Raw genomic sequence first — 144,179 nt, forward strand, 5'->3', positions numbered from 1 at the left:
TGCGATGGCCCTGCGGTAGTTAAAGAAATAGACTTAGTAGATCCGGGTGAGGAGTCTAAACCAGTTTTTATTGCTCAAGACCTCACCAAGGCGGAAGAAGCTGCACTTACGAAGCTTCTTAAAGAATTCAAGGACATATTTGCTTGGACATATCATGATATGAAGGGTGTTCCACCCTCGGTGGTGCAACACACGATTCCAATGATTAGCACTGCTAAACCAGTCCAGCAACGTCCCTACCCAATGAATCCTAAGTATGCAAAGATTGTACAAGAAGAAATTGAAAAGCTTGTAAAATGTGGATTCATATACCCTATTGAGCACTCAGAATGGGTTTCTCCGATAGTCATCGTACCAAAGAAGAATGGGAAACTCAGAGTGTGCGTTGATCTCAAAAAGGTTAATGCAGCCACCAGAAGGGATCATTACCCCCTGCCATATTCTGAACATGTGCTTGAAAGAGTGGCAGGCAAAGAGGCATATAGCTTTTTAGATGGGTACTCGGGTTACAATCAGATCACAATTGCAGTCGAGGACCAAGCTAAAACAGCATTTGTCTCACAGAGTTTGGAGTGTTTGCCTTTCGCGTCATGGCTTTTGGCTTGACCAATGCACCTGCAACATTCCAACGATTGATAAACACGGCCTTTAAGGAATATCTAAGGGACTTCTATGAAGCTTTCTTAGATGATCTTTGTGTTCATTCCTCTTGGGACGAGCACTTGACGTGTTTACGAAAAATATTTGAAAGGTGTAGATTATATCGCATCTCCTTGAATCCTTTCAAATGCCAATTCCGGGTTAAACACGGAGTTATCTTAGGGCATATAGTGTCCAAAAATGGGATTTCCATTGACGAGAGTAAAATCAAGGTCATTCTGGAATTGCCCCCACCCACCAACTATAAGGGAGTCCAACGCTTTATGGGCCACGTTGGTTATTATCGAAGGTTTATTCTATTCTTTGCCGAGATAGCTCGACCATTGTATAAGCTTCTCATCGAGTTTATTTGGACCGAAGAATGTGACCGTGCCTATGAGCTATTAAAGAAGGCCTTGGCGAGTGCTCCAATCTTGAGAATGCCTAATTGGGATTTACTCTTCCATGTGCATATTGATGCATCAAACTTTGCTATTGGGTGTGTGTTAACTCAACCTGGAGAACACAAGCTAGACTACCCCATTAGCTTTGCCCAATGAACGATGCTGAGATGAACTACACCACTACAGAGTGAGAAGGGTTGGCAATGATATATGCAGTAAGGAAATTTTGTTATTATCTCCTTGCCACCAAGTTTGTTTTCTATGTGGATCATCAAGCATTGTTGTATCTGGTAAACAAACCATGCTCCACAGGAAGAATCACACGATGGCTATTGATTCTTCTTGAGTTTGATTTCACTGTTGTTGTGAGACCTGGCAAAAAACATGTTATGGCTGATCATCTGTCTCGCATACCTAATGGTGAGGCTCCTACAGGGGTTGATGATGACTTACCTGACACTTCCCTGTTCATGGTGGAGACAATGCCTGAATGGAGTGATTGTTAACTTTTTGGTTAATGGCTTTCCACCCAAGGAGCTTCGTAAAGATCTAGCTCGAAAGCTGATCAAAGAATGCGAACCCTATTGCCTAATAGCCGGGACTCTTTATAAAAGAGGAAAGGATGACGTTCTTAGGCGTTGTGCCCGAGAAGATGAGTATCTATACATTTTGCAAGAGGCACATATGGGCGTAGCCGGTGGTCACTTCTCAGGAGACTTAACTGCGCGAAAGATCTTACAATCAGGGTATTGGTGGCCCACTATGTTCCAAGATGCATCACTCTTTGTGAAGGGTTGCGATGAATGCCAACAATATAAGAAACCCCAGAGGAAAGATCAGATGCCCCTACATCCGATCAAAGTAAACCAACAATTTGAAAAGTGGGGTTTAGACTTTGTAGGTCCAATTAGCCCAGCGGCCCATGAGGACCTCAATGGAAGGCTTCTTGGGCCCTTTTATTTGGCAGTTTAAGGGAGTCAAACCTTTTCTCTTAAGAAGAAACATTTTCTAATTAGAAGCTTCAAAACGGCTACTTTATTCGAATTTGAATTTTGGAGAGAAAATGGAATTTAAAATCTAGCAGATAAAACCATATCATGTAACATATATATGGAAAGCTCTTGATGCGTAGATCACGAATCTGTAATCTTCGCTCAAATCGGAGCTTGTATGTAGAAGTTATGGAGGTCTGAAAATTGTAAAATTGGCCCCCCCCCCTTTTTGGAGGAAAAAGTGCACCCTTTGACCACTCTTACACCTCTCTTAAAAACCCAACATTTCAGTCCACATGGCAATCCCCCATTTGGCTATTCCTTAATCACCTTGATTAGGCTTGGGCAAATTAAAGGGCCCAAGAAGACCCCATTCACTTCCTAATGCGAAACACACAATCTCGCTATATTATTGTGGCCACTGACTATATGACCAAATGGGCTGAAGCGAAAGCGACACGTAAGGCAGATGCAAGGACAACAGCCAAGTTCCTCTTTGAAAATATAATCACACGCTTCGGTTGTCCTTTTGAACTTGTGAGCGACAATGGGACGCATTTTATAAATGACGTGATTATGGAGCTTACAACAAATTTCATGATATCCCATCATAAATCTACTCCTTACTATCCGCAAGCGAATGGCCAAGCCGAGAGTACAAACAAGACATTAATCTCTGTTTTGACAAAGACAGTTGAAGCTCATCGCACGGATTGGGATCTAAAGCTTACGACAGCTTTATGGGCCTATCGTACTGCGTATAAAGTGGCTATTAATTGCACACCATTCAAAATGGTATATGGCCAAGAAGCAGTCATGCCGTGGAAATTTGTCATTCCTAGTCTTCGTGTTGCTACTCAAGAGGGTTGGGATGGTAATCTCTTAGTAGAGCGTCTATATATCCTTGAGCGGCTAAACGAAGAAAGACAATTGGCTGTATACAATGCCCTTGTGGAGAAGGATAGAAGGAAAAAATGGTTTGATCGCCACCTCAAGGACAAGGACATCAAGGTTGGGGATAAAGTCTTGATATATGGAGTGCGTAACGAAAAGAAGAAGCTCAAATATTCTGGTAAGGGACCGTATAGAGTATGTGAAATTACCCCGCAAGGTACCATCAGAGTGGAGACTCACGACGGAGTTGAAACCATTGGATTCCTTAATGGGAGTAAATTCAAAAGATACTATGACCCCCTGAGCCAGGAGGAGTTACATGCAATCCATCAAAAGAAGGAAAGAACAAGCTGAGCTTAAAAAGATACAAGCGACGAGAGTCGAAGCCAAAGAACGTCAACAGCCAGGCGACAACGAGAAGCCAACTTGGGGATTACACAAGCATTTTTCGAGGAGGCAGACGAGGATGCACTGGAATCTGACCCGCCTCTAAGATACCCAATTGAGTTACAGAGTCCTTACGGGGAGGTGCTGTATAATGCATTATTGGATACAGGAGCCCAACACAATTTGCTATCATATGGTGTGTGGTGTCAACTGGGAAAACCACCTTTATCCAAGAGTTCTATCCAAGTTCAAGGAATCAACAAGAAGAAAACCCCTGTCTCAGGAATTCTGCACACTCCGATTGCTTATGACAAGGGAACCATAATTCAAAGCTTTTTGGTTATGCCTGCTGGTACAATGGAAGGGACTGTAAACTTAGGGCGCAAATGGATGATGGCCACCAAGTGCCTCGATTGGGCAACCAGACGAGTCACAACGCAAGAACCAACACTAGGTCTGACTGCTCAAAATCCCGCTCCTAAGCCATCGACTCTGGACACTAGGTCTGACCGCTCAAAATCCCGCTCCTAAGCCATCGACTCTGGATAATGAAAAATCACCAAGTCCAGTTGGTAAAACCATCTTTGATTGTTTGCCACCCCTCTAACGCTTCAACGCCAAGAGTGGAAACATGCAAGGTGGTCTCTAAAGCTCCGCTTACTATGCCAAAAAACACATACAAATGGGTTCCAAAAGCTTCGTTAATAGCTACTTCCCCTGCTCAATCTCGTTCAGCCACCAAGAAGCCTCGTAAAAGGAAAGCAGCTAACCACCCGAGAAAGGGCAATGTAACATCACGATGGATCCCTAAAAAATTATTAGTAGCCCAAGGGTACTACGAGGGGAATGACCAGATTTGGGTCCCTAAACATAAGCTGAATCCCTCTACATCACCTGTAAAACCTTGCAAACCAATTGTTGCCACCCCAATGACAATTCAAGACCGTGGTAAGGGAAAGGTAACAGAGTGCTCCGCACCACTTCTTCCAGAGTGCTCCGCACCACTTCTTCCAGAGTTAGTTTGGATTCCCAAACGATATCGATCATTACCACCTAGCTCAGGAAGGGGGGAGCCACATGAAGCTTCTAGCTCCTCATGCCAGGCACACACTCATATAGAGGTTTCTACATGCTCTACACCTACTCTTGTCAACACCCAACAAAAAACAGATGAGTCTACGTCTCCCCTTGTAATAGTATCGTCGGAAACCATTTCCTCCATTCGTCAATGGGAGCGTACACTACCATCTTTGCAATTGGATGTGGCCACAAGGGTCATAAAAAGCTATCTGCCCACATCACAACCTATGACCCGCTGGACAAATTGGTTCCAAGAGGCTGCAACATCATTGCAAATAATATGATCTACCCAAGGAAAGGGGGAGCATGTACTCACGCTCAACATTCTATTGCTTCCTCCCTAACCTTCTCCCCTGACCATGTAATTGCCAAATTCAAGGGGATGTATATATATAGCTTCATACATTTTTTTTTTAACAAAGAAAAGAAAAACGAAAAATAGTAAAAAGAGCAAGAGCACAAAAAGAGGAGAAATATCCATAAAAAATCAGGAACTAGATTGACCTGTCATCATAAACCTACTGATGCTATATCTGTGTTTGCAAATATGGCAAATGCAAGAGCATCGCACACTTCATCCACCTTTGGTGAGAGGTATCATCTGTACCTTTCTTAGATATTTCACATGTGCTATCCTATAATTGAAACTGAATGGGATCATATAGATGTACTAGCCAGAGAGGAAAATGTTGAGGAATTAGAATGGCTAATTCACCTATTGACCATGACTGACCCCTACTCCGTAGAGGACATATTCCCGATAGCCCAATGCTTTCCTTTTCCACAAGATGACTATCCTCGCATGGTTACATTCTTGATGAGTTTATGTGGATGGGAAAATGAAAAGGAAATATCTGACAATGATGAATGGACGGATGAAACTCATGGCACTACTGAGGTTGACTTTATTTGTTTGGATGATGCGGATAGAGGCTTAGCCTTAGGGCTAGAGCTAGGGCTCTACAACATCCTCTTACCGTATCCTCAGTAGTAGTATGGTGACTGGTAGGTAGGTTAGTGTTTTCAAGTTTTTTCTAGTTTGGATTCCTTAAACGAGTCTTTAATTTTTCACACTGATGTGCCTCTCGAGGTATAGTGCTTGTTAGTTGATTGTACAGGTTAAAAAGTTTGATGTGGGTTCGCTTTCAAGTCCTGAGACTGCCGCAACGTTCATCAAAATATATCTACATCAAATTGCAAGCTGTCTCGTCAAATCAAGGAGATCTCCAATTACAGGTGTAATTCTTCCATACCCACTCTCTTTCGTTTTTACTGTTCAATCAATTGCATAAACTATAATGCATGACCACATGGAAATTGTCAATGTACTACTTAGTTTTTGAAGTTGCTTGCATGCTAGTGTAAATCATTAATGAGCTTAACTTTATTGGAAATATTCCTAGGCAGCATGACGTCTTTAGTTAACCTTGGAATACGATTGTCTTAGGTCTAGGGTCAAACCATCTTAATGTTTGACACCTGGCCATGTGTGTGTTGACCTCTAGGACATAGCTATTACCCCTTTGTCGAAAGGATGCAAGACAAATTATAGTTCAGGAGCAAAGATCAAAAGAAATAGATTTTTTTTAAAAAAAAAAGCCTACAATAAATGGCAATACAAGTCTATGATGTGCTTTAATGTTGGCCTATTGCCTTATTGATACTTGGTAGGCGAGGAGTATTCTACTCTAGACCGATTCCTTGGTTGGTAGGGGGTAGCCTTGCCTAAAGTGAGCTAATAGATTCCTGGATAATGCCTTGTGTTAAACATGGTACCAGGATCGATGTTAGTTTTGCCTTAGGAAGGTCGCCATTGTGTGTAAAAATTGTCACGTCCAAAAAACAAAAAAAAAAGAAGGCAAAAGGCTCCTGTAACTCTAATGTTTCTTGTGTCCCTAGACTCGTGGTATTAACTTGTTCTTAGAGTAGACACAGTGTGGTCATCTGTTTATTTATTAAGCTTGGTTATTTTCCTTGACTTAGGCCAGTTATAAACCTTGATTAACCTTTGACACCTTGCTAATTCTTGATTTACTTTCAATAATTATTAAACTCCTGTTAATTTGCTACACTAGCTCATTCATGTGACCCCTTAAACTAAGTTCTCATAGTAGCAACATCCATTGTGGTCTAACATGCTTGAACTTATACACTTTATATCTTTTGAATTCCAGTATACTTTCACTCTACTTCCCTGTTTTGCAGACGGTCCACCACAACAACCCTATCGAGCTTACCATACCATAGCTTCCGAGGACGGAATCTACATCAGGAAGGGGGACATGTTAACCCATGACGGCGGACATTGAGACGTACTATGTTTTACGTCATTTATTTAAATATTCTGAGTCATGGACCGGGCTTGTCGGCACCATAGGTTAAGGATGAAGGGATTGGGTGATCGCCGATGAGAGGCGCACCTTGAATATCAGTAGGATAAGGGTTAGGGTCGGCCGGCCATATATGGGCGCCCAAGTGTGAACGGCCAAGTCACCTATAAGAGTCAAATGTAACCCTAAAATCCTCATTCTCATGTGTTGTGAATACAAGAGTGCTCTTGCCTTATCTCCTTGGTTTCCTTCTCCTGCGTGTGTGTGAGAGAGAGAGAGAGTGAGTGAGTGAGCGATCGAGCACTGTGTAGCGGCATGGCGGCGGAGAGGCGGTAGAGCGGCGACGGCGGCTCCTTCTTCACTGCGACGCGGGAATCCTTCAAGGCGGCGGTTGAGCGGTGAGTGACACACCCTTTGCATTCTGTTTAAGCTTCCTTCTGTGGCTGTATGCTTGCAGCCATTCGTGGCTCGCATACGGTGTCCGTCCCCAGCTACGACATGTGCGACAAAAGCACACACAGCTTGATAGTGGTATGGTACCTGTGATGGATGATGTGGATGCATTAGGTGCTGGGGAGTCTTTGGACGATGATACCAGGGGGGTTCGCAACACTCAAGAAGGTATGCATGTTGATTTGGCTGATGAAGAGCGTTGTGAGGTGAGTATTGTGCTTGAGGATGATATCTGGGAAGTTGCTAGCCTTGATGTGAGCAGGAGCCCGAGGTGGACATGGATGCAGATATGGTTGAGAGTGTAACTAAAGCTTCCTTACGTGTTGCTGAAATGTTAAAGGAAAAGTGCATGGAGGACAAGGATTCTGAACCAGTTGAGCTGTATGGTTGTGGAGAGATGCCTGAATTGCTAGAGCTGGAAGTGCTGATGGACACTGCTGCTGGAAAGGATGTGGATTTTGGTGTGCAGAAAGGTCAAGATGCTGGAACCTAGCCTTCACAGGAGTTGATGTGAATGGGATGCTAAATGCTGGAATGCCACAGGTTTCGAAGATGAGGAGGTTTGTTGTGGGTGAAGTGGACGTGGATGATTTTCTGGATATGGTTGATGTCTGGTATGCAGTGATGCAGCCATGTTGTTTTATGGATGTCGGGGAATGGGATGGTGAGTTGCAGATGTTTCCTTTTGATCCTGGTGGATAGCTATTGGATTTGTCTTATGCTGCTGAGCATGAATGCTCTAACATATGGGGGGGTTCGCAAAGTATGTCAGGCATTTTTCTGAAAGGTCTTTTGGGCTCGTGTATATATGGATGTGTGGCATGTGTGAAGACTTTGCTTTTGAGGGCGTTGCCAGGTGTACAGGGTGGACGGATTTGTTTTGGGGCTTGTGCAGGCCTGTCCGGAATGTAGTGCTGGAGGTGAGATCAGCTGCTTGGTAGTTGAATTTGTGTACACGTCCCTTTAAATGAGCGGGCATCGTGAATTGTAATTGAAGTTGGTGGAAAGCATGAAGGGTAATTAATAGGTAAAGGGGCCAAGTCGTTTGGAGTATTGGTGTGAAAGGGAAAGTGATGTGGATGTAGCTTAGAGCATTTGGTGTGAAATGAAACCATTATGTGGCCATCTTTTAGGCAAAATAGGAAAAAATGATAATTAATGTGGCCATAAAAAAGCATGCTACATGGAAGCTAATATGGCTGCCAGCATGACGTTCTGGAAACTGGCGAGGAGAGAAACAAGGTGGGGTGGCCGCCTAGAAAAAACCAAGCCCTTGTGGTGGTAACGTGGTTTTGGTCATTGTGAAGTGCAGGGCGCAGGAGAGCCGCCTTGGGATGAGCTGGCGAAGCCGCTGAACGGTGACTAGGGCCCTTGGTGGAAGGCTCTCGGGTGTAGCTGCACACACAGGTGAGCGCGCAGCAAAGAGGTAGCTACTGGGCAAGAGGAGAAAGCGCCCTGGTGATGCGCAGCTGATAGTAGGGTTGACGGGCAGCAAAGTCTGGTGGGGTCTCCCGTGTGAAGAGAAGGGAGCCGACGTGTGAGAAGCTGGTGAAGGTGCTACAGTTTGCAGAAGGCGCCGAAGCGTGGGCTGGCGTGTGTTGCATGATGACGAATGAAGATCAATGTAAGGATGCAACTAAAAAGACACTTAGGGCTCTTGTAAAGAGTTCCAAGTTGTAGATGAATGTGGGAGAGGGCTTGACAATAATCCCACATGGGAACTTTTGGGAGTTCTAAAGTTTTTGTATAAAAGGTGGCCCATTTGAGAGCTAAGGACTCTTTGGTCATTTGGTTGAGAGGCTCATAGAAAGAGCTTGCTCCATAGCTCTTTCTCATGTGCTCTCCCAAGGCTCTCCATCTCCATTCATGCTTCAATCTTGTACTCTCTATTCTCTACATTTTTGATGATTTGAGGTTATGGTCTACACACTTGCTAATCTAGATTTCTTAATGATGTTTTGATGCTAAAATCTGATTTGTGAATGGTAGAGTGCATGTGATGAAGCTTGTGCATGAAATGATGTGTAGTTGAGGCTTGTGTGATAGCTCTTTGCATGTTAGATTCTTTGCATAAGTTGCATTTTTGTGCTTAAGTGTAGCCTAATCTTGATGCGTTGATTATGTTAGATTGAGAAGGAATCAATGATTGATTGCTTGATTGTTGAAGAAGGATTAAGTAGGACTAGAAGTCATTAGTGTGTGGTTAACTAATCTTCTCCCATTCGGAATAGCCTCTATGCGCTAACCGGGTTACATTCACGGATTGACAAAGTGTGTGGGTTGGAGTGTAGCCTCCGCTATTTTTTTTAGCATGATTCATAATTTTTGTAATTAATTTTTTTTAAAAGGTAAAAACATAAAATCATATAAAAAAACAAAAAATATTTTAAAAAATAATAATAATAAAAATAGGATAGATAGTTACACCACACATACTCATTTTAGTTGCATTTAGTGATTAGGTAGGTTAATATATATATATATATTTATATTTATAAAAAAAACAAAAAAAACAACAAAAACAACAAAACAACAAAACAAAACAAAACAAAACAAAAACACATAAAAAATCAAAAAAAATTTGACCTTATGCACTTGCGGTCGAGACGTCTTATAGATTCTGCCATAGGGCCTAGGGCACCTTCTAGAGTACCTACCCAGGAAAGTGGAACCCAATCGGTAGCAATTTGGCAGATATTGCTGAAACCCTTTCTGAATCCCAATCCGATACCCTTTCCTCCAGAACAACTAGTTCATTGTCCATGGACAATCTTGGGCCGTCAAATAGTCAGTCCGTAGCCCCAAATAGGACACCCGCAAGATCTTTTAATCCATTTGAAGCCGACACCATGGGGTTAACACTTAATGTGAGACTCCAATATGTCTACACAAATGCTCAAGGAGCTGAGATCTTTAGGGACCCACAACAACGGTATCTTGTTAAGATCGCAGACATTTTCTCAGAACTTGATAGAGCACCTCTAGTCAATGACCAGGGTAACATGTACATGGGTGGAGATGGTGTTCGCTACGAAGTCACCTACCATCCAGAAAATGTAGACAAATTAGGGGAGATCTCTAAAACCGAGTTCTTTGACTTATCAAAACTTTCCAGAGCAAGGGAGTCTAGAGATGATTGGCTCATTGAGCCGGACATGCTTGGACCCTCCAATGCCCAGTCCTCAAAGCCATCCATGGATGATTTACTTCTTGTAGATCTAAATTTGGAAAGGGATAGGAAAGGCAAGAGTAAAATGGATCAGGGGGCTGAGAACCAATGGGAGTTTGTACGACAAATTCCAGTGACAAAGGTCTTACAGGATGACCCACTTCAAGAGGTCTATAAGGACTCGTTAGAGGGATATTATGCCACAACTAAATTGCCAGAGCTGGATCTTCCTCTAGCACTCGTGGTGGTAGTTGAGAAGCTTGCAGGACACATGAACCGAATAATTGATAAATGGGCCAATGAATACCGAACCTTAGATTGGAAAGAGATTCGGGAACTCACATGGAAAGGACAACCATTATTCATGGAAGTGTTCTCAACAAATACAGCCAAACCAGGAGAGACAGCCTTTCTTGGAGAAAATGTTGCTCCTCCCCTACAAGAGTTCATTAGAGAGGGACCTTCAACATCCAAGTGGACCACTGCTAGTAGCCCAACTCTAGCACCAAGATATAGTCCTACACCAAATGTGCGACCACCGGTCACACCACAACAACATCTTTCTCACTATGACAATCAGAGGGTAGGGGAGCCAACTCGGCCTCCCATTAATGCACCTCCTAAAATGCGGGTGACAAGATCTTTGGAGGGGTTTGGTGAGGCTGGTAATAGGGGACCCACACCAACTTTGGATGCATGTGGACCATCTTTTCAAAGAGAGGAACAATTCCCACTGAGAGTGAGAGGCCGTAGGCCCTATGATGAGTATTCACGACAAGTAAGGCCATCAACTCTTCAGAAACTGGTAAAGAAGTATGAAGGGTCGGGAGATCCATATGACCATGTAGCAGCATTTAGGCAAGCAGTTCGAGCTGAGCAAGTGGCTGATAAGCATACTCAAATTGAAGGATTTGGACTCACTCTTGAGGGAAAAGCCCTGGCTTGGTTTCAGGCACTAGAGGCTTCAGACAAATCTTCTTTACGAGTTTTGGAAGAGAGATTCATTGCTGCTTTTTCCTTGATGGGAATTCAACATGACACGGTAGCACACATCTACTCTTTCAAGCAAGGCGAGAATGAGAGTGTTAGAGACTTTGTAAATAGAATGAAGCAATACATTAATCGTTGCCCAGAAGATGAGAAGCCTGCCCAAAGTCGATTAATTTCTCTCTTCTTAAAAGGACTCAAAAATTCAACACTGCATACACATCTCTATGCGAAGAAGCATACAAATTTCAATGAGTGTTGCCATGATGCTATGGATTTCACCGATAACTTCAAATTCCAAGATGGTTCTGGCCCAGAGGTGAAAACTAGAGATCAGTGGGGTGATGACCAAAGTTCAGGGTCTAGCACGCTAGTAAATCCAGACCAGATAGCTAACCTAGTACTAAAGAGATTGGGACAGACCTATCGTCCACCCATGCAGCCACAACAACAGCAGCAGAGAATGAGGAGTGTACTTCCTACAGGTCCTCATCTTTGTGGAGCATGTGGCGATAACCATAAAACAGAGGAATGTAATACCTTTTCTCCTCTAGTCACAAACCAACCCACAAAGAAGTGGTGCCAAGCCTGTGCTTGGAACTTTACCCATACCACACAGGAATGTATTCGCATTGCGAGAATGAGACAGGAACGTGAGCAGCCAAGGGGTGGAGTGGCTCTACAAATGTATCAACAGTATACTAATTTTGAACGTAAGCCACCGATGGCACAAGAGCAAGCACGACCTGTTCTTGGTGCCCAACCTCCTGCTCCTGGGACTGCTCCTGTGAGGGTTGTCGACTACGACAATTCAAATATGTGTAGAGACTTGGTAAACCCAGGCTATGTGGAGGAGGAATATGCATCATATTCATCCAAGGAAAATCTCTTTGAAAGTCCCGCATACCCAAGCCCAGCAGTACTGGAGATTCAACCAGGGGAACAAAACTCTTTAATGTTACTAGGCGGCTACCAACCTAGGACTCCAGGCCCCTCAGGTCAATGGCAGCAAAGGAAAGTAGAAGCCAAACCAATGGGCCCCTGTTATGAGTGTGGAGAACCCCATTGGGCTCGTGATTGTCCACATCGCTCAAGGCAAGCATCTCGATCCAATACAACAGTACAACAGTTTTCACCAATTGAAAGATATTGTCTAGGGTGTTGTGTAGAACACTTCCCAAAAGATTGTCTGCTGAGACCACATGAGGAAGGCACCTCTCAACCAAAGGTCTCACTCAACCTTGTAGGGGCAGTTCCATCACCACCTTCATCTGAGAATGAGGATGTCGTGCCACTTAGAGTCATGACTAGATCACAGACACGAAATGCCGAAATACAAACTGATGAGACACCTCGAACTAGGGATGCAAAGACAAATCTAGTGGATAAGACCCTACAGTCCACTAGAAAAAAGATCACTAGGAGGAAAAAGAACCGAAACAAGCGAACTAAAAGTGCATCCACTAGTTCTCAAGAAGCCTCCAAACAAAACATGAGGGATAAAACTTTTACATCCCAAGAAGTGCATGAGGAACATCAACCTCAACCTGGGCCTAGTGCTAAACAAGATGAGGCTAGTACGATTGAGAATAGTTCTGGGGGTTCTGTTTTTGTGGATAAAGTGAATGAGACTCTGGATGCCATCATTGATGCTCATAGAAGTCGCATTGCAGCTTTATCTGAGCTACCCAAGAAGCTTCAAGAATACCCAAACCCTCGTGAGGAGAAGATCAATCTAGCTGTACATCAGCAACTCATTAGGGAAGCCCAGTCAATACTTGAGGGACCACCACCACCTATTCCTCGGGGCCCGACCTCTCTTAAGCCAACATTAGAAACCATACCAGAAGTGTCATCAAGTCGGGAAATGAAAAGTGAGCTCATTTCACAAGCTCATAGCGAAAGGTCTGCACCAATTGACACCCAATTGAAAGGAGGTAATCTGCCACCACCTAGCCTTGTCTTCCCATGCAATGATGAAGTTATTGATGCTAATGAGGACATGGCAAATGAGATGTGGGCCGCAGTTCATGAGAAAGTTAATGAGAACATGTCTTCTATTAGTTCGTCTCCATTCTCTGAGGTGGATTTTACCAGGGGCACGGAAAACAACTTTGGACGCCCAAGCATCCAGGAGGATGTTCAAACAATTATTTCTCCTAGAAGTAAGCATACAATGAAAACCTTACCATCATATCTGGGAGAATATGAGAACTGTTCTCAAACCTTGAGGATACCCTCCATGCATAAAAGGTTGACAAAGGAGAAGGATATGAATACCGTGCAAGCTATTTTGTCAGCACCAGTGGCTTGTACCTTACCTTTGCTTGATTTGATAAAAATTCGACCTGAGTTGTGGAATGATATTGCCACATGTTTGTCAGAGCAGGTATTGCTACAAAAGGGTCACCATGAGTGTACTATACACCTTGAGACAAAGCATGTTATGCCAGTTCCTATCAACAAAGTAGGAAAATTTTGTGAGGACGATCAGGGAAATGCTACCCTCCCATTAGAAGTGCGAAAAGTAGTTTCAACTGCAATACTTGATAGTGGTGCAGGAGTGGGCATTGTGACAAGGTCCATTTGGGAAAAGTGGGGCAAACCAGCTATTAGGAGTACCAGGATGCGCTTGCAGCTAGCAGATGGAAGCTTAGAACATCCCCTTGGGCTGCTTGAGAACATATTGGTCACCACATGTGGGATTGAATATGAGCACACCTTTGCAGTAGTGGATTTTGGAAAGCATCCAAACTATGAAGTGATATTGGGTAGACCATTCATGCGACAATTTCAAATGATTCAAGATTGGGGATACAATTATTTGTACCTCCGACATGATTCTGTCATCACAAGAATCAACCTAAGGAATCACTCATATCGTGATGTAACAAGGTCTCCAATAGATGAGTTTGATTCTGCTTCATCTGAGGACTCAAGAGTTACATTGTCAGATGGGCGAGAAGATCTGTGGATGTGTGGAGCCTCATGTAGGGATTTCAACACTGAGAGACTTAAGGGTAATCGAAGTGTATCAGACGAGGTATACATTCCAAAACCCTTCCCTGAGCATTTAATTGATCCACTAGAATGGAGTCATGTCCTTGCAACATTATCGACATGTGCTTTACCGAAGCCAATTCAATTTTGTGACTCAGATGGATATGATATTATTCCTATACAAATGGTACAACCACATGACCTTCTAGATGATTTGTACTATAGGGATGCATCCACAACAGCACTGCATGTAGAGGAAGTCTCAGTTGAGGATTTAACACTCGAATTTGCTAATGATGCTGATAAGAAAGAGACACTAGCTCCAAAACAAATGATGTGGATAATTGATGAGTACTCAAGTGAGGGCCATGGCTGGCATGTTCCAACTACTCTAGTTGCTGCTCAAAGAAGGCCAGGCAGGAAGGAATTATCAATTTGGCTACCCAAAGGTGCGTACAAACTTGTACCATCTAGCCCAGTTGCTAAGCCTCCTAAAAAGCACATCTTTTCAAAGCCTAAACCTCGGATTGTTACTCGTTGGGTCCCAAAACATGTTCTTAAAGCACAAGGCTATTATGAGGGTGCAACAGCAATTTGGCTTCCAAAATGCCATGGTTTGCTAGGGGTAAAAGAGTGTATTAGAAAGATTCCAAAAGCCACCCTTGGTTTTCCATATCAGTGGGTGCAAAATAAATCAACACTAACTCTTCAAGATAGGATAGGTGGTTGTAATAGCACCTCCAAATCTACTTGTGTTGATCTTCCTAAAACATGTATTGAAACACCGGTTGTCCCAATTTCTCCTTGTTACACCATTCCACCATCAACTTGTGTACCTAAGACAAGTCCAAATGAGTCTCATTTGAGCATAGATTCTAGCATTTCAATGCCTAAATCCTCTTATCTTGCTCAAATTCCTCGATAATTGCTAAAATTCCCACATCTTAAGAAGGACATACCCAAAACCAAAGGTAAAGCATTAACACTACAGTTGAAGCTCTTTGGTAGACCAATGTTTGCTTAACCTTCCCATAGAACCAATGCCATATTTTAGTGAGGAAGCACTCCTTCCTCTACCACCTTCTCCAGAGGCCGGTTTTTGTGAAGGGTTGTCCCTGCATCCTGAGGAAATTGATAAAATCTTTCCAACAGAAGTGGACACGGATCCACCACCAACGCAAGGGTAAGTTCAGTGACTCCACAATAAGATCGACAAGCCAGGGCACTTTTCTCCCACTGGGTTTTTCCCCTCGGCTATATTCTCGGTGATTGGCACCAATAGAAAATTTTATTCCTTTATTTTCTTTTCTTGCTTGTAATAAAAATTTTGCAGAGATCTCCGCTAAACAAGAGCATCAAACATGCCCCAACAGTCCACCTACCGTGCACACAAATTAGGAAGGGGGGAGACATGCTACGCCTACAAAGATCAAGGAGGAGCAATCTGCACAAAATCAGCAATGCATCAATGCAAACGAACAACATCAACGGGCACTACAACAAGTGTACTCAAATCATAATCTTTTGTTCTTTATGTGCTTTTATCTTTTGGATATATGGTTTGCATGTTCACACAATGTTGGCTAGTTTAAGTTTTTGATTAGTTGTTAAAATATGGTGAGTGAATTCTAGACTCTTAGAAGACTTAAAAAAGATATTTCTATCTAAAGACAGTGTAGGATATATACCAAGGGAGTATGCCAAGTTCTTATGCTTTCAAGGTATATTAGTTATCCCTAGTGGTAGCTACAACTTAGGTATGAGCTAGGTGCTAGAAGTAATAAAAATTTACGAAAATATACCCTAAAAAATATATATACAAAGTGAATTGAGACATGACGTGTCTATAGCCATGTGGAATGCTTGGTAGGACCTGGGGTTGTCTTAGCACCTTGGGGACGATGCCTTGGCTTCCATGGGGTGAACATGGACGTCTAAAAAACTTCAGAAGAAGACCTTCAAGGAATCTATCGCCTTGATAGTAGATGTTGGTAGGACTCTGGGGTACACTATGGGCCCTCGAGACCGATGCCCTCATCTTCATGGAGTACTCCTTATGTCATTAAAAAAAAAAGAAAAAGGGTATGTCACCCTTGAGATACTTAGCGGCTTCTAGATTCTCTTGGCGGAGGTCTCTTGGCCATTGCTTGGGTCTCATTGGGATGGAACCTTAATCTTTATCACCCTCTACACACACATCAAAAAAAGAAAAAAAGAAAAAAAGAAAAAAAGAAAAAAGAGTTCCAATCACCTTTGCTCATATTTAGGAGTAGGTTTGCCACTTAGGAATAACTTACATACTTGTAGGACATTGAGACTGCGGTCATAACCGGCGGTGTACAAGCACACTTGCCTTTGCATAGCACTATCTACCACTTAAGTCTCACTTTGACTAGTCTTTACTCACCTATTTTAGTACTCTTTAAAACTTTAATCAGCCTTGCACTTGTATGTTCACGTGTGAAATTATCATTGCTGGTATTTTTTTCTTTTCTTTTCTTTTTTTTCAATAAAGACTTTACTTGTATCTATTGTTTTTTGCAGCTCTTGCTACTACCGCGCTCGAGGACGTGCGCAAAATAGGAAGGGGGAGTGTTGCATGATGACGAATGAAGATCAATGTAAGGATGCAACTAAAAAGACACTTAGGGCTCTTGTAAAGAGTTCCAAGTTGTAGATGAATGTGGGAGAGAGCTTGACAATAATCCCACATGGGAACTTTTGGGAGTTCTAGAGTTTTTGTATAAAAGGTGGCCCCATTTGAGAGCTAAGGACTCTTTGGTCATTTGGTTGAGAGGCTCATAGAGAGAGCTTGCTCCATAGCTCCTTCTCATGTGCTCTCCCAAGGCTCTCCATCTCCATTCAAATTCAATCTTGTACTCTCTATTCTCTACATTTTCGATGATTTGAGGTTATGGTCTACACACTTGCTAATCTAGATTTCTTAATGATGTTTTGATGCTAAAATCTGATTTGTGAATGGTAGAGTGCATGTGATGAAGCTTGTGCATGAAATGATGTGTAGTTGAGGCTTGTGTGATAGCTCTTTGCATGTTAGATTCTTTGCATAAGTTACATTTTTGTGCTTAAGTGTAGCCTAATCTTGATGCGTTGATTATGTTAGATTGAGAAGGAATCAATGATTGATTGCTTGATTGTTGAAGAAGGATTGAGTAGGACTAGAAGTCATTAGTGTGTGGTTAACTAATCTTCTCCCATTCGGGATAGCCTCTATGCGCTAACCGGGTTGCATTCACGGATTGACAAAGTGTGTGGGTTGGAGTGTAGCCTCCGCTATGCTATGATGTCCCAAACAGCGTGGTTGAAGCGCAAGAAGAGAAGCGCAGTTGTGAAGAGGCAGCTGCTGCTGCTGCAGGCGAAAGCAAAAGAAGGCCGTCAGGTAGGAACTGAGGAAGTGATGGCCGTCTGCTGACTGGTGTAGCGACATCACAGAGGTGAGACAAAGGTAGTGTGGCTGCAGGCTTGAGTGGAGTGGCTGGCGAGAGTCGTGAAGGGACTAGAGGGAGCTGGTGCGTGCAGAGGGACAGAGAAGGTTTGAAGAGGGGCGCAGCCCTTGCTGGGCCTTTGGTTTTGTGTGGCCGCGCCGCCTTGTGTGAAGGTGGAGAGCTTGGTCAGTCTGCAGCAGAGAGAGAGCTGAAGCCGGAAGTGGAAGGCGCCATGAAGCTGTTGGGGTTTTGGAGTTTCGTGGACAACAAGAGCAGATAGCTCGAGTGTGAGTGAAGAGGGCGCTAAAGGCAACGGCTAGTCGACTTGGTGACGGGGTGACAGTGTAAGAAGAGAAGCCTGGTGGGCTTGTGAAGTGTGGGAGCTAGTGGAAGCACTGGGGCGGGCGTCAAAAAGCGTAGGCTGGTGTGGGCCGCGTAAGTGAAGGCTAGAGCGTGGACGAACTGAGGTGGTGTGGCCTTGGTTCGGTTAGTTCAGAGTGGAGAGCGTGTGGCTGTGGACATGTGATCTACGAGGGCTGGTGTGGGCCGCGTAGGTGAAGCAGGACAGTGGACAGAGCAGGGTGCCGAGTGAAGCAGAGAAGAGAAGGGCGGTGTTGCTGCTTGTGGCCGGTAGCAAGGCAGATAAGCAGCTTGGGTTTGTTGTGAGGCTGACAGAGGATCAGCACCAGAGGATCAGCACAGAGTGAGAGAGAGGTGTTTGGGTAGCTGCTGCTGACGACACATGCAGAAGTGATGGGCTGCAGAGACTTGAGGGTTAGCTGGTGGGGCGCCTTCTGAAGAGAGAGTGGCCGGGTTCATTCTGGTGTGATTGGTACAGCAGGCAGGCAGACGAGTGGATCATGTGGTGATTGGGGATGTGGTATCCTCGGCAGTGAGCCAGGCCTGAGTCAGTGTTTGTGGGTGTGTGAGTAAAGCTTCTGTGTCGGGAGAAGCTTGTATGAAGTGTTGTGACTGGAAAGGGTGTTTGCTTGGTCTATGGTGCCCCTGTTTTGTGATATCTGTCTGGCGTGGGTTGGGTGGTGAAGTGTGAGAGAGTGTTCCAGCCGGTGGGGCTGGTGGTGCCCCCGTTCGTGGGTGTGTGAGTAAGGCTTCTGTGTCGGGAGAAGCTTGTATGAAGTGTTGTGACTGGAAATAAATTACTGGGTGTTTGCTTGGTCTATGGTGCCCCTGTTTTGTCTGTCTGTCTGGCGTGGGTTGGGTGGTGAAGTGTGAGAGAGTGTTCCAACCGGTGGTGGCTGGTGGTGCCCCCGTTCGTGTGTGTGTTTCCAAGTTTGCGAGGTGAAGGGCTATAGAGGCAGTGGTCTTTCTTTCTTTTTTTCACCTCACAACGTTTTTGGTCCAAATAAATTATTTCGTATTTATGGAACATTTACCTTGAAGTTATGTATTATGCATAGATTTCTTTGGTATAAACTTCTTTGGTGCCACCTTTTTCCCAAGTGCCAAAGGTGTTGCATCTCCTTTCAAAGGATAGAATTTGTTTGTGTGCCTGCATTTAAAACATGTGAGATTATCCCTACTCACAAATTTATGCTTCTAGCTGGCGTTGTTAATATTTTTTGGTTTTGGTGTAAAAACCATCTTCCTTTTTTGTCCACTCTTCGTAAAAGTGAACATGGATTTCATTTCATTAGACGATGGTTTTGAAGTGTTGGTGCCGATCATTGTCTTATGAAAAACCTGAGTTGCCTGAATAGCATCCTCGGCCGTTTTGACTTTGCATTTTTTTACCTCGTAATAGTTGATAGTCACGAGCTAGAGCGTTGATGAGAATCCCACATAAGGTATGATCATCTGATTTGGCTTTGGCAGCTAATTGTCTAAACTTTTACACATAATTATCAAATGACTGGTTCCCCATGCTATTTTTAACAAGCTTGGCAATTATCTTGAATTCATCCCTCTGGTTGGACGAACTCTTTTTTAAAAGCTTCTTCAAAATTTTGCCAAGTGGTAGGACTGAAATCTTCTATGAGATCCTTCCACCAAGTCAATGCCTTCCCTTTTAATAACCCCTACGCCATCTACAGCTTTTGCACATCGGTAAATGGATGAAAGGCAAAGGGTGTAGTCCACCTGTTGAGCCAGGCATCTACACATTCTTGAGTCTTCTCCTTTTTCTCACTATCGTACACCTTTGGTGCAAACAACAGAGCAAATGCTTTGATAGGAGCAGGAGGCGTCGCCAAAAGAGCTTTTTTCGAAGAGTCAAGATCTGCACCTTCAGTGACTCCATCTCATCATGGCATTTGGCAATAGTTGCTTCCAGACACTCTGTCACTTCCATAAATTCACTCTTTCTAATAGCCTCCTCTTTTTTAACAACTTGGAATTCAAGATCTTCCCTTCCTGAGAGTCGGGATGATCACACATCTTGTCGATATCATTAATTGAGAAATCAATGTGAGCCATGGTAATAAGGTTCTCCGAAAATCCCGATTCACTTGGAACCAACTTCACTTGACCACCCTTGACCAAAATGATCTAGCGAATTAATTAGAATTGAGTGCACATAAGAAAAAATACTTTAATTAATATTTAGTGGCTAAGCAATGGTAAAAAATCATGAAAACACCGTCTAGAATTAATCCAAATGGAAATAACTACTAATACAAGACACACTTGCATTAATTATATACAAATAACCCACATCTATCTAATGTCAGCACGTGAAAATATACTTCAATACTAATAACCCCCAAAAATATTAAATTCTTGAGAAAAAAAATTATCATGATTTTTTTCTATTTTTCTAGGGCCTTAAAATTTACTAATTTTGAGCTTCACCAAATCCTATCTTATGACACTCCAAATCTAAATTTTCCAAAAAAAATTAGCAATAAAATTCACCAAAATACCAATTTGTAGGATTTCTAAAATATTTTTTAGAAATTTTCCTAAGTCTAGTAATTATGAAAAAAATTACCCAGAGAATCCCATCGATCACGAAATGTTTAATTCCACGCAACAATCCTCAAATCCAATTAAAATCTCTAATTTTTTGGGTAAAAAATAGATTTTTACAGGAAATCAAACGGTCACGAGCGCCCGAACTGACACGCCACATGCTAGATAATAAACCCAGACATTCCAAAAATTATAAAAATCCTTTGTCTAATTTTTCACAAATTTTTGAGAATTTTTCAGAAATTTAATTGCACCCCGAATGCACGAGAATACGAATGGACACAAATTTTGATTATTTTTCAGAAATTTAATTGTACCCGGAATGCACGAGAATACAAATGGACACAAATTTCAGAATCGGAACAGTCATCCCGAAATGCAGACAGCCAACGGTCGTGAAAAATGAAAGGACATGCAATTTCCCGAAATGGTTATGGTCAAAAAAAATTGGACCTAAAAGGCCAAAGGTTTCAAGATGATTTTTTTTTAAAATCATGAAAATGAAGATAATTTTTTTTTGTAAAGCTTTGATATAAAGCTTTATAAAGATTTTTTTTTAATAAAACTTTCGAATTAACATGGGGGGGCGCAGGCTACTGCCGGCCCACGAGAACCCCCCTCCCCCTCGATTGTGCGCGCGAATGCATGAGGGAGAGGGGGGAAGAAGCAACTCTTCTTTCCCCTCCCCTTCTCCACCTCATCACCCTCCTCCACCACTTCTCTCATCACCTTCTTCTCTTCCTCTGTTAATCAAGTTATTAATAATTAATCCACTTGATTAATTCCCATCCTCATAAAGGGCTTTCACACGCGAGGGAAGGAAGAAGGGAGAAAATCCGGAAAAGAGCGAAGAAGCCATCGCCACACACACGAGAGAACCCGATGCATTAACATGCTGCCCCCCATTGATTTTTTATAGAAAACTGGCAAAAATTTGCTAACATGCTTGCAAGAAACCCACAAAAATGTGTTAAAAATACCTATTTTACCATAACAATGCTCTAAAAAAGTCCTAAATAATTAGAAATTTTTCTTGAAAATTGTAGAGATGTAGGGAATCCTTTCTACTAAAAAATACCCACAATAGCATGTGCGGTTTGCCTCAAGTTCCTCGGGTTGTTGGATCACCTCGTTTGTGGCTACTCTTGTTGGTCTCCATCGTTCAAGCCAGATATCCATTGGTTCGTCATTGTTGAAGCGCGCATTGCCACTAATTATGTTCTAATTGCTCCACCGAAAATATTTCCCATTTTTCTGTATGATCATTGCAAATTCGTCGACATCGAGCCACTTGGTATTTGCAGCAAGTACATGGGCAAAGTGTCTTCTCCTCTAAATCAACAAAATTTGAGGGTGTGGCGTCGTCCACCATGGTTTCCATATTGATTTGCAAAATTGGAATGAATGCTTATTTTTGAAGGGGAATCCTCCCTTAAGTATTTGTGCAGGGTGGTAGTCGGTGTGATAGGTAATTTGAAATGTCGGGGGCACGCAAGATCTGGATAGATTTTGAATTTGAATAAAAAGTAGCGACCGTCGAAATAAGCGTTGAAAAAGCCGTCGCAATATCCGTTGAAAAGAGCGTGGGAATTTTATTTTTTTGACTCTTATTTCCACGCTATTTTCCACGTATTTTTTGATGCTTTTTTCCACTCTGATTTTGACGCTTTTTTCCACGCTTATTTCAATGCATATATTGACAGTGCAAGCGCGTGTGTTTTGCTTCCTCACTAGGTATGCCTCCTTTCCCTCACTCAAGAGAGGAGATGGGAGTGTCTCTATGTGTAATTATGAGTAATTTTCTTGTTTTTTTGCTTTCTCATTTGTTTTACAGGTTCTTTCTCTCTCCCAAGCTCTTCTTCGCCTCCTTCTTTGCCCAGCTCCCCTCCCCTCTCCTCCCCTCCCCTCCCCTCCCTTCCCTCTCCTCTCCTCTCCTCTTGGTTGTTAAATTGGTGTGTGTGTGTGTGCTGAAGGATAAACCTCCTTGTGTATCCATGCTATTCACACTTTTAGGGTTTTGTATTACTAATTCTTTTCTCAACTTTTTGTTTTGTTTTGTAGGTCTTCTAATCCTCTTTAACTTCACCAAAAAGAGGTAAATTTTTTTCTCTCTTTTCTCTCTTTTCTCTCTTTTTGATTTTGTATGTATGTATTAGGTTCTTAGGGATTTTGTATGTATGCATTACTAATCCTTTCCTCACCCTTTTTTTGGTTTTGTAGGTCTTCCAATCTAAATTTGTCATTATTTATTAACTCTTTTGTGGCCACAAATGGTCTTTATGCTTGCCCAAGAATGGATGTTTACAGGGAGAGACTTTAAAAAAAAGCTAATGTAAGGCCCCCTCAAACTAATTATGGAATGGGGAGAAAGATATCAAAAACTTAACTCTATTCTAATCCCTTAAAGTCACTAATTATAATCCCTTAAACTCACTAATTCTACCCACTAATTGAAATCATTAACCCTAATATCATAATTAAAGAAGAGTGAAAAGAGAACCCCTATTCAACCACCTAACCTACGCTTTGATACCAAAGTAAGATATTAGGATCTAAGGAGGATCAAAGACACACTTAAAAAGGCATGCTTAATAAAAGAGATAATAGAACCCTAATTGCAATTAAGAAGACTTAATGTGCAAGCATAAATAATACTCAAATTCATTGTTAAATTAGTGCACACATTCCATTAGATAAAGGGCCTTTGTAGAGGCTTGAGCACACTTTCATTAGCTACTAATTGTGACTCCTAAGCTTGATTAATCCATCCCCTTATCTTACCTAGATTCGAAGGACTACCTCCCTTAAAGTCCAACACCCACATGGACCATTTCTCACCTTTCTTCTAGGCACCTTCTTTTGGCCTCCATTTGGGCTAGACATTCCGCATATACCTTTACATTTGGGCTTCCTTTAAGTCTTTGAACCATAGTCTATGACTTATGCAACTCATACATCAATTGAGGGTCACATGACACCCCCTTTCTCCTAACATTTACCTAACATCACTTGCTATTTTAAACAAGGCTGGTTCGTGAAGAATCGTGCATTGTTGTGGGAAACAAATAGCACATGATTCGGGAGAAATGTGGAATGATTTGATAATCCCACTTATCCTCTTTGTAAATGCATAACCCTATGAGGAATTATGTTATTCGATGAAGAGTTGTGTGTGATGATGAGTTAGCTAACCTAACATGCTCCCTATCCCTCTCCTAATGTAACTACATAGATGACAGTAGTGCCTGCCTCAAAAATGCCCCCCATCAAGAGTGTAACATATTGGATGTAAGTGAGTTTTAAGATGACATTTATGGCAAGTACGGCCACCAGGAACTCTACTAGCACAACCTCATGTGGGACCGATATCTTACTTCTAATCATGTGTAATAGAATCATGACATGTAGCCTCTCTATGCTCTTCTAGGTAGCCTCCCCTAGCCCTCTATGCTCTTCTAGGTAGCCTCTCTATGCTCTTCTAGGTAGCCTCCCCTAGCCCTCTATGCTCTTCTAGGTAGCCTCTCTATGCTCTTCTAGGTAGCCTCCCCTAGCCCTCTATGCTCTTCTAGCCTCTCTGTATACCTGGTTCCCAAAAGGTTGTACCATGCATGGTTGTCGAGCATTACAAAGCTCAAAAGGCCAACATGAAAGACTCCTCATTGAAGTGGGCATGTAAACACTGCCTCTGTAGTTAGGCTAGGGAGGTGTGGCCTCTACCTACTCGATTAGTGGTGTGGCCACCAAAGTCAACAAAAGCAAGGACCTGTAAAGGTACCTGTGCCTCTTAACTGGGCACCACTACATGAGCGACAATGAATGGGACCACTATGGGGGCAAAGTGTTTGGCATACAAAATCTTTTAGATCTTTTGCTCTCCCATTAGACAACTCTTTTAGCAAGCTTTTCCTTTCTTCTTCTAAGGAGAGACTCGCTGCCTCTCACTGATTTGCCTACCGAGGTTGTCTACAAAGTGTGGCTTATTTGTGTTGTTGCCTTAGAGAGTTGTACAAGCTTCATGTTTCTCTTCTTCTACTCTCTCTCTCTCTCTCTCTCTCTCTCTCTCTCTCTCTGACTAGCTCTTTGAATCCGTTACACAATATCTTCAATGCGTAAAATCAACAGCTATTCCAAGTCCAATTCAGTTACAAACAACTTAGCTCTTAGAGTGCGCCCGATTGGCAATTGTTTATTAGCTACTTTGTGGTCCGTGAAAATGGCCATTATGCCTACTCTCTAGAATGAATGCTTGCAAGGAGAGACTAAAAAAAGCTATTATGTTGGGCACTACTTAAATCTGGGTTCCCTCAAACGAGCCTCAAACTAATGATGGAATGGAGAGAAAGATAGCAAAAATGTAATTGTATTCTACTTCCTTAAACTCACTAATTGAAATCATTGATCGTAATATCTTAATAAAATAAGAGAGAAGAGAAAACCCATGTTCAACCTCATAACCTACACTCTCATACAAACAAGTAAGAAATTAGGATCTAAGGAGGGTCAAAGACACACTGAAAATCCTTGCTTAATAAAAGAGATAATAACACCCTAATACAATTACGAAGCCTCAATAATGTAAGCATAAACAATACTCAAATTCATTGTTGTTGAATTCACACATTCCATTAGACAAAGGGCTTTTATATAGGCTTACGTACATCTCCATTGTGGCTCCTAAGCTTGATTAAGCCATCCCCTAACCTTGCATAGATTGAGGATCACTCCCTTCAAGTGATCGCCCACTTGGGCCACCTCTCACCTTTCTTCACATGTTCCATTCGATAGATAGCCTTTATATAAGCTTGTGTACATCTCATTAGCCACTAATTGTGGCTCTTAAGATTGATTAAGCCATCCCTTGACCTTGGATAGATTTAAGGAAAACCTCCTTTGAATTGATCACCCACTTGACCACCTCTCACCGTTCTTCTAGGCACCTTCTTTTGGCCTATATTTGGGCTAGACATCCCACACATACCTCCACATATACCTTCACATTTGGGCTTCCTTCTTTGAGCCTTCGAACCATAGTCTATGACTTATGTAGCTCATACATCAATTGAGGGTCACATGATCCCCCCCCCTAACTCCTAACATTTACCCAACATCACTTGTTATTTTCAACACTCCCCCTCAAGTGATGAACTTCTACCACCATACATACAGTGGATCTATTATACTCTTAGTCACCATACATACATTAGATCTATACTCTTAATCATCATAGGTGTGCTACAATATTTGGCTTTGAGCTTGAAGTTTTACACAAGGATAAGAATAAAATGAGTGGGTTAAACAAAAGGTGGAAGAGGTGCCCCCACAGTTTTACTCACTCATTCGGTGAGTCTGAGAGCCCAAGTTAACTCTCCACACATCACATTAAAGTTTTCGTTCAAAACCCAAGCACGCTCACGAAGGTTACAAAGGTTTTCCAAATGGAAAATACTGATGATGCCCATGGAAAGGATAGATACATCATGGAAATGAAGGTTTTATTAGTTTCACCCTTGTGAACGTCTCCCAAAATACCCATGAAGTTACCCATGTGAACACACCCTTACTTTGGGCCTTTTTTACACATTGTCGCCTAATATTATGTGTGTTGTCTAGTAGCTTATCCCACTGGGAGACAAAACTTTTTACTTCTCCTGTAGAGATCGACTAGGTGCTCCTCATTGCTACTATTTATTGTGGCTGGCTCTAGATGCTGGTCTTTTTATGTGTCTATGAGAAGCCTCTTTCTCCTTTATGCTGTGTTGCACTACTGTGTGAAGGTCATGCGACCTCTCCTTTTCTTTTGAGGCATCTTGCTCCCTGTCTCGTCATTGATTTGTGTGTAGAGATTGTCTACATAGTGTGCTATGCTCAAGGTTGTGGCTCTAGACTGAGCTCTGTCTCTCTTCTTGTCTCACTTCGTGTAGAGATGTTTCCTGTTGTTGCCTTAGTCTTCATGTTTCTCTTTTACTCTCTCTCTTTCTCGTATTGAGACTCGCTCTTACAGTGTGCCCAATTTATCATTATTTATTAACTCTTTTGTGGCCACAAATGGTCTTTTTGCTTGCCCAAGAATGGATGTGTACAGGGAGAGACTTAAAAAAAAAGGTAATGTAAGGCCCCTTCAAACTAATTATGGAATGGGGAGAAAGATATCAAAAACTTAACTCTATTCTAATCCCTTAAAGTCATTAATTATAATCCCTTAAACTCACTAATTCTACTCACTAATTGAAATCATTTACCCTAATATCGTAATTAAAGAAGAGTGAAAAGAGAACCCCTATTCAACCACCTAACCTACGCGTTGATACCAAAGTAAGATATTAGGATATAAGGAGGATCAAAGACACACTTAAAAAGGCATGCTTAATAAAAGAGATAATAGAACCCTAATTGCAATTAAGAAGATTTAATGTGCAAGCATAAATAATACTCAAATTCATTGTTACATTAGTGCACACATTCCATTAGATAAAGGGCCTTTGTAGAGGCTTGAGCACACTTTCATTAGCTACTAATTGTGACTCCTAAGCTTGATTAATCCATCCCCTTATCTTACCTAGATTCGGAGGACTACCTCCCTTAAAGTCCAACACCCACATGGACCATTTCTCACCTTTCTTCTAGGCACCTTCTTTTGGCCTCCATTTGGGCTAGACATTCCGCATATACCTTTACATTTGGGCTTCCTTTAGGTCTTTGAACCATAGTCTATGACTTATGCAACTCATACATCAATTGAGGGTCACATGACACCCCCTTTCTCCTAACATTTACCTAACATCACTTGCTATTTTTAACAAGGTTGATTCGTGAGGAATCGTGCATTGTTGTGGGAAACAAATAGCACATGATTCAAGAGAAATGTGGAATGATTTGATAATCCCACTTATCCTCTTTGTAAATGCATAACCCTATGAGGAATTGTGTTATTCGATGAAGAATTGTGTGTGATGAGTTAGCTAACCTAACATGCTCCCTATCCCTCTCCTAATGTAACTACATAAATAACAGTAGTGCCAGCCTCAAAAATGCCCCCCATCAAGAGTGTAACATGTTGGATGTAAATGAGTTTTTAAGATGACATATATGGCAAGTACGGCCACCACCAGGAACTCTACTAGCACAACCTCATGTGGCATCGATATCTTACTTCTAATCATGTGTAATAGTATCATGACATGTAGCCTCTCCATGCTCTTCTAGGTAGCCTCCCCTAGCCGTCTATGCTCTTCTAGCCTCTCTATATACCCGGTTCCCAAAAGGTTGTACCATGCATGGTTGTCCAGCATTACAAAGTTCAAAATGCCAACATGAAAGACTCCTCGTCGAAGTGGGCATGTAAACATTGCCTCTCTAGTCAGGCTAGGGAGGTGTGGCCTCTACCTAGTCGATTAGTGGTGTGGCCACCAGAGTCAACAAAAGCGAGGACCTGTAAAGGTCACGTCGAGGTACCTGTGCCTCTTAACTGGGCACCACTACATGAGCGACAATGAATGGGAGCACTATGGGGGCAAAGTGTTTGGCATACAAATTCTTCAAGATCTTTTGCTCTCCCATTAGACAACTCTTTTAGCTCTCAAATGACATTGTTTTGTATCACATGCTAAGGTGGAGACTTGTGGCTTTGCATTCCTCATCATACCACCCATCTAAGGCCAAGTGCCCAACCATCGTAAAATGGCTAAGGAGCATGTGGTGTAGGGAAACATGGCATTGGACAAAGTTGGGATATGATTATGGCTATTGGGAGGGAAAGGTCTCAAACGACTAAAATATGTTGAAAGTTATCCTCATAGATGTGCTCTAGATCACGGTGAAAATGGATACGAGTGAAAGTAAAAACTAGGGAAACTAATGGGGGAGATAAAGCAGGGCAAGTGTGATCAGCTCCTATAGGTTGGTAGGAGATGGTGAAAACTAGGATATGTCCAGTGTAGCACATAGGAAATACTTAAAAAGAGCATTTAAAATGTTGCATTAATTCTCAATATGGGTGTCAGATTCTATTTTATGCCACATAGGATGCAAATAACCCAAAGGATACATGGGCTATACTAGTGTGTATGTATGATATAAATAGTCAAGAAAGGAAGATTCAGTTAAAGCAGATGTGACTAGAAAAAACAAAAGCATAATGCTCTTCTAGCCTCTCTATATACCCGGTTCCCAAAAGGTTGTACCATGCATGGTTGTCGAGCATTACAAAGCTCAAAAGGCCAACATGAAAGACTCCTCGTTGAAGTGGGCATGTAAACACTGCCTCTCTAGTCAAGCTAGGGAGGTGTGGCCTCTACCTACCTCAATTAGTGGTGTGGCCACCAGAGTCAACAAAAGCGAGGACCTGTAAAGGTCACGTCGAGGTACCTGTGCCTCTTAACTGGGCACCACTACATGAGCGACAATGAATGGGAGCACTATGGGGGCAAAGTGGTTGGCATACAAAATCTTCAAGATCTTTTGCTCTCCCATTAGACAACTCTTTTAGCTCTCAAATGACATTGTTTTGTATCACATGCTAAGGTGGAGACTTGTGGCTTTGAATTCCTCATCATACGACCCATCTAAGGCCAAGTGCCCAACCATCGTAAAATGGCTGAGGAGCATTTGGTGTAGGGAAACATGGCATTGGACAAAGTTGGGATATGATTATGGCTATTGGGAGGGAAAGGTCTCAAACGACTAAAATATGTCGAAAGTTATCCTCATAGATGTGCTCTAGATCATGGTGAAAATGGATACGAGTGAAAGTAAAAACTAGGGAAACTAATTGGGGAGATAAAGTAAGGCAAGTGTGATCGGCTCATATAGGTGGGTAGGAGATGGTGAAATCTAGGATGTCCAGTGTGCTAGAACCTCCACTATGTGGGAAGCAAGTAAGGTTATCCGATGTAGGCGAGGAACGTATGCCAACAAGACATGGTATATAACTAGCTCATGCGCACAACTCTCCCATCTCTATGAAGTGTCTTCATATGGTGTAAAAGATGTATCTTAAGAGGTCCAATCCATCTCAAGAAGGTCAATCTTGGACAACATGATGGAATCATCCTTAAAATCATCGAGATATGTTCCCTCATTGGTCGTGCACAAGGATTTCACTGACGTAATTACGAAAACGTTAACATGTTAATAACATTTATTGATAACATTCTCACCAAACCCATTATTAACATTAATATTATTGCTATTAATGTTTGATCACTTGAAAACTCCCATTACGTTCTCCCACCATGCTCTGATTCTTACACTCTTTATGGTACGTGACATTGATATTGTGGTTTCAAAATGTGGGTAATTGGAAACATGTTTAGCGTTAATATAGCCTATTATCATTGGGATTACATTAACATGATATTAGCATTTGTTAATAACATGAAAATTTTAAGTAATTACATAAATATTAAATCCATGTTCGTGCACTACACATCAAACAAGAGAACACCTCCTTGTTGGAAGTACTCCACAATGTCTACAAAAAACTATGTATATAGAGACTTGCCTTTCGGCAACAATAATGCTCATGCAAAAGGAAATGTCTCAGGTGGGAAGTAGCATACTGCAAATGTACATCAACCTCAAATTAGGCCTGGGTATAAACATATCCACATAAACTAGGCTTCATTATCCCTCTTTTAGTTTTCTCTCTAAAGCCTGACTCCCACGCACATCCAGACACCTTGATAACGCATTTGGTGTGTCTCTATGCAAAAGATGATATCGCTCCATATGAATGTCCCTACAAAGCCTCCTAGGACACATTTGTATACACCCATGTGAATTTTGTATATAGTCTCAAACAAACCCCACACCATCATGTCGAGCATTCATATGTGATTATGACCCTACCGTCATGAAGGTATAGCGTCCATAAGAGAGAGAGAGAGAGAGAGAGAGAGAGAGAGAGAGAGAGAGAGAGACTTTTTAATTTTGTAAGAACAATCACAAGTGACCAAATATGATCTATCCGATGGGAGTGAGATTCGAACATGGGACGTGTTGAATAACAACTCCATGAGCTAACCAAACTACCACACTTGGGAGAGAGAGAGAGAGAGAGAGAGAGAGAGAGAGAGAGAGTAGAGTAGAGGGAGGAGGGATAGAGATAGAGATAGAGAGAGTGGGGAGAGAAAGAGAAAGAGGATAGAGTGTGAAAGGGGGGGGAGAGAGAGATAAGAGAGTCTGGAAGAGGAGAGATAGGGTGACAAAGAGTTAGAGAGAGGGGGGTTGAGAGAGAGAGAGAGAAGTTAAAAAGAGTGTGTGAGAGGGAGAGTTTTGGGGATTATGATGATGATGATGATGTTTTATCATCCACGGGAGGCCAAATATTGACGTATGGGACCGCTAGTGTGTTACAATAGTCTCCACCCTAAAGAGGAGGGTAGTGTTGCTACACTCTTTTTGGTGAGCCATTAGTTGATGGCGATGCTCAAAAAGTATCCCTACATACCTCCCACATTTTCGAGGTGAGACTCAAGGATTTGTGGGACACTAGCACAACCCTGGAGGAGTTGTGAAAACCCTCGTCGAATCTCATCATATGCCGATCAAGCAATCATCAAGTGATGCTCATCCTCAATTGCCTGGTTGTCACAGAGAGTGCAAGTGCGGTTCTCAACTGTCTCACCTCTCCATAGGCCACTCTCGATGCCTAGGTCATAAGAGCAAGTACGTAATTGAGCTAAATCTCTACGTGACCCCAAACCTCTACTCCATACAAGAGGACCTGAGTGATCAATGCATCAAATAAAGTAGCTTGAATGTGCCACCCATGCCTCACTTTGGTTGCATTGGTGCTCAAACATACATCCAGCTTCCAATCTATGTTCAATACATGTTCCCCACTTGTGAGTCAACACATCAATACCCAAGTACTTGAACTTTTGAACTATTTGAATTGGCTACTCCAAATATGTTAAAAGTGGCATTTCACACATGGACGGATCATATACGCATTTGGGGCCCTACGCTTCTTCTTTCTCTTCACAACATCTATGGCAACATTCACCTGAAGTGGCTTATTGGTCAGAGTCCGGAGTGAGTGCTCCAACTTGAAATTTTGACACAAAGTGTAATCTACTTTCTGAAATCACTCCATAATAAACCACTTACTCCTCCTGATGCTGTAATACATGTGTAATCGCCTGTCTCAAGGAACATCCTAGCTCCATTGAGAATGCCCATATTAGTATTGTGTAGCATAGAAAAACGATGACCTTTCCATAATGTGTCTTGGGAGAGGGAAAGAGGGAGAATATGTATGCATGCACATAGAGAGAGAGTATGTATATATCTATATACTATGTGATATGACCCATAGAGAGACTTTCAAAAATCAAGTGTCAAGCCCTTTTTCTACTAGTAGCCGTGAAGACTCCATGGCTAGATGAGGGTACCTATGACCCATCTCCCGCACTCGGCCAGATGTATGAGATGATATGGAAGAGGGAATCTAACTCCCCATTGGTGGTGCGGTAAACTCTACTCTCACAATCTCATGTTGCACCGATGGTCTGCTCCGGCTCATGCATCAGAACATCATGAGGCCTCTCAATCTTCTTCCATCTGTCTAGTGAAATGTCAAGTCTTGGGCTCCTGGAAGTATGCCTGGAAGCACTACCGCTCAAGCAAGGCCAATGTTGCATACCCTCGGGTCAACCAAGCATCTGCTGTGTCGATAGCATGGTGTACTTGAGCCTATTAAATATCACTCCAAGGTAGGTGTACGAGGTGACAATCTTGACTCAATCTCCCATGTTTGTGAAGATATGATCCTTGAGGTGTGATGAAGAGGTGTGGAAGACCATCACCTTGGTCTCACCAAGGTTGACTCTAGAGGATCCATATGCCTCTGTAATCCACACACGAAATCTGAAATGAGGACTATGTGACCTACATATGTAGTAGAGGGATCAGTATGCCACCCAAGATTCCTCTTGGTCCACCAAAGTTGTCAATGAAGTCCGAGATCTCCTCAATGTATAAGCCAAACAAAGTCAAAGAGAACTGGCACAGCTACTTCACCCCAGTCATCCCAAAGATCTTAACTGACATCCCACCAGGAGCTCTAACTCATCCAATGATGGCCTCATATAGGACAATGATGGCCCATGTCATCTTAGAACGTACTTCCATGTCATGTAGTCTCTATAGTAGGTGGGTGTGAGGTACCATGTCAAAATGACTTGCAAAATTCCAAAAAGCAGCAGTAGGAAATCTTCTTATTGGATGCCTTCCCTTCCTCAATGATGGCTCTGAGTGGGAAGATGTGAACCAATGTCAAACGTGCCTGCTCTGTCGAAAGCATGCCTGCCCTTGGCCCTCCATCCTTGAGTCTTCGTTAAGGAACTCAATTGCATCTCCACAAAGGACCCGTAGAGAGCTTACCCAATCATGATGATGTGGTAGTTATCGGGTTCCAAGGGTCTCCCGCCTTCAAGATGTGGGTGATGGTGGAATAAAATGATCCTTGAATATACTCCATTAAGAGCCTTTTTAAGTATGTCATTAGAGATTCTAGGGTATTTCATGCTTGGGTTCTCCTGGCTCAATTCCTAAGGTTGGTTGATGAGAATGACCAAGTTTTCAGGGCATTTTCTAACAAGGCATAGTGAGTTTTGAGTGACTATGTTTTCTATGATTTAGCTACCCCCTTTATTCTTGCTAAACTGGGGACATGGAAAAGCTAGGCAAGTACTTGGAATTGTCAGTTTCCACTATTTGGGACATCAAATGCCAACAAAACCTAATAAAACTTAATGGGCTCTACATTGGATGGGCTAGACATGAATTCCACGTGTGGGGGAATGGGTGTGTGCATATATGTGTGCGCGTGGTGGGAAGTTGGAAATGACAATACATTTGTTCCTTGGAACATCATGGCACCACACAATCGCCGTATATATAATCGACCATTGCTAGAACTTTCTTTTCTACTATGGATTAGTAGACGAGATATCACTAATAACCATACTGCTTAGGATATTAGAACATTAGCGTTTCGATTCTTTTAGAAGCCTCATTTACCGCAAGGTCCTACCAGGTGAGAAGATGACTCCAAAAGATTTTTGTTTTCTTTGTACACATGAATCATGAACCAGGTCATGGTTTCTTTAATGTTGTGATTTTTTACAATGATTATTATTACCAAGAGAAACAAGCCAATCCATGGCCAATATTTGAGTTTCTAGATCAATCTTGACAACATCCGCGAATGCACGACGCTAATGACCATCATTGGGGAAATTCAATCCTCTCATCCATGGATTGAAGAGGAAATTATAATATTGAGCAAGCATTTTCTTCACTTTAATCTAACTAAAACTACATCACTAAATCTTGTTGAGGAGGAATGTATCTTCCTTTCATTAATTTGAGAAGGCTTTTTTTGAGCTTGAACAATGTCTAGGCTGCGCTGATCCTACCCTTTTCCGAACCCTAAGTGTGGCATTCCTCTATTTGGTCAATAGCCAACTCAACTCTTATGTCTCTCTCTCTCTTTAGTCACCTATATTCCAATTGCAAATTTTCTTTTCATAGCCCTTGTTCTATGTTCCAATAGAGAACGGCCATAATTATTATCACCATCACTTATCCAAAAGAATTCTTCTTCTAGACCACCATCATTGCTTAGGAGGTTTGGTTTTTAGCAAGGTTAAATCTCTTGTGTGGAACTCAGTATCTTTAATTTTTGTCTTGTTTGTGTGGATACATGTTCTGTTCTTGTTCTTCTTTGCTCTCATCCCCTTCGTTGAGATGTCTTCCCCTTCAACACCCTTGCCACCAAGGTCTTGGCTAATCTTACACATGATATCGTACAACCCTGAAACTTCTTCACCACAAAACATGGTCCTTGATTTAAGTGGCAATACTAATGGCTTAGCCACACTACTTGGAAGAAAGGTAGATGCCTCTTTTATTTGATATTATATTCCCTACTTCATACCCTAGTTTTCTTTGCAACCGAGATCCGAGATCCGAGATGTACGAATACAATGAAGATAAGGACTCTGAGCTTAACAAATTCTAGCAATTACCTTTCTGAAATAATTTTATTTTAAATCGACAAATACTCTCTGGGGGCAGCCATCACCAGTTGCAGAAATAATGTGGTGACCCATTATCAACTCTTCCTTTAGGAAGATGAACCCAACAATAAAACCTCCAAAAGCTTGTAAGCCCCTTTTACAAAAAGCACAGGAATCACATAAGAAGCTAAATCTGTTTGCTGATCAATGAAACCCTTTTTGAAATGCAAGCCAGTCAAAACTCTGCAGAACCTGGAGTCCTTGGAAAGGGTATTGCATCTCGAATGTTATCAATGCCCGTGGCAAACTGGACCAGTCTCTCAAAACCCAAACCAAAGCCTGCATGTGGCACTGCCAAAGAAAAACATTTCTCAACTCATACATGTATGGCTTAACAAAACCAGGTTTATGAATTGTTGTACGAGAAAAACATAGGGCATAAACCCATGATAATGAATGACCACATGGATCATTGCTTGCATGTCAAGTTTCCATACAGACACTAGCACTCTATCATGTGCACTAAACCTATAGCCATAAAATAAAAGTTCGTTGGTCTACGAAACCTTCAAACCATTCACATACAAGCAAGAACCATACCTGTGCCATATCGCCTCAAGTCAAGGTACCACCAATAGTTACTTTTCTCCAATCCAAGCTCCTCAATTCGCTTCTCCAGCACATGCAATCGCTCTTCCCTTTGGCTCCCACCTATCAGCTCACCAACCTTGAAAAACACGTGAGAAGTGGAGGTTAAAAAATGCAACATCCAAAACATGACATGCTATGTTCACGTGAAGGTCGTTAAACTAAGCATGTGAAGATCATTAAACTGATTTTACTCTATACCCTTGGAACAAGAAGATCCATGGCTGCCACTGTCCTTCCGTCGTCATTTTGCCTCATATAAAATGCCTTTATGTCCTGCAATGTGGAACAAATTAGCAGTGGAACTTATATGTAGAATGGTCATTAACTCTGGATTTAGCAGACCTTTTAAAAGAGAGCATGCAAATGCACTTCGCTTTGCTTCTACTCTAAAAGCACGTGTCTCACCCACCTGTTCTCCATGCCCTCCTTCCAACCCCCGTCTGACAGGCAGGGGACGTGTCTGTAATGACCCTTACATACGGACTCATGGAAAAGAAAGGTTATTGCTGACCTTAGGGTAGTCGGTTACAATCACAGGTGTCCCTTTGAACACTTTCTCAGTTATGTATCGTTCGTGCTCGCTCTGTAAATCACAACCCCACTTGACCTACACACAACTATAAGCAGTTATGAGAAACACGTATACCGGGCATGAATGCATACCCTTCTACCTTCCTTTATGAGATGGATTGACATACAGGATACTCAAATTTCGCATTGGCTTTTAACAAGATATCCACAGCATCCGTGTAAGTTATGTGGATAAAATCCTTTTCAGCTACATCCTGCAAATGAGTTAAGGTACTAATGAGCAAACATTCGTCCATCCTTGCGAAGTACTGGACCCTGCTACTGTTTATGCAGGAAGTTAGTTGCGAACAACCTTAAAACACATTACCAACAAGAGCAATATTTGTCCACACCTGGAAATCTCAACCATAATACCCTAAAGTTACGGACAGCGCTGCTTCGCTCCAATGACACCGAGTCCTGTAAACTGCTCATACAGGGGGTCATTGCAGCCTAGATCACCTTCTCTAGAAGGTCATGCTCCAAAAGCTGATCAAAAGACTACTCTATATGGAACAGTATTAGATAATGCACAAACAGCAATAGAGTTTCTAAGCCCTAGCTTGTGCCTCCTCAAAAACTACCCTTAAAGTACAAATGTGATCCAAAGCGGAGTAGCATCTAAAATTGACCTGTTCTCTAGCTATCTGTGAAAGTGCTCACCATGGACTCGAGTGCTGAGGTTTAGATCCTAGTTACAGTGTGAATCACCATGATGGTTATGTAGTTTCCTAGTTCCTTGATCTCCAGCCTTCTGGGATAGAAAATATGGTGTGGAGAGTCCAAGTCTGGACAAAGAGCCTCAACAAAAAATCAAGGCCAGACAGTAGCAATTATCTCCCACAAAAAGTAAACTCTTTTCTCCAGCTGCTTATGATCTCTAGCGCTCCCACAGCTTATTCCTAAATGGTGTCTCTCACATCGCCACAGTGAACCAAAAAATTAGTAGAAAACTTGAGAGAGAGAGAGAGAGAGAGAGAGAAAGAGTTATATTAACATCTTCAAAAGGTCTATGAGACCAAAATGATGTATATATAGTGTCCATGAAATCTCATCATGGATGAAAAAAGAAAAAGCAGCAATAAACTAAAACTGAAAACTGAAAGCTAAGATCTCAAACTCTAAGTTAATACAAGATGAAAGATCTAGATCCTACTATGCCACGTACAATAAGTGTTTGAGGAATTCTTTCTTGAAAATGTCTTCGAATTGTGCCCAATTCGTTGGCTTTGGGTTCAGTTCCTTCCACCAAAGCAAAGCTTTGCCGGACAGGAAACCTGCTGCTAACTGTATCTTCTTTCCATCATCATATGGATGAAACTGAAAGTGAACTTGCCACTTGTGTAGCCAAGTGTCAACGATCTCCTTGGTTCTCTGCTTTTGCTCGCCCCCGAACGGTTCCGGAGTAATATTGGGGCCTAAAGCAGAAGCCAAGGTATCCATTCCCGAAAAAGTAGAGAGGGTAGTGGTCAAGAGAGCGATGGAGTTCTGCAAAGCCTGCATCTGGGCTGCGATTTGTGCCTGACGTTCCGACGAAGAAGCTTCGAGAGCTACTTTGAACTCTTGGAAATCTGATTTTGACACAAACTCCTCAAAAAGATCGGCGTCAGTGCCTTCCGTAGCCGGTAAGCCTTCGCGTTCCACGAGGGGCTCCAACTCTGATTCTTGGGTCGACATCGTGAAGAGGGTACGTGGAGAGAAAATTTTGGTCTTTGCACAACAAAAGTGCGAGCGAACTTGAGAGCTTGAGAGCTTGAAAACTTGAGAACTTGAGAACTCGAGCGATGTGTGGCAAGAAGCCCACTAGAGGGAGTTATAAAGGTTTCCCAAAAGCCAAAAAAAAAAACTCGAAAAGCTAGGCTTAGCTTTTGCTTTAGCTTTTGTGTTTTTTTTTTTGGAATATATATATATATATATATATATTTTAATATATATATATGGATATATATATTCGCTTTTCTTTTAAAAAAAATAAAGATCTTGAAACCTTTGAGAGGGGGGTTCTTTTAAAATTCAAAATTTTTAACCTCCCCTAACAAAAACGAAAGCATTAAAAAAACGTAATGCTTAACTGGTTTTTTTTTTTTCGCTTCCCTCCTGGATTAGCCCGACGGCGCATGCTGTCGTCACTGCTGCCTGCGCCAGAACCTGCCTGAGTGTCGGCTGCTGGAAACTCGGCGCCTGCACGAAACCTGCACTGGCCGCCTACAACGCATGGCTGGGTGCCTGCGGGGGCCTGGGCACCAGCCCGCCTGGCGTAGCCTAGGCGCCTACGTGGCTTGGCTGCCTGGCCACCTGGCGTAGGCCTGGGCAAGCCTGGGCGCTGCCCGCTTGGCCTAGGCGCCTTCAGCCCGCCTATTACCACTGCCTGCAGTACACGCCAGCGCCAGTGCATCAACTTGCCAGCGTGACAGCACGTCTCTCGTCCTCACTCTCTCTCTATCGTTCAACAACGAAAAGCAAACTTGCTTTTTCGTTTTTCTGTTTCTCTCCCTGCAGGTTAAACGACTGCACAACAAGCATGCCTCTTCTATGCAAAAGCAATCTAACCCTATTCAACCTACCATCTCCCATCAACATGGGGTTCTTTGATGAAGAAAAAACACATACAAAATCTGAAAACTGCAGTATGCACAGAAAAAACAGCAAGCTTTTTTTTTCACATACCGTTCTTTGACCTCTTCTTCTCTACCTACCGACTTGCTCGTTCACGAGGTATGCTCTGATACCACTGTCAAATCCCCACGGATCTTCCCTCGTGATCGATCTTGGTTCGAAACTCGAATCCTGCAAACAAACGAACAACAAACAACAAAGGGGGTGCAGGCCTGACTCACCTCCCAACCATGACAGCCGTGGGCGAGCCCACAGTCTTGGCTGTCCCCACCGAGCCACGAGCTGAGCTAACTAGGTTGACGTACCGACCAATCTCCTCCTCACGACGTCCCATACCGCCGCGAAGCTGCCCTCACGGGCCTCGAGATTGCTGCCGGCCTTGGCTGCATAAAGCAGGTGCACGTCTGCACTAGATCCAGGCTCCAAGACCATAGAGCTCTCACAAACTCGCGAGACTCTCTATAATCAATAACTAACCTTGGCCACCCTTTTATAGGCTCTTGGCCGGTCATCGGGCGTCCACACTTGGCCGCCCGCCCGTCCATACTTGGGTGCCCGCCCGTTAGTATATCCCTAACTCAGCTCGTCAATCAGCCTGCCTAGTTCCAAGCTTCCCCAAGCCTCGAAACTAGTCTTGCATGCGTATAGCACACGGTAGATACCCACTGTGCACATGACAGTCATGTCCTCGACATCTATAATTTCTTGAGAAGTAACTAACTGATCTCCTCCACCCAGTACTTCCTTAAGTCTACTGACATAAAATACAAGATGAACTTTCACATGAGAAGGCAAATCCAATTCATATGCAACTGAACCAATCCGTCGTGTAACACGAAATGGTCCACTGTATCTAGGGAATAATTTCGGAGATCGACCTGTCCGTAAAGTCTCGGAATCTTTCGAAACTCGCAAATACACCATCGTTCCTTCAGAGAACTCTCTGGGTGAACGATGTCTATTAGAATAAAACCTGACTCGGTCTTGAGCACTTCTAATAGATTCCTTCGCAACTTGTAACATTTCCTGCATATTTTATAAAAATTACGTGCTGCATCATGCTGAAGTCCTGAGAATCCTACTGTAACAGGTGATCTAGGTTGAAAACCATACATAAGCATGAAAGGACTAAACCCTGTACTCGTATGCTTAGTACTGTTATATGCAAATTCTAACATAGGAAGATAATCCTCCCATGAACTCTGTCTTTTGGATACATATGCTCGAAGCATATCCTCCAAAATCTGATTCACTCTTTCAGTCTGGCCATCAGATTGAGGATGATCTGAGGAACTCAAATTCAAAGTTGTTTCCAACTTCTCAAATACAAGTTTCCAAAAATCACTCGTAAACTTAGAGTCCCTATCACTGACTATGTCATGCGGTAACCCGTACAGTCTAAACAATTGCTCGATAAACTGTCGTGCTAATTGCGTAGCTGTAATAGTATTCCGGGTCGGTAAAAATCTAGCCATTTTTGTCAAGCGATCTACCACAACCCAAATAGAATCGTGGCCTTGATATGTTCTTAGCAATCCGGTAATAAAATCCATGGAAATGCTTTCCCATTTATTACCTGAGATTTGCAAAGGATGCAACAACCCAGCCTGTCTAAAGCGTTCAGCTTTATTTGCCTGACAAATTTGACACTTGAGAACATAATCTTCTACATACCCTTTCATCTTTGGCCAATAAAAAGTGTGTTTCACTAACGATAGTATCCTGTGTACCCCAGGGTGTCCAGCAAAAGGGGCGTCGTGATACTCCTTAAGAATCTTGGACCTAATGTCCGGGATCTATGGTACACAAATTTTGTCATTACGGAATAGTAAACCACTCCGAATCATCCACTGCCCTCCTGCAGCTTGAATAGTAGACTGCTCAGTCATCGAGTCTTGGTCAATCAATGAGCTCCCGTCCTGGATCTTCTGCCAAAATGGACCAAAATAGCTATCAGTCCTGCAAAGCCCTCTCAATGACTGAAATAAGTCAGTAGAAATCTCGATGAACGACAAAGTATTCACCTCTCTAATCCGACTAAGCAAATCTGCAATACTATTCATGGACCCTTTCCGATAACGGATCTCAAAATCAAAATCTTGCATTAACTCTGCCCAACGAGCTTTCCTGCCTCTCAAATTATCCACATCACACACATACTTCATAAACTTGGAGCCATATAAATAATGTCTCCAAACCTTGAGAGCATGAATCACAGCATAAAGCTCCTTCTCAAGGGTTGGCCAACGAGATTGAGTGTCGTCTAGCTTTTTACTTTCAAAAGCAACCGGTCTACCATCTTGAAATAAAGCAGTCCCGATAGCATAGTCACTGGCATCAGTTTCAAGAACATAAGACCGACTAGCATCAGGCAATGCTAAGATAGGTGCTTCCTTGACTTTATCTTTCAAAAGTCTGAAGGCCATATCCAAATCGTTATTCCAAGTGATAGGCTGATTTGACTTACGTCCACGACCTTTCAATAAGTCGGTCATCGGTAGTGTGAGCTGAGAGTACTCCCGTACAGATTTCCCAAGAAAAACAACAAAACCGAGAAAAGAACGAAGTTGTTTCACTGTTCGTAGTATAGGCCAGTCCAGAACCTTTTGAACTCGGTCATAGTCAATGCTCAATCCATCTCGAGTGATCTTGTGTCCCAAGTAAATGATGTCGGTCATAAAGAACTCACATTTACTTAACTTAGCATATAGTCGATTCTGTTTAAAATAGATAAGACAATCGTGAGGTGTCTGACATGATCCTCAAGAGTACGACTATAAATCAAAATATCATCCAAGAACACCACCACAAATTTCCCCAAATGTTCACGAAAAAGATTGTTCATCATTTGCTGGAAAGTGGCTAGAGCATTAGTTAACCCAAAAGGTAATACGAGAAACTCGTAATGGCCATACCTAGTCCGAACAGCGGTTCTTTCGACATGCCTTTCATGAATACGTATCTCGTGATAGCCAGTACGTAAATCTATCTTCGTGAAATATTTCGCTCCTGCTAACCGGTCAATCAGGTCATCTGATCTAGGGAGAGGATAACGGTTCTTAATGGTCAGCTTGTTTAATCTCTTGTAACATTCTCCAGGTATTGTCCTTCTTTCTCCTAAGCAACACAGGTGCACCCCAAGGTGATTTACATGGACGGATCTGGCCCATCCTTAAATAATCTTCGAGTTGTTTAGCCAACTCATCTGCCTCGGCTTGGCTCATCCTATAAGGTGGAATACTCACAGGATGAGCACCAGGGATCAAGTCAATACGATGATCTACTGCCCGTTTAGGTGGTAAACCCGATGGCAGTTCCTTAGGAAATACATCTTGAAACGAATCAAGTATCTTCTGTAATTCTTTGCTTTCAAACAGACTTAATTCATTCACATCCATAAAAGGGATGAGAAAAGAAGAAAGTGGAATCAATACACAATGGAAAGCGGTATACAAAGAAGAATCCATTATATTTCCAAAATCAATTGTATTTACAAGAGGTCCCTGAGAGGGATGGATACAATCACCTAAAATACTATACTTGGTGTCCCTATGCTGAAAAGAAAAAATATGACTAGACCAATCTATTTGGATGTCAAGAGTCTTAAACCACTCAATCCCTAATAACAAGTCTACATTTTCCAGATGCATAACATAGCATTCCAAAGTATCTTTATAGTCCTAAATCTGGATTGGAAGCATCTCCACCTTGCGATCCCAAACTTGCCTTCCTGCAGGTAGACGTACCTCATAGGTAAGGTCGCTGAGTGTCGTATCAAGACTCAAGTTCTGCACAAGTTTGTAGTTAACAAAGTTATGCGAACTGCCAGGGTCTAAAAGAATGCGAATTTTATGGCCATTCACTTCTCCATAAACTCAGAGAAGATCATGCAAGCCAAATACCTTAGAATTGAACAGACAAACACAACAAGTACTAGGGCGAGAAAGTACAATAATTGACGTACCTGTCAAAGACAACTGGTTAGCTGCCTTTGGCTTGGGTCCTGCGTTTGTCTTGGTACTCTTTTGCTTTGGGCACTCGTTACGCATGTGTCCTCTTTCTTCGCACATAAAACAACGTCCTTCCTTCTTGAGCTTTAAAGCCCTAAGGAGTCGTTTCTTCTTCGCTGGTGTCGAACTTGAATTCTTCGAAGATTGGTCCGAAGACTTTCCTTCTGTCGTGTTAGCCATAGGTGCGGAGAACTTTCTTTTATGTTTGTTCCCCTGCTCGGTAACGGGTTTCGACTTGGAAGAGACCATTGTATCATCATAGATACGAGCTGAATGAATGGCCTCGTCCAATGTTTTACATTTGTTATTTTTGACCTGTAAACGGTACGAGTCTGGTAAATCAGCTACGAAAAACCCCAAAAGAGTAGTGGGATCCATCTTTGTAGCTTTCATCTGCAAGTCACGAAACTTCTGGAGATAGACCTCATAAGTGAGGTGCTGCGAGGTCATGGTCAAAGCTGAAAACCGGGCAACAACATCGTAATCATCCTCTTTCTTGAGGAATTCTTTCTTGAAAACGTCTTTGAATTGTGCCCAAGTCGTTGGCTTAGGGTTGAGTTCCTTCCACCAAAGCAAAGCTTTGCCGGACAGGAAACCTGCTGCTAACTGGATCTTCTTTCCATCATCATATGGATGAAACTGAAAGTGAACTTGCCACTTATGTAGCCAAGTGTCCACGATCTCCTTGGTGCGCTGCTTTTGATCGCCCCCGAACGGTTCCAGAGTAATATTGGGGCCTAAAGTTGAAGCCAAGGTATCCATACCCGAGAAAGTAGAGAGGGTAGTGGTCAATAGAGCGATGGAGTTCTGCAAAGCCTGCATCTGGGCTGCGATTTGTGCCTGACGTTCCGTCGAAGAAGCTTCGAGAGCTACTTTGAACTCTTGGAAATCTGATTTTGACACAAAATCGTCAAAAAGATCGGCATCGGTACCTTCCGTAGCCGGCAAGCCTTCGCGTTCCACAGGGGACTCCAACTCTGATTCTTGGGTCGACATCGTGAAGAGGGTACGTGGAGAGAAAATTCGATCTTTGCACAAGGAAAGTGCGAGTGAACTTGAGAGCTTGAGAGCTTGAAAACTTGAGAGATGTGTGGCAAGAAGCCCACTCAAGGGGGTTTATAAAGGTTTCCCAAAAGCTAAAAATCTCCAAAAGCTAGGCTTAGCTTTTGCTTTGCTTTTGTGTTATTTTTTCTTGAATATATATATATATATATATATATATATACGGATATATATATTCTATACTCTTTTAAAAAAATAAAATAAAACACCGGCGTTGCTGTTGACGTCACCGTCGGCTGCCTGCGCGAGTCGTCCTGCCGGCGCCACCCTGCCTGCTGCCGTCGGCTGCTGCCAGCAACTGTGTTTCAGCCGGCGCTTCACGCCAGCCTGCGCCTGCAACCGCCCGAGTATGCCTGGCCACAAGGCCACGTGGCCTGGGCGCCTGCCTTGCCTGGCTTGGGCGCCTGCGCTAGGCTGCGTTGGCTGTCAAGCTACGCAGGCCTGCCGCCTGGCTATACAAGCCTTAGGCGCCTGTCCGACTATAGCTGTCGGAAGCCCGACTCCAACACCTGCCAGCGTGCAACCCGCCAGCACGCCCACCTTCTCACAAACGCATGCGCTCTCTCTCAATCGCCAAAAGCAACAAAAAGCAAACATGTTTTTTTTTTCTGTTTCTCCCCCTGTAGTTCATGCGACTGCACAAACAACTTCCCTACTTCTTGCAAAGCAATCAACCCTTCCTAACTACCATCTCCCATCAACATGGGTCTCTTTGATGAAGAAAAAACACATACTAAATCTGAAAACAACAGTATGCACAGAAAAACAGCAAGCTTTTTAACACATACCTTTCTTCGACCTCATCGTCTCAACCTACCGACTTGCTCGTTCACGAGGTATGCTCTGATACCACTGTCAAATCCCCACGGATCTCCTCGTGATCGATCTTGGTTCGAAACTCGAATCCTGCAAACAAACGAACAAACAAACAAGCAAGGGGGTGCAGGCCTGACTCACCTCCCAACCATGACAGCCGTGGGCGAGCCCACAGTCTTGGCTGTCCCCACCGAGCCACGAGCTAAGCTAACTAGGATGACGTACCGACCAATCTTCTCCTCGCGACGTGCCATACCGCCACGAAGCTTCCCTCGCGGGCCTCGAGACTACTACTGGCCTCGGCTGCATAAAGCAGGTGCACGTCTGCACTAGATCCAGGCTCCAAGACCATAGAGCTCTCACAAACTCGCGAGACTCTCTATATCCCAATAACTAACCTTGGCCACCCTTTTATAGGCTCTTGGCCGGTCATCGGGCGTCCACACTTGGATGCCCGCCCATCCATACTTTGGTGCCCGCCCGTTAGTATATCCCCAACTCGGCTCGTCAATCAGCCTGCCTAGTTCCAAGCTTCCCCAAGCCTCGAAACTAGTCTTGCGTGCGTGTAGCACACCGTAGATACACACTGTGCAAATCATCAATAGAGAGAGAGAGAGAGAGAGAGCTGTATTTTCAGTACACAAACTTTACAAGATCTATGGCCTTTGGCCTACCAAAAGGTGACTCTTGACCCCAAAATAGGAGTGACATAAATAACACAAAACACTGCTCATCCTTATATAGCCTTCCAACATGCTGGTTGGTTTATTGTAGGGCTGTCGGCCTATTGCTGCTCCTCCATGACTGGAATAAACACCTAATAATGAGGTACCTTTCACACGTGTGGTCACCTGGATGCCTACCGACTGCTGTCCAGCCCATGTGCTGCCAAACTGTGCTTAGCCTGGTGTCTCAGCCATGTCCATGTGGCATGCACATGACATACATGATGACATTATGCATGCAGAGTTTGGGGTGGCCCCATTGGTTACAGATGCCCTCTTTCAGACCGTCACATTCAGCATGTATACACTCTTGACACAGATCGCCTCCTATAGAGTCCTCCCCCATTTCAGAACAGCCTAGATTCCCCCTACCTCAACCTGTCACGACATGAGATCAACTGGATCCTCCAGTTAGTGTAACCGCTCCCAACAAGAAGCCTACAAATCGGAAGATAAAATACACATTTTTTAGATCACTTAACTAATACAAACAATGGACAATACTTGCAACATTAAAACTAGAAATGACAAAGAACACTTGACACCATCACTAGGGCCGGAAAGGGCCACCCCCCTCCCCCTCCCATTTTGTATTTCTTGGAGTATTTATATGTACAAGTGTTCACAGGTCCCAAGGCCAGATTTCTCCATAACATGGAGTGCATACAACTGAAAAACAATAAGATTTTTGTCGATGAAGAATCGGATGTCGGAGTAGACCAAATCACAGGCAGTCTCCCACCTTCACTGGGTGAACACCCGCCCCTCACTGGTCTTCCAGGACCGTGCACCGACAGGCACGCCCGTACTAACACCTGGCATGGTGACGCACCGCGAAGGGAGTGATACCTGGTGCTCCCAGTTTTCCTCATATCCCAATGACCTTCACTGGCTCCTCTGAATGTGAGGGCGTGGTCAAGGTACTCACAAGAAAAAACCACCATCCCGGTGGCCTTCTATGGTGAAGGCAACTGGTGGTGATGCTTGCCTACACAAGACTTGAAAAACAACATTAAAATTTAATATTATCTGAATTTGAAATACAGAAACAAGTACCTGATAAAGATTCAAATTGGAATGTAAGGTGAGGAGACTGTCCCCCCCTTTAATGTAGTCATGGTCGGTGCAAATAGCAGCCTGCCTAGTCCTGGTGACAAGCACAAGGGTAGCAACAGCCGGTTACTAATGGCAAGTACAAGAGCTGCAGCCAACAAGTACAAGGGCGGATACAGAGCAGCAACAACAGGTACAAGGTAGCAGCAAGGCAGGTATTGATGCAGCCGGCAAGTGCTGTAGTCGGAAAATGCTGAAAATTATGGGAATAATACTGCATAAATACTAATGACTGCTAGATGATATCTGAAGGCTTCTGCAATGGTCTAGATGGCGTGCATGCATATGGAATGAATGCTATGCATAAATGCACACATGTCCTGATGCAAACTCTAAGGCTTCTACTGACTCTACATGCATGAATGCATCTCTTCAAGTGGGTTAAGGGACTTGGACTGACTGACTGACTGTCTAAGGCTGAGAATGACCTACGTAGCTCGTGCCTGCCTTATCCTAGACTGAGGATTACAATGGGGTCATGGCGTACGACAATTATCATCCTAAAAGGTACTAATAATGTACAATGTTGCACTGATGATGATGAGCCATCTTGTCAGCATGCACTACAGTGCAGAGTGCATGTGACAGGAGAGTATCTCTTAGCCCTCGACGGGGCTCATAGGCTAGCCATTTATAATGACCTGGCTAGATGGCCTAGATGCAACTCCTTCACCTCCTATCCTTCGGACATGGAGCCAGTACAATGGACTATCTAATGGGATACCTCTCTCTGATCCCACTCCATCTCACCTCGCCCCATCGGTGTTGCAGTCGACCATGTATACCTAGCCTTCCCCCTCACATGCCGATACACCATTCAACCACCTGCTTTTCCCCAATCACCGTCTGAGATACCACTTCACTAGAGAGACCTCTTCCATCTATTCTCATCACACCTACGGCATCCTCTCCGACCTCAACCCCCACATCCCACTTGATGAGCTTACCACACCTCTCAGCCACCCTCCATACGTCCGCTGCAGCTGCCTTCTCACACTCCAGAGCCACCCCTACATCACCAGGAGGGACTGTCCCACAGAATAGCTAGTACGACGAGGAATGTTGTGATACCTGAGCCCGTCTACATCGGAAGATGGCGCTAGGATCCACCACTCACCAGCAGGCGCGAGTGATCTTTTGACATCTCACACAGAGAAAGAAGAGAGCCTACCTAGCCAAGCTTGAGTAGGAGCCATACCAACTATCTCTTGGAAGGGACTGTAAGGAGGCCTAGACGATCTTCCAGGCTCATCGCCTTCCGACTCCGATTACTTCACCCAGCACCTGGCACACCTATGCCACCTCTCTCTACCATGCCCCCCACCAGCCACCTCTCCCCCATCCACCCGAACCTCGTCCCCCACACTCTTCCTTTCACCTCAGCATGGTGAGAGATGCTATTGACAGGATGCAGGCTAGAGCACAGGATCACGATGTACTCCTCACTGAGCATTTCTCCCATGCTAGGGACACACTAGCCCCTTTATTGGTTCACATGTTTAACACGGCTTTATGTGAGGGCTTCCCAGTCAGCTGGTCATCCAATACTACTGTACCTATCTTGAAAGCAGGTGACCCCATGGACCCCAACAACTACAGGACTATCATGATTGGTCACACCTTGGCCAAGATTTATGGTTCAATTTTGGAGCATGAGCTTAGTAGATGGTCCGAGGAGCAGAGACTCAATGCACCGGGGCAGGCAAGCTTCAGGAGAGGGCACTCCACACTAGATCATATCTTTACACTACGGGGGACTGCAGGATATGGGAGTGCCAGCAGAGATGCTTTGGGGGATCATTACACTCTGAGTCACTCACATAGGCAGAGTATGGGCTCCAAGAGCTGACTCAGAGATCATACACAGCACTATCGGGGTGAAGCAGGGCTGCCCCTTGTCTCCTAATCTATTAGGTCTATACATTGACCTCGGATTACATAGACAGACAAGGAGGACTAGGAGCACATTTGGCAAGAATCCTGATACCAATCCTCTTGTATGCAGATGATCTTGTTCTTATTTCTAATTCACCAGAAGGGCTACAGTGGCATTTGGATGCATTACGAAACCTTTACGAGGACCGGGACCTCACTGTGAACCTTGGAAAGACCAAGGTCATGATCTTTAACACCTCCTCACAGTACAGTAGATCTGCAGTATAGTTTACATACAGTGGAGAGCCTGTGGAGTATGTTACCTCATATGTATACCTTCAGATCACTTTTGTTGGACCTCAGCTCTCGATGCGGAAGGCGGCCGAAGCTAGATTGATGAGGGGATATGCAGCCCTTGGCTCGCTAGAGAGGCAATGCTCACAGATACAGTTTCAGGAGCCGAGGACGAAGCTTTGGCTATTTGATACTCTAGTTACACCTGCACTACTATATGGTGCCCCCATCTGAGATCCTAGCTTATACCACAGGAGGAGACAGAGGGGAGAGCCGGCCGAGACAAATACAGAGGAGGTATATGATTGGTGGAAGCCGATGGAGAGGCCCCTAGCGGCGATGATCTCATGCATGATTAGGAGTAAGCCATCAGTGCCTCATGAGATTGTGCGGGCAAAGATGGGGGCTGCACTGATAGTGACAGAGGCTCTCTTCCAGACAGTGACATATTGGCACAGGCTATGGGAGCTTCCACTTGTTGATAGATACCCCCGGCTAGCCCTAGAGTCCTCGAGACAGCTGACACTTGAGGGAGATACAGAGTGCTGGTATGCACAGGTAGGCACTTGGTTTGGCATGCACAGTATGCAGGTGGAGGCACTCCCCCCATTCCAGTACAGCATAGAGGGCCCCGTCATTTTCTCTCAGCCGCACAAAGCGGAACAGGGTTATCAGGAAGGACATTGTCAGACTGGATACTCAGAGGACATGGAGTTCACCTAGTCATCCACTGGGGACAAAGATGGCCTTCTACAAAGAGATCACCTCCTATGCCTAACACAGGGTAGGTTCATCATCCGCCCACGCTACATGGACACACACCTATCCTTTGGGGTGAGATGTGCGATTGGTCAAATCCTCACCTCGTCCCACCAGCTGAGAGCAGAGACTACCAGATATGGGCCTAAGGCGGCCGCACCAGAAAACAGGATATGCCAGCTCTGTCACACAGAGCCCAAGACAAAGGATTATTACATCTGCCGATGCATTGTATACTATGAGATTCGGGGGGAGGTTCCAATGCCTCTTCCGAGCTGGGTTCGGACCACTTTCCAGGATCATGGACTTCTCGGATCAGTGATGCCTAGGACTTTTTCTTCTAGAGCTGAGTAGACACAGGGAGTTCTTAGTGAGATCCAGATCAGCTGTACTTGCTCGTGGACCCCAACACAGAGAGCTCTCAACGACTTCTTCCACACCACCAGTCCAACGGCCGGTCCACCCATCATACCCAAACCACAGGCTAGTGCAAGAGCTCGGCCGAGAGGTGTGACACTCGACAGAGCCACTGAGTTATGTAGAGCTGGAGCCTGGACGCCCCAGATCCCATGGCCCTCGCCCACGGCCATGCCACCACAGGAGGATCCGGACCATCATCTCCCATCATCGCAGGACCTTCTCGCGCTAGCTCAGTTTTACCACCTTGAGCACCATGTCACAGCGGCCCAGGAGGGATGTATTAGGGTGATATGAGAGCTCTCTGCTCATGTACCTAGATCAGATTTTATAGTTCTAGATTTTTGTTATCTTTCTTTATTACTATTTTGTACCCAGGATGATGTACCTCATGGATCTGATGTAACCTTTTGGTCTCATAGGTCATTTTGGCCTTTTAAAGACGTTAATACAACTTTCTTTCTCTCTCGGAATACATACAGATACACATGTCACATGCTATGTGTATCAGGATCGGCCAGCTCAGGGTATCCTCCCACCGCCTCAAAGTAGAGACCAGCAAAACTGAAGATATCGCACATGAGGAGAGGACATGCACAGTATGCATCATAAGAGCAGTAGAGAATGAGGCCCATTATACGTTAAGTTGCCCGGCTTACTACGAGATACGGGGGAGATTCCACAGCCTCTTCCGAGAGGAATTCGGACCACTCACACGGGTGATACAGTTTGAGGATCAGAGGTGCTTGGGCATGTACTTGATGGAGCTCTTACGACACAGGGATGTAGTGTTGAGGCAACATGTTGAGAGACACCCTGGGCTCCAACACGACACCTCACAGAGAGCCATCACAGATTTCTTTGTTCGGAATCCACTGCCCACAAAAGTTCCTCTACTACGACATCAGAGCCCGCCACCGTCACCAACTCCACGCCAGAGGAGTTCTTAGCGAGAAAGCTCAATCCATTCTGCAAGCCAGACGTCCCCGACCGAGAGAAACAGGTCCCTCCACCACACGGAGACAGATTCGTGAGGTTCTCCGCTGACATGACACGCTCCCATCACAGAGACCTAACATTCACTCCACCATCACATCAGTTCAGGCCGAGGTGGGTATCGTCATTAGCTAATCACACCATATCTCACTCTACACAGGATCATCTGTTGATCACATGTTGTCAGATGTTTTCATTTTACTTTTTCTTACAGTTTTCCATGGCTCAGTACATCCATGATACCATTGTATTATTTTTGGTCTCATAAGCCCTTGGGGTCTTCCGTAGACGTTAATATAACTATCTTTCTTTCTCTCAGCTTCGCCGTCACAAAGAGCTCATGCTTAGGCAGCCGTATGAGAGAGAATGTATGAGGTGCCTCCTAGGCCTCGATAGATTTCTTTGGGTCACAACCACTGACTATCATGGGCTAACAACGTCCGCGACGGCTTATAGAGATATATGGCCCAACATACACGGGGTGTCATTGCTAAGCATGCGCTAGCCCTCTAAGAGCCAGATGCCCCAGATCTCGGAGACCTCCTCCCTCCACTTGGAATAGGTGGAGATACAAGATCTCCTTCAACGGCATGGCAAGCTCCCATCACAGAGGAGAGATTCTATGTGTCATGTGCACACCTTTTGGACAGTGTGACAAGGACATGTCTCTACCATTTAGTCACTTAAGACAGTTCATGGCCGAGTCTTGGTCAATTTCGAGGCTTTTCAACCATTTCAGTGTATTTGGTCCAACGTCCAATGAGCAACCAAGTGTGAACACTTTAATTATATTTGGACATTATTATCAATAAGTAAGGGTTGACGTCCAACCAACCATAAAGGCCAGCCAACTAGTGTTAGGCATTCAGAGCCTCGTGTGCATGTCCGTCTCGCTTATGTGTTATCTTTTGTGTGTGTGTGTGTGTGTGTGTGTGTGTGTGTGTGTGTGTAACCTTTTTTTTCTTCCGAGAAAAAAGATCCTTCTATTAGTTACCAAGAAAAAACAGCCATAATGGCTAAGTACAAACCTGGCTCCACATGGGGAACCGTATGTGTGTAACCTTTCATGTATATGTGTGTGAACACCTGCTTAAGTGTGAACACCCCATTATATCTAGATAAGATAAGTGTGACATGTGTCATGTGTGTATTTGTGAGTATGATTTAAAAGATAAGGCCTATGCCTATAAAAGCATTGTACTTGATGAGCTTTATCACATCAATCAAATCCCTATCATTGAGTCGTGCAAATACTCTCTTTTAGATCTTTGTTCTCTCTCTTCTCTCTCTCTCTCTCTCTCTTCCATGGCTCACCATTTTTATCAAACGGTATCAGAGCTGGGTTTCCCTTGTGCCTGCGTCTCACCTGGGTGCCCATCTCCCGGCCTCTAGCTGAACCCCAGAACTGCCGCCGCCAACCACCAGCTAGAACCGCCACAGTCCGTTTCCACCACCCCTTGTGGCGGAGCTCATGATAACCCTGCCAATAGGGCTGAGCTGAGCCACATGCTCATTGACCCAATGGACCAGGGGACCAAAGACCTCACCTGAGCTGCCCATGTGCCAAGTGTGGCGCTTGGCTTCCAAGGGCCTTGCCGGCTTGCACTACACCGCTTCGCCTATGAGCACCTTCTCCACCCACACGACGTTCATGACCCACACCCACCGCCTTCTTCGCTTGTTCCCCCCTATTCTTCACACACCTTTCTCAACAAGGTGCTGCAAATTAGTCCATACCGGCTGAAAATCAGCTTCAATTTTAGCCCACATATCAAAAATCTAGACAAAACTGGAAGGTATCTTCGGTAAAAAAATCACTAACTCTTAAGGTTTTCCTGAAGCTCAAGTTTTATGATCTTAAAATGAATGAAAATAAAGAGTTAAGTGATCATCTATGTCCGTATCTGATGAGCTCAGTTATTTTCTTTATTGTGCTCCTATGTTGTAAAAATTGAACTTGTGAATTTAACCTCAAAAGCTGGCTAGAAAAATTCTTAAGTTGCCCATTATAATGCGATATAAAATTACTTTTTAATTCCGAGATTCGGAGATAGTAATAATAGATATTATATAAATTTTATAGAGCAACGATGTGGTAAATATTAGACGAGAATTTTTATTGGATAAAGAGCTAGGAAAAATCTTAAGCTGGCCATTATTGGAAGTTATGCTAATTAATCTTGATTTCAAGTTGGGAATGGTGCATTAGTGAGAAATAAAAGAAAAATATCAAATTATTTTAGAAAATTAAAAATAAATTATTTTTAGTGATTTTTGTAAAAGATAAAATTTTGGTCCTATGTGAGTGACCGTTCGGACACCTAGGTGTGTGCAGATTGTAACCTTAGTTAATTGGGCGTTAATAATAAGAAGCGTGCTTGGGAAACCTACTCAAGGGGCTGGCTTGCCCATCCCCTAGCCATGTGTCCATCATACCTCCTTTCAGAAAAACCAGATGCTTCTCACCTTACCTCTCACCATTCCGTTTCCTTGTGTGACCACACCCACCATATTCCTGTTGAATTTGGGCTGACTAGAGACTTCTTGTCCCTAAGCTGAACAATACGTCTACTTCACCAGACTCTGTGAATTGCTTTTTTTCATAATTTGCTCTCCCTCTTGCTACCTAGTGCCAACATACTTATTCGGGGATGAGGGGAATCTCTAGAGATTCGCTAATGCGATTGAGATCTTCTATTGTGCATCTGGTGCACAGATCAACTAGCACAAGTCATGTGGATTTTGGGTTGGTTCATCACCCGCCGGAACTTGGAGGCTAGTTGCCACAGTCGTGCGCTTTTGGACAAGTTGATATCTCATGGATTTCTTCCGGGGGGCAAGCCCTAGAACGACTTTCTCCTAGCCTGGATCTCCACCCGTACCTCAGTTCTTGGAGGTCCCTAGCCCCAGAGTATGAGATGGATTTTTACAAAGATGAGGGCTCATGGCTTTAGCCCAACATTTGAGGAAAGATTTGCGCCAGCCTCCTGCGAGCTTGGGACCACCTCAGGCCGACCCTTCAACAGTCGTCTCCAGCTGTATCAGAGGAGTGCCTCCATCAGCCTTTGATATGGAACCCCCTGGTCTGTCCACCTGCATGTATCATGGGGAGCTTTGAGTATGCGCCCCATACGATCACTACGAGATTGGCTTCTTTTTAGACAGCTTCCCTTAGAGGCCCAGGAGAGGAGCCTCACTAGGATACAAGGCAGGGACACACTTAGCCTCGACATCCACTCTTCTACACCCCCCCCCCCCCCCCCCCCCGCCGGTGCGGAGTGGCTTGCCCCGATCCTAGACCCTCCCCCCTGTAGTGGTTGGGTGTATTTATCAGGCATGTTATACCCTTGGCTGTTCATGGCGCTGATGAGAGCTCCGCCTTCCTCACCTCTATCGAACCACATGGCAAACTTAATGGAGCAAAGCCCCTCGTGTAAGCGTGTTTGTCTCGTGTATGCGTCATCTTGTGTGTGTGTGTGTGTGTGTGTGTGTGTGTGTGTAACTTTATTCGTGAGTATGTGTGTGGACACCTGCTTAGGTGTGCACACCCCATCATATCTGGATAAGATAACTATGACATGTGTCATGTGTGTATTTGTGAGTGTGATTTAAAAGATAAGGCTTAAGCCTATAAAAGCATTGTACTGTCAGAATACGCAACGGATATGAGACAAAAAACTGAGAGCACACGCAGCACGACCCTACGCTGAAGACGAGCACATGCAGGAGAGAGCCATCAGCCTGAATCTAAACGCAGAACTGAGTGTAGAAGAGCAAACACAAAAGAGAAATGAAATGAAATGAAATGATATATTAACGTCTTCAGAAGGCCAAAATGACCTATGAGACCAAAAAGGTTACAACAATTGGTGGATCTGATACAATGTCTGTGTAAGAAAAGCTAAAAACAACTAAGCAACTAACTGAAAATACAACTTCTCTCTCTCTCTCTCTCCCCTATATACAAGATCCGGTACAACAATAGGAGGTGGGGGGAAGGGTGGTATTTATACCACCCTATGGGACTAGTCAGCCAGTTCTCAATCAGCCGACATGCTACCACACAAGTCCACAACTGGTAAAATCCAATCGGCCAGCACATGAGAAGTCAGGTAGAACAAGAGCTCAGTCGGCCAGTACAGTCAGCACCCCACGACTAGTAAAAGTAGGGAAAACATGGAGAAATGGAGAAAAATGAGAAAATACTCAGGGCGGGCACACCCACAACAAAGGCCCTCTGTGAGCACTATGGTACAGACAAAGATAACTGATAACACCCCCTCTCAGCTCCTAGATGTGGAACCAATCCCAATGAGCCGAAATGCTGCCAGAGCATAGCCTAAGGTAGAGACTTTGTGAAGAGGTCCGCCACATTGTCCTCCCTGCAATAACCGCAAGATCCGCAATCCTGCGTCCCAATGAGTCTTCAAAGGCGTCTGCATGAACGAGCTCAACAGTCCAACCAGGAGACTCAAGTCCAATCTAGTGTTCAGCAACCAAATCAATGAACCAAACCGCTTCCGATACAAGCAGGCATCAACCTGCTCACAAGGATCATCAACTGTAACTTTGGTATGCCAAGTCCTGGAAACCTGCCAAAGACCATTCAAGGCCTTCTGGAACCTGTAAACCACCCTCTCTAAACCCGGAACCTCAAAGCCTAAAGGCTGCTCAACATACACCTCGTCTTGCAAGTCACCATCTGTCACTTGCATGGCTTTCCTATAAGTCCCCTGGGAAAGAGCTTCCTCAACTGCAAGAGGCTCTTTGTCCCGAATGATACGAGACATAAAAGCATAGTTTACCTATAAAGGATCCTCTAACTAATGAACGCAAGAACTGGAATGTCCCTACCTACTGCTGCCAACATCTCGCAAGCCATCCACCATCTGGTCCCGGAAAGCCTGCTACAATGTATCCACATTCAAGTGGTCATGACGAAACTGCCACACATCACCTAATTGAGAACTTGTAAGAGAGAGTGCTGAGTGTTTGTAGATCCCATTCTCCACTCCGCCTTCCCATACAACCTGGCTTGTCACTTTGTCCCGGAGAGCAACAAAATGCTCATCAGACTCCACCCGTACGCCAGTCTTGCAAACCTCATGCACTGACAACAGATGAAAACCAAGAGATGGGACAAAAAAAAACCTAGGAGGAATGCTTCCCCCCTCTTCCATCAAGAACAATCTCTAACCTGCCCTCACTGTGAATAGGGATAGTGGACTCGTCACCAATCAGGATGTGACCTGCATGCCTTCGAAGATCCTGTAATAACTCTCAGCAAGGAGTCATGGGCCTAGAAGCACCACTGTCGAGAATCCAATCCCGAGTGTCCCTAGCGGTCGCCGGTGAGTCCAACCGCCTCCCTAGTCGGAGAAGATGAAACGTCGGTGTCCATAATCTTCAAGTGCACAAAAGCTGGAGTCTTCACAGTTACTACTGAGGAATCTACACCCTTCTCGGTGCTCTGATTAGAACATTTCCTCTAATAGTGGCCTTTCTCACCACAATTGTTACAGGTCCTCTTTGCCTTCAAGGCGTCACGCTCCTGCTCGGAAGACTTCTCTTGTGAAGACTTCCCTTTGCCCTTATTGCGGCCTTGCAACCGCTGGCCAATTAAGGCCTCAAAATCTCCGCCCTGTGGAGGGTTCGTAAAACGCTCTTCCTAGTCCAAGACCATAGGCATAAGCTCCTCCCATGTGATGGTGTTGAGCCTGCCACTGATGATCAAAGAGGAGTAGAAAGCTGAGTACTAAGAGGTCAGATGAGACAACAAAGTAATGGCCATGTCCTCTCAAGATATCTAATGGCCATGTCCTCTCAAGATATCTCCTTCCCAGCCTGAAGAACCTCCTGTTGAAGAGCCTACAACTTCTTGATGTGCTTCCGCATCGTCAAAGACTTTGTAGGATCCATCACCCGCATCTGCACTTCCAAGGAGATCCGCTTCATGGGTGATACCCTGTTATACAGAGAAGCCAAATGCTGCCAAATCCCTCTGGCCAACGTCATATGTTTGAGATGATTAATCACCTGTGGTGTGCAATTAAGCAAGATGAAAGAATGCACATGGGCATTGACACGATCCCACAACTCTGCCTAAGCCTCCCGTTCTTTCCGAGTAGAGAGTAAAAGCTCCTCGTCCTCCAACTTTGGCCATGGAACACCAACAATAATGAAATCAGCCAAGTCATAGAGACTCCATCATAACCTTCCAGATGCCATAGTTGGTCCCATCCAACTGTCGATCCACCGGGAACGTGGGGAGAGAAGGGATCTTCACGTGCTTCTCAGCCATCTCAAGCAAGTTTGCCATCTCAGGAGGGTTACTTTGGTCTTGTGAAGGGAGGGTGGGTGGGAAAAAAAATGAAGAAGAGGTTGCAAGCAATATGCAAGGTGGCTGTCCAACGGTGATGGCCGCCTTCTACCCAATCTCCAAGTCCCGAACAGCCCAAGAGATCTCCAATCAGCACCAAAAACCAGTAGTCCCACAAGCTCTTCAAATCTCCCGCAAGCTCTCCAAGGTCTTCAAGAAATCAACAGTCCCGCAAGCTCTCCAATATCTCCAAACTTCAAGCCACCTAGGGCTCTGATACCATGTCGGAATACGCAGCGGTTATGAGACAGAAAACTGAGAGCAACACAGTAGGACTCTACGCTGAAGACGAGCACATGCAAGAGAGAATCACCAGTCTGAATCAAAACACAGAACTGAGTGTAGAATAGAAGAGCAAACGCAAAAGAGAGAGAGAAATGAAATGAAATGAAATGTTGTATTAACGTCTTCAAAAGGCCAAAGTGACCTATGAGAGAGAGAAGCTGTATAAACTCTGCTATATACAAGATCCAGTACAACAACAGGAGGTGGGGGCAAGGGTGGTATTTATACCACCCTATGGGACCAATCAGCCAACTCTAAATCAGCCGATAGGCTGCCACACAAGTCCACGACTAGTAAAATCCAGTCGGCCAGCACATGAGAAGTCGGGTAGTACAAGAGCTCAGTCGGCCAGTACAGTCAGCCCCCCATGACCACTAAAAGTAGGGAAAACATGGAAAAATGGGAAAAAATGAGAAAATACTCTGGGCAGGCATACCCACAACAAAGGCCCTCTGTGAGCACTATGGTACAGACAAGTGATGACCGCTAACATGTACTTGATGAGCTTTATCACATCAATCAAATCCCTATCATTGAGTCATGCAAATACTCTCTCTTTTATAGCTTTCTTCTCTCTATCTCTCTCCCATGGTTCATCATATTTAACAACTAGCCCATAATACACTATAAATAGAGGGCTAGGTGTAAAGACTACTGCAAGTATTTCTAATTCATTAGACATGATTAAGACTTAATTACTAGAATTAAACACAAGATAGAGTGGAAAACTAATAGTGTTTGCCTTGATGCTAAGGCCTTTCTTAAATAGGGCCTAAAAAGGTACAAATGAAGAGGCACATCCCCAGTGTAGACATGTGACTCTTAGACAAGTAGTTGTGTCCTTTAGATGTAGAGTTACACAATTTGAGTGGTGTTTGCATTGATGCTAAGGCCTTTCTTAAAGAGGGCCTGAAAAGATACAAATGAAGAGGCACATCCCCAATGTAGGGATGTGACTCTTAGACAAGTAGTGTCCGTTAGATGTAGAGTTACACCCTTTGAGTGTAGTTGTGTCTCTTTGAATAATGCATACACACACACACACACACACACACACATATATATACACACACACACACACACATATAATATAATATAATATATATATATAGTGACCCATATGACGGGATGTGACCCTTCATTGGTGTCATTAAAATAATTACAACGATTAAGGGTACTGCAATAGGAGATTAGTCACAATCATGACATTCCCTCCCACTTAAAATAAGATCCGGGATGAAGAGAATGATTGTTGTTTCTTCTTGCTAGAATTGTAAGTCCAATTTGTAGAAGTATTTATCCACTCTTTAGTCAAAATTTTCTTGTTGAGGTCGACTTCTTGTACGACTCTCCATATTGAAGAATCATGAAATGTTGAAGGTTCCACATTAGTATTCTGACAAGCATTGGGATGCTTCCGGCACTCCAACCGTTTATGGTTTCCACAACCAATGGTCTAGAGACCAGATGTCGAAGCATCTTTTGAGTTGGTTAAACCAGATGTCTGATGTGGAGAGTTGTCAGTTCACCTGGAGGTATTACCATGTGATGATTGATGTTGTGGTCGAGAAAACAATTGCTTGTCGTTGTTACCACATTGTTGATGTTGACGATCTTCATTTCGATTTGGAGAAGAAGATGCATGTCTCTGTAAACCCTAGGCTGAATCTGAGATTAAGACGATGTCCTCTGCATACAACAACATGGGCACAACTACATGAGCAAGCCGTGAGCCTCTACCGCCGAAGCTGTCCACAAAGGCCTCTATTTCATCGATGTATAGACAAAAGAGTGTAGGAGAGAGTTAGCAACCTTGTTTGACCCTAATAGTATTGCATGTCCCCAGAGAGTCCAATTGGTGCACGAACGGACTAGTCACTACCTCGTTATCACACCCCTAATCAGGTCATGTGCGAGCTACAAACGTCCTGATAGGCGGGATTGGGGGGCTCAATCAAAAGCTTTGCGAAAATCCACAAAGCAACAGTATACATGTTGCTTCGTGACCTCTCCTTTATGATAGCCCGTACAGTGAAGCTATGATCCAAGGTGGAGAAATTATTCCTGAAGCCTGTCTGACCTGATGCTCTGTACCCCAGCCTCTTAGCCATAGAGCTGATCTCTACCTCTTAACACTCCACCATAGATCTTGGCCATTGTGTGGTCAATCATGATAGTCCTTTAGTTATTCGGATCCATGGGGTCTCCTGCTTTATGGATGGGCACAATGGAATTTGTGAAACAGGTTAGTTGAAAGCCTTTACAAAGAGCTCTATTAAAGAGATGTGCAAGGATGGGAGCAACCCTGGGTAAAGTGTTCCGTGCATAGATCTGCATGATCTTTTGTCCTCCCACTATGCAACTTTATTTTTCTCAAGAGAATGATAGAACAACACTTCATTCTCTCAACCTTACCTACTATATATTGTTGAACGAAAAACTGACATATCTACAACGAATACTTCTAGATCTTCTGAATAATGACTGTAACTTACTATGAACAGGGCAAGAAACCTTCAAGTAATCCTTCCAATTGCTGAAATCTCCTACATAGGAAGCCTTCGACTAACACGCATTGATGGCTGCTGATCTGGCTAAATCTACTACTACTTTTTTTCAAATTCCAACCAAGCAAGACTTCTGACTTTTCACAAATCAAATGCTTTACAAGCCTATTTTTCACCAATTAGAATCCTTGAATTTGATGTTTGTCATTGTATACTATTTCTCTCACAATATAATTAACAGCTCACAAATGTCAAAAGACATCTTCTAGCTCATGAAATATTATCTTTACAAAGATCATTAAGCACACATGTACACGCATGCAGACATATGTAAACCTCTCACACAAGGGAAAATAAAGGGATGGTCAATGACAGACAGAGAAAGAGGGAGAATCATTTCTGTAAAATAATATGTGAAAGCACGTACATGCAAGCGAGCAACAATTCCCTTTTCGACCCACATGTCAAAAAATTGCATGTCCTCTTTGCATTCATCCAGTACATGCTGTACCTGTACAAAAACAGAAAACACACTATTATTTGTGCAAGAGAAAGATATAGCCATAGTTAAAAATTGATGATCCATTTTAACCAAGTTACTTTGACGGGAAAGAGAGGGAACCAAGCATGATATGCATGGCACTTTCAAAAGGAGAGCAGCTGCCCATGCGGCTGGAGAGCCTTCCTCCTCGCGATCACAAAAGGTTCAGGGACAAGCTCAATTCTTACCACCCAACAAAGTCCCATAACAAGTGAGTCAACCCAAAGACCCGTAGACGTAGAACAAGGAAGATTGAAAAGGGGGATAACCCTATGACAGTTCAAAAGGGCTCAGGCGAGGATACCACCTCTAATGTTTCATCATCATCCTTTGAGGAGGAGATGATTCTGAAGCTCACCATGGAACCACAGGAGGAACCAGAGGAAGTTGTTATTGCCCCCAACAACCTGCCAAAGAAACTGGCAGAGTACCCAAATCTCATAGAGAAAAAGCACAGGCTGGAAGCTGCTGAGGAGTTGGTCAAAACTTGACCAGCACAGCTAGAGGGTGAACCTCCAACAGTACCGATTGCCGGAGCAGGTCCTATTCCAATGGACACCAACTTCACCATACTCAAGAGATCGCATTTGTCTATATGCTGAGTGTAGCATCAATGCTGCACGCACCTAAAATTGAAAATAACACTTCCAATAAAGTGGTGGCAGCATGGGGACAAAAACATGCCAAGAACAAAGAGTTGTATCTCTTCAAGGGAGAAAGTGAAGATCATTGGCTTCAATATGTGGAAGCAATTAACTCCCATGTGGAATATGCCATCAATGGAAGAGAGAGCTAAACATTACCCAAATTCTGGTCACACTAGGACCACTGCTACTGTAAGCCCCCTCCCGAAGGATAAGCTAATACACAAGGTTAGAACAACATAAAAGGGTACATGCAAACTCCCCTCCCAACCAAAGATTCCATCCAAAATCTCCACCGAGCCAAGGCCTAAGGTTCAACTCCCCACACACCGAGCCACTTAGCCCTAGCATCCCATACCACCAAAGCCTACCCTAAGGGACCCTCGGCAAGACCACCTATGAACTGCCATGTCCAGGGCAAGAGTAAGACTACTCTAGTGCACACCAACTATCAATTATAATAGTCTATGACCACAATAACCCATAAGTCACTTATATAGTGACTACAGCCACCATACATAACCACCCATTCATAAATAGCCAGCAACCAATTATCAATAATAATGAACCCTAGCCACCTATCACCTTCTTGCAATCTTCCCCATAATCTCAGGGCTCTCCCATCCTACCCAAATTGGGACCTAATCCCGAGAATTAGCATTAGGTACGTAACATACTTCCCCTCCTAAGATCTTTCCTCTCTAGGAAACAAAGTCAAGGAGCCTCCGCTCTAAACTAGCAACTATCTCCCAAGTTGAGTTCTCCACCGCCCTATATTTCCACTTGATCTTATACTCTGGGATCATCTTATTCCTAAACCTCCTCTCCATAAAATCCAGCATAAACTCCCGCCCATGTGGAACAAAGGACAAGTCCTCAACCTCTACCAGCTCCTGAGGTGAAACAACATTCAGCCCCCAGTATCTCCTTGAGTCTACTCGCATGAAAAACTCAATGAACTTTCACATTAGGAGGTAATTCTAGCATACAAGCCACCTCACACCAACCCTTTTCACGATACTATAAGGTCCATAGTACCTAGGGGACAACCTTCCCCGTCCGCAACATCTCACAACTCTCGGGTATCCTTAGATATACTAGCATTTCCTTTGATAACTCCCTCAGTGAACGCTTTCTATCAGCATTAAAACCATGCTCTATCATGAGGACTTCTCATAGATTCTCGTGCTCTATCATGAGGACTTCTGATATAGATTCCCATGCACTAACTAGCATCTCCCACATATCCGCTAAGAAATCTCTAGTCGTATCAATCCTAATACCCTTAAGCGCCGATATAGTTACCGATGTCACCAACCCAGACATTTTCTAGTACAAGAGGGGTCTAGTGGACTCCAAGACACCTAAATATTTAATAAGTACAAGCTTTGGGAAAGGGTAATTATTCAACACAAAAGATCAAGCGCATGAAGCTTACTCTAGGCGCCCAAGAAGGTTTCTTCGACACAAAAATGGGCATTGGAGCTCAAGTGTCAAGTGGAAAGCATATATAGCCAGCTTCCAAGGATTTAGGAGAGATCTAGCTTTGAAACATGGTTCTACATGGTGCTCACATAATTTCTAGTAAGGTGGAATACAAAGGATCACACTCCTAAAATCTAGGAGGGTTCCTATTTTTGGACAATCCCCAACGGAAATTCTGTTCACGTCATTTCATCTTTAAGCTAAGCAAATTGGTGGGGGGGGGGGGGGGGACACCCGCCGAAGCACCTTCAACAAAAGGTCTACGAGTTAAGATACTTTTCAAGGTGAAGTTTATGGGGGGGAACCATCTCTTAAGTTGGGACATGTGGCATGACAGTGGATCCAAGTGAGACAAGTGGCTTCACACTTGTCACCTCAACTCTACACTTGTCATTATAGCTTTTACTTGCCATTCTAGTTCACGAGAGTCCAAAATCTATAAATTAGAGCCCTCTGCCTCCATTTGTGTAGGCTCTCTACCACCTCTACAAGCTGCCCTAATGTTGGCTACTCTCCTCTCTCTCTCAAAGAGTGCCCATGAAGTATACAGCTGGTTGAGGACTATTTCGAAGGATTCCATCACGAAGAAATACTAAAGGCAAGGGTGTTTGATTAGTGTATTATGATTTTCAGCCACTAGGCATTTGTCTTTTTAATTGGTTATATATGGATAGCCATTGGACACTTGCTACAGCAATTGGGCATGTATTTGAGCCATCAGGCACTTGCTATTGCCATGGGGTATTGTATCTTAGCCATATTCTAGATAGCTTTATGGGTCTATGGATGAGCCTTATTGGTTTATGGACAGCTTTTTGGGCTTATGGTTCAGCCATATGGGTTCATCAAAAGCTTTATGGGCTTATGATTCAGCCATATGGGTTCTTGTATAGCTTTATGGGCTTATGATTCAGCTATATGGGTTTATGGACAGCTATGTGGGCTATTGGATAAGCTATGATGGCCAGTATCCACAAAGAATATACATATTCTTGGTATTTTCATGGGGCTTTTTTATGACAACCCAAGTATAAGAATTCTTCATGGTTGTATGTGAACAAATATGGAGCGTGTGCTCCCCCAAAGCTTGTACATGGTATTTTCTCCTTGGGTAATAAAATACTCCAAGGGGAGGGTCCCATTACAACCTCTATGTTGTGTCAAATGTGCACATCTCTCTTTTACAGTTTAATGAAACCCCATCTGCCCACTCTGAGTTCATAGTCACCAGAAACGTTTCGGGGTTTTGGACGTTTTGGGACAAAACGTTTGGTCTTTAGGCAAAGAAACGCAGAGTTTTCGTAATTTTTTCTATATAAATGCAATAAAATGGTTTAGAACTTGTAGTTTGTAGAATTATTCGTAGGCCTACCTAGTGCTAGCTAGGCACTTAATATATGGTAAAAGCTTAGGCAATTGTGGTCACAATTGGGCAATTGGGGAGTTGTGGAATTGTGACTCATGAGAAATTGGGCAATTGTGAGAAATTGGGGATTTATGAGAAATTGGGCAATTGAGAATTTAGGGAATTGGGAATATTGGGAAATTTGTGAGAAATTGGGGAAGAGGAGGAGGAGAAGAAAAAGAAAAAGAAGAAGAGGTGACTGCAGATCGCGTGCGAGAGAGAGAGAGAGAGAGAGAAAGAAAGAAAGAAAGAAAGAAAGATTTTATTAACGTCTTCCAAAAGACCGAACTCGGCCTATGAGACAAATCGGAGTACCTGTATGGGGTATCCTCTGTCATCCCAACATTTTAAAAAAAAACTTGGACAAAATTTTTAAAAAAGACAATTTGTTTTCTTTAGAAACGAAAAAAAATCCTTGTTTCTGAAACGCGTTTCAAGCGTTTCGGTCGTTTTGGGGTTTCGGAGTTTCTCAGCCCAGAAACACATTTCTATGTGACTATGTTTGAGTTACATTGGTATCAAAGCTTTGGCTCTTTCACACTCTTGTGTTAAAGAGGATCTTACCGAGATATAAACATTGGCTATTAGCGTAGTTAAACAATGCGAGCCTATCCACTTATGGAAGCAGACATGCATCGTGAGCATAAGCAGAAGAATGTTTGGCTTATGGATATATGAGTTCGTGTAATCTATTTGGGAAACACAAACTTCTCTTTTGTGCCTGGTGTAACGGAAGGCGCACGTGTGTATTGGAATCGTATAAATGTGAACAAGATTCTGAGCACTTAACACTTGAGCATTACAACCACAAAGCTGAAAATGACAGTACACCACATAAAGGGGCCGATGATAGGCTGACCCCCCCCCCCCTTTAGGTTATATTACCAAAAGAGTCTGCAAGTACAAGTTTACGGGTGCCTGGGGATTCACCACCAGCCTGCACCTGATTCTTCCAAATACATCATGAATGAATACATTTCAAACAAAAGAATTTGTAGGTACATCCGCCCTACACACAGGTACATCCGCCCTGCACAAGCCTCTTCACAGGTACATCCGCCCTCCACAAGAGTATCACAATCCTCACAGGTACTCCGCCCTGCACAAGATGTAAATGGATCTTTAGGCCCTGTTTCCACGCGAGAAACTGATCCAGAAACCTGTGTTCTCCGCAAGCAAGTGTCCCCAATGCTTGCCCTAAGCACCTGTTACACCAAGAATCCTTGAGACACATCCATGCTCACATATTCCATTGCTGTCCGGCCTGTTTTGTGCAATAACCAGTCCAAAACAGCAACTTTCTATCGCGAGAATTCCACCTGTAAAGGGTCCTACAGCCCTGTGGAGGTCCCTAGAGCTGTCCTGTACTGTCCAAGTTGACTTTGGACACCTGTAACCAGCCCAAAACTCGCAATAACCAGAAATTACAGGTCTGAAATTTACCAACCAGCCCTTTAGAAGAGTGTGGGGATCATTATCCAAGCTTGTGTGAGTCCGGGAAGCAAGCAACCAGCCCTGTAGCAACTCCCAAAGCTCCAACCAGCTCTCCAATGTGTTAAGTTATGAATAAAACAGCCCAAAAGGCCTCTTGAAGGAGGCGCCTTTCTCCAGTGCCACCTAAGGGGCTTGGTGGGTACACATACAGGCTGACAAGTGTCCCCATAAGGTGTCCAGGTAGGTGTCCAGCCCATAGTGCTCCATTTGTCCTGTTTGTATAAGTTCAGGTCCAACCAAATGGGAAATGGCCATAAGTTGTCCGGACTTCATTAATTTTGGTCCAACCAAATGCGAACGCATTATAAGTTGTCCGGCCACTTATTAATGAGTGTGGACCTGCAAACCAATAAACTTTAGTAGTAAATGAAATAAGCTGTAAATTGAGTGTGGACGCACTTACCACCAGCAAAACCCATAAGCCCACAGTTTTAGGCCCAAACAGGAGTGCACACACGCGTCCACAAGGTGCCCGGGCGTCCCCGGTCCCTCGGACTTCACAAGCCAAAATAACAAGCATTGTCCAGGCAACAAGACAATGTCACACAAAGTAAAATAAAGTTATGGCATGCATCATTTATGTATTGTGCACATGTAAACTTGGAGAACCACCTATCATCATTCTTGTACTTGAAAATATTCCGCCTGCCATCATAACACACCATGTGTGCATGGCCGGAATCCACACGGGGACCGCCCGAAAGTCCACAAATGTCCTGCCATGTCCTTGGACTCATATGCATCCACTCATATGATCCATACACATGCCCAGGTATAATACATACATGCATCCGCATGTTTCTAGGCCTGACACGCATCTGCATGTTCCTAGAATATAGGGATTTGTGACATCCCCCCGGCTTCTAATCAGTTGACCGCAACTGAAAAGCCTCCAGATAGGCCTTCAAAAGATCTAGGTAATCCTCGAAGTAGGCCTCATCCATCCATTTCGCATCCAAAGCTGAATAATTCTTGAACTTCACAAGGTACCTACGAACAAGTTTGCCTCCCGCAAGCTTTCGTTCCTTGTGAAAAACAATCTGTTCAGGTTGAAGAATCTCTTCCAGCTCATCCACCTCGGGTGGGTCTTCCAAAACCGGCTCAAACGGTGTCGGTCCCACATAAGGCCTCAATAGGCTCACATGAAAAGCATTATGCATGTTCCAATGATCTGGGAGTACAAGCCGAAATGCAACATCATTGATCTTCTCCAAGATCTGAAAAGGTCCATAATACCTGTTGGAAAGTTTAGGGTACTTTCCCTCTTTCCCTGGCCTCTTCCGAAGGCGTGCCTTTTCAAATTTCAGCAAGACCCAATCACCTTGTTTGAATTGTACATCCCTTCTATGCTTATCAGCTGCCTTTTTAATCTTGGTTTGAGACCTCTCTATGGCTGTCCGTACCTGTGCAAATGCAGTATCCAAGTCTCTGACATACTCATCTGCTACAAAAATCTCATCCTTTGTACGAAGGATGGGTGGTAGTACCACCTTGCCATAGATAATCTCAAAGGGCGCCTTCCCGTAGAAGTATGTACCGTATTGTTGTAGGCAAACTCCACAAGTGGTAAATACTTCTCCCAATCCGATTTGCGGTCGGATACATAAGATTTCAGCAAGTCGAGGACGGCTGAATTTGCTATTTCACTTTGCCCATCTGTCTGTGGATGGTAAGCTGATGAGAAGTTCAGCTTTGTACCCATATTGACAAACAATGCGCGCCAAAATAAGCTTGTGGTTCTAGGATCTCTATCCCCCACAATAGATTTAGGCATGCCATGGTGTTTGAATATCTGTGCCAAAAACATCCTAGCCATATGATCTGGCTTTATTGTCTTGCGCACGGGAATGAAATGTGCCTGCTTGCTAAACCTGTCAATAATGGTCTAAATAGCATCATTTCCCTGTGGTGTCCTGGCAAATCCATAATGAAATCCATAGCAATGCTTTCCCATGGTTCATTTGGTATAGGCAAGGGCTAAAGCAATCCAGGTGCTTTATGTCGATCAAACTTGACCTTTTAACACACCATACATTCACGTACATATGCTTCAATATCCTTGCGAATATGTGGCCAAAAGAAATACCTCTCCAAAGCTTGTGCTGTGGCCAAAATGCCTCTATGACCTGCATATGGAGGAGCACGGCACTCATCCATAACCTTATGGCGAAGGTTCTTTACCACACACATACGATTTTGCATCATGAGATATCCATCTCTTATGACATAAGATGGGACAGCAATACCCTCTTGCAAATCAGCCCATACATGTGCAAAATCCTCATCCAGATGATAAGTATTACGCATATCCGATAAGTCCTCATGGTATGCAACTGTGATAGCATGAACCTGTGGTCGTCTAGATAAGGCATCTGCCACCACATTCTTTTTCCCTGGAGTGTGTAAAATCTGAAAATGAAACATTGAGAGGAAATTTGCCCATCTCATATGCTTCTCTGAGAGCTTACTTTGAGTCAAAAAGTATCTCAAACTTTGATGATCAGTTTTGACCATAAAATCAGCCCCTAAAAGATAGTGTTTCCAAATAGTAAGGGCATGAATTACAGCCAACAACTCCTCCTCATAAACCTGTAAGTGAAGCTTTGCATGTTGCAAGCGTCTGCTCTCATAGGCAATGGCATGTCCTTCTTGGTTCAAAACAGCCCCTATGCAGTCCCCACTTGCATCACATTCCACGACAAAAGGTTTGTGCAAATCCGGATGAGTACCGGTCCCGAGATGATTGCACTCTTCAAGTTTTGAAAGGCATCTCTCTCTTCTTGTGTCCATTTAAAGATTGCTTTCTTCTTCGTTAAGTCATGTAACGGAGCGGCAATGAAAGCGAAATGCTTGACGAACCTCCTGTAGTAAGCACATAAACCAAGGAAGCTCCTCACTTCATGGACTGATTTCAGCTCTGGCCATTCTTGCATGGCTTGTATCTTTGCGGGATCCATGCGCACACCATCCTTTGATACAATGTGACCAAGATAGTGAATCTCTGGGAGGAAGAATTCACTCTTTTTTGCATTTATGTAGAGCTGATTTTCCTTAAGCTCTTTAAACACAATAGCCAGGTGCTCACGATGTTGGGCTTCATTCTTTGAGAATACAATAATGTCATCAAAGAATATACCTGTGAACTTTCTATGCTTTCTGAATACCCTGTCCATCATCCTGTTGAAGGTAGCGGGTGCATAAGTAAGGCCAAAAGGCACCACCAAAAACTCATAAAGACCAAAGACTGTCCTGAATGCAGTCTTGTGTACATCTTGAGGTGCCACTCTCGCTTGATGATACCCACTCTTGAGGTCTATTCGGTTGAAACATGCCGAACCTTCAAGCTTGTCCAAGATGTCATCAATGCGCGGAATCGGAAACCGATTCTTGATGGTTATCTTATTTAGGGCACGGTAATCAACACACATCCTGTAAGTACCATCCTTCTTTTGAACAAGAAGTACCGGTGAGCAATATGGCGAGGAACTAGGCCGAATCAAACCCTTTTCCAAAAGTTCATTCACCTGAGCCATAATCTCTTCTTGTTGACTAGCACTCACCCTGTATGGTGGCCTATTAGGTGGAGAGCTACCGGGAATTAGATCTATGCAATGATCTTCCGGCCTCTGGTGGCAACCTTGCTGGCAAAGCATTTGCAAAACAATCTTTGAACTCATTCAAAAAGTTAAGCTTGTCTTGATCTAATGTACTGACATCAACACTAGAATGTTCAATGGTATCACGTACAAAAACCAAGTAAGAACAAGCTGATTTCTTTATTGCCTTATTAATTTGTACATGGCTTACAAGAGGTATGGTACTTCCAGTAGTACCAGCATCTATAGAGTGCTCACGGCCTCTATGTACAAAGTTGATTTTCTTCTCTTTGTAAGCCTTAATAGGCTCTAAACGGTGATGCCAGGGCATCCCCAACAAAACATCACAACCTGTAAGAGGAGCCACTAGAAAGCTCTCATAGTCGAGGTAGTCCTGTATTTGTACACGGAGCTTACCAATGACCGGAGCTACATCAACCTGTTTGCCCTCAAAGGCGGCATCTGCATTCATTTGCATTCCCATGTCTTCCACATTGAGACCTATGGCGGCAGCCATCTGTACGGATATAAAGTTATCTGTGGAAACATCATCAAAAAGAAACAAAGCGGGCTGATCCTTCAATTTGCCCCAAGCCTTGCATATGACTCTACTCTTGGGCTCATGCCCTGTATTACCCTGCACATCGGGTACAACATTCACAAGAGGCTTTTGCACATCTTAGGATTCTGTGGGCATTTAGGATATATATGATCTTTACTGCCACACTTAAAGCATTTTCCAATCTTCCTGTACTCTTCCAATTGCTGTTTTGAGAGCCCAAAATTGTGGCGTTTACCCCCCGGCTTCTTTTCGGAGTCATCCTTTGCATCTCGGCCATCTTTGGGAGCATTCTTAGGTGGCTGTCCACCCTTTTTCTGGTCATAACCAGCCCTGAATTTGCTCTTGTTTTGACCTGCAAATGGCTTATTTGTGGGTGCTTTTATGTGCAAGTTCTCCGCAATCATGGCTGAGTGTATAAGCTCTTGTATGGTCTTATTTGGGTACACAGCCAAGCTTTGTTGAATGATGTGATGGAGCCCTAATTCAAACTTTCTCTTCTTCTCGTCCTCTCCAATCTTCATGAAGGGAGTAACCTTGAGAAGAACTTTCCAAAACTTTGCTATGTATGAAGCAACGGACTCTCCCTCATCTTGAGACAGCCAATCCCACTCCTTACGTACATCCTTTGCAAAGTTTGGTGGTAAGAATTGATCATAAAACTGAATTTTGAAAGAAGACCAAGTTGGGGCAGCACTTCCATCAAGTATTTTTGCAAGCCACCAATCACTTGCCGTATCCTTGAGATGCATTCCCACATGCCTAAGCATAGACTTTTCTGAAAAGTCTTCATTGCAAAAAGCTATCTCAAACTGTCTAATGAAAGCAAGTGCTTTGGTAGAGTCCATCCGTCCCTGAAAGTTTTCAAACTTTACATCCTTGTCACCGGACTTGAACTCTCGAGGCTTCTTCCTTCTATATGCATCCCTGTGTACATCCTGTTCATCTGCATGATGATGATGCCGCGATGAAGATTCGCGATCCCTCTTCGTTCTCTCTTGAGTCACACTCTTCAAATGAGTGGAAAGCTCAACACGAGAACGGATATGTCTTCTTGGAGCAAAGCGGGAATGAGTAGAGGATCCCTCATCCTTACTCTTCTCTTGACCTGCATCAAGCCTAGCACCAGGGACTCTTGTCCTTTCAGCATTTGGCACTTGCTGTGCTCTTTCTGCTTGTTGTGCATCATGTGCATCACCGCGGGCAGCCATGAGGGGTGGCTTCTTGAAAGCCAAACTACCATCTACTTCGGTACATACATCACCCTTAACCATTAGGTATGCAAGTGCAAGCTCTCGGGGTTTCTCAACATCCATTTCCTTTGCAATTGCTTCAAAAGTGACTTCATGGACCGAAGCCTTTGCCTTCGCAGCCAACACCCTTTGTACATCCGGGTCATTTCTCAATGACCTAAGCTCTTCGGTTTCAGCCCTATAGCGTCGCACTTGACGCCTCAAAGATTCCAAATCAGAATGCATAGTGTCATGAGTACCTGCATCTCCATAGACATCATTGCCTGCAGCATCTCTTGCATCCCTTGTACCATGAAGTTCACGGTCCTGCGTGTTCTCCACACTGTCAGAAATGTGGCTGTCCATGACACTCAAATCAGGTCACCACTTATTATTCCAAGCCTCCGACCGTTTTCCAATGAGGGGAAAAACTGAGCTCTGATACCAATGTAACGGAAGGCGGACGCGTGTATTGGAATCGTATAAATCTGAACAAGATTCTGAGCACTTAACACTTGAGCATTACAACCACAAAGCTGAAAATGACAGTACACCACATAAAGGGGCCGATGATAGGCTGACCCCCCCCCCCCTTTAGGTTATATTACCAAAAGAGTCTGCAAGTACAAGTTTACGGGTGCCTGGGGATTCACCACCAGCCTGCACCTGATTCTTCCAAATACATCATGAATGAATACATTTCAAACAAGAGAATTTGTAGGTACATCCGCCCTACACACAGGTACATCCGCCCTGCACAAGCCTCTTCACAGGTACATCCGCCTTGCACAAGAGTATCACAATCCTCACAGGTACTCCGCCCTGCACAAGATGTAAATGGATCTTTAGGCCCTGTTTCACGCGAGAAACTGATCCAGAAACCTGTGTTCTCCGCGAGCAAGTGTCCCCAATGCTTGCCCTAAGCACCTGTTACACCAGGAATCCTTGAGACACATCCATGCTCACATATTCCATTGCTGTCCGGCCTGTTTTGTGCAATAACCAGTCCAAAACAGCAACTTTCTATCGCGAGAATTCCACCTGTAAAGGGTCCTACAGTCCTGTGGAGGTCCCTAGAGCTGTCCTGTACTGTCCAAGTTGACTTTGGACACCTGTAACCAGCCCAAAACTCGCAATAACCAGAAATTACAGGTCTGAAATTTACCAACCAGCCCTTTAGAAGAGTGTGGGGATCATTATCCAAGCTTGTGTGAGTCCGGGAAGCAAGCAACCAGCCCTGTAGCAACTCCCAAAGCTCCAACCAGCTCTCCAATGTGTTAAGTTATGAATAAAACAGCCCAAAAGGCCTCTTGAAGGAGGCGCCTTTCTCCAGTGCCACCTAAGGGGCTTGGTGGGTACACATACAGGCTGACAAGTGTCCCCATAAGGTGTCCAGGTAGGTGTCCAGCCCATAGTGCTCCATTTGTCTTGTTTGTATAAGTTCAGGTCCAACCAAATGGGAAATGGCCATAAGTTGTCCGGACTTCATTAATTTTGGTCCAACCAAATGCGAACGCATTATAAGTTGTCCGGCCACTTATTAATGAGTGTGGACCTGTAAACCAATAAACTTTAGTAGTAAATGAAATAAGCTGTAAATTGAGTGTGGACACACTTACCACCTGCAAAACCCATAAGCCCACAGTTTTAGGTCCAAACAGGAGTGCACACACGCGTCCACAAGGTGCCCGGGCGTCCCCGGTCCCTCGGACTTCACAAGCCAAAATAACAAGCATTGTCCAGGCAACAAGACAATGTCACACAAAGTAAAATAAAGTTATGGCATGCATCATTTATGCATTGTGCACATGTAAACCTGGAGAACCACCTATCATCATTCTTGTACTTGAAAATATTCCGCCTGCCATCATAACACACCATGTGTGCATGGCCGGAATCCACACGGGCACCGCCCGAAAGTCCACAGATGTCCTGCCATGTCCTTGGACTCATATGCATCCACTCATATGATCCATACACATGCCCAGATATAATACATACATGCATCCGCATGTTTCTAGGCCTGACACGCATCCGCATGTCCCTAGAATATAGGGATTTGTGACACCTGGACCAGTTTATTGGTATTTGGGTTCTTCTATTGAAGCCCGTAGAAATCTCTTCCGAACTCATGAAAAACTTGACAAACAAGAGATAAGTACTTTTCCATTGTTGTTCGTTTTGTGTTAAGCAATTATGTATTTTGAATAAGTGGTTACCATTGTATGTGTATACAAGCATAAGGGTGAGTTGTTTGTTTTGAGTTGTTTTAGGGAGACATTGTCAAAGGTTGAAAAGCCTCGTATCTATGTTATACATGATTATCATATGGATTTATGGCTTCCTTTATTGAGACATATTGGATTCATGAAGCACATGACAACTCATGGATCAAGGATTTTTCTATGGATTTCTATTGGCGGCCAAAATGCCTATAAAACTATTGGTAGCCGAAATACCTATAAGCTATGTGTAGCATAGTCACAAGAAATGTTTCAAGGTTTTTTTCCTTTCGAGGTTTTTCAGGTTCTGTTTTGAAAGTTTCGTCCCTCGGCTAAGAAACCGCGAGGTTTCGAAAAATCAATAATTTCATAAAGTTTAAATACTTAAAGAACTTATAGTAGCCATCTAAAAACTTAGTGTAATGATATAAAAAAATGGTGTCTTCTCACACACCTTAGGGAGTCATCCTTATTTTGGTGAGGAATTATGGCAATTTTGCTTGATTAGATGCCAGAAGTGGTTCAATAAAGGACTCTTGAGTGTTCTTATGCTCCAGTCAAGGATAGGCGGCCAGCAGGTCCCACCCCGATGGACGAGGATTCAGTCTCAGTGCCCGTTGAGGCCGCCGGTGGAGCCCCCCATGTGGAGACCCCGCTCCCGCCTCCCCCCGCGGGGGTCCCCGCCCCCTCCATGGAGCAGATTCCTGAGGATCCCGGGCCGCACTCCGCGACCCCCGGCCCCTCTTCCCCTCACTCGGAGAGCACTCCAGCCCCCCCCCCCGGGCCGCACTCCGCGACCCCCGGCCCCTCTTCCCCTCACTCGGAGAGCACTCCAGCCCCCCCCCCCCCCCCCCCCCGCCTCTTCGGCAGCCCCCCCTGACACCTCTCCTCTGGCAGATGCCTCTCCATCCTCTCCTCGCTCTCCCCCCTCCTCTCCGCGAGCCACCATCCCTCCCTCGGCCTCTCCAGGATACTCCTCCAGACCACCCACTGCCCCGGGGCAGCGCAGCTGGGTAGGCCAGAGTTCAGTTCAGCGGCTGTTCCACCGCCACTCCGGGCCGGTGGAGATGGCGATCCTAGCTTCGCCCGCCACAGAGTTCTCTCCAGCCTCCCCTAGGGGGCCCCCGCGAGTGATGGGGCTCCCAGTGGATTACGGTTTCTTCAGGTGTCTCCAGCTGGATGCTGGCCCGTTCGAGACACTGGTCGCGCCCTTGCGAGTATGCGTGGTGTGCCATCCCTCTCGTTCTCCTTCAGTGGTGAGCAGCACGGTGGCCTTCTCCTTTCCTCTCAGTGTTGCCCCAGACACAGCATGGGATTGCAACTCTGTAGAGGAAGTTTTGCGTGATCAGATACTGGAGTTTTCTCACCACTTCAGTGACTTGGGGCTCACGGACCTATTGCAGACCCGACTACACTCAGCCCGCATGAGCTTGTTTGGTATAGGAGATTGGCGGGCGGATCCGGTCCACACCTCAGTTGAGGCGGTGCTGCTGATTCTCCTCCACGCAGCCCCGAGGATGCAGCCTACCTTTAGATACATATATGCAGAGGATTGGTCTCACGCCTATGCCCTGGACAGGGCGAAGGTGGAGTGGGGCTGGACACAGAGACAGGTCACCCTCTTTTTGGAGAGACTCCGCACCCGGACAGACAGTGACTATTCTCCCTCCAAGCCGGCGCCCAAGACTCACACAGTGGAGGGCAGCTCATCCGGGTGAGCCAGTGGCGGCTGCTTCACTTGCCATAGCTCATCCATGAGGATCCTCTCATGGAACATCCAGGGTCTTGGTGGACCTCGCTGCTACACTGGTCGGGGCAGACTTCGCCAGGAGATCCAGAGGGCTCACGTTGGAGGGCCCATAGATATCCTTTTCATCCAGGAGCACCACCTTTCTGCCGGGCGCACCCGCACCTGCGGGAAGATCTTGCCAGGCAGGAGTCACACTTTTTGGTCACCGACATATGGCTCCCAGGGGAACCAGGGTGGAGTATGCATCTCAGTCAGCGAGCAGCTTCTATCCGAGGTTGTGGATTCTGGCACTCTGGTTCAGGGTCGAGCGCAGTGGATCATCCTTCGGGTTGGGGAAGACCACATTGGCTTCCTCAACTTCTACGCCCCTAATGGGGCGACCGGGAGAGCTGAGTTCTGGAGCACCATTAGGCAGTCCCTCCCCATGGCAGACCATTGGTGCCTAGGGGGGGATTGCAACATGCTGGAGGATGCAGAGGACAGGATGGGGTGCAGCCAGGAGACCATTCATGGGCCAGAGCTCGCTGCCTGGGAGGAGCTAGTGCTGCAGGTGAGAGGCCAGGATCCGTGGACTCTCTCGGAGTTTGGCAGGATGCAGGGGAGTTTATCTTTCTCGCGCTCGGATAGACGGGCCACAGGAGTTAACCTTTCCCGCATCGACAGGTTTTACATTGATGAGTGGGCTTGCGATAGAGGTGGCACTGTGGGTATACTTGCAGGCTCTTCTTTTTCAGACCACTTTCCAGTGCTTCTCCAGATCGAGGACCCTACGAGAGGAGAGCCAGGCCAGAGCGTCCGGATTCCAGATTGTCTCATAGAGGAGCCCGAGATTGCAACCAGAGTTGAGTAGGTCTGGCAGGAGCTTCAGTTCAGGAGAGGATCGGCAGCCAGCGATCTTGACAGGGGTTTGCAGGAGATCAATAGGATGCTCAGACAAACTGCCCTGGACCGTCTGGAGGCTTTCAGAGAGCAGGAGAGGAGCCTGCGGAGGAGTCTAGCTTCCCTTCAGAGACTTCAGGAGAGGGATCCTACGAGCCCTTGGATTTCAGAGCAGATGGAGTCAGCTCGCACAGAGATCAGATCCATCGAGGAGAGGAGGGTGGAGTTCCGATTCCATGCTCGGGAATCTTTTCGGACACAGGCTGGAGACAGAGTGACTCGGGATTTCTTTGAGGTGACAGGGCCTCGCTTCAGACAAGAGGGTCTCAGGCGTCTTCGGCAGGCTGATGGCCAGGTAGTGGTGGATCCCCCCAGGGTTCGGGCGATCGCCACAGATTTTTACAGGGATCTGCTCTCTGCTGAGCCAGCAGATGACAGGGATCTGCTCTCTGCTGAGCCAGCAGATGACAGGGTGAGAGAGGCTCGGGGGGCAATCTGGAGCTTCACGAGACCGGTTGTGCCGGCCCATTTGCAGCACTCCCTTCTCTCCCCCTTCTCGGATGCGGAACCGGAGGCGGCTCTTCAGGCACTTCCTCAGGGCAAATGCCCAGGAGAGGACGATCTCTCAGTGGCTTTCTTCCAGAGGTACTGGGGTCTCTTGCATAGGGGTTTCAGATTGGCATTCCAGGAGATCATGGAGTCGGGAGACATGCCGGACAGCATGGCAGAGGGGTTGATTCACTTGATCCCCAAAGAGGGAGGAGACAAACTGGAGATTAGACAGTGGAGACCGATCACCTTGCTAGGCACGGCCTACAAGGTCCTAGCTAAGGCGATCAGCAGGCGGCTTCAGCCTCACCTTCCGGACATCATCCACTCCACGCAGACAGGCTTCATCCAAGATAGGAGCATCCTGGATAACATCTTCTCTTTCTAGGAGGCTACGGCTTTGGCTAGATTTCGGCAGGAGGATCTGGCAGTGCTCCTTCTCGACTTCGAGAAGGCATATGATCGGGTGGACTGGGCCTTCTTGGAAGGCACTATGGAGAGGATGGGCTTCCCCCCTCAGTGGATCCGTGGGGTCTCTGCACTCTACACATCGGCTCATAGCCAGGTGCTGATACACGGCGTGCGCGGAGAGAGGTTCCAGCTCTCGCGCTCGGTGCGGCAGGGGTGCCCCTTGGCGCCCTTTCTTTTTCTTTTTGTGGCGGAGGCCATGAGCACTTTCTTGACGGCACAGGATACAGGTTTGCGGGGCCTCCAGCTCCCCATCCGCACCTCGGAGGAGCTCCTAGACTCGGAGTTTGCGGATGACACTGCTGTCTATCTTCAGGGAGGGGAGGAGAACCTCCGCCGCTTCGCCTCAGCCATGGAAAGGTTTTGCAGAGCTTCGGGCGCTTTGATCAACTGGCACAAGTCGTGTGGGTTGTGGGTCAGTCCCCCCCCCCCCCCCCCCCCCCCCCCCCCCCGACTTGGAGGCCAGTTGATGGGTTTCAGTGGCTGGCCCCCGGCACTAGAGTGCGCTATTTGGGATGCTATGTGGGCATTGACATATCTCCGGAGCAGCAGATAGCCCCCCTTCTTCTGAGCATTCGGAAGAAGCTTCTATATTGGAGTACCGCTCGTTTATCTCTAGCTGGCCGAGTGGTTGTGGCCAACCAGGTTTTGCTTGCTACCATGTGGTACATCACTTCTTGCTGGGCCTTCTCTCGGGCGTGAATTGGCCAGGTGCAGAGGCTCATCATCAGGAACTTTCTTTGGTCCGGTGGCGCGACGGGCGGCCCGCCAGGGCCAAGGTGGCATGGGCTGTGATCACTCAGCCGAGGGAGAGAGGCGGCCTGGGCATAGTTGATCCTATTTGTCAGAGCCGAGCTTTTCTTGGCAAGTTGGTGGTTCGTGGCCTCCTACCAAGCGCTGAGCCGTGGAAGGAGTTTCTTGTTTCCAGGATTCTCAGCCGCACTCCTTCTCTTAGCGGCCCCTGGACCCCCAGCATCAGGTGGATCTTTACAGAGCAGCGATCCAGAGGAGTGGGCCTTGGTTTCGAGGAGCGTTTTGCAGCTAGCCTTCTGAGGGCCTGGGAGCATATGAGGCCGTCACTCTTCCAGACTCCCCCGGGCACCGATGAGGAGCGCCTGAGGCAGCCATTGATCTGGAACCCCTTGATCCGACTTCCCAGTGGTCATATGGTTGGATCGCGATCTCATGTGTCGTGGGGCCCGTTGAGCTCCGGCCCAGCCCAGTCCTTAGACGACTGGATATGTTTTCAGCAGCTGCCTCTAGAGGTTCAGGAGAGGAGACTCAGCGGGATGAGGGGCAGAGAGTTGATGAGGCAGGACATTGAGGCGGCCATCCCCCGGGAGTGGCGGACTCCAGTACAGGACCCTCCACCTCCACAGTGGATGGGCGTCTTTACTCGGCATGAGATCCTTCTAGCGGTCTGCGGCTCTGTAGAGAGAGTCGCCCCACTCACCTTCGCTTCAGAGGACCCGACTAGATTTGGATGAGTTCCAGGATTGTATCTTTCAGAGGGTGCGGGTGGTCGGCTTTCATAAGAGACAGTGGCATGTAGACCCCTCACCGGCCTCGATAGGGGAGGACTATTCTTGGAGATTATGGGCTTGGGACAGCAGGCCTCTTATTCGCCTTCAGTGGGATCAAGGCGAGTGGCTTTGGCGAGATCCCTATTCGGCCCCTACCAGCCCAGGCACCCCCTTTTTTCAGTACACAGCGAGGCTGGGGCGGCGGATCCAGAGGCACAGGATAGCAGGCACCCCGGCGGCGGCCGAGCATTGGCAGCGACAGGGGCTCTCCCCTGCCTTCCTTAGGGACTTCTGGCAACGCCTTTGGGACAGCTTCCGGCCCCGGGAAGGTGACGTTTTTTCTCTGGCTTACAGCGCATAGAGGACTGGCTGTGGGGGCTTGGCTAGCTTTTGGCAGACACCCAGCGTCCTGCCCTCGGTGCGGCCATGCACAGGAGTCGCAGCGGCACTGCTTATGGGATTGCCCACAGGCACAGCAGGTCTGGCAGCGCGCTCTCAGGATGGTTTTTGCAGGCTCGCCAGGTGAGATGATGGTGACGTGGGGTGCGGTGGCTTGGACCACGGACAGCGGCCCGGCCCTTGGATACGAGGACGTCCCTGGCAGTGTGACCATCCAGGTCTCTGACAGGGTGATGGCAGTGGTTCCGACGCCAGACTTCTCTTCGGCAGTCTCCCAGGAGGGGGACGGGCACAGATGGGAGATGATCAGCAGCATGACGGCTTGGCACATATGGAGAGCCCGATGCAGGGAGGCCATAGACCACCAGGCGACTCCACCGACGGAGGTCATACAGGCTCTCTGGGTGGACATCATTCACACCTTGAGAGGACACTGGGGGAAACTTCAGGGCGGCTCGGATCGCATGAGAGATCGCCGCAAGGCGTTCCTCTGCACTTGGCAGCCTGGCCCTTTCCTCACCGCGAGGGGCGAGGATGTCACTTGGCACTACAGGCCTCCAGTTTGGCTCTTCTCACCTCCTGCATGTACTACTAGGTAGCCCCCCCTAGAGAGCGGCCAGCCACGGGGGTGGAGCTCTGGTGTTCACTGTATTTATTATCCCTCCTTGTGAGGTGAGCTTTGTAGCCTTATGGCGTCTTCTCATTAACTAATAGAAGGATCGTTTTTCCCAAAAAAAAAAAAATTTAAGAAAGATTTCAAACATTGAAGGATGATGTATAAAGAAAAAGGGGAAAGATGTCACATGCACTCTGCACTCAGTGCATGGTGACAAACTGGCTCATCATCAGCAGTGCCATATTTGTACATTATTAGAACCCAATAGGATGATATTTGTCGTACGTCGTGACCCCATTGTACATCCTCAGTCCAGGATAAGTCAGGCACGAGCTACGTAGGTCATTCCTCAGCCTTAGCGGGTCACTCAGTCAGTCAAGTCCCTTAACCCACTTGGAGAGAATCATTCATGCATGTAGAGTCAGTAGAAGCCTTAGGGTTTGCATCACAAAGCACTTTGCATCTTGCATAATATGCATTCATATACTTGTGCATCATTTAGAACATCCCAGAAGCCTTAGGGAATTTACTAGGATTTATTTGGTATTTTTTCCATATTTTATGGTATTTATTTAGCATTTAATGTCATTTATAAACATTAAGTTTATTAAATAAATGACCAGCCAACTTGACCAACCCTGCATAGGGCTTAGTTCTTCATTCAGTCTTCAGTAAGCTAGGCGCCTTCCTCCTCAGCACTAGGAGCATTCCCACCTTCAGCCTAGACTGGTCCCTGCCTTTGGAGCTTGTGTTTGTGCTTTCAACCTTCCTTGCAGCTTAACACAGCCCCTTCTTGCAGTCTATCCAGCATACAGTAGCCCCACAGTTAGCAAGCGCAGCTATTGTACCCTAACGCAACCATCTTTGCCAAAACGCAGCAGTTCAGGTTGAGCCATCTGCTCAGCTCTTAGGCGCCTGCATACAGCCTTCTGCCAGGCCCCAGGACAGCAGATTACAGTCTATGTTTGAGCACATAACACCACCAGCAGCCATTCAGTCCCCTCCAAGCCTGCGTTTGCAGATCTACAGCCGTACAGCAGTGCGTTTCAGCCCTACATTCTGCGTTTCAGTCTAGCATCAGTTCTACGACAATATTCTATCTTCTGTGCATCATCCATACATGCAACAGTCATCTGGTGAAGGTAACATATCATTCATAAGCATTTACAGCATAGTTACATAGCTTAGAACAGTCCACCGCAGTCCTTTCTCAGCCTAAGGTGTGCAGCCCTTCCTCATGCCCTTGGGAAGAGTGCATAGGCTCGAGATCAATTCATTGAGGTGTTTCTACAGCCGTGTACAGTTCAGCCAAACTTCCGCTCCTCTGAGATCTTGCGTTTGGCTTATCTACAATCCACAGTCATTCTCTCTAAAGTAATAAAGCAAATACTATCTCGTTATCGGGATAGGGGGCCCTTCAGATTCGAGACCCAATATGGTGTACAGTTCTCATATCTCTCTCTCATATCTCTTTTTAAGTTTGAAGTATTAAAGTGGATTGCTAAACTCACGAAACTCAGGATACAGAAGACGGTGTGAGCATTTGTGTGACACGATCTTCCAATACAAAGACTTCCGCTGCATATTACAAAGGAGGAGAGGAGAAGAAGAGCAAGGAGAAGAAGAGAAAGGAAGAGGAGAGAAGAAGAGAATGAAGGAAGGAGGAGTAGAGGTGAAAGAAGTGGCAGAAGATGGAAAAGGGGAGGAGGGAGGCAAGAGAAGAAGAGGAAAGGAAGGTGATGGGGAGGATATGGAAGAAAAACAAAAATAAAAAATTCCCAAAAAAATCGGGGGGGAGGGGGGGGGGGGGGGGGAGGGGGAGGAAACGAAACCTGAAATTTGGGCAAAACAGCCGTACTAGAGAGGTTTTGAGGTTTTTAAAAACTGTTTTGAAATTTCGAAAGCTAGAAACAAGGTTTTTTGTTACTATGATATGTAGCAAGAAAATGTTTATGGAGCACCGAAATACCTATGCCTCTAAGTGATTCTTATCTTATGTTACACACTTCAGCCCACCTCTCCTCGAAGGTGTGTGGTCAGAGTACCAACACAGAGTACAAGTGGTAGAATGGACATGACACCTAGCTGGCACGGGACTTATGGCTACGCCAAGGGTCATGTGAGGGTCATGTGGACATGACACTTGGTTGTCAGGGAACTTATGTCTACGCCAAGGGTCATGTGGACTGACACCTGGTTGGCATGCGACTTATGTCTACACCAAGGGTCATGTAGACTGACACATTGTTGGCAGGGGAAACTTGTGTCTACGCCAATTGTTAGTAGACTAGAATCTAGTATGCTAGGGAGTTGATGTCTACGCTCACATCCAGTGAATGTTCTACATCTATGTGCACAGCCAATCGCTCTTCTATTTCTTGGCCTAATATTCGCACGTAAAAGCATGGAAGCTAGTAGAAAGTAGCATGCTTTTGACGTGACACTCGGGATTGGTGACGACTCCTTGGAGTTGGTGGATTTGACTTGGAGAGTATCGACAGAGAGATATCATTTGGATATTTGTATTATGGAGACTCATTAGTCTCACCCATTTATTCGGGACATGACCATGATATCTAGACTTATGGGACTGATCTGTCTCGCCCATTTATTTGGGACATGATTTTGATATTGATATTATGGAGACTTATTTAGTCTCGCCCATTTATTTGGGACATGGATTCTTTTAGTTATATTGGATTTATGAGATTGTCTCATCTTATATCTTGGATATAGAACTTGAAGCTTAAAGTTGACAAAAAAACTAGCCATGAAGGGCTAAATACTCGGGAGGGGGAGGAGGGGGGGGGTGGAATAACCACACAGGTGGTTTGTAATGCCAAGTGGGATCACCACCTCTATCTGTGAGAAAAGGGTCAAGCCAGCCAATGCCTCAAGAAAGCTTCCCACCACTTCTAAATGCGGCCAGATCCACCCTGCAACTTTCCCCACTGATCGCGGAGGGTATAAATGATGTCAAGCCAAGTGCTCCACATGGACTCCGCCGATGGAGTGTGGGTATCCTCGATGGCTTCGCTACATCTAACTCTGCATATGTGCCAAGCTACGATGCTACTGCAAATCCCCCATCTCTGGCATGAGCCCACACTCCAATGTTCAGTAGATGGGACTAAGACTGGCACTGCCAAAATGCGACAGTGAGAGACCTGAAGTGTTAGCTGCCCACCTTCCTCCTCAAGGCTCATAAGCCATGACAACCTTAGCCCCTGTGGCCCAAGCGACAGTGCCTCATAAAATGATACGGATCGAGGTCCTGTCCATCGTGAAAATACGGAGAGTCCGCTGCCAAACCTGTTGAGCCTCTGTGCAATCCCAAAGACAGTGTCGCTGAGACTCCTAAGGGTGGCCACACCTCGGACAAGCTGCCAGTCGACCACCAATGGCCAACCACCAAGCTCCTGTGTGCAACCAAAGAAATCGTTGTGAGAGGCCTGGTGACTGCCAATGTATTGTTGCTGCTAGGGTGCCCTTAACCTCTGGCATTTGAATCCTACCGCTTGCAGCCTAGACGCGTTGTGTATGCGAAAAAAGGGGTATCTAGAGTCTCCTCCCGATCAACAAGATCACGCAAAGTCCACTCCCCTGAGTCCCACTGGAGGCACGTGAGGGGCCGTCTCTCCCAAATCCATAACCGCCAGAGTCTCTCCCTAGCCACCTTGGCCAGCGGGGGGAGGGGGGGGGTGTCTATGTGCCACTCATGTGCCTAAAATCCAATCACCCTCACCCTCTATAGGGTGCAGCCACACTAAAATCCTGCAAAGGGGGCTCTGATCTATCTAATCTGCTATAGGGACCAATAGAAAAAGTGAGCAAACCACAGTCTCCATCCGCGCCATAGACTACCAAGAGAATGTCATGCCTAGTAAACACGCCTAGCCACTATGGGGGGTCGAGTCAAGGATAGGTGTCAGCCACTCCCGAGGAATAGCAAAGTCAATGTTGAGGCTGAGTTTGTCTCTACCCGGGATCCCTGCAAGGCGTCTCTCCTGAGCCTCTAGGGGTAGCTACCTGTGTGCCAGCCAATCTCCAAGGGACATGGCAGCTATGCTCAACGCTCCCCATGATACATGAGGTCGGGCCCCCAACATATGGCCACTAGGTAAACGGATCAAGGGGTTCTAGATCATGGACTACCGAAGACAATCCTCTGAAGCTACCGGAGCTAGTTGCCTAAGGGCCGGCCTGAGGTGATCCCAAGCTCAGAGTAGGCTGGCTGCAAATCTATCCTCAAAAGCTAGGCTAAATCCATGGGCCCGCATCTCTGTAAAGATCCATCTAGTGCTCTACGGCCAAGGGCCCTCAGGCTCAAGGTACGGGCTGAAATCCGGGCTAAGAGGAAGTCCTTCCAAGGCTCACCACCGGGAACGAGTCCTCTACCAATCAGCTTGCCGAGCAGGGCGCAGCTCTAAATGGCGGGGTCAATGATGCCTAGACCACCTCTACGTCGTGGCTAAATGATCACTCTCCAGGGCATCTTGGCCCGGGCAAGCCTCCCATCATTGCTGGCCCACAACAAGTTCCGAATCAACCGTTGTACCTAACCAACGCATGCTCGGGAGAAGGTCCAACAAGAAGTAATGTACCACATGGTGGCAAGAAGGACCCGGTTCTCCACCACCACTCGACTAGCTAAGGAAAGCCTCGCAGGGCTCCAGTACAAAAGCTTCTTCCGAATGCTTAGAAGAAGAGGAGCAAGCTACTGCTCCGAAGAGAGGTAACTGCACATGGCCTCCGCAACGAATAGGAAAAGGTAAGGTGCTAGTGGACAGCCTTGCTAGACCGAGCCAGAAAGGGAAAATCTGTCACCTCGAGCTCCCTGAATGAGAACCTGACTATGAGAGGCTGAGTAAAGTCCTAAAACACCACGGATTCACTCCACTGGGAACCCCATCCGGTGGTTCATGCATCGTGCCCTCCAAAAAGCTCCAACCAACCCTATCATAAAATTTCTTAGGAGGAGCACTATGAGGTCCTCCTACCGCATCCAGGCAGAAGCTGTCGCCTCCCAGAACGTCAAGATGTTGTCCTGAATGCTCGGATCCTAACAAAACTTGTCTGAGTGTCATGGATCAAGTCGAGGAAAGGTTAAAGTCTCCAGCTGATGACCATGGCCAAGATCTTGTAAGCAATCCCAAGAAGGGTGATGGGTCTCCACAGCCGGATCCCCAATCTATTACCACCCTCCTTAGGAATCAAGTCTTTCAAACCCTCACAAAGCCTCTCCAGCATGGCACCTGTGATCATAATCTTATTGAAGGCTGCTCGAAGGCTACCTTCCATGAGATCCAGTGGCAAAGAAAGAAGGAAACCGAAAGCCCATCCGCTCCCGAGCATTTGCCCCAAGGAAGAGCCGTCAATGCCTCCTCCAACTCCTCTGCTATGAAGGGAGTCAAAAAGGAGGACCGTAGAGCACGGGGAACCACCTCTCATGTGCCATCAGACCCTCTCGTGCACGTCCATCACGAATGGGGATAATGGGGCGCCCGTGAGGTGGGATCAAAAAAAACCAGTGGCGATGGCTCTCACATGGAGGGGGTTAGAAATAATAGCTCCATCCTGGCCACGCAATCTACGAATACCATCTCTCCACCTATGGGGGCCTCCAATCTCAAAGAAGTCCCTCGTGACTCTATCTCCAGCCAGGGTCCAAAAGGAAGCTCTGGCATGGTACTTGTACTATACCCTCCTCTCCTCGATGGATCTAATCTCCGGACAGGCGGCAACAAGCTGACTCTCAATCCACACGCTATCGAGGGAACTCTCCTGAAGCCGCTAGAGAGAAGCAAGACCCTTACTCAAGCTCCTCTCCTGCTCACAAAAGGCCTCCAATCTGCACGCCACTCTCTGGTGTAGAAGGTCTGGAATGATGAAACACTACACAGATCCAAATGGGAGCCATTGTCTCCTAAAAAATATCAGTTGCTTCAACCAAAAGGCATCGAAAGAAACTATAATCCACAGGCAGCCCCAAGATCCTAGGGGGCCCACCTGGGGACGCTCGCAGGAGAGCCCTCACCGGAGAAGCGGCGATGGTCATCTCTGCCGACTTCGAGAATCGATGAATCAAGCGGCGAACGGAGCTCGTTGACTTCCTCCGCTCCGGGTCGGGCGCTGCAGGAGAGCGGTGGGAGTGCTCTGGAGAGGCAGAGGGAGGGAGGAGTGCAGGCTCAGAGCAAGAGGACAGGGCAGGGGGGGCTCTTGCAAGAAGAGTCGGAGGCAAAGATGGAGGATGAGGAGGGGAGTGGGAGGAGGCAGAGAAGAGGGAGATGGAAGCAGCTGGGAATGATCAATCGGAGAGAGAGAGGGTGTTGGGAGGGCCTCGTCAGGGGTTCAGTGAGGCCAATTGGTCTCACTGGAAGCCGAGAACCAGAGGAGCAGTCTCCACGGGGTAACAATGGCCAAACCAAAGGTGCTGAAGGGACCCTCACAGTGACCGGAGGGGCCCATCGCCAATGGGTGGGTGTTTCGATAAATGCTCGAAACGGTTCTCTGACAGAACCGAATCCTCCTATACTCTACCAACCTGGAGCGTGCGACGGCGGCACTCAACTCTAGTAGTCGGTTGACAACGCTGACACGGCCAACCGTCTGCAACTCTCCGGCAACAAAGTCGTCCACGGTTGGGTCCTGGTGCTCGATTGCCTGAGAGCATGCCTCTCTCTCTACCCCCTAGTGAAGATCTAAACGAGGACAGCGGGGGGGGTGGGGGGAGGGCAAACGGAGGGGATCTCTTGGTCTGGCGCCAAGGGCAAGCTCTGGCGAAGTGTCCCATCTACCTACAAATGAAACACTGGCCGGGAAGGACTAAGAACTTCACTTGCTGAATGATGGAGTCTCCCCGAAGGCAAGGAATGGATATGACATGAGGCACAATCTCCGGTGAGGCAATACAAATGCGAAGGGATGGAATCCCGGCCACCCAAGCGAGGGACGAAGCAGCAGTAGGGGGGATTCCATCACTCTCCCAATGGCTCCACCGATCACCAAGAGAAGAGGAAGATATTCCTTCCTGAGGCCTGGGAAGCAGACTGTAACAAGAAAGCTTGAAACACCAACCAGTGGGTCAAATGCGGGGTCAAAGCCATGCTGCCACCGCGCAAAGAAGGCCTGGGCCGTACGCAATGCAACGGGGCTCAGCTGCATGACTCGATCTGACGCCGTTGGCGAGTCGAACTCAACCTGGTAGGAGCCACGCCCCAAAGGATGAATGTTTGTGATCTTTGTAGGCCTACCAAGGAGGCTAGCCTGAAGAAGATCCCTGAGTTGTTTGCGTCCAAGGCAGCTACTGACAATCTTGCAGATGAGAGTGGAGGCCTCTAAGGATGCAACAGTCATAGCGAGGAGCTGGAGGTCCACTCCAGAGAAAGATAAGCAAGTTACGGCGGCATCAATCGGAGATGACAGAGCAGCTACCATCGAGTCCTCTTGAGAGTGAAGACCAAAAGAGGCCAAGACTTGCCGAATGAAAAATGTCCAAGAACTGAAGATGCTACTAGATGAAGACAAAAGGGATGAAGAAGCCGGGGGAAGTCGGGGTAAGCGGTGAGGCTACGGTGAAGGAAAGCGAGGAGAGGAGGGAGAAGCTACAGTGAGAGAAAGGAGAGAGGTCCGGCAGGGGTGGAAGGAGGGAGGAGAAGGGGGGAGGCGCAGACGAGGAGCTGGGCGTAGGCAAGGGGGGCAGCGAGAGAGCCGGGGGAAAGGGGGGGGGGGAGGGGGGGGAGCCAAAGGCGGACAACAGGGGCAAGGGTTCGCAAAAGAGGGGGGAAGGCAATGCGAGGAAGGGGGAGACCGCGCAAATCCATCTCCCTGTGATGCCAACTGTCGTGAAGACTCTAGGGCTAAGCGAGCATATCTGTCTCCAGGGAGAGCCCAAGTGCTATGTATAAAGGAGACTGATCGAGTGAGTGCCTCTACTACCAATGGGGGGGCAGCCATCTCTGCACGGGTAATATCATGTGGTACGGAGGCCTTGGCCCTAATCATCCAGGAAATCATAGAAACCAGGGCCTCTCCATACATCTCCATCTATCAGTGCTACCTGCTCGACTGTGGTGATCCACTGAGGGTCCCCATATCTCCACTCCATACAGCATGGCTGAAGTGACCAAAGTGTCAAAGAGCCAGAGCTTTGTTCGAGGTTCCTGAAACTGAACCTGCGAACACATCCTCTCTAGTCTCCCCAATGCTGCATAAGCTGTGGTCAATCTGGTCTCCGCTGCTCTCCTCAAGGAAAATCGTGGGCCACTAAAAACCACACCAAGGTAAGTATATGCATCTGTATACTCCGCTGTCTGCTGACCATATGTAAAGGTGGGTGCTGACCTCCTAACCCACTGTGCTGTGGTGTTAAACACCATCACCTTGGTTTTACCAAGGTTAACAGACAATCCACTGTCCTGTGCAAACGTGTGCAATGCATCCAAATGACGCTGCATCCCCTCTGAGTATCTGAGATCAACACAATATCATCAGCATACAATAACAGCGGAATCCATGTCCCTGCTAGCTGTGCTCCTCTGTCACCCTCCCGCTCTACATAGTCCGAAACCTCATCCACATACATCCCAAATAAGGTGGGAGAAAGGGGGCAGCCTTGTTTCACCCCAATATTAAAGTGAGCCATCTCAGATATACCCTGAGTAGTACGTACCTGCCCCAAAACTACCCTGTATAAAGCCATGATTCCCCAAATCAACTCTGTGGGCACTCCCATCTCCTGTAGTTTGCGCATCAGTCTGGCTCTCGGTAGTGTGTCAAAAGCTTTGCGGAAATCCACAAAGCAACAACAAATCCTCCTATCATATGATCTGCCCTCCTCAATAATATAGCTCTGAGTGTCAAGATATGGTCAAGAGTGGAGAAACCTCTCCTGAACCCTGCCTGCCCTGATGCACGTATGCCCTCTCTCTCTGCCCATCTACTCAACTCCTGCTCAAGAATAGATGTATATAATCTAGCCAATGTGTGACCAATCATGATGGTACGATAATTCCCAGGAACCGTGGGATCCCCTGACTTGAAGATAGGCACAATCGTGGACATATTCCAAGTCTCGGGAAAACCCTCACACATGGCTCGGTTAAACATCATAGCAATAAGCTCTGCAAGCATATCTCTGGCATGAATAAAGTGCTCTGCTACCAAACCATCATGATCATATGCTCTCCTAGTCCTCATCCTATCAATAGCTTTCCTTACCATCTCAGCAGTAAAGAAAGCACATGTCTCTGGGCATGGCTCCGATGGGTCTGGCAGGTGTGGCTGTCCTGGTGCTGTGTACAGGGATGCTACATACTCACCCCAAATCTCTGTGGAGGTAATGGCTGGTGATGGTGAATGCTCATGGAATAGTCTCCATGCCTCACCTGAGTCCTGACTCGTAAATAACTGATACAAATCCCTCTCTAACTGAGCAAGATAATCCCTCTTCTTCCGTCGCACTAGGCGCCGGAAGGTAATCCGTGACTGTCTGTGAGTGGTAACACCCATGAGCACCTCTCTCTGTAATCTGATCCTCATCTCTCTGCACTCCTCATCATACCAACTGTTCTGGGGCATGTTCCCAGATTGTCTCCATGTAGGCTGACTATGGGGATATGCCTCTGATGCTACAGCATGAAGCGTCTCTATCAATATCTGAGTGAGCTCATTAATGGCCGTCCCGGCTCCTTGGCACATAAGCGTCTGTATATCTCATCCATGCACACGGTGTCAGTCTCCCTCGTAAAGGTATAACGAGTGTGTGTGGAGACCTGTCCCAATGGAGCTGTGCTGAATTGAAATGTGAGAGTGAAGGACAAGATAGCATGATCCACTGCTACTCCAACCGGCCTAGTGCCTACCATAAAATCCTGAAAAGAGGTAATGAGACTGGGCTGAGCCATAACATAGTCCACTGTACTAGCACCATGCCGATGTGGAAAGCAAGTGAAACCGCCCGCTGCCAGGAATCTCTGTAGGCCATTCAGGATGGCCAATCCATGTGCAGTCCCCATGTCTATCAAATACCGCCCATACTCAGTGTGTTCCTCATCCTGTGAGAGTCTAGATAGGCCCATATCCCTAACATCAAGCTCCCTCAACATCTCCTCTGAGGTATCATAAAATACTGTCTGGTTATGGGCGGTCCTGGCATTGAAGTCCCCCAGGAGAATGATGTCACCATCCCTGGAGAACTCCTAAATGTCATCATCCAAAATAGAAAAGGGAGACTGCCCTCGAGGTGATGCATACACTGATGTACTAGGAACAAAATAGCATATAGCAATGTAGAGATATCTCCCCGTCTCTGCCCTCAGTCTAATCCACATGTACCTAGCCTGCTCATCTCTACGGACTATATGTATCAGTGGCTGCAGCTCCTCTCTAAACAATACTGCCACTCCTCTTGAGCCCCGTCCTCTATGCTCTGAACAAGTCTCCTGTCTACAAGCTGTCTCCCATCGGTATCCACTAACATATGGCATGGACTGTCCATGAGCCTGATGCGTCTCAAAGTAGAAGATGATGTCCCTCCCAGTGAAATTATCCTCAAAAGCCCCTACATCAAGGCGTAGAGATCCATTACAATTCCAAGTAGCAACTTTGAGTGTAGTCCCATAGGTCTCGTGCCGTCATGAAGTGCGCCTCTCCATAATCACCACTCTACCATCTCTATAGAAGGCCAGTTTCCCTTTCTCTCGGGCTGCCCTTGTCTCGGGCATAACTTCTTTTATGTGGGCAAGCTACGAGAGTGTGAGGTCATCTCCAAGAAATATTCCCGTCTTCTTGAGTGTAGGACGTCTCTTCAAGAAGTCCTTCTTCGCTTCCATGCAGGGGAAACGAATGATAAGTGCTCTTTCCTTAGAAGAGAGAGAGAGTGGTGTCAAGGTTTTCTTTGTATTTATATGGTACAAAAGGATTGCTTATGAATGTACATGGCTGAGGCCCTTGGTCAGCCCCAAATGGGTTGACCTCTAGACCTAATGACTCCTACTGATGACTGAGAATGATGGAATGATGAAACTACTGAATTATGAACTGATGCTTATATATGATATGGAGGTTCAGGCCGACCAGCTGCAGAGGCTGTCGGCCTACTGTGGACTTGAAAATAAGGGAATAAATCCCATATACTGTTGCGAATGCTGCCATGTCTTCTGTCGCCTCCCGCTTGCTTCCTTGAAGCCTTACAGCCAGCCGACTCGGTCTTGATGGCTGCCGACAAGTCTTCAATGCCCTACCTCTCACGTGCACCCTACACTAGTGTACACAGTGACACACTGGCATGATCATCAGTGCAACATTTTGTACAGAAGTAGTAACTTTTATAGGAATATTTGTCCTACGCCATGAACCCATTGTGAGCCCTCAGTCCAGGGACAGTCAGGCATAAGCTACGTAGGTCAGTCTCCAAGCCTTAGAGGTCAGTCGAGAGTCAATCCTCTTAACCCACTTGGAGAATTCATCAAATAAGTGCATGTAGAGTCAGCCATAACATGTAGTGTCATTAGCCAGTGTCATCAGCCTGTCCAAGGGCTGTTCACAGCCCTAGACAGCAAACCAAGACAGCCGATAGGCAGCTGGGGCTAGTATGCTCCAGTCGGCCAACATTTGCAGCAGGCCGACAGCCTAACTGTGTATGTGCAGCAGTCGGCCAGCTTAAGGAATCAACAGCAGCCAATAAAATGGCTAGAAAGTATGAACATATCAGCGCTCATCATTTAATCAGCAACAGCAGCCAATAAAATGGCTAGAAAGCATGAACATATCAGCGCTCAGCATTTAATGCTGATTAAAAGCATTAAATGCTTTTTTTAGCATTATTTGTCCAACAGGGAACTGGCCAACAGCATCTGCTGGCCGACCTGCTCCTAGAGAACATGTAAAAGCATGCGCAGCAGTTCCCACATTCAACGAAGTTCAAGGAGCAGCTAGTCATCCTATTCTCTCCACACTAACAAGGAAGATCCTCTTCAGCATTTACCTAGCATGTGTGCAGTCCTACAGCTATCTTGACTTGCATCAGTGGCCCGAAGAGTCTTCAGCAGAGCCTTGGATTGGTGGATACTCAGCCGATGTATAGTCTTCCTCATCCTTGCGTTGGGCATTCATATCCAAGCATTGTACAGCATTTTCCACAAAATAATATAAGCAAATATTCCTGCTTGCAAAGAGGAGGGGGGGGGGGAGGAGGGGGGAGACTTCAATGGGTATTTGGGACCCAATAAGGTGTCATCTACTTCACTCTCATACTCTTCTCACTACTTTGTGAATTTGGATGCTAAAGATTCTCACCACATAAAGGTATAAAGAAGGCCCTATTGTGTGTTACCACGATCAATGTTGCTGATGATGATGATGTTATGCTGCTGATGATGATGATGCTAATGATCTGACACTGATGCTACTAATGTTAATGCTTTGATGCTGCTAATGATGACCTGAATGTTGACTTAGATCAGGGATTAAGGCTGTTCATGCAGAGGATTAGCCATGGCACAGGCGTGCACGTGACACCAAGGCTCTTGGAGAGAAGTCTTGAGTAGGATATCATTGAGGGTCTGGAGGTCCGACAACTGAGAGTGGTGAGTAGGGCAGCAAAACACATCTATATTGATCCATCTCAAGGGATGATTATGGACTCTCAGAGACTCTGGTTATATGATGGGTGTCCTATCAACAAATACTTGCAATGGGACCCCAGTGAGTGGGAGTGAAGGAATGCCTTTAACCCCATGAAAAGCATGCCCTGCTTCAGTTACACTATGCGGAACACCAAACACTTGGTTCTAGGACAAATCCAGAGAGTCCGTACTTCTAGACTGCAGTGGGAGGCTTATGGGATCACCCTTGACATTTAACGGATGTATTACTTGGAGTATGTTCCACAAGAGGAAATGGGTGGTTTAGACATGCAAATGCCGAGCAGTACTAATGGATACAGATTTGATGCAACATGTCTAAGGAGTATGGTTCTTGGTTATGCTTTCTTCCTTCAGGATGCATTGGAGACGGTGCACATAGTTCTTGTGCTCCATCTGAGCCGATGCATTAGTGGTTGGAGTTTGGATAGCAGAGTGTTGCACAACCATTCTCTAGACTGTTCTTCTCGTGGGCTACAAGAGGATACTTAAAGGTTTGCATTGATTTTTCATGGATGGTTGAACAAACGAAGAGTGCTTGATCAGGTGGAAGTTGGTCATCCGAAGGTTTCTCTGCTAGTCTTCATACAGACACAACGAGAACGGAATGTGAGCCTTCACAGTGCAAAGTGGTTTTGCAATGTTCGGGATCTTGGGTATCTTAGATGAGCTTTGCTTGGATTTTTTCCTTTTGTCACCATTTGGTCCCTTCACCAGTCTTGATCAATGTTTTAGGGCAAGCCCATACATAAAGCAAAATTAACGTGAGAACGGGGATTTTACACAAAAGAAAGCTGCAGCATTCACTAGCATATTTTGGCCTGAAAGATGGCTACAAAGCATGAGCAACATGGGATTTTATTTGTTGGTGTAACTTATAACGTCAACAAGTTCACACATCATTAAAGTTTGGCTGAACTTATTACTTTTTGGGCATGCATATGTGGACAGAAGGAGGAGGGGCTACAAGCTAGGAAAAGCACAAAAGCTGATATTTTGCGCAACCTCAGCTACTTTTAGCAAAAAGGGAAAAGCACAACAAATATAGAGTTGTTGACTTATAAAAGCAAGGAGGGAAGGGGGGGGATGCGGGGGGATCATCATCAGGTGGCGCCCTCATCTCCTAGCCAGAAAAAGTCCTCTCCTTTTCCCCTTGAGCACTGGCCGTACACAGCAACAACAACCGACCTGTTCTGTTCTCTCTCCTCTATGCACTCGCCGTACACAGCTGCAACAGCCGATTGTTCTCTCTCCTTTCCATACGCTGGCCGTACACGGCTTTGGCCATACAGAAGGTATGGCAGCTAATTCACACCATATGGTACGAGGGCTACCCACCTGTTTTCTCTGGCCATACAAAAAGAAGTTGACTGTTTCTCCTCTCTATTGTCCTAGTGCTGGTCGTACAGCATTGACAACAGGTGTCTCTATGCGTTGGTCATAAAGCTGTCTGGTGGTGCTCTTGTCCTTGCGCTGGCCATATACTTCAGTATCCGTATAGTCCAGGCTGTGTAGTAGGCGGTGTTTGGACTGGTCTTGAGACTATTTGGGACCGCCTTTGGAAACCCTTTTGGTGTTGTTTGTATCTTGATCTTGAGCAAGAGTTTTGCGGAAGCTTTGTGGAAAAATCCAGTACAAGTTTGCACCCGCACCTTGGTTTGTTGTAAAAGCTTCTACTCTGAATACAAAAGTTCCGAGAGGGGGGGGAGGGCGGTTCTTCTGGTTCAGTGCTATGCTTTGGTATTGTTTGTGGTTCTTCCACTGTGTTTCAAAGTTTGTGTTTGGTACTGAAGTGTCTGTGAGGGCAAAAGGACAAAAAGACCGGATGTGTGAGAGATCAGAGCAAATCAATACAGCATGGAAGAGATGAGTGAGTATGTATACTAATGAATGAAATCCAGTACAAAGTCCCTCTGATGTGAGGTGAAGCACGGTCAGTGTCGATTGAGCAGAGAGGGCTGTTGTCCCAAAGATGTCTAGTAGAGAGGGCTGCTGTCCCTACGATGTGTAGCAGAGAGTGGGCTGTTGTCCCATGAGCTGAGGAAGGGCTAAAGGCTGTAGGCCAACAGCAAAGACCCACAAAACATGAAATAAAACCTAATAATCTAAAAAAATACCCTTTTTAGGGCTGGATAAAATATTGTTTTCACACACCCCTCTCAAGCCAAAAAGGGGACCATGAGAGAAGATGAGAGATGATGGATGCCAGGGTCCCACACTAACACACTCACACAAGGAATGTATCCCCCTCTAGAAACAAAATCTGATAAAGTCAAAGAGGGTGATCGTGAAGGCAAAGGTAGTGAAGGTGAGTTGATGTAGATGGGTTGATCATCTCCCAAAGTAAGATCTTGAAAGGGGCTCTCCTCTTAGTAAGAAGTCCCATTCCCTGTGTGCACTGTGGTCCAGATCAGAGTTTGGAGAATCAACTTCTTGTGAGAAGAATTGGTCCTCCGGGAGTGCGGGTAGAGGATCCATGCTATATGCTCTCGAGGTCTTCAATCCCTTTGCTCACGATAGCTCTGATACCATGTGAGGACAAAAGCACGAAAAGACCGGATGTATGAGAGATCAGAGCAAATCAATACAGCATGGAAGAGATAAGTGTATGTATACTAATGAATGAAATCTAGTACAAAGTCCCTCTGATGTGAGGTTAAGCACGGTCGGTGTCGAATGCCCCAAAGATGTCTAGCAGAGAGGGTTCTTGTCCCTACGATGTGTAGCAAAGAGTGGGCTGTTGTCCCATGAGCTGAGGAAAAACATTGAAGTCCTCTACTGTAGCAGAGAGTGGGCTGCTGTCTCATGAGCTGAGGAAAAACGTTGAAGTCCTCTACTGTAGCAGAGAGTGGGCTGTTGTCCAAAGGTGTGGCCTGATGTATGAAATAAAACCTAAAAACCCAAAAAAATACCCTTTTTAGGGCTGGATAAAATATTGTTTTCACACAGTGTCTGTCTATTGCCCGGAGTTCCCCAAATTGGTTTCATTGGTATCAGAGCTAAGCCTTTCTAGCAGAGCAGGCTTATTAGTAGCTCTTTAGAAAGGAAAAGATCTTGGTGGAAACCGGGTTTGATAGCTATCCATATCATGGACAGGTCATCTTTATTGGGTTACGATCCATACAAGCTTTTTGAGCAGATGTTTGCTGAATTCCAAAAGACTCTTCACAGCTAGCAAAACTTCTCTTGTGAGGAAATGAATAAGCTTTCGAAGTGATTGGCTAACAAAGAATCCTTATTGACACTCTATACATGGGATCCTTATGTTAATAGGCTCGAGATCGAGATGTTATGGACATCTTTGGGAATCTTGCTCAAGTATATGCAAAAAACCCCAGAGATCTAGCTTACAAATATCTTTGGGAGAACGGGGATATCCAAGTTAATCCTACTAATCCTACTAACCAACATATCATCCCACATCCTCCCCTACAGTACAAGAATCAACAACCAAAGGGTTTGGACAAAAACTCCTGCTACGAAAAGAAGAGATCTAGATTCTCTTCAGTGACACCTGCGCTTATACACCAGGATTTGGAGAGGACTCCTGATCTTTTTCCTGGCTTTGAGGGTGGTGATGTCACCATTTGGTCCCTTCACCAGCCTTGATCAGTGTTTTGGGGAAAGCCCATACACAGAGTAGAACCAAGGTGAGAACGGGGAAAAGAAAGCTGTACCATTCATTGGCATATTTTGGCCTAAAAGATGGCTACAAAGCATAAGTTACTTTTTGGGCATGCATGTGGATAGAAGGAGGTGCCTAGTGAAAACTTGGACTACAAGCTGGGAAAAGCACAAAAGCTGATATTTTGGGCAACCTCTACTACTTTTAGCAAAAAGAGAAAAGCACCACAAATATAGAGCTGGTCAACTTTATAAAAGCGGGGGGAGGGGGGGGGGGCGGAGGGGGAGATTTGGGGGCAGGACCATCATCAGCTAGCACCCTCATCTCCTGGCCGGCAACAGTTCGTTCCTTTTCCCCTTCAACGCTGGTCGTACCCAGCAGCAGCAGCAGCCGGCCTGTTCTCCTTTCTATACGCTCGCTGTACACAGTTGTGGCTGTACAGCAGGTACAGCAGCTGATTCAGGCCATACACTGCAGTAAGGCTGCCAACCTGTTTTCTCTCTTGCCGTACAGTAGAGCAGCTGACTGTTTCTTTCTCTTTATCCTCCTAGCGCTGGCTGTTTCTTTCTCTTTATCCTCCTAGCGCTGGCCGTACAACACTGACAGCAAGTGTCTCTGTGCGCTGACCGTACAGCCATCTGGTGGTTCTCTTTTCCTTGCGCTGGCCATACAGTTCAATATCCGTACAGTCCGGGCTATGCATCAAGCGGTGTTTGGACTGATTTTGAGACTGTTTGGGACAGCCTTTGGAAAGCCTTTTGGTGCTGTTTGTACCTTGAACTTGAGCAAGAGTTTTGCTGAAGCTTTGTGGAAAAATCCGGTGCAAGTTTGCACCCACACCTTGGTTTGTTGTAAAAGCTTTTACTCTGAATACAAAAGTTTCTAGGGGGGGGGGCGGCCGTTCCGGCTCAGTGCTGTGTTTTGGTATTGTTTGTGGTTCTATATAAAGTGCCCTTACATAAAAGGTGAAACCAATCCGGGGAACCCGAGGCAATAGACAGGCAATTCAGTACCAAATACAAACTTTGAAACACAGCCGATGGACACCGTGCAGCCAAGGACAGCTGCAATGCAAGTAGGGGAGAATGTGACACACCTACGAGTATGCACGGCAAAGCCAGACATTAGATAGCAGCTGAAAAGCAAAGTCGAACAACGTAGAGGACACATGGCACTGCCACGTGGCAATGATGATGTGGCGGCGATGTCATGGTTTTGATGATGTCGCAACCAGGTGCAGGTGGCCAACAGCAGCACTACTGGCCGACTAGGAGCCTTGACGCATATATATACCTGGGTAGCCAAATCATCATATTCATCTGCTTTCCTCAGCATTGTACTTCACATACCATTTCTCTGTAGGCGAAGTGCTATAGCTAGGAGTAAACAGGAGGGTCACACGGCTGTGATTTGACGTCTACATTCTCAGTCACATCTTGTACTGGAAAACCCTAGCACATAGGCGCAAGTGTTCTACATCTGTTCACAGATCCAAGCTAAAAATGTGATGAGAATAGGCTTACTTCGCGAATGAAAACAAAAACCTTCTTCAAAAGAAGTTACAAGACTCAGGAGGTCGCTGGTTAGTAACATACAACATGCTGTAGATAGGTAGATGCACAAGCCATGTCATCTTTCAAATCTGCAAAAGCGAGCTCCGGTTCGATCATCTGCAAAAAGGGTTCACAGTGATTTTTTTCGACGGGATGAGATATCCAGAGATTTTAAGAACTGTAAATGTTGACTAAGCCAAAGGGAAAGCAGAAAACCACAACAGGAAGAAAAGCTATAGTTTGGAGCTGCGCTTTACCCAGAACTCTGCAAGGTGTCGAGATGTATTGGAATTCTCTGCCCGGAATGTTGGACCGAAGGTGTAAACCTGTCAGAGGTATGGAAAGTGTTAGCATGAACAAGAGAATACAGTTATCTATGTGTTCAAAAAACCTTTAAGAAACGCATGTCTTGACTCCAAACTTGAGAACCCATACATCAGAAAGGGCTGTTGCATAGATCTCTGCATTGAGTTGTCCGGAGACCGTCAAAAATGCTGGTCTTCCAAAGAAATCCTGAAAACATTCCAATTATTTTAACCTATGAGAAAGTTCTCTCGAAAGTTCTCTCTCCAATCCATCGTCGGCACTACAATCCTTTTCATTTTTTCTTTCAAATTCAATTGATGGCACCACATCAGCATGGAGCAGAAAGGGACAGGTGCAACCTTGGACCCACCACAACCAGCCCGGGCCGGGGGCTGGCCATATGAAAGGATCCTTAGGGGGTAAAAAAAGGGAAAGGTGGCACAGCCAGGGTACACCTTGAGAGACCCAAAACCTATTCCCCAGTACATGCAACAGTCTTCATGATTACCTGTGACCAATCAAGCAATCCATCTTTTGTGCTTGGAATTTGCTGAACAGGAGTTGAGGTATCTTTTGGAGAGCTGGGAACCTGCAAAACCAAATGCTCCAAAAATTGCACTCAATCAAAGCTCCTAAAACGGTTTCAGTTCTTCCATTTCTGTTCTCATCTCTATTCAGCAATCAGCTTCAAGATGAGCAAAAGCTGACTACACACAAACAATTTGCTTCTTTCAATCAATGCTCACCAAGGTGGTTACACAAAACTGCTCTCCTGCACCCTCACAGTCAGAGGCAGTGATAATGGGGCTAGCCACCCAAATAAACCCTCGTTCTTGGAAAAACTTGTGAGTTGCAAAGGCCAAGGCATTGCGAACCCTTGAAACCTGCATCAAATGGGAACTTCCTAAGTAAACCTTGTACTTCAACCCAACAAAGCCTTAGTTCTTGCAACATGACCACCAAGGCATGAGGCTCTTCACATAGACAGCTCCTTGGAAGAGCACTCACAGCACCAAACGTATTTGTCCGAGGCCGCATGTGTGCTATAGAGCGCAAATACTCGCGACTGAGCTTCTTTTTCTGTACTGGATATGTAGTTGCATCACTGCCTCCAATCTATAGAAAGCCAAATACAGTAAGTACATAGTTATGAGAACGAACACAGCTAGCCAAATATAAGTTCATTACCAAATGCAGCTTCGACGCCTTCAGCTCCACCTTCTGCTTCGAGCCTTGGCTTTCTACCAATAGACCCTCAACAGCAACTGAAGCACCAGTAGAGACCAATCCTGCCTCTATCTGCAGGAACATGCATCACAAATCTGGCCCTTATTATCATCCACACAATCGAATTCCAAAAGACTTGTAAGTATCAGGATTTCAGTGCTACCGTGTCATAACCTTCTGCATCTGAGCTTACAATGCACTGCAGGTTTGAAAGGCATGAGCCATCATTGACCTGCAAAGCAATGCATTTAAGAAAAGAGGTTACATGTTTGGGCTCCAAACCGAGTACAATTTCTAGAAACACCACTTAAAAAAGCCTAGTTTAACACTTCATAACATGACACTGCCAAACACAAATCTACTCCCACATGAAGGGGTACCACACAGCCTCTGTTGGGGTGCATTGTGCAAAAGCATAAATCTTACCAAGGAGAGTTTATAGTGCAATCTTGTGGGTGGTCCACGATCGCTGAGTGGCCAAATGCCATGCAATGAAAATGAATACAAGAGAAGAATTATCCAAGCCATCAAATGGTCATCGATAAAGAGTATTTGCAGCTTCCCTCTTCCTTCCAATGGTTGAACAAGGGTCAAAACCTGCACCAAAGCTTCCCAAACACTATGGGACAGCCTGCAGCCACCCTTGAGCCAATCACCACCAACAAGAAAGCTCTCCCAAGAGAAGGTAAAACACCCGGGCAGCCATGGAACAGTTTGACCAGCACAAAACAGCCCCCATGTACCTTGCAAATGATTGTACAGCTCGTACAACTCCCTGGAATGATGCAGAACAAATACATAGCAGGTACTGCAAAATGCGATGAAGTGTAGGGTTCCTCCAAGGCTGTTTGACTTTTCTTTCTCCTTCCACAACCCATGCAAGGTGGTGGGGCAGTGCCAAGTGTGCAACCCACCTCATACTTGCACAAGGTGCGCACACTCGCAAGGTGGTGGGGCAGTGCCAAGTGTGTGACACCCACCTCATACTTGCACAAGATGGGGGATCCCTTTGGTGTCTACACAACCGCTAATGAAAGGGGTGCCAAAGGTTGGGCTGCCCACACCTCATTAATGGAAGGCCACCCAAGATCATAAGTTGTCCACCCATTTATCAATTGCCTGCCCGGGTTTTAATGTAGTGTGTAACTTGCATTCACACATTAGCATAAAACCTTATAAACATCAAAATGGCCTAAGGGCTATACTTACCACCTGCAAAACCCGTATGAAACACCTATTAAGCTTCAAACAAGGTTATGCACATGCACCAACCGGGTTCCAAGCAGCCCCGGCCCCCATGGACATTCATAGGCATTTAATCTAGACAATGTCCAACCTAGAAAACATGCACATTCATGTCAAATGTCAAAACGAATATGCATAATGCACAATGCACCATTGCATTGGCCGAAACCTCCATCTTCCAAGCTTGTAGACCAGTAAATCTAGAAGCAAGGGGTCACGCCAGTGACATCAACCCCCACCTAAACAATTGTGCTCAATTGAGATAAGTCCACATCCCCCATGGCTACCTTGACATAGTGGGCCTAACTTCTAAGGCTACCTTGCCATAGCACGTCCATTGCTTCTATAGCTGCCTTGCTATAGTAAGCACCACGATCCATCTCTCTTTAGTTTCCTTGCTCTAGTAAAATGGGTGGAATCCTTTATCTTTATAGCTGCCTCGATGCCTTGCTTCTATAGCCGCCTTGATGTAGTAAGTGCCATAATCACTATCTCTATAGCTACCTTGCTATAATAGACACTGCACAATCTTCATAAATTTGCTTTACCCAACCTCTACATAGACTACCTCCCCCCTCTAGCATGGGTACTCACTATAGACGTTCTTTGTCAATGAAAAATCCTAGTTTCAAAAAATTCCTTTCACTTCAAACGCATGCCTTCTGACAGCATCAAAAACATTATCCTTTGATGCATCCATACAAATGCAATACATCACCCCATGTCCTCCGTAGCCGCTTGCTATAGTAGGCCTACCCATTCCCTCTGGGTGTTTTCTATAGCTTGTGCCAAAGCTGTCCACATTGAGCCCAACCATGGACGCTACACTATCCCTGATGCCCAAAATCCTTGTTCATAAGCCCAAGCATGGCCTCTACAACTACCCAATAGGTGGCTGCAATGGTGGACCATGTCCATGTGCATTTTTGAATGGGTGTACACATGACATCCCCTCTACCTAAACTTCGAGCACTAGGACAAATCATGCACCTTTGCTCCACTTCCGATCGTGCACATTTGTAGCATATGCTCCCTATTCACAGGCTTAGGCACCAATAGAGCCGCAATTGAAGTAAATGTCAGTAAACTGCTTTCTCACTTGTAGTCCAATCCTCCTTTGCATTGGGTTCCAAAAGACCCACGAAAGTTATCCTCAAAAACTGATTTGGGAATAGCTGCCATGTTGACCTCATCCTCCATACACAATTCGATAAGATCCATGTTGGGAATCGGGATCAAGGTATTGCTTGTGTGTGTGTGTGTGAAGCAGCTCCTAGAGAGTGGTAGTGTCTTGTCTGTGTGTGAACCACCTCTTAGAGGGGTATCAAGATATTTGTATGTGCCTCGACATAAGCAGTGATGTCATGAGGCAACCTTTGTAACCTATAAAAGTGCATGTATTTCATTGAAGTAATCAATCAATAGTCACATCATTGAGTCGTGTACTTTGTACTCTCTCTCTAGCAATGTGTTCTCTCTCTATCTTTGTCTGCACCATAGCCATGGCTTCCTTGACCTTCAAGCCACCATAGCTCACCAAGGCTTCAACATGGTATCAAGGCACAAACTCCTCCTGGCTCCATCCCGCTGACGGGGCTCAGGAGGAGTGGCAGTATTGTTTACAGAGAAGCTACAACCACTGATACATATAGTCCGCAGAGATGAGCAGGCTAGGTACATGTGGGTTAGACTGAGGGCAGAGACCGACAGATATCTCTACATTGCTATATGCTATTTTGCTCCTAGTACATCAGTGTATGCATCACCTAGCGGGCAGTCTCCCTTTTCTATTTTGGATGATGACATTTGGGAGTTCTCCAGGGATGGTGACATCATTCTCTTGGGGGACTTCAATGCTAGGACTGCCCATAACCAGACAGTATTTTATGATACCTCAAAGGAGATGTTGAGGGAGCTTGATGTTAGGGATATGGGCCTATCTAGACTCTCACAGGATGAGGAACATACAGTGTATGGGAGGTATTTGATAGACATGGGGACTGCACATGGTTTGGCCATCCTGAATGGCCTACAGAGATTCCCGACATCGGGCGGTTTCACTAGCTTTCCACATCGGCATGGTGCTAGTACAGTGGACTATGTTATGGCTCAGCCCAGTCTCATTCCCTCTTTTCAGGATTTTATGGTAGGCACTAGGCCAGTTGGAATAGCAGTGGATCATGCTATCTTGTCCTTCACTCTCACATTTCAGTTCAGCACCGCTCCATTGGGACAGGTCTCCACACACACTCGTTATACCTTTACGAGGGAGACTGACACCGTATACACGGATGAGATATACAGACGCCTATGTGCCGAGGAGCCGGGACGGCCATTAGATGAGCTCACTCAGATATTGATAGAGACGCTTCATGCTGCAGCATCAGAGGCATATCCCCATAGTCAGCCTATACGGAGACGATCTAGGAACATGCCCCAGAACAGTTGGTATGATGAGGAGTGCAGAGAGATGAGGATCAAATTACAGAGAGAGGTGCTCATGGGTGTTACCACTCACAGACAGTCACGGATTACCTTCCGGCACCTAGTGCGACGGAAGAAGAGGGCTTATCTTGCTCAGTTAGAGAGGGATTTGTACCAGTTATTTATGAGTCAGGACTCAGGCGAGGCATGAAGACTATTCCATTAGCATTCACCATCACCAGCCATTACCTCCACAGAGATTTGGGGTGAGTATGCAGCATCCCTGTACACAGCACCAGGACAGCCGCCCCTGCCAGACCCATCGGAGCCATGCCCAGAGACATGTGCTTTCTTTACTGCTGAGATGGTAAGGAAAGCTATTGACAGGATGAGGACTGGGAGAGCATATGATCATGATGGTTTGGTGACAGAGCACTTTATTCATGCCAGAGATATGCTTGCAGAGCTTATTGCTATGATGTTTAACCGAGCCATGTGTGAGGGTTTTCCTGAGACTTGGAATATGTACACGATTGTGCCTATCTTCAAGTCAGGGGATCCCATGCTTCCTGGGAATTATCGTACCATCATGATTGGTCACACATTGGCCAGATTATATGCATCTATTCTTGAGCAGGAGTTGAGTAGATGGGCAGAGAGAGAGGGCATACGTGCATCAGGGCAGGCAGGGTTCAGGAGAGGTTTCTCCACTCTTGACCATATCCTGACACTCAGAGCTATTATTGAGGAGGGCAGATTATATGGCAGGAGGATTTACTGTTGCTTTGTGGATTTCCGCAAAGCTTTTGACACAGTACCGAGAGCCATACTGATGCGCAGACTACAGGAGATGGGAGTGCCCACAGAGCTGATTTGGGGAATCATGGCTTTATACAGGACAGTTGTGGGGCAGGTACGTACTACCCAGGGTATATCTGAGATGGTTCACTCCACTATTGGGGTGAAACAGGGCTGCCCCCTTTCCCCCACCTTATTTGGGATGTATGTGGATGAGGTTTCGGACTATGTAGAGTGGGAGGGTGACAGAGGAGCACAGCTAGCAGGGACATGGATTCCGCTGTTATTGTATGCTGATGATATTGTGCTGATCTCAGATTCTCCAGAGGGGATGCAGCGTCATTTGGATGCATTGCACATGTTTGCAGAGGACAGTGGATTGTCTGTTAACCTTGGTAAAACCAAGGTGATGGTGTTTAACACCACAGCACAGTGGGTTAGGAGGTCAATGCCCACCTTTACATATGGTCAGGAGACAGTGGAGTATACAGATGCATATACTTACCTTGGTGTGGTTTTTAGTGGCCCACTATTTTCCTTGAGGAGAGCAGCGGAGACTAGATTGACCAGAGCCTATGCAGCATTGGGGAGACTAGAGAGGATGTGTTCGCACGTTCAGTTTCAGGAACCTCGAACAAAGCTCTGGCTCTTTGACACTTTGGTCACTTCAGCCATGCTGTATGGAGTGGAGATATGGGGACCCTCAGTGGATCACCACAGCCGAGCTGGTAGCACTGATGGATGGAGACGTATGGAGAGGTCCTTGGTTTCTATGATTTCCCGGATGATTAGGGCCAAGGCCTCCGTACCACATGATATTATCCGTGCAGAGATGGCTGCCCCCCCATTGGTAGTAGAGGCACTCACTCGATCAGTCTCCTTTATACATAGCACTTGGGCTCTCCCTAGAGACAGATATGCTCGCTTAGCCCTGGAGTCTTCACGACAGTTGGCATCACAGGGAGACGGATCATGTTGGTATGCACAGATGACAGCTTGGTTCCAACTGCATGGCTTTAGTATGGACAGGCTACCTCCATTTCAGTACTCCCTGGATGCACCCTCCCTCTCTCTCACACGGGCAGAGATTACCAGACTTATCAGGCAGGACTTGACTCAGCTGGACACTAGGAGGACATGGATACAGCCGACACACGAGCTTGGTACGAAGATGGCTTTCTATAGAGATCATCTTCTCCAGCTCACGGAGGATGGGTTTGTGATTAGAACAAGCTACATGGATACTCATCTTTCTCATGGGGTACGGTGTGCTATTGGTCAGATGCGCACATCCTCACACCAGCTAGAGATTGAGACTGGCAGATTCAGAGGAGTACCAGCTGAGGCCAGGATTTGTCAGCTGTGCCAGATGGAGCCAGAGACAGAGTTACATTACATATGTCACTGTCCAGTATATTATGAGATACGAGGCCGTTTTCACTGCCTGTTCAGAGAGGGCTTTGGACCACTTTCTAGAGTCATGAGATACCAGGATCAGAGATGCCTCGGATTGTACTTGCTGGAGCTGCGTAGACATAGAGAGGGTCTCCTGAGAGGGAGGGGATCAGAGAGGGAGAGACACCTATCACCTACAGAGGCAGATTACAGACTTCTTTCGACCAGAGATTGAGCAGTCACGTCAGCAGGCATTGCAGCTAGCCCCAGAGTACAGCCAACCCAGAGGTACACTGATTGATCGGGCTATAGAGCTGGGGCGGTCCAGGCGCCCCAAGATGAGAGGCCCATCTCGACACCGACGGAGACTACAACAGAGGATCAGGACCATACTAGCATGGCATGGGAGACGTCCAGTCAGAGTACTCACCATGGAGGATATTGAGGAGATCCGCCAGCGTCCGATGCGGCACATATTATGAGATCAAGGCACCTCCATAGTGTACCCCTCCGTCCCACATGATATTGTATCCCCTCACTATATTCCACTCACCTCCATAGCGTACCCCCCCCCCCTCACTATATTCACACCCTACAAGGGTTTCTGTTTACCTTCCATTTCCAGTTTCATTTTTTAGGTGCCTGTAGTATCATCTTTATTTTTCATTTTCTGGGTTTTTTTATCCAGACATTGTATCAGATCCACCATGACGTAACTTTTGGTCTCATAGGTCATTATGGCCTTTTGAAGACGTTAATATAACATTTCATTTCATTTCTCTCTCTCTCTCTCTCTCTCTCTCTCTCTCTCTCTCTCTCTCTCTCTCTCTCTCTCTCTCTCTCTCTCTCTCTCTCTCTCTCTCTCTCTCTTTCGTGAAATGATGTTTTATATTATATGTAAAAATGTACATCAGCCACATGGCTCACACAGAACCTATGGCCCCAAAAAACCCCCCACAAAAGATCCTCTAAAGGATTATGACCATGCAAACCTGACCACTAATAAGAAAGCCTCCTAGCCAAATAAGCATCCCAGATAAAAGCATCAAAGATGAGCCAGCCGAGCCGCCATAGACCACAACGAAATAACATCTGCATCCAGTATCGCTGAGCTGAGAGAAGAGAAGAAAACTGCCAAAGCAGCAAACCGCGGATACGTAGAATGTGCCCATGTATTCCAGCCAAGGAATCAAAGATGAACCCATTCCGTGTAGTCCAAATATGCCAAAGTCCTGTCCATCTAAGGAAATGGAATATCACAAGGTGACTGTCCGAAGTAATGACTTGAGGACAAATCCCAAATATCCACTGATGAGCCGAAACAGTAGACCTCTCTACTGCCTCCCAAACGCGAGAGACAAAAGACCAAATCTGACGGGCCACTGGACAACTCATGAACAAATGCATAACTGTTTCACTGCATGTCGTGCAGAAGAAGCAAGAGGCCAATGTAATTTTACGACGGCTGAGCTGATCCCGTGTAGGTAACCCTCCCACCAACATCCTCCAAATGAAAACCTTACCTTGGTAAGGGAGTTTAGACTGCCAACCACGCATAAGAGTTTTCTGCCACCATGATTTAGACTTGTGCAATCCCCACACCTTATTGGCCTTGGCTGAAACCCAATCTTTCTCTGATACGAGCTTATGATAGACCTGGTTAGCTGAAAGTGATATCAAGTCACCAGATTTACATAGTGCCCAATCAAGCCAAGGCTGATCTGCAGATGGCCGAGGCAATGGAGTAAAAGGCTCAACTGCATGCATGATGTCAACCCAAAGTGGCTGAAATGTCCGAGGAACCCTAAAGTGCTGCCGAATACGACGAAACGAATATGGCCTGTCACGACCAGGTATCACAGCATCTCGGATTCTAACCAAGCCTAACCTAACCATGCGGTTGAGACGTATGCGTGAAGCATCTCTGTCTGGCCAAACAATGACACGCGACTCCACAAATGTTTCGAACTGCAAAGAGTTCAAAAGTAGTCTTTCATGACCAGGATCCCACCGAGTCAATAGTAGAACTTCATGCCAAGAAAGGAGAATATGCGATAAAATGTGAGATGAGCGAATACGGACAGGATGAGCAGCATTCACAATGTCCCACCATGAAGCCTGCACACGTGTCCGTCCATGTGACAATCCCTCCAACTCAATCAAGTCACGAGCCATGAATACCCAAGGCTGCTCCTGCAAACACATATCCTGAAAAAGCGTCCACCTACGCGCCACCATATGCAAGCGGACATCCAGTAAAGCAGCCCCACCCATTCTTTTGGGCGTCGTAATGTGATTCCAAGCTATCCATGTTTGACCCATAATATTTCCTTGCCTCTTCCACAGCATAAACCAAATGGGAGCAACCAAACGGAGAAGAGATTTGTGCGTCCAAGGTAGCAAAGGCAAAAAATAGGAAATCATGCTAAGCATAATAACCTGAGCTACCTTAACCCTCACGTGCATAGGCCACCCTTGAGCTTTCCAATACATAAATTTATCCGAGATCCGAGCACAAATCCAAGCAAGAAGCGCTTGGGGGTCCACATCCACACCCACCGGATACCCAAGATGACGAACAATGTCTCCTGTATGCACCACACGGCTTGCCACCCTAATGCCTCAAGATCAAATTCCGTGCATACAATGAGGGCTGATTTTGTTGAATTTATTTTCAGCCCAGAAGCCAATGCAAAATTATTCCAAGCTTCCATTGCTCGATCTATATTGGCTTTTTCGGCCCTGAGAAACATAAAAGTGTCATCCGCAAGGGCTTGAGCAACCAATTGCTTGCCATGAGGGAGATGCAAACCAACCACTTCACCATGAGATGCCATAGCATCTAGGCGACATAACATAGGATGAGTGGCAATGGCAAAGAAAAGAGGGCTAAGAGGACAGCCCTGCCGGAGAGAACGGGTGAGAGAAATACCATCCAAAAGTCCTCCATTGTGCATAATCCGCGTGATAGAGCCAGAGCCAAGTAAATGCACCAAATTAGCCATTTTGGAACCAAAGCCCATGGCTGTCATTAACTGAGAAAGGAAAGACCAGCTGACATGATCAGAAGCTTTTTCAAGATCCAACTCCACCATCACAATCTCTTGCTTCTTTGCCTTGGCATAATCCACTCCAATTTGAACATTAAGAATGTAATGTAAAATATTCCTGCCATGCACAAATCCATATTGATATGGATGAATAAGAGTAGGAAGCACCTTCTGCAAGCGATTGGCAAAAATCTTTGTAAAGATTTTATACATAATACCCATAAGTGAGATTGGGCGCCATTGAGCCAAAGAAGTAGGCGAAGGGACTTTGGGCAACAAACGAAGTATGCCCAACTTCCAATCGGCAGGCATATATCCCTCATCCCAAACCCTTTGACAAATAAGTGTCAAAGGCTCTGCAAGCTGATCAGCATATTTTCAAAAAAACTCATTTGTCAAACCATCCCAACCAGGGCTCTTTCCCATGGGAAGTTTGGAGAGAACAGCTTCCACTTCCCCTTGAGTAACAGGAGCATCAAGCTGAACCGCCACATCAGGGTCAACTTGATATCGTACTTCAGCAAACCATGACTCCCTTGCAGCCAGGACATCCGGCGAAACATCCTCTCGAGGGGCAAGCAAATCTTCATAAAACCTGATGCAATGCTGAATAACCTCAGAAGGTTGAGTAACAAGATTACTCTTAAGAGTTTAAATTACAATGGGTTCTATTGCATCTAGCTCGAAATTGAGGTTCAAAATAAAAATAGCTACATTTCATCCATGGATGGATTTGCTCTTGAGGGGGGTGGGGTACGGAATTCTTTAATGATTGCTTGTCCTCCTCTGTATATTGCCCATTTGTCATTCTTTCTTGCTTCTTTAACTTTATTTAGCTCTGCCGATCTGTTCTTGAGTTGTAGCGGGGTGAGTTCATCAGCTATCCATACCTTTGTCCCTTGGAGAGACCTTGTTTGCTTCATCACTGCTATTTTCTCATTGTTGTCCATATGGGAGACTTTTGCCTGTGTACCCTTTACTATAATAGAGATAGGGTCTCCTAAGTCCACGAAGGGGACTACTTTGCTCAGTTGTGCTGTAAGTACATCTGTATCTAATATGTAGTCTTCTCGAAGCTCTTGAGCTGTCTCTGCCCTATCCCAGCCTTGAGGAAGACCACCGACTCTGATTACCTTTTTGTTACTTTTCATTCTTTCCTTTTCTTTGACCGCTGATATGACTTCTTTAACAAAATCTTATGAGTTAACTGAATTTACCTTTGAAACATGGTTTGTCGTTTCTATTTGTAGTGTTGTAGGTATGGGTCCTTCTCGTGCTTCCTCTTGCTTCGTCTTCATGGCTTGCACTTGCACTTTCAGTTTGTTGATTTGTTCATCTTTCTTGATAGTCTCGTGTTTCAGTGCTCCTAATTCTCTCCCTGGAGTTTCTTCAGTTCTTGCATGAGGTAGGCTTCCCATGGTGTCGGCTTGCTCATGGGTGGAGGAACGGGCGGTAATCATGAAGCGGGGACTGAGGCAAAAGACTTCTTACTTGCCATGTGTTGCTGCTGATAAAGGAGCGGGCTGTTGGTGGAACGAGTCTCCCCTCAAGGGTACCCTCTCCCCTTTGGGAGAGACTCAGAAAATGCAACCTACAGGATGCTCAGCTACAGGTGCAGGGGAGAGTTATGTTGCTGCTTTGGGGGCCTGAGCAAGGGCGGGTGGGAAACGGGGGACAAACAGAGGCGCCTAGGGGCGAAACGACTGCGACCAGGTGAAGCGACGAACGGGGGGCAAACAGAGGCGAGCGACGGCGGCGAGCAGAGGCGACTAGGGGCGAAACGACGACGACCAGATGAAGCGACGAACGGGGGGCGAACAAAGGCGAGCGACGGTGAGCAGAGGCCACTAGGGGCGAAACGACTGCGACCAGGTGAAGCGACGAACGGGGGGCAAACAGAGGCGAGCGACGGCGAGCAGAGGCGACTAGGGGCGAAACAACGGCGACCAGGTGAAGCGACGAACGGGGGGCGAACAGAGGAGAGAGAGAAAGAAAGAAAGAAAGAAAGTTGTATTAACGTCTTCAAAAGGCCAAAAAAACCTATGAGACCAAAAGGTTACATCATATCCATTAGGTACATAATCCTGGGTACAAAATAGTAATAAGCAAAGATAACAAAAATCTAGAACTTTAAAATCTGATCTAGGTACATGAGCACACAGAGAGAGAGAGAGAGAGAGAGAGAGAGAGAAATGAAATGGAATGTTATATTAACGTCTTCAAAAGGCCAAAGTGACCTATGAGACCAAAGTTACAACCATGTGACATCTGATACACTGTCTGGTAAAGAAAAGAAAGAACTAAAGGTAAGTATCTAGCCCTACAATACATCAGTAGGGAGCATCTGGAAGCAGCAACTAGGGAGAGTGGGAAGCTAATGCTACTAGTCAAAATGGGGTACATGAGTACATGGATACATGAATACATGAATATGGGGGAGTTCAAAAGTGACAGTGAGTACAACAGTACATGGCTGAAGTGGTAATTATCCTGGGAGCTCTAGCATGGGTCTCTGCCATAGTGAGATGCCTGGTCGGACGAGCCCGATACCTTGCAATGATGCTCTGAATCCTCCAGTGTAGGCACCGTCTCCGATGTGAGGATCCGCGAACCCTCGGGCGTCTGGATCTGCCCAACTGGATAGCGCTCTCAACTAGAGTCCCACGGGGTGCCCACTGCTGGGCTGTCCGCTGTGTGTCCTCCCGGGTAATCCCTCTAAAGAAGTCAGTAATCTGTCTCTGTGTGGACTCCCTGCCAGTCGGGCGTTTGCTCCTGATAATGGACTCTCTGACAGAGTCACACGGGGACGCGGGGACGGGCCGTAGGGACGCGGGACGCGGGGACGCGGAGACGGGGACGGCCGGGGACGGGTGGGACGTGCAGGGGACGCCGTGCAACACGGGGACGCCTGAGGGCGTCCCGGGGACGCGTTCCCGAAACGCGGGACGTGTAGGGGACGCGGTGAGGGGACGTCTCCAACGGCCAGAAACGGGCAGAAAACGGCCAGAAACGGGCAGAATTCCAGCTATAAAAAAAGGCACACTCTCTATTGCACCCACACTCGTTTCTCAAGCCTCATTGCTCAAGCTTCGGATCTGAGCCTGCGGATCTCCAGGAGATAAAAACCCAAGCATCGTTGATCACAATAGTCCATGACTCTAGCCAGTGGTCCAAATCCCTCTCTGAAAACGCAATGGTAGCGCCCTCGAATCTCATAATATGCTGTGCAGCGACAGATGTAGTGCTCCTCCGTCTCTGGCTCTATCCAACAAATCTGACAAATCCTGTCCCCTAGAGGTATGCCTCTAAATCTGCCTGTCTCTATCTCTAACTGATGTGAAGAGGTGCGGATCTGCCCAATGGCGCACCTCAATCCGTGAGACAGATGGGTATCCATGTAGCTCGGTCTAAGTATAAAGGCATCCTCAGTGGTGCGGAGAAGATGGTCTCTATAGAAAGCCATCTTCGTCCCCAACTCCTGTGAGGGCTCTAGCCATGTCCTCCTAGTGTCCAACTGAATGAGGTCCTGTCTGATGACTCTATAATCTCAGAATGTGTCAAGGTGAGAGAGGGTGCCTCCAGAGAGTACTGGAAGGGTGGAAGTCTGTCTAAACTGAACCTGTGGAGCTCAAACCAGGATGCTATCTGCGCAAGTGTCTCCCTCCATGGCTAGCTGATGAGAGGACTCTAAAGCAAGTCGTGCATACCGGTGTCGGGGAAGCTCCCAGCTGCTATGAATGAAGACACTGATTTGGCAAGATTGCTCTCCATCTTCCCCGTACGCTGGCCGTACAGCTGGTACAGCAGCCAACAGTTCTCTCTCTCAGCACTGGCTGTACAGTTCTTTCTGTCCTCTGTGCGCTGGCCATACAGCAGTCAGTGCTGGCTGTACACAGCAGCCACACGTGAGGTTGACATCTGATGTTCTTCACTCTCACAGTCTTGGCCTTGTCATGGGCAGATTTGGGGCTGTTTTGGAGGAATCTGGGACAGCTGAGAGGTCTTCAAGGGCTGATTTGAGGCTCCGTTTTGGTGCTTTTTTGGTGCGCAGTTCGGGGCTGTTTTTGGCTCCGTACCGAACTGTTTCATGGACTGTTTATGAGCTGATTCAAGGGACTATTTTGAGACAATTTTCAGATGGCTTTTGGTGCTATGTTTTTATCTTGGCACTAGATAAATATTTGGGCAAGAGATTTGTGATGCTTTGAGGAAAATCCGGTGTTGTATGCACCCGCATCTTGGTTTATTGTAAAAGCTTCTCTTTCAAAAAAGAAGTACCTACAGGGGGCCGGCCATTCCGGCTCAGTGCAGTGTTATTATATTGTTTATGGTTATTCTATTGTGTTTTCATGCTCTGTCTGGTATTTGAAGTGTTGGTCTCTCATTTTGGGTTCCCTTCTAGTTAGAAAGCAGCTGGAGGTTTGTTAGAGCAAAGGTACTCACTTGGAGTCCTTGCATGGCCCATTGTTTAAATAATCTACTAAAAGTCATTGCCAAGTAGCAATGGGTCAAGAGCACAATAGATACTGGGAAGGATTTGTCACTTGGCATCATTTCTCCTTTGCTTTGTATGGGAAGTTTGCAAAGAAGGTTTTGTACTTCATTTTAACTTATTGTAGAGATTAAACTCTTGAGTATTAATGCATTAGTCTTGACTCTTCAGACTTTTCAACTTGGAAACTGGAATTTCTCTAGTCTCGCAACCCCCCCTGTCGCTCTCTCTCTTCCCCCCTCGCTCATTTTAATATGCTTATGTGGCGTTCCCATTCCCGTCCCCCCCCCCAAAAAAAAAGGCCATTCCCGTTTCTCCGTTTCCCATTTCTTTGAAGCTAACTGAAAACAAGATTGTCCAACACATTCTTATGCACGGCATACTCGCATGCTTGAACTGTTTGTGAAATGTTTTATTACCTGCAAGATCTATGTGTCTAGTTTATAGACAGGGACCCCTCGGCTTCTAATCAGTTATCCTCAATTGAAAAGCTTCCTAATATGCCTGTAAAACCTCTGGATACTCCACAAAGAAGTTCTCATCCAACCCACTTGGCATCCATAGCCGAATAATTCTTAAGCTTGACAAGGTACTTTCTAGCAACCTTACCATGTGATCTCCTTCTTTTCTTACAATCTGCTCTAGATGAAGAACTTCCTCTAGCTCTTCAACTTTCGATGGATCCTCGCTCACTAGTTCCAAAGGTTCGGGACCCTTATAAGCTCTTAGGAGACTCATATGAAAAGCATTGTGAATCCTCCAATGATCGGGTAATGCTCGTCTGGAAGCCACATCGTTGGAAAGTATGTCATCTCTCCACAATTCACTACTATGGGTTATACCTTAGTATCACACCATCTAGTTGTGGACAGGTTTACACATGGTCTCCGCACACACATCGCTCACAAAGCTCAACAGTTTTAGTTCCATGTTCAAAAGGCCACATTTCAGCAAGACTTCATTGTTTCACCACTTTTGGGATATAACATGATCAACATCTACTAGTTTTGGGAGGTGCGTCCATTTTACGATTGTTGACATTCTTCTTGAGCTTGTCCATCATTTCTCGTGTCCAAACCCAACGAGCAATCAGAAAAGGAGCTGAGCGTGTGTGTTGATCTATGTCTGCAATCCACAGTTCGTTGTTCAGACAACACCACCTTTAGAGCAACGGGTAGTAGGTCTCCTTCCGCGGTTCCAAGACATCCCGTTAAGCGATGACCTCAACCCCAAGGTCATCGAATTGAGTTGGTCCCAGAGACAGAGCCAACAAGAAAGTTCCCCTATAAATTTTTCTTTATAAACGTTTGTATAGTACGATAACATCAAAGACCCCTCTAAAATAGCCCCTAATTTTTTTCTTGCCTTGTCTCTTTGTAAATTAGGCACATGTATGACGCGTTTTGTAAAAAGTTTGCAATGTGAGAGACCCTCTTACATAAATGAATGAATAAAAATGCATAAGCATCTCCGTGTGTCTGTCCGCTACATTGGCATCCTAGGAGTGTAGACATGTGAAGCAAAGATGGCACGGTGACATGTGAAGCACACATGACGTGGTGACACATAAAGCACACAAGGCGTAATGGTGTTGCAGACTGTCGAGAGAAGTTTTAGGCACCTCTAGAAACGTGAAGGTCTTCTGCAGGCGGCAGGTTCGAACCCAGCCACGGACGGTAATCTGCTCTCCGAGGCGTTCCAGACCCTCCTTTGGCCCCCCTTTAATGTCAGCTATTCTCAGCCTTTTCTTGAAGGATCCCACGGATACATAGAAAGAAGACATCTTCTCATCCTGCTCAGCTTTCTGGGAAGAAGAAGATGATGATGATGATGGTGATGGTGAGGATGTCTCATCCACGCTTGCAACTGCATCGCTCTCTGCCAGTTTTGTGGTTGTGCAGTGAACCCTCTTGCCCGTGAAGTCTTTCCTTTTGTGGTAAGGCGAATGCGAGAGGGTTTGCGAGTGTGGTCTATCAGAGAAAGGGGACTGTGTAGCTGAAGCAGCTTGTGGGAAGCTCGCTGCACTACTACTGCTGCTGCTGCTGAGGATGGCATGGCTGAGAGGTGCAAAAGGCCGAACAGCGTTTGGTCCGAAGAAAGAATTGAACAGAAGGCGGGCAGGGTAGAGCTGGTGAGGTGGGAAATGATGGAAGCAGAGGTGAGCAGACATCGTAGGACGGAATCGAAAGCCCGATGCTGCGTTTCACGGCGGGCTGTCCCCCGTTCCAATCATTTCATATCACACTTTTTTCCTAGTTGATGATTAATTCCTCCCTTTTACAAACACCACATCTGAGGGCAACATTACAAGATAGCATCATTCCAGGTAGCCAGCTGGGTTTGAACCCATAACCTCGGGCAACGTTACAAGATAGCACCATTCCAGGTAGCCAGCTGGGTTTGAACCCATAACCTCGGGCAACATTACAAGATAGCACCAAACACTTTAATAACTGAGCTACAATTCGATGATACATAATTACTCATTTCATTGATGGTCTTACGTAGGCACCATAGATACGACAAAAGGAATGACAAGCATTGGGTGTTACACTTGAAATCTAGGTCGCTTGCTCTGCATTGTTAGTTGATTTGGAAAAAATAAAAAGCAACGCTTTGAAAAGCGCTTTGAAAATTTGAGAAGTCGCTTCTGATTCTATATTTGTGAGAGCTACACGTTGGCTTGTTCAACCTACAGAGTAAAAGCTGGCAAGTGTATCATCTTCCCTAGCTCGAGAGCATATCATGTTTCCTGAGCACATGAGAAAGCATAGACCACGGCAAGTGTTGTTTCATGTATTACATTGATTTTTGTTTTTTCTAAGTCCATCAATCTGCATGTCATCTCAAGTTCTGTTTCGTTGTGTCCTATGTCCATCGTGCTACATCTGCTTTTCAAAGCAAGTTCCAAGGTCCATTATGCTTCATGTCAAGATATCCCCACCATAAGTAGTAGTCGTTGTGGTGAGCACCCATGCACAGTTCCCAGTGAATGGTGACCAAATGTGACCAGATGGTTAAGAGACAGCTTATATAGAATTGGCACTTTGTTAAGTAGGATGCATGCTTGTGTGTCGACTATGTGATCGCATTAGTGAGTGTTGGACATAGCAAACCAAGACACACTGTTGTCGGGTTGCAAGGGCCGTTGAGGGTCCAGACAGCCTCAAATGGCCGTGGGAGGTACGCACAGTCTTTATGCGACTATGTTGGGTTGGCCGACATGGTTGACCCACATCCATGTCAACCTTAGATAGTATATATAGAGACTACTTTGGCAGCATTTGTTCATCATCAAGTTTATTATGTTTAAACACTCTTGTGAGTAAGACATCCTCCATCTAGAGTCTGTCTAGATTGCCATCAAAGCTCCTTACCCAGAGCACATGGGTGGATGGACAACCATTAGTTTATAATCAAGTTTGCAAGCAGTAAAATTGTTTATTCTCCGCTCTTCCTGCAATTCAGTGCTTTATATTATGAAGATCTTGCTTTCGCTATTATGTTTTCTTACATGGTATCAGGCAAAACTTGTTTTAACAGTTTGTTATTTAAAGGCAGATTTGGAAAGATGGCCCAACCGGCAAATAACACAGTCACTCGAATCCGTCCTCCACCATTTGGTGATAGAAAGTTGGATAGGACAAATTACACTCTCTAGAAGTTCAAGATTAGGAATCATATGAGTTGCGAGAAATCGTAAACAAGGTTTGATGTAATGCCAAATCCTATTATGGATCCAGCAGTTTCACTAAATATTACTTTCATTTTGGCATGGAGATGAAGGAATGTAGATACGCTATGAGCCATTGTCACCAGCATCACTAATTTGGTCATGACTCTAATTAGCATACTATCACAACTTCTAAAGCATGGCAAGTTCTTAAGAACCAATATGAGGCAAGGAAACACACAAGGATTCAAAACCTTGAGAATCATCTTGTAGGAGAAAGGCATTCTCAAAGAGAAATAGTAGAGCAGTTCATATTGTGGCTAAAGAATCTACAAGATTAGATGGTAGCACGGTGGGGATCACCAAGACCTGAAGAACTAGCACGCATCAAAGTTAAACCCTTGAAGAATGAGAATTTGGTGGCCTCACTAAACACGCAAGTACACAACCCTCCTTTGACTTTGAGGAGTTTGGCGCAATGCTGGTGCAGGAGAAGATGAGTTTTAAAGCAAGAGATAATAGTGACACTACAGTGAGTTTAAGATGCAAAATTTATTGATCTTCTCCCGCAATGCTACATCCATTGTTCTCACAAGGCCTTTCCCTTGTGGCTCTTCCCCCAACCAGTCGATCATCTTCTTCTTATGTCCATAATCTTGGCATATCAGGATCAGACGTACTGAGAAATTCAGTTATATATAGAAGTGATTCTTGAACAAGCCATCCCGCTGCCGCCATACTACCTTTAGGACGAGCTCTTTGACGAACAAATCCTGTAAGTGTCTTCATAAATCTCTCCAAGAAAAACATCCATCGGCTATGGATGGACGTGTTTGGATCATACATAGGAAAATTTATAAGGTATGTATGAAAACATTGATGATTAGCAAGCACTCAAAATCCCCTAGGAGTAGGCGGCGTAGCGAGACATGCAGTTTACAAGGTTTTTGACTTTTTTCACTAGCTTGGAGCTCATTTGAGTTATATCACCAAATGGAGTGCATATCAAGCTTAGCAAATGTGTGTGTGTGAGCTTGGAGAAGCTTTCTAGAAGTTCACTTGTGAGAAACAACAAGATTTAAGTTGATTAAGGGTTGCTTAACAAAGGAATAAGCTTATAATTAGCAAAACAGAGCTCACTAAACCCTTAATTACTCACTCACTACTCAAAATTAGAGCAATTCCTCTTACACGGAGGTGGAGCAACATTATACGGAGCTAATGAATTCCTGGGCCCTGATTTTGGATCCCATTTGAAGCGATTAAAGTAGGATTAGTGATTATAAATCGGTGTTTATAGGTTTACATCAAAATAGAGAATAACTTTTGGCAAGTGTTTGGCATGTAATGATTCTCGGATGATGTACACTTGATTTGATCATTTCCCATTGATTTGAAGGATTGAAAAGCTTGGCAAAACCCATCACAACAGGGCATAGTGAGCTATTCGTACATAGTTGAGCTCAAATGCTACTTGGGTGAACTTATATGCATAGTACGAGCTAATTGAGGTGTTTGGAAAGTGGAGAACTATTTCGGATGCGTTTCTCAAATTTTGTGAGTGGTGCCAAGTTGTTTTCATCTTATGCAAATAGTGGTTTTGAGTCTTGGAGTTTGTCGCCCAATAAAAATTGTGGGATGTGTGGATAGAATTGTTACCAAAGTATATGTATGTATGTGTGTGTTTGAGTTGATTGTTGGAAATACTCAGTAAACATTCTGCTTAACAAAATGAGTGACAGTCCAGACAAGATTGTTGGTGAAAAGCTTGATAGACACAACTTCCACATTTGGAAGTACCGTATGACAAATGCCCTTAAAGACAAAGGGCTTTGGCATTTGGTGGCAGGTGAGGAGACGGAGCTAAGTGTTTCCCTAGTAAATGCCACACCCACCTAACTTAGAGCACATCGAAATTGGATAGAGAGGGCCTTCAAGGTCCTGCATTATTTCTCAATTTTTGTGAGACAAATACCATGTTATGCCATATTTAGGACACACATAATCCCAAGGATGTATGGGATACTTTGGTGAAGTTGTATGATACGACTACACCACTAAAGAAAATGCAATGGAATGAAAAGATACATGGTGTGATTCGAAACAACAGGAGCATAAATGATTATATGTAGGAGATCAACGAATGTGTTGATGCACTAGCATCGATTGGTGCCCCCATGGATGATGATGATTTGGTAGCCATTACATTGAATGGTTTGGGTAAAGATTACAAAGCATTTAAAACCTCTATCATGGTTAGAGGTGGAGACTCCCCACATTTTGATGAGTAGATCTCTTTGTTTATTGTGGAGGAGATGAAACTTGGTTTAGGTGCTTCATCTAGTACCAATGAACATGCAAGGGATCAAGCATTTTATACTCATAAAGGTGCTAGAGGCAGGGGGAGATCTAGTCTGAGAGGACGTACATGTGGATGTGGTTGGTAGGACAGGTCACCCACAGTCTCAACAGAATTTTCAACCATTGTTTAGTGCTAGAGGTGGTCGTGGTTATGCACCTCAAAGAGGTCGAGGTAATGCTTATGGAAGAGGTTGTTGGCAAGGCCAACAATCATTTATGCAGAATGTGGAATGTCATTATTGTGGAAAGTTTGGTCACATGGCTCGTACTATTATCATAAAAAACAGAATGATTTGAGAGGGGGTAGAGTACATGGTGGTAATTTTGCATCCAACAGTCATGGTGGTAGTGCAAATCACTTGTTTGTATAATGAAGCATGTAGTGGGTTGCATGATGACACATGGAGACAGTGATGATACATGGTATATGGATTCAGGAGCATGGTGAGTGGTTTGAGCACATGAAACCAATGGATGAAAAAGGATATGTGGAGACAGGTGATGACACTCAGCATGCTATCACTCATGTTGGGAGTGTGCCATTGGTGATGCTGCACAATGGAGACATGAAGTCTAGGTTAGATGTTTTGTATGTGTCTTCCATTACAAAGAGTTTAGCTTCTATTGGTCAAATGGTTGAGCAAGGATTATAGGTACAATTCAACAAGCATGGTTGCTTCGTTAAAGACTTTAAGAATGGCTATAGAGTTATTGCCAAGGGCAAGAAGGAAGGCATGTTATTCAAATTGGATGCAGGTATTCCAGAGTTAAAATCAGCTATGTTTTCTAAAAGCCGTAATGTGGTCCAAGATATTGAGATTTGGCACAAACCTATTGGGCATTTGAACATATATATAAGTTGAAGAATATGCAAGCAAGAGGCATAGTTGGTGGGCTACCCAGATTCAAATATGATGGGAGTATGCATGTATGTGATGCTTGCTAGTTTGGAAAACAAGCAAGGTTGCCATTCCCTAGAGAAGGCAACATGAGCAGCAGGCCAATTGAGATTGTTCACAGTAATGTATGGGGGCCTGCACAAAGCCCATCCATTAGTGGCAGCAAGTACTATGTAACCTTGATTATTGCTCCATTGATGATTATAGCACGATGACTTGGATCTATTTTCTCAAAGAGAAGAGCGAAGTGTTGGCAAAGTTCATGGATTTTAAAGCATTTGCAGAAAAGCAATACGGTTGGATCAAATTCTTGAGGAGAGATGGAGGTGGTGAATACACCTCACATGCATTTGAGGATTTCTTGAGTAAGAATGGCATTAGAAGGCAGCTTTCATGATGCTGGTACACATCTTAGCAAAATGGTGTTGCTGAGAGAAAAAATAGGGTTATTTGTGATGTGGCTAGGAAAATGCTAAATGAGAAGAGCATGCCAAACTTTTATTTGGCACAAGCATACACCACAGCGGTGTATTTGCTTAACAAGACACATATACTTGCCATACATGAAAGTACATGAGAGATGCGTCTTACTAGATATAGGCCAGACATTGGGCATCTCAAAGTGTTTGGTAGCATTGCTTATGTGCATGTGCCAGTTGAGAAGAGGAAGAATCTTGATCCAAAGGCATAAAAGTGCACCTTTGTTGGGTATGCACAGGATCACAAAGCATACAAATGTTACAATCCAAATACTGGGCAAGTGCTCATTTCACGAGATGTGGTGTTTGATGAGCTTGCTAATTTGCTAGTTGCTAGTTGCTAGTTGCTAGTTGCTAGTTGCTAGTTGCTAGTTGCTAGTTGAGGATGCCAGTGATTCCAGTGATGATGATATGTATGTGGACTTACCACAAGCAAGTTCTACTTCTATGCGTGGGCCACAAGAGTCAAGTGGTAGCAGTGTACATCCATGGTCAGGGTATTTGAGGCATGATAGTGGAAGCACTAGTAGTAGCGTTGTGGACAAAGGAAAGATGCAATTTGAAGGTATTGGCATTACAAGATATGAGTCATCTAGTTCAAAGATTTTGGATGAGGAACTTGGCGTACCAGTCTTATGCACACTAGGTGCGAAGCAAGAGAGATATCTACCTCCACATGCTAGAGTGACAGGTGTACAAAGTGATCCACAAGCTTTGTGGAGATCACAGAGAGTCAGGTATCCAGTTGATAGACACACATACCCTGATTTTGCTATGCACTATGCATATATAACCTCTTTGGTAAAGCATGTGGAGATCACAGAGAGTTAGGTATCCAGTTGATAGACATACCCTGATTTTGCTATGCACTATGCATATATAACCTCTTTGGTAAAGCATGTGGAACCTACATGCTATGCAGAAGCTATTGGAAAGCATGTATGGGAAAAGGGAATGGAAGAGGAGATGGACACATTGGTTCATAATGATACTCAAGATTTGGTTGTCTTACCATAAGGCAAGAATGTCTTATCATAAATGGGTATATAAGATGAAATGCAAGTTAGATGGTTCAATTGAGTGTCATAAAGCACGGCTGGTTGCTAAAGGTTATGCACAGACCCAAGGCTTGGATTATGATGAGACATTTAGTCTAGTGGTAAAGATGGGAAATGTGAGGTCAGTTATTGCCACGGTTGCCGACAAATGGTTGGAAAATGCATCAAATGGATGTCAAGAATGCATTTCTAAATGGTGATTTTCAAGAGGAAGTTTTTATGGAGTAGCTAGAGGGTTATGTACACCCAAGGTACCCCACTTATGTATGCAGGTTGAAGAAAGCACTTTATGGGCGCTGAAATAAGCATCTCGTGCTTGGAGTGATAAGATAAGCCGATATCTTATCTCTTTTGATTTTCAGGTTTCTATGGCAGATTCTTTATTATATGTGAAGAAGAAGAAAGATCATGGGATTGTTGTGGCTGTCATCTATGTGGATAACTTGATTATGAAAGGTGATTATGCTATAAATTTTATGCATGCCAAGAAGGCATTTGATATGAAAGACTTGGGTGATTTGAGGTATTTTCTTGGCATTGAAGTGGTCAAAGATCATGCAGGAATATGGCTAGTCCAGTGTTAATATGCATTGGATATGTTGGCTCGATATGGGATGATTGGGTGTAAACCCATGAGTACACTCTTGGAGCTAAATGTGAAGTTGAGGGGGATGATTTTGGTGGAGTTAGAAGATCCATCTATGTATAGGAAAATAGTTGGTAGCCTCATTTACATGACTATTACACGTCTAGACTTGAGTCTAGCCTCATTCATCTCATCAAAGACAACATCTTTGCTTACTCACATCTCACGAGTGGTAGGGTTATAACATCTATATAACCTTTTTGCTCCATAGCATAACCAATAAAGATGCATTCTCGTACACTAGTTTGACTCCACCTCTTGTATTGACTACTTAGTAGTTAGGATAAAGCTTTGTGGAGTCCTCAGCAACATGTGAGGCAATGTCCAAGTCAACCTCATATTTTGGACACTCAAAAGGTTCCTCAAAATCTATTGATTCAATGCTATGATCCTTGGGGTGGAGGTTGAGGTCCCAAAACTGGTGGAGGTAATTATACATTTTGTGCATTGTAAATTTCCCTTGAAATAGGTTGGTGTGCTGTTTTCTCAGCATTGGGTTGAGGTATTATATAATGCATTATGGCTGTGTGGCTATGATGGAGCTAGTAAAGCCAATTGCTGAGGTCTAGAAGCATTAGCAAGAATTTGCAAACACATGTAGCACTATGAAGTCTCATGACCATAACATCGGCAAAAAGTACAATTTCCATTATAACATTCCCTTAGGACAAGACACTCACTGGTCGAATGCCCTTGTCGATAGATTGAGCACCATTGAATCTCTCTCCTTGGATACATATGTACATTTTCTGGAGCTCTATTGACATTCATTCCCTCTTGGAGTGCTTTCATGAAATCTATGAAATTCATCACTGCTAAAGTGTTACCTTTAACTATGGGTTGAACTATAGAAGTGTTATCCCGTGACTCCAGAAGAAATACATTTATAATTCGATGCTTTAGCTCCCTTGACCATTAGATTCTCTTCTAGTTGGATGTCATTTGTTGGATGTCATTTGTTGTGACTTCATCCCATGTAATGATCCCTCTATGATTAAGCCAATATAGATCGCTTTATGTTTAAGCCCATGGATGAATCTATGAAGCAGTTGACTGCTCAAACAGTATTCATGTGGAAGTTAAGGAGAGTTCAAATGCTTGATATGGCTAATGAAATATCTAATCGACTCCTCTTCTTCTCGCTCGGCTTTGTGTAGTTGTGAACTGACACCCCATAAAAATTCTTTATGCATAAATTACTTTAACAATCTCTTAAGAGCGATGAAGTTCAAGTGTTCCTTGACCTTGAGAGTTCCATACCAATCCCTAGCCTTACCATCTAATGTAAGACAGGCATTGGTTTTGGAAATCTTATTTTGTTCTCAAATATCTCAACACACTTGATTAAATACCTCCAAATGACTCCTAGGATCACCATCTTTAGTGAATTTATAAGTTAGCTTTCCATGGCTACGTCAACCACCATCTCGCACAAAAAGTGCTATGCTTTACGCTACCGCTCTTCCTAGGGCATGTGCAAAAGCAACAAGGTCTATGGTGGGTAGAGATGGTGCTTGCATAACAGGAGTAATGACAGGGGTAGGTGGAGGTGTAGCACATGGCATTGCATGGGGATGAATTGATCTAAACCTTGGTGGGGGTAGATGTGCTACATAAGGTATGTGCCAAACTGGCGCCCCAATAGATGCTTTAGTCATGTGGGCATGAAGTGCAGTCCGTCTTAGAGTAGGAGTTGGTAGCACACTCACTCTAGGAAAGAGGTGTTTCATGGGTGCACTAGAATGAGATGTCACCTCTCTAGGAATGGCAATACTAGATATGCTAGGCATAGGTGAGTCCATGTGTGAAGTGGTGGTGGCTACTGTGGTAACTGTGGGAATGTGGGTCAAAGGTAATAATGCATTAGTCATAGGTGCCATAGTTGGTGGTGTGGTACTTACCATTGGATGAGGTAGTGTACTAGCAATGTCTTGAGTGGGGACAACTCAAGGATATAAGAAGGTGAATCTTATGCTTGTGGGCTAGAAGTTGTGGGTTGGTCCATGGTATATCTAGGGGATACTACGAAAGTAGGATCCTTTGGGCTCACACGAGGTGTTACCATTTCGCTCATTACATGCATTCTTGCTTTGGATGTCCCGACTTGCGCCATCAGTCTTTGGATTATTTCATGTTCAATGATCCTATATATGCAATCGATACCCTTCAATTACATCTCCTTGAATACACCTATATTTTTTATCTGTTTTCTTGATATAAAATTCTACATGAATATCTTAAGATATTTGCACTGTGAAAAACTAATTTAGTTTTTTAGGCCAAGTCTAAGTCTCAAGAATCGGTCAAATCTCATGTTTTTCATCTTCTCTAACATTAGCACATCCATCTAGCACCATTTTTCACCAAAATACTAATTTTCATTAAGCATGAGTTTCTTCAAAAGTCACACCTGAATAACCACCCTCGTTATTCACGTCACAAAAGTCTAATGGCCGTCTAAAGGTTGCATTTGACTTGGCATTCTATGTTGTTCAACCTTCACTTGCTGACAATGCAAACATTTTCTAATATAGCATTGTACATCGCTCTTCAAATCAGGCCAAAAGTATGCTTTTCGGACCTTATTGTATGTTTTGTTATATCCAACATGTCCAAAAAATAGTGCATCATGAGGGACAATCATGAAGAATTTTGGCCTTAAAAGATGATTCACTAGTAGGCACACAAAGTCTCTCATTTTAGTATAAGTTCCCCTTGACCAAATGATATTTTCCCTCAACCCTCTCAGATGGAGTCTTGGCAATTCTTTCTAGGATGCTCACGTAAAAGAGATCTCTCTCAATTTCAGCTCTAATTTTTTTGATTATGTCCGACCGAACGACAATCAAAAAATTAATCAAGGGTCGCCTACTCGAAGAATCAGCAACCTTGTTCTCCTTACCCTCAATGCATTTGATTTCAAAATCATACTCGCATAGGAGGTCCATCCACCTCCTTTTCCCGTTGTTTAACAAAGGTTGAGTGAATAGATATTTTAAACTTTTCCGAAGTTCAAAGTTAACACCAAGTAGGAAATGACTCGAATGCTTAAGAGCATGCACAATTGCTAACTTGCGGTCATGGTGGGTAGGATACTTCTCTTCATGGCTCCTAAGTTTCCTTGACTCATATTCTACTACTCGTCTATATTGAGAGAGAACACACCCAATTTGTGTTCCACTAGCGTCGCAAGTTACTACAAAAGGTTTCCCCATTTATGGTATTTTCAAAATATAATTCTCAGCAACCTTAGATTTTAAAGTGCCAAAAGCTACTTGACACCTTTCATCCCACTTGAAATTTTTTTCTTGTTTGGTGAGATTGGTCAATGGAGAAGCTATCTTAGAAAAGTCTCTAATGTGTTTTCTATCTTAGAAAAGTCTCTATCTTAGAAAAGTCTCTAATGTGTTTTCTCTCGAATTGTGCCAATCCTATGAAGCTCCTCACATCTGTCACACACTTGGGTCTAGGCCATTCCATAATCAATTTAATCTTTTCGGGATCTATGTGGATACCCTCCTTAGAAATGACACGGCCTAGATACACAATCTTGTCCTTTTAGCAAAGAAACACTCTCATCTTTGCATACTGTAACTTGTGACCCCACAACTTTTGAAGTGTTTCCCTAAGATGAATTTCATGATCTTTTCCATTCTTTGAATACATAAAAATATCATCTATGAATACAAGAATGAAATCATCCAAATATTCATGAAACACATTATTCATCAAACACACGAAAGTAGCAGGTGCATTGGTCAATCTGAAAGGAAGAATAGTGAACTCATAAAATGACCATGCCGAGTCCTAAATGCAGTCTTAGGAATGTCCGCTTCTCTGATGCAAATTTGGTGGCATCTAGATCGTAAGTCAATCTTAATAAAGACACAAGACCCACTCAGTTGACTCAACAACTCATCTATGTGAGGTAAAGGGTACTTATTCTTAATGGTTTGCCTATTCAACCCTCTATAGTCAATGCAAAGGATATATGTCCCATCCTTTTTCCTTTGAAACAAAACTAGACTACCCCAAGGAGAAACACGAGGTCTAATGAAACCCTTTTGTGTCAAGTCATCTAGCTGAATCTTCAACTCTCTTAACTCATCCACATTAAACCTGTAGGGTGCCCTAGAGCAAGGTTGGGTTCCTAGTTCTACTTCTAGGGCATGATCTAAGTCTCTGGGAGGAGGCATCCTAGGTAGGTCATCTGGAAAAACGTCATGATATTCATCAAGGAGTTTCTTCACATACTCGAGATAGTCTTCCTTCTCTGTCTCTTCCTTAAGCTCATCGGAAAAGATTAAGAATGTCTCACACCTTTTCCTAATTTCTCTCAAAAGTTTAATGGTTGAAATTAGAAAGGACTCACTATTCCTCTCTTCCCCCTGAATAACTTGGGTTAATCCCTCCTCACTAGCAAAACTCACAATCCTATCCACACAGTTAATGAGGGCTGTTGGAGACTAACCAATCCATCCCAATTATTACATCACACTTACCCATCTCGATGGCGTAGAAGTTTCCTTTACACTTCCTTTCCGCTAAGGTGAAAGATAAGTTTTCTAAGAACCCCTGGGTGTAGTGAGTTTTCCCATTGGCAAGCCTCTTTACTTGATTTACTAATCTTAAGTGTTGCGATTCCATAAGTTTTGGAGAAATAAAATAATGAGTGCTACCCAAGTCAACTAAAAATTAAACATCCCGATTTCTAATCTTTCCTTTTATTCTTATCACTGAAGCATGTGCATGAGATGTAGAAGAAACCATGCATTTCATTATAGGTTTAGGCAACTCACCTTGTTTCCCCACTTTCTCGATTGTCGGATCCATCTCAGTTAACTTCGCTTGCATCTTTGGTCCAATTTTGAAATTGAATTTAGCTTCGTTTGGGCACTCAAATGTACAATGTCCCTGCTCTCCACATCTAAAGCACAATCCGAGCCTCCTTGCTCGCTTAATGAACTGGGGATCATTCTGCCATGTTACTGGTTTCTGGTTCTTCTAATTTCCTACATTATTCTGATTATTGGATTAATTTTGATTTCCAAAATTTTAGAAATTTGGATTCTGTCTACCCTGCTGATTATAGGTCGCAGATCCTTGGTTTTTCCTACTATCATAATTTTGATCTTGTTGTTGCATATTACGCCCTCCTTGAAACTTGGAATTGTTAGAAAATTTAGATCTACGTGGAATACCTGAGTTCTGAAAACCTTGAGGACAATGTCCAGTCGGAAATTAACCCTGATGTTGCAGCCTTTCTTTGATTATATACTTCCATCCTTTCAAAATTTTCAACTTTGGATACAATATCTAAGAAATCCCGCGACCCTCCTTCAAGCCCTCTACATCCCTCTTGAACCTGCTTGAAATTGTAAAATTCCATCTTCTTTTCCATATAGTAATGAGGAGAACAATACTTCTTTTCTGCAGGACCTTGGAATTCAGCCTAGGTAATTGGTTCATTTGTTTCTCTCGAATCTGTACATGGGACTTCCACATAATTTTGTGACACCACGCAATTGCAGGGAGGTAATTTTAGCCTTTCCCTCCTCATCTAATTCTTCAAGCCAAGCCTCAAGATCTTCTCCTGTCTTCTTTTCACCATTAAATTCCAAGAGTTTTGATTTCTTGAAAACTTGCTTTTTGGTAGATTTGGCCACATCTTCCTATGCTTTAGCTCTTTTTCAAATTTTTGGTTCATGATTAACATTGGGAGGAATCTCTACATAAATTCCTGCAGCACCTCAATTATTCTCGTTCTAATTTGAAGGGTCAACTACTGTTTTTCCTTTAGCTTTGTTTAATTCTGCGCGGCGGTCAATCATTCAATAAGCTAAGTCTGCTTGGCTAACCTTTGCTGAATTGGGTTACTATTACCCATCTTTCAAGCACGATCAAGGATGCGACCTCTCTGATAGCACTTGTGACGCTCCCACTCAATAATCACAATACAATTCAAGAAAATAGAATTTGCATAAATTTTTGAGGCAAAAAGAGAACATTTCTGTATATAATCAAGAAATCTTACAGCAATTTGATATGAAGCACTCTTGGAGAAAAGAGTTCAAACCACTCGACCACCCCCAAGCTATCTCACTTGCACTCTCACTCTCATGAAAAACTTGCACTCAAACTCGCACACACTCGCACTCGCACTCTCAATCTCCTCTTCAATTTTTCTGTGTATCCTCTTCTTCATGTCCAAAGCCAAAAGTAGCCCTTTCTAGAGCTTTCTCGATCCATGTGTCATATTTTTGGTGGTGATGTCCTTTTTTGGAAAAAGGATGTTGGAAAGCTTTCTTCATACGCGGTCATCATTCCCATGAGATTACATTTTTTTAAATTTATTTAAAAACACTGGGAAAACAACCCTTTTCCATGGTGCACCATTTGTGCCTCGGTGATCCGATGAGGATGTTCAATATCTCATCTCAAACATTCCATCCTCCTCTTCAACTTTGTATCTCTTCATCTGAGGCTAAATCTTTATTCTTGACCTCTGTTTAGGACCTGCAATGTCTCGACACGAAAATCTAGGCACATTTTTAGCACAAAACCACTCAAAACCCACTTTGGAGTCACCAAACGGATATGAAATAATGTAAATCACAAAGATTTCACTTGAGCAAAGTTGTTCTATGTACAAAACGAAAAAACTCTCTCATACAAAACTTCTTCTAATTCCACCTCTAACCTAATCAAAATTCACCCACAAAAATGGCAACTACCTGAAAACGACCAAAACCAAAAATTTCCTGCAACACAAAATTTTGTCAAAACATGTTAGATGTCGAAACAAAGCATTCTACACACTTTCTACAACAAGAATTTATGAAAAATATTTATACGAAATTTTATTGTTATGATGTTAAGTTTCTCACAAATTATCTTCAAGAACTTTATATTTCCTATCCAAAGAAAGCATAACGATTCACATCTCTTGGAGTGTTCAATTGTTTTAACAGATAATTTCAATCATACCACAATAATGGAGGTATGTGTTGACTTTATTTAACCAACCATTCACATCATTTATTTTTTTTTAAATAATAAAATAAGCATTCTCTTCCAGAACAGTTATACTCTATTTGTCAATTCTTAAATGGATACCTGAACGGTTTTGTCCCACCTATCCCAACCTCACCCAATCTTACTTTCAAACACGGGCCAATTGATATAATGCAACTGAGTACAGCTGCTATCCCGGGCAGGAGGGATGTCATGGTTTATCCGTCCATCCTTCTGTCGTTAATTGGAGATGCCTAATTACCACTATGTTCGAAGCGTGGCACTTGGGTGATTCCGAATATTCCATGTGTAGGACATATGAAATTAAGGATGGCTGGAACTAAGTGTTGGATTTAATGCTTATGTACTATCGTGTAACTTTAGCATGTGTTACTAACGTGAATGTGTTAAAATGCACAACCTTGTGTAGGTTGGTGAGATTTACAGGCTTTGTGCTTGTAAGCCGGAATGGCTAGGACGTGATGGTGTGGTGATAAATTACCGAGAAGGGTTTTCTCAGCTACACAATGGATGATAATTATTTTCTCGAGAAAGAGGAACTGATTTGATGTGTTTGATCACCCTTTGGGGTCATTAGGGATGCCCATGGCTTAGAGAAAATTGGACTTGAGTGATTGCTGTCGGTGTTAGTAGTTGTGAGCTACTGACATTGTGTAATGGTGGGGGACAACTAGTATAGTTGAAGAGAGTGTGAGCATGTGTTGCTCATTAACCAAGGTGAATATGGCATAAATATAAGACAATGGATCGAGATGGTTGATACCTTAACAACAATATTGAGCTTTTGGTATGACGGGTATGCTTCTTACCAACTGTTATTATATTTTTTTGAAGAAAAAAGAAATATATTTAACAACAAGCATACTTTGTTGTTGATGGTTTTGGTAGGACTTGCCAACACACTTTATTGGTAATGTATGATCTAATGTACCATGTGCACAACCCTACTGGTTTGTTGGACTTTTCTTTTGTCAAATTTCTAGCAAGCTATGTAATTGAGGACAGTTGCTTTCTTAACCGGGAGGACTGTTATGTGAGTGAACTTTCTTGAGAATTTAATTATATTTATTCAATAAAAACTATAGTTAGAGATGAGAGTATATGAATATCTCTAAACAATTAGAAAAATATAAAGAAAACAAATTTGTGATAAAAATAGCATCTTTATGATAGAGATCCCAAAAAGTAGGTCGATTTCTATATACAGTGGAATTTAGCGAAACGGACCATGCTAAGCTGTAGACTAGGCCTATTACCGTAATTTTAAGTACCAACTCGACTATATTCTGACGAAAAATCAGAGAGATATAGGGGTTGCAAGTTGCAGGCCTGTACTTGTATACAGGGAGCCAAGATAGTCTGAGATAGGCAAATGTCTACAGGGAGTATTAGTTCTCTTATTGTTTTCCTTATATGGTTTAATTATTTCATGAGAGAGAGAGATAGAGAGAGAGAGAGATTAAACATGGTTTGTAAGAATTGCAAGTTCCTTGGATGAAACTCTCTTTTCTTTCTATCTTCTCTTTTATCCTCTGATGTGAGAAGATGTGTGATTGTATCAAATTACTTCATACCTTATCAAATCATCGAAATAATTATTTCATGAGAGAGAGAGATCGAGAGAGAGAGAGAGATTAAACATGGTTTGTAAGAATTGCAAGGTCCTTAGATGAAACTCTGTTTTCTTTCTATCTTCTCTTTTATCCTCTGATGTGAGAAGATGTGTGATTGTATCAAATTACTTCATACCTTATCAAATCATTGAAATACTCATATGTGAGACTGCGGGTCTTACATATGGGGTGGGGGGACAGATTGGACTCAATACTTTTGTCTTTGTTCATAAATATTTTTTCGTTTAAGTTTTCTGTTTAATTCTTCTTCTAAGGTTGATGTATTAATTTGCAGTTAACTTGTTTAAAGTAATTTATAAAATTTGTTAAAATCTTGTACTTAGAGAAAAGGTCATGTAATACGGACAGCCATAGGTGGTCAACCACCTTACTCCCGAGCTAGGTCAGCACCAGCGGAATGTTAGAGGAATGTTAGAGACGACGGAACGGTGCACTTTATTATAGAGCCAGCGTTTATTATAGAGCCAGCGTTCGAGAGTTAGGTATGCCAACCTACTTGATATTTTGGGGACATTCAGATCATTGATGCGTGGTTGTTAGGTAGAGTGAGAGGGCTGTGTGTTGTATGTTTGATTCGCGACTATGGATTTTTGGCTGAGGGCAATGGAGAGTCTCTCTCTCTTTCTCTCTCTCTCTTTTTGTTCCTTTTCCTGTTTTTCCTTTTAGTTTCTCTGTTAAAGCATTGGCGACCCACGACAGAGAAACCCCTTTGGATAGCTGGCGTAGGGGAAGTGCCCAGGAGCTCCACTAGCCATACTCGTATTGCTGAGGAGGCTGTAGGCGACAAAGAAAAAGCCCGAGAGGTGATTGATGCCCAGGTCGAAGCAGCAACAGACCAACTAGCAAAGCTCCTCCTTCTCCTATAACAACGGCAAAGCCAAAAGAGGAGGTCACCATCGCTTTCAATGATGAAGAAATGAGCACATCTGGCATCAGTACCATTGGACCTGGCTGCATCTACATTCTCCTGGTTGCACAAAGAGTGGTTGAAAACCGGATAGATTCAAAGGTGCGCAGAGCCAGATGCGCAGAGAAGGTGGGGCAGTCTAACAGACAACACCACGACTCAGACGGATTGCCGACTGAGGGTCACCCGGATTGCCGACTCCACACCTCCACTCAGACTGCGCCATTCCGCACTCACTCCAATTCCGCTCTGCATCTGCCACCCACATTCTGCTCCGCTTATGCCACCCAGACTTTTTAGCAAGTAGCATCGCTCCAATGAATGTGTGACCTAGCAGCAGTGTGGCCAGCATGGCCATCGAACCAATGATTGCTTGTACCATGTATGTGGCCAATGCGGATTCCAAGGTCACAGCTCCCGGGTATGCCCAAATGCATTGTTCGAGCAGTTTGAGGATGTACAACATCGATGGCTTAAGCGAAAGAATGCCCATGATACCGACTGCCTTCTGAAGAGTAAAAAGGAGTTAAAGCAGTTTCTCAAAGATGTTTCCTCAGCCCTGGAATGGCATTCCCAACACCCTCGAAGAGGAGAATCCTTGTTGCAGGATATGGCATGGATGGTAATTGCAACCGGAAACTTCTTGTCTAATGTCAAGCATGCAATTGCCAACCAAGAGGATGAGGACATAGCAGCCCATATATTCCATAAGCTGAATGAGTAGCTTCTCCCCTTTTCTGATGAGGATGATGCCATGGCATAAGCTGAATGAGTAGCTTCTCTCCTTTTCCGATGAGGATGGTGCCGTATCACTTTCCGCAGAATCCCACACCAATGAAGAACCAGATGTAGGGCACGTGTTCTCGCCAAGCGGAGCAGTAGAGGTCATGAACACATGGGCTGAAGGTTTCCAGATTTCAGCTTTGTGCCTCCTACATACTGACATCACCATGATCAAATTGGATTGGGTTTTGGCCAAGTGTGGCCAGATGGACAATGTTCCAATGTGGCAGAAGATGATGCTATACATGAGGATGACCATCCCCTAGCCACCAACAGCCCGTCGAAGCAAGCTTTTGCAAGTCTCCATCATATGCACAGTTGATGGCGGTGGAATTCCTGGATGATCTGGAAGAGGAGGCTCTTGCTGCATATATACATGATGTATTTAGAGAAAGCTTGGCCTGAGATATTTTTAGTTTGGTTGATGATACCCAGAGGAACATGCTCATGATGCAGTTCATGGTGATTCCGCTAACTTGGTGATTCATCCGGAAGCTATGGTGAACAGAACAAACAAACCGGAATCAGTAAAAGTTGCTCGTCTCCCGGATGCTCATGCATGGAAGAGAGAGGAGGATGGAAATCTCCAGGCAGATGCTTTATGAATCCGGAAGGCAATTTCTCGGAATTCTATGATCTCCGAAAATGCTGATAAAGGGCTTAGTAAGCAAGCATTGGATTGCTTGGAACAAATGCATTGTGCCATGATGGCTGAAGGAAGAGAAAAAGACAAAGCCAACTGGACAGGGAGATTTCCTGGAAAGTATGGCTGCCTTGGAGTAGCATGATAGGGCTGAATTTCTTGTATGGAATCTCGAACCTCTGGAGGAGCAGCAAGCTCTTTGTGAGATTAAAGAAGATGCCGATCTAGAGATAAGCAGAGGTGGCTGGACAACCCCATGACACCCAAGACAAAGCTTGAGGAGCAGAAAGTTTTCTAGATGGCTGCTCAAATGAAGGAGAAGGATACATACATCAAGGATGCTCGCTTGAATGAGTAGAATGTTCACTTGAGGATGCTCAGATGGATGAGCAGGAAAGGTTGCAACATGGGAATGATTTGCATGAGGACCTTGAACATTAATTTTGGCTTTAAGAGAGGATTGCTCGCACGAATGAAACCCTCATACTTTGCAACAGACAATGACTCCAGAATTGTGTCATAAATGAAGTCTTCAATATTATCCACTAGAATAGGATAGCGTACCTCTTGAGTGTACCATTTTGGAGACGAGTGAGGTGCTAGTATCTCCTCGGGGGTGAGAGGGTTAGTGGGAAAATCTATTTGTTGAGAAATGAAGGTTGAGAAAATGTAGTCAGCTTGAGATGTGTTAGTAGGTGGCATATTAGGATAGGGATTAAGTAGCTTACTAGTAGTGACGTTAGAATAGATAGGGTAAGTTGACTTTGAAGATGAGGAAGAGGATTCTTCTTGACCTTGACTTGTGCTAGGGGGTGGTTGGCTAGGCTTGTGAGACTTTATAAATTCTTGTAAGTCTGGGATCTTTTTGAGATTGATAGTGCGATACTCAATGTGGGTGGCATCAAAATTGTATTGTACATTTGTTAACATGGCTTCTAAGTGCTTATAGATATTAGAGTATAGCTTTAGAATGCCAAAAGGATAATATAAAGTAGACTCACATAAGTTTAGATGCTGGTGAGTATTATATACTTTGAGCCACCCATGTCTTATAATCCACTGGTAACTATGTGCTACCACCTTGTAGTTGGCCGGTGTCTCGGGAATGTCATCTCGCCCAGTCCTCCTCCTCCTCCTCATGTACCTTGGCAATTCTATTCAAGGGCACCTTGTTATATCTGTCCATGGGCTTGACTTGCATCATTAGTGACATGGCCTTGCAAGATTTTTCTGTAGCCTCATCATGGATGTTTTTGTACTCGGTCCCATTAGAGTTGTAAGAAGATTTCTTGAGCATTGCGTCCATAGGCATTATGTCGAATGCATGGGCGTGGACCTTGACTGCTTTTGGCGAGAGCTGCAAAGCATCCCGTATGAGCTCTTCGATGATTAGGAGTTGCCATGTAGTGCCGTCAGCCTTTGTGATTGTTCCTGGTTTTATGCCCTTGTTGGTGGTCTTAATGTATTCGGCGCAGAGTTCTGTGTCGATGCTTCTTGGGAGTATTTGTGCCATTCTCTCCAAGGCTACCTTATCCAGCTTTGCTTTGACTTCAGCCTCTTCCATAATTTGGAGGCATTCTGGGCTATGGTAATGTAGGGCTACCTTTCCATGGGCCATGAGGGCTTCTTTGCTGATGATAGCTCCATGGAAAGTTTGGGCATAAGAGCTCAAAAAATTCAACTTTGGGACGACCTGTACTGGCTTCTTTTTCTGACTTGCTAGGCATCCAATGGTGTTGGCTTGAGTTGCAGCTGTGGGATCTCGAAAGCTTCCGACTCTGAGGCTGACATCTATACAAGAACAGCACATTAGTCTTCCGATTGGTGGGGTTGATACCATTTTTTTGGATTAATGGGTAACTAGTTAGTTGAAATGAGGAGGTGCTACTATGGAAGAAATATAGGGTGTGTTAATAGACAGGTGCAAGCTGTGGCATGAAGGTGCAAGGTCAGAGTGGTTTTGTGAACCTATAGGCCGTGAAGTTAGATTTTCATGAAGTTAGGTTTCGTGAACCAGTGAGGTTCCGTGAAACATTGAGGTTTCGTGAAACGGTTAGGTTCCGTGAAACGGTTAGGTTTCGTGAAGTTAGGTTTCGTGAACCGGTGAGGTTCCGTGAAACATTGAGATTCCGTGAAACAGTTAGGTTCCATGAAATGGTTAGGTTTCGTGAAACGGTTAGATTTCGTGAAAGGGTTAGGTTTCGTGAAGTTAGGTTTCGTGAACCAACGAGGTTCCGTGAAACTAGGTTTTGTGAAGTTAGGATTCGTGAATTTAGGTTTCGTGAACCGGTGAGGTTCCGTGAAACAGTTAGGTTTCGTGAAACGGTTAGGTTTCGTGAAGTTAGGTTTCATGAACCGGTGAGGTTCCTTGAAATAGTTAGGTTCCGTGAAGTGGTTAGGTTTCGTGAACCATTGAGGTTTCATGAACCTGAGGTTCCATGAAACTGCAGGTTGATAATATTGTGAATCTTTAGTGAAGGTGCCATTTATTATGATATTGGTTTTTCATTTTTTTTCTTTTATTGTTATTAAGGTGTCAACTGTGCTTAATGCATGAGGATACCGTGAAGAAATTTTAGAATTATAATGATTCGATAATTTATGTACAATAAGCATTGCCAACAAGATCTTGATCAATGAAGATCAAAAAATAAAAGAAGAAAAAGAAAACAAAAAGGGAATGGATCAAGCTCCCACCTTGATTAGGAGAGACAATTGATTATAGCCTAAAATTCGAGATGGAAGATGCACAACGATCAGTAGCGGAAGCGAAGCGCAATAAAAAGAAAAGGTCACACAATGCAAAATGGCGCAAAAGGAAAGAAATTTGATTTTATAACGCAACCGTTGGATAGGTTCATAGCGTGAATGTTTTTGAATTGGTTCACAGTGTGAATGTTTTTGAATTGGTTCACAGTGTGAATGTTTTTTAATTGGTTTACGGCGTGAACCTTTTTGGATCATAAATGCACAAGATCGATACCTTCTCTTTTTTTCTTTTTTTTCTTTTTCGTGCTCAAGCAATCAAGCATGCACATAATGAGTGAATGATACCCTGCTTACCTTGTACCCATTGTGTAACCATTGGATACCTTTCTGTTTTATTGCTACCACGAGAGCTAAGGTCATACTTGGGCAATTTTGGGTATTTATTGATGCAGTCGTTTTAGTTCTATGTGGGAGTTTTTAATTCTTCCTTCCACCCAACTGAACAATGTTCTTAGTGTGTCCTATGGTGGAGGGCTTCTATCTATGTCCCTTTACTGAACTTCTTTTTTTCTATCTTTAGGTTCACTGTTCAGTTCTGTGATGACTGGAGTGGCTATTGTCATTATTTTGACAATTCCCAACCCATTTTGCTGAGTTATCTTTTTCTTCCACACGAAGCTTGGCGAGGTTGCCGCTTGGGTTGGAAGTTGATGTTGTATGCTTTTACTACTCTCTCTTTTGTGACTTGAATTACTTGTGGTGTTGGCCAGTGAGTGGTTTGGGTACCCATATTGCCGTATTGCCTTGGTAGCATCCTTGTGCTCACTTGAAGTCTTTTCGGACCCATTGCTTATGGAGGTCTATTGGGATGCTTGCCAATTTGTTTGTGTCAGCAAGGTTTAACTTTTGATTTCTTTACAGATTTTTCTTACTGTCCCCATATTTTTCATGGTGTCCTTCTTGTGGGGTTTGTTTTTAAGTTGAATCTTGGGCACCCACTTCTGTCTACCCTTAGATTTTGGGTATTGTTTGTGCAAGTTTCGTGGGACTGATGCTTGTTCTGTTTTATGAGGTGATGTCACTGTATTCAATGTCATTTTTCCATCATTCATGATATGTTTCCCTCTGTTTGTCAAGCTCCATAAGGTTATGGACATGACCTTGTCACCCTCACTCAATAATGCTGTCCTCTATTCCCATTGGATATTGCATTTACTGGCCCGCAGATCCAGGATTTTCCTAGAACCATTTCCTCTTCCATAGAACCTGTAGGCATGACAAACACCTTCCCGACCAAGGAATTATTTCTGATGGAGATGTTAACATTTTAAAATCCCTTAGCTCTCGTAGTTATTAAGTGCACACTGCATACTTACGCATCAGTGGGTTCAAGGCATGGTCTATCTAATGCTACCCAGGTTTCATACGAGATCAAGTTATGACTTGATCCCATATCTATTAATGCAATGCTCGTTACATGGCCTTTAGTTGTAGTAACTCCCACCTTAAGTCGTGCTGGCTCAATGCTTAGTTCCTCTTTATCCAAGACAGAAGCCATGTTGACATGTATTAGTCTCTTTTGTAATTGTTTAGGTTTGGCCTCCTTGGCCTTAGCTTCTTCTTGAGCTTGCTGGATTTTTCCTTTGCGAGCTGTTTCTATTGTTTTAAGAGATGTTCTTGCAAAAGCATCTCTTGGGTCAGTGGTCCAAAATATTTTTTGAGTTTACTTCCATTGACGTAACCCTCCATCTGTATGCCGTCAATATCTCAATTCGAACAGACCCCTGAGATGTGATCTCAGATACTCGGAATGGTTCCAGGCCTCGATATTTGAGTTTCTTTTTCTTGGTGCTTTCTACACCATACATGAGGACAAGATCCCGCGTTTCCAATTCTTTTTGTTTTAGATTTTTGTCAAACCAATGTTTCCTGCGTAGTTTTTCAACCATGATTCCATGTGATGCTATTAGCCTGGTCTCATCAAGCTTCTCTAAGTCAATTAGCCTTTCAGCTAATGCATTCTCTTTCAGACATTCTTGTACTGCAATCCTTAAGCTCGGGACTAGGTATTCCATAGGCATTACTGCCTCAACACCATGAGCTAGATGAAAGGGAGTGTATCCCGTCGCTACCTTCTATGATGTTTGTCGATACGCCCATAGGGCTGCTGTCAGCTTATGTTCCCAGTCTGTTCGACTTGCTTCTAATGTTTTTTGTCAAGATAGTATACAAAATTTTATTTGTACTCTCTGCTTGACCATTGGCCTGTGGATAATAAGGTGATGATTTTCGATGGACCATTAAGAATCTCGCCAAATAAATGATCAATCACCTCATTAATAAAATATGAGCCGCGATCACTAACTAATTATAATGGGGAGTCGAACCTCGATATAATTTTCTCATGTAAGAATTTTGCTGTTGTTCGTGCATCAGATCTCCTTGAGGCTCTGGCTTCTGTCCATTTTGTTAAAAAGTCCGTGTGGCCACGATCACATGTCGGGCTTGGGATGGATGTGCCGTTGGACTAATAGGTCCAATAAAATCTACTCCCCATTTCTCGAATGGTTGTCTTACAATAATAGGGGTGAGCGGCATCTTGTCCTTTTGTTGTAGGATAGAGAAACATTGACATTCTTCGCACCTTTTGATAAACTCTATGGCGTCTCCGAATAACATAGGCCACCATAGTCCTACTTGAAGCACTTTTTGGGCTGTGATCTCTCCAGCAAAATGCCTGCTTGCTATCCCTGAATGAGCTTCATCCAATATTGTCAGGAACTCATCTTCTCTCACGCATCTTCTTAGCACATTATCTTTTCCTAGCTTATATAGTTCTCCCGTAATTAGTAGGTGCAGCTAGCTTGATAAGCCATCGGATTTTATCTTTGTTTAAAGGCATTTCCTGCGGAAAACCATGAGCTAGACAATATGAGATTTCCTCGCTCCATTCAGGTACCATGTCCAATTTGAACAAACAAGCATCAAGGAGATCATGGTTCCCCATTTGGAATTCTTGACATATGATCAGCTAACACATGGTGTGTTCTTTTTGTTACCGTGACTGTAAAGTCGAATTCTAACAATCATAGCAACCATCATGTGATTCTCCCCGTGGTGTAAGGCTTATTCACCAGGTATAATAAGGCCTGTTGATCCACGAAGAATACAAATTCGTTGGCCAAGAGGTAATTTCGATACTTCTTGATGGCGTAAACCATGGCCAATCCTTCCCTCTCTGTGGTGGTGGTGTAGTTCACCTCTGCATCATTTAACTAACGACTAGCGAAGCAAACTAGATAGTCCAATTTGAACTCACTAGGCTAGGCTAGTACACAACCAATAGCAAATTCTGATGCATCAATATGCACGTGAAATATTAGATCCCAATTGGGGGTCGTAGAATTGGCACGCTAGCCAATGCTTGCTTCAATCGATCATATGCTTCCTGGCATTCTTCAGTCCATTCTAGGATAATGAGTAGCTTGTACAATGGTCTGGCTGTTTCAGCATATAAAATTATGAAGCGGGGATAATATCCCACATGGCCCATAAATCTTTGCACACCTTTGTAATTGGTGCCTAGGCAGTGGGTAGCTCCAATATCAACTTGACCTTGTTATCATCCGTAAATATACCATTCTTTTAGACAATGTGTCCCAATATCACACCATGTTTGACCCAAAATTGACACTTTAAAGGGTTCAGGGATATATGATATAATCGACATCGCTCTTCGAACACTTTCCTTAGGTAGGCCAAATGATCCGCCCATCGAGAGTGTGCACATAGATCATCAATGAATACCACCAACCACTTCTGTAAGTAGTCCTTGAAAGCTGTGCACATCAACCATTGAAATGTTGCTAGGGCATAATCTTGTATGCAAATGTCCCCCACATTGTATTGAAAGCTGTCTTATGCTGGTCCTGTGGTGCTATGGAAACTTGATTGTAACACCGGAGAAGCCATCCAAGAAGCTGTAAGCCATCCAAGAAGCTGTAAGCTTCTTCCCAGCCACTCTTTCCAAAACATGTTCCATATAAGGTAGTGGATAATGGTATTTCCTAGTAGCTGCGTTGATCTTTTTAAGATCAACACATACCCTAAGTTTTCCATTCTTTTTTGGCACTATTATGATTGGTGACAACCAATCTGTATGTTCAATTTCATGGATGAAATCCACAGTAATGAGCTTGTCTATTTCCTCTTGTAAAATTTCCACATACTTAGGACTCATCTGGTATGGTTTCTTCCTGGTTGATCGCCTTGACTCTTCCATGATTGGAATCGTATGCTGTACTACCTCAGGTGGTACCCCCTTCATCTCCTTGTAATTCCAGGCAAAACAATCCTTAAATTCCTTAAGGAGAGCAACGAGCTCATCCTCTTCAGCTGAAGTCAAGTCCTTTTAGTAATGTATACGTGTCGAGTTTCCTCCCCTGGTCCCACAATATCAACTTTCTTGACTTCCGTCAAGCCATCCTATGATGTGGATATCCCATCCTTTGTAACCCTTGTTGGACCACTTTCCGCTCGTCTCACAATATAGGTTTTGAAGTGGTTGGGTAGTACTGAGAGCAAGTCTGGTTTGTCTTCATTTTCTCTTTTAGTTTTAGTCGTCATGATCTTTCTAGCCTCACGTTCCACTTCTGCCAAGGCTTTATTACGTTTTCGATGCCAAGCTTTTGTAAGCTTAGGTGTTTCTAGTTCTTGAAGGATAACTTTCTCCTTGTGTCTTCCCTCTAGCAATATCTTACTCAAGTCCTCACCCCAATCCTTAGAAAACTCATCACATTAGTGGCCTCAAGGTATCTCAGCCATTGAGCATCCGTGGGTTTTCTTCATAATAGGGCATTTCGTCGAGCAATATATCATTTTTTTTGCCACCATCTGAGGCATTGAGCGTTGGTTTGGCCTTATGCTATGGTCCCTTCTGTACTCAATGTCTCCTCTTCTAATGCTTCATCAATGGTCTGACAATTAATCATTCGTAGCCAAAACATTGTAGAGCAGTCCTCTTCTCAGGTTTGAGTTCATGTCCTTGCCCTTCCACTGTACCATGGTTTGAAACATAGGTAGTGGCATGTTATTCTGTAGGACATAGAATTCAGGTGTGACCTTCACAGTTTCCTCATAGTACTCTCTGCTAAGTTCTGCTTCACATACCACATCAACATCTTCTGATGGCTCTTCAATCAATACTTGATTTATTTTAGCCTACAAAGGTTGTGGTGGTAGAACTGGTGGTGGCAGCGGCATCTTGTACCTGGAACATCCCCCTAGGTAAGTAGGAAGAGTTGGGTTGTCCTGTAGTAGCGGTGATCTGTCTAGGTGGTGCAGGGTAAAGCCAATGGAGCTCTAAGTACTAATAGCTGTGCAACATTTTGGAATCTTGGATAGGTGCACATTAAAGTGTCATGATTCCCTAATTTTACACAGTGGGCACAATAGAGTAATGGCTCTTAATTGTGGACATTCGGTGGTGGTAGTGTGATTCAATCTGCACATAGAGCACCACACCAATTCCCTGTAGGCAATAAAGATGATTATGCCCATGCCTAGATGTTTCTCTTCCCTCCTTTACCTTCAATTTCTCTAGTATAGTGTTATTGAGCTTGTCCACAGTCATGTTTTCGACTTGCTTGCTCTGAGTTCCAATTTCTTGGTGACTCGAGACACGTGAAGGCATAGTTGCTGAAGATGTTCTGACATCTTCTGGTTGTGGCAATTCTAGCATATTATCTTCATATTCAATTGCCAATTTTTAACATGCATCAAGAGTAGTTGGTCGAGATAGTACCAGATAATCATGCATCTTGTGGCGCTCTCTAACCCCTCTCCGGAAGCAAGGCAATAACTAATCATCAGTTAAACTCTCATGTAGTTTGCACCTTGAATTTAAGTGCTTAAGTCGATACAGAGTCTCTCATCGACTCAACTTCCTTTTGTTTGATATTATGTAATTGTGCCACAGGGCTCCATCTGTCACCACTTTGGGAAAAGCTGGGCACAAACACATTCTTGAGTCGTGTGAAGTTAACCTTATCCTCGGGCTTGAGGGTTCAAAACCACTGATGTGCTTTCCCTTCTAGGGTCAGTGAGAAGGCATGAATCATTGTCACATCACTAACATGCCCGCGCAGGTTTCACATGTGGATTCAAAAATCTCTACATGTTGGATAGGATCTCCGTCCCAAAGAAGTTTTGGACGAGTTTGAAAATGATATGTGGCTTCATCTGGGAGGGTCGGGATTCTAGAGCAACGCCTTGTTCTCTGACCATTCCTCAGCCCATGTTCGCTACCATATTTAGCAGATTTGTCGTGGTGGCTGCATTAAGGTCAATGGTTGGACCCATCCTTGGTCTTTGAGGAATTGCTCCCCCCTTCCTAGGACTCATCCCCTTCCTATATTGGCTCTTCTAAGTATCTCTGGTCCATGGGATGGTCCTGCCACTGTTTCTTAGAGTGGCTCATCATTAGTTGCCTATGTACGCCTTTGCAGAACTAGAAGTTCCATGTCTTGTAGGAATGTAGGATGATTGATCATCTGCTCAATATCTGTTTTGGTGTACAAACAGTCCTCCACTTTTCCTGCCACTCTTGCTAGGTTATTCTCTTCTTCTATGGTTGTAAACCCTTCCTCACCTCTGGGCTCCTCACTTATGGGTTCCAAGTTTAGAATTTCTCCCTCACTTCGTCCCATGACCAATTCCGATTCCTTACCTCTCGTGATTGGAGTAGGTTTAAAATTCTGGTTTCCTTTTGCTCAGCTCTCGCCCTTCAAGTATCAAGATCTTGTTTCCTTAAGCTTAGCTCTTGTAGCTGTCATTCCAACTCACTCCTTCTGAGATCTAACTCTACTTCCTCCGAGGTGGGGAAGAATACTTGACCCGTCATCTAAGCTGCACTTTCCATGTCCCGTCTCATTCAGGGGGTGCCGGTGTTTGATATAGCCTAGAATTTGATGTTTGGATGGGCGTTTCTTGTCGTGGACCGAATCCAGTGCTATTTGACGGACCCATGCCCACAGATTGCACTTTTTTGTCATGACTGGTTTGGAGACCAAAAAATCCTCAGGCGATATCAATGATACCACTGGACCTGGTTGGGGAGGGTGGTTTCTCCTCTTCCCCAAACTGAGAGTACCTCGACCCTTTTTCCATGGATTCTTCAGTTTCAACGGTGGTCAAGTTCCTTAAGACACTCAACAGTGAACATTTTTTTGCACTTTCATGTGTTCAAAACTTTTTTCTTCCCTTGTCCTCCTTGTTGTAGGCGTCCCTCCCTTACGGACCTTCGTAGACTTAGCCCGACTGTTTGTTGGTTGGACTAAACCGTGAGTTTGTAGGAAAAGTTCACGTCGTGAACAAAAAAGTGTTCATGTTGTGAAGGTTTTATAATTGGCTGAAGAGTTCTGAAAAAGTTCACGACGTGAACGTTTTTCTAAACTTTCATGATTCTAAATCTTGTCAGCCTTGAGGCCTCCAAGCTCACTTTTTAAGCTCTGAAACTCGAAGCTCCACCTCCACACTATCATCGTAGAGTCACTCGCACTGTCGCATAAGACAATCACTCTTTCTCACTCTCCCACACAAGCATGAATTATACAAGCATAGAAGAGGAACAATGCTAGAATGCTCTCTCTCTCAATCTCTCTCAAGACACAAGGAAGAGCTCTCTATAGCACAAAAGGGGATTGTGTCTTTTCATTTTTATGAGAAAATGCCTTATATACATTTGGCCCTTATTCACACTTGGGCACCCAAAACTTACTTAACTAGGCCTTGGTGGCCAATATCTCATAATGTATAACTTTTATAGTGCCATTTCATGACACTTATTAATGTCCTCAATTGGAGGATCATGTTTGTTAATCTAAAATGGGATAAACAACTTGATTTGCATGTCATGAGCTTGAGTCATGTAGACATCATTTTAGGGATGGAATGGTTTCATCAAAAAAATAAAGATTTTCTTTTGACTGGATCAAACATTTGATGTCTTTCTGTCACAATGAAAATCTTGTTACTCTGAAGGGAAACGTTGTTGTACCCAAGGAAACTTTCATTAATGAGCTTGAGTTAATGGAAAATATTTCGAACTATAAACTTTTCCAATTGGGATCCAGTGTCGTCATGTGTTCATTTTGATGTCAACATTGTTTTTTTAGATGTTTGGAAAATTAAAGTGTTAAATTCCATTAAGAGCGAATTTCAGGATGTATTTCCTGATGAGTTATTTCACGGATTACCTCCTAAATGAGAGGTGGACCATAAAATTGAGCTAGTACCAGGTGCAGTACTTGTTAGTATTCCTCCATATATCAGCTTAGCTAGACTCAGGAAAGATGAGGTAGCCAATAAGCAACTAGTTGAATACGTGAGGATGGGTTAGATTAGACCAAGTAAATCTTCTTGGGGTGCACCAGTACTCTTGGTTAAGAAAAAAGATCAAGGTAATGGTAGATGTGTATTGATTACAAACGTCTTAAAGGTTAGATTTAAAAATAAATACCCATTGCATAGATTAGACGATCTTATTGATAGGTTTCATGGAGCTAAGTATTTCAAAAATCTTGATTTGCGAACCAGTTATCATCAGATCCGTATTGCAGAGGAAGATGTTCCTAAAACTGCTTTTAGGACACGTTACGGCCATTACAAAGTTTTAGTGTTAGCCTTTGGTCTCACTAATGCCCTAGCAACTTTCCAACAGATGATGAATGATTTATTTCGGGATCTGTTAGGAAAATGCATGGTGGTTTTCTTAGATGACATTTTGATATATAGTAAAACTTTGGCTGAGCATGAGAATCATCTTAAAGAGGTTCTAGGGAAGCTCAAGAAGGAGAAACTTTATTGTAAATTATCCAAGTGTGATTTTTTCAAGAAGGAATTATTATGCTTGGGTCATAAGATCTCTCAAGATGGATTAAGTATAGATTTGGATTGAATCCAAAAGGTTTTGGAATGGCCAGTTCTGCGTACGGTCAAGTAGTTAAGATCTTTCTTAGGTTTTGTGGTGTTTCTTTGAAAATCTATCAAGGATTATTCGAAGTTCACAGTGCCTTTTACCAATATTCTTAAGGGTAAAAATAAGAAGTCTAATTCTTTGATTGATTGGAATGAGAAGGTAAGGGAACTTCTGATACTTTGAAAAATAAAGTTTAAGATTCTCTTATGTTAGCCTTGTCAGATCCTAGCAAGCTTTACATCGTTGAGATTGATGCTAGTGATTTTTTGATAGGCGTAGCTTTGTTCCAAGATGGAAAGCCTGTGGCCTTCGAGGAGGGTAAGAAACTCAACAATGCACAAACTAGGTACCCAGTTCAGGAGAAAGAATTGTATGTAATTATTTATGCTTTAAAGATATGGAGATAGTATCTCTATGGGCCTCAGTTTATGGTCTTGATAGATCAC

At 44.6% G+C, this 144,179-nt stretch overlaps 1 protein-coding gene across 1 annotated transcript; it reads right to left on the bottom strand.

Annotated features, from left to right (window-relative positions):
• Nucleotides 1-34,719: 34,719 nt before the first annotated feature.
• On the bottom strand, nucleotides 34,720-114,189 carry NS1 (Class II aminoacyl-tRNA and biotin synthetases superfamily protein). Its single transcript, XM_086776966.1, has 15 exons — nucleotides 113,551-114,189; nucleotides 98,689-98,757; nucleotides 98,487-98,597; nucleotides 98,307-98,414; nucleotides 98,045-98,182; nucleotides 97,807-97,887; nucleotides 97,428-97,505; nucleotides 97,250-97,318; nucleotides 97,035-97,109; nucleotides 60,236-60,319; nucleotides 36,083-36,169; nucleotides 35,896-35,991; nucleotides 35,583-35,657; nucleotides 35,334-35,460; nucleotides 34,720-35,084 (listed from the first exon to the last, which is right to left on the bottom strand). The coding sequence occupies exons 1-15, from the start codon at nucleotides 114,097-114,099 to the stop codon at nucleotides 34,969-34,971; spliced, it is 1,863 nt and encodes a 620-aa protein (XP_086633092.1). The 5' UTR covers nucleotides 114,100-114,189; the 3' UTR covers nucleotides 34,720-34,968.
• Nucleotides 114,190-144,179: the final 29,990 nt, after the last annotated feature.

The sequence above is a fragment of the Cibotium barometz genome, chromosome 37 (genome assembly GCF_041138505.1).
Source record: "Cibotium barometz isolate CiBa-2024 chromosome 37, ASM4113850v1, whole genome shotgun sequence".
NCBI classification, from domain to species: Eukaryota; Viridiplantae; Streptophyta; class Polypodiopsida; order Cyatheales; family Cibotiaceae; genus Cibotium; species Cibotium barometz.

Coding starts and splice junctions, on each gene's coding strand:
- NS1 (XM_086776966.1), bottom strand. CDS start 114,099: ATGTCTGCTCACCTCTGCTTCCATCATTTCCCACCTCACCAGCTCTAC. Junction 97,319..97,427: donor ATGCAACAGCCCTTTCTGAT/GTATGGGTTCTC, acceptor TACCTCTGACAG/GTTTACACCTTCGGTCCAAC. Junction 36,170..60,235: donor GAATTGTTGCTCGCTTGCAT/GTACGTGCTTTC, acceptor ACTCATTTGCAG/GATGTAGCTGAAAAGGATTT.